This window comes from Vulpes lagopus, chromosome 10 (assembly GCF_018345385.1).
Source record: "Vulpes lagopus strain Blue_001 chromosome 10, ASM1834538v1, whole genome shotgun sequence".
Classification (NCBI taxonomy): Eukaryota; Metazoa; Chordata; class Mammalia; order Carnivora; family Canidae; genus Vulpes; species Vulpes lagopus.
The window spans coordinates 38,228,707-38,372,885 of record NC_054833.1 but is presented as its reverse complement, the minus strand read 5'-3'; the positions used below and the strand labels follow the sequence as shown (position 1 = coordinate 38,372,885).

The window sequence follows — 144,179 nt, the reverse complement described above, 5'->3', positions numbered from 1 at the left end:
TATCACACATCATGCTGTTATTTATTGAGGTACCTGTTCTTCTTGCTGGATTGAGAGCTCCTTACAGACAGGGATCATGCCTATCTTGCTGACTTAGTATATCTCCCTGCCCTAACCAAGTGTTCAGCTCATAGTAGGCACTTAATACATATTTGTTAATCAAATGGATGAGCTTTGCAGCCTGACACACCTATGGTTTTACAATAACTCTACTGTTCACTCATTGTGACCATGGGCATCTTTACTTTTCTGAACTTTATCTCTTGTCTGTGAAATGAGATGATAACTCTTCATATAATTGTGATTACTAAATAAAGCACATGTGTAAAAATGCAAAGTTCCTGGCATAATATAGTAGATATGCAAGAGCTACTAGTTTTCTCCTTTTTATTTCGATGCCTTCCATTGAATTTTTAAAGAGAATCTCTGGGCATTCCAAAAGGTCTTTACTGCTAATTCTTGGAAGCCATATAATGCTGATAAAAAGAGGTATAAGCTTCTAAAAGTTTCATTTCCCAGAAACTGGTTATGTGGACCCATTTCAAGATCATGTCTATTGCAAGAGTAGAAGAGCAGATGCCATCTACAATTCACCACAACAACGAAGGTGGAATTCGATTGGGAAGACTGGGTTGGGAAGTGAAGATAGACTCCTGGGGTTGGCAGCAGATAAGGGACCAACATAAAAGCACAGCAGCACAGCCATTAATCTCAGGTTGACCACCAGTGTGTGAGCATCTGGAGAACAAATCACAGGCCACAGAATTGGCACAAGTGGGACGCACACAGCATTAGCTGAATTCAAAGAGTGAACTGACATTCAGCAGCATTTATTGAGTACTTACTGTATATGGGAGGAATGATGATCAGGTACTTTCCGTTGAGTATATCTCTCTTAACTTTGGAGCCAGTCAAACAACAGTAAAGCACAAGCTCAAGAGTCAGAATGTCAGGGCATCTTTCCAGGCTCTTCCATTTAATAGCTTCCTAACTGGGCATGTTACTTAAATTCTCTTATTAAATAACAATGGTATCTACCTACAAAATTTTTGTGGTCATTAAATGATTCAATACATATAATAGCACTTAGAACAGGGCCTATGCACAGAAGGTAAAATAAAATTTCAGTATATTTTAACTGTTGTGGTTTTATTTATACTTACTCATTCTTTTTATTAAGGTTAAGAGAGATTATGAATTTATGACAGGAAAGAGCTACAGAGCAGGGATTGGAAAACCTAGGTTGGAAATCAGTTCTGCGACTCATAAGCCTCAGGTTCCCCATCTGAAAATGGAAGTAGGAAGACTTGACTCAAAAGATGTGTCATGAGAAGTCTGCCTATTAAGAGACCAAAGCTAAATGTGTCAGTTGAGCCCCTGCAGGTGATAAGCAGAGTTTCAGACTACCAGAGAAGCTTAGCAGCTGACCCCAGGCCAGGGCAGCAGGAGTTCAAGCCCAGGCCCCCAGAAATTGGGACAAAGAGACAGGGACCCAAGCATTGAAAATGAAGTCACCCAGATCAGCACAACAGCCTACTTAACCATGAGACACAGTGATGCCAAATTAATCTTCCAGGCACACCATTCAGATGAGATCATCATGCTCATAGGCCTCCAATCACTCCCACTGGCCTAAGAATAAAAATCTAAGCTCCTGTGATAAGCATACAAGTTCTTCCAGGACTTCCTTCAAAATCCACTTTCTACTTTATCTCCCTTTCAAGATCACTAAGATACTGTCTGTTACCTATACATGCACATGGCATTTAAGGGATAAAGACACAAATTTTGGTCTCACTATTCTCTTCATCTAGAACATTATTCCTTTCCACTTCTACCTATCCAAGTTTTCCATGAATTTTGAGTCTCAGCTAAAGCCAATGTCTTCTATGAAGCTGTTCTTATGCCTCCACATCGTGACTGTTCTTTAGCTCTTGGGCAGTTAGCAGTCTCTCGTCTGTATTAGAACCATTTCTTTTTTTTTTTTTTTAAGATTTTATTTATTCATTTGAGATAGAATGAACAAGAGAGAGAGCACCAGCAGTGTCATAGAGAGAGGAAGAAGAAGACTCCCCCCTGAGCAGGGAGCCCAACACCGGTTCCATCCCAGGACCCAGAGATCATGACCTGAGACAAAGGCAGATGCTTAACCATCTCAGCCACCCAAGTGCCCCTAGAATCACTTCTGTATCTTCCTTTCCCTCCTGAACAATTACAAGTTCATTCGGTGGGCAGTTTTTGTTGTTTTAGCCTTATTTGCTTGAAAAGGAGCTTAAACATAGTGGTCAAGCAGTATATATTTATGTTATTTGTTTAATAGCTGTACTGAATGAATGGATGGATGGATGGGAAAGGTTTTTTTATTTATAAATCCCTCACCTATAACCAGGTTTTGTTTTCCAAGGCTGATCATAGACTTTAGTATTCACTATAATAATAATAATAATAACTATGAATTAACATTTATCAATACCTATTATGGACTAGAGGTTGAACAAAGAGGTAGGGGCACGGTGGTGAGTGAAACATACACATGTCTCCTCTTTGAGGCTCACAGTCTTATGGAAGGGACATGCATTATCAAATCACTGCCCAAAGATATAATTGCAAACCATGAATGCTATAAAGAAAAACATTACAGCCAGTTATGAGAACACAAACAAAGGGACAGGATCTAATTGGGGAGAGGTCAGGAAAGCCTTCCTTGAGGAATCGATGTTTCTATTCAGATTTGAATGATGATAGCAGTTGATCATGGACAAAGTAGTGACTTGACAGCAGGGGACTGAATAGAATGGCCATTTAAAGGCATTTCTACCCTGCAATCAGATGTTTCCAGCCTGTGTGAAGATGGCAAGTGGTCTAGCATCAGTACTAATAATTTTGAGTGTATGTTGCAAACCAAGTAGGCAGACAGTAAGAAAGATGGTCCAGAGAAGTATGTGAGAGGAAAACAAGTAGCTCAATGAATAAATAATAAACCTGAATAAGTACAGAAGTAAACATAAGCCAAAAGGGAGGAAATGATGAGTATACCACCAATCTGCAGCCTGAATTCTCCAATAGATTCTATAAATCTTTAACCTACAAGTATTTTTGGTTTACAGTTAAACATTTTGCATTTAGAATTTAAGGAAAGAGTTTGACTAAAGCCTATCCTAACTTGCTCTTTTATGAAAATATACTTGCTTGTGTCTAGGTCCTGGACCAATATGATGATTTCACCCTTCTGGACATGTGAAGTGACAGAAACAAAGAATAAGGACTAGATGGACTTAAATGTGAGGGGCTCAGGGTAGTTTGTCTGTGCCTCTGGATATGGCTGGATATTTATTTATAAACTTATATCCAGCTGAACTTAGGAAAATAAATGGAATAGCCAAAGGTTATGCTTGGAAAAGTGGGAAAAGGCAGGTAGAGTTGTATAGATGACATCTGGGGTCCATGTCCATGGTTAAAGTTCTTACGAATTGAAAAATCAAAGGGAGAAGGTGCATCGAGAACTCAGACACTGCATTAACTATTCTGTATCCACAAGGAAACTTTTAGGATCAGAACAGTGTCCTTGGGTTCTGAGAGACGTCCTGTACATTTCAAACAACATATTTTCTCTACCTCCCTGCATGGGCTTAATGAATGTGTCTAGCTCCTCTGATCCAATGGTGGACATGCCTCATGGGAGAGAAGAACCCCTTTTCTGGGGACAGCACTATTTAAACTTCAGTGGCATTGAATTTGAAGGCAGATGGAAGAAGCTGAGTGTTGAGATTACTGAGAACAAAGAGTGTAGAAAGTAGAAGGCCTGGGTACAAAAATATAAGCTTTGTCTGCTCAGTTGCTATTCCGAGGCAAGTGGTGGTGAGAGACACAAATACAAGTGATTTAGCCTACCTCATTCCCTCCTTCACCCACCAGATTGCCTTGGTGTCATAAAACCTATCATGGGAACACTTCTCCAAGATATTAAGTCATTTCAGCGTTCAAGGCTCCTTTCTTAAAGCACTAATTCCCAGGGGAGGAACCCACCTTATTAAATAATATCTTAAAGAAGCATTAATAGACCAGTTCTTTTTTAAATAGGTACAAAGAGTGAACCTGATACCCTGACAAGAGGAGATGCATGACAAAGCTAAGGGTTGGGCCCAGGTACCTACTAAAGCAGGATGATGCTGGAGAAAATCCCATCCAACTTCACATGTGAGGCTGCTCAACCAGGCTTTCTGTTGTCCTAGAGATCCCATTGGCTCCCAATAAACAGCTCTTGGTCTCACACAAAGTCATCGTATAACCAAATACTTCATTCATAAAGGGGTCACTTGCATCAATTAGACGATAAAAATAAACACATGCACATATTTGGAGCATTTTCTCCTTAGCGTGGGTAGAACTGCATGCAGTCGGATATTTAGCCAGATGCACCAAAAGGTGATTATAAGCTACACAAGAAATAAAAGGCATGCAAGACTTCCTCACTGCAAGCATGATTAACTCATCCCACGCTTTTGTGAATGGGCATCACTGACTAGCAATCAGGCCATAACCAAATTGACCAGTCAGAACTCAGCAATACCTTGATCCCAAACTAGTCCCCCACACAAAAATGCCAATTTTCAGAGCCTGATAACAAATCTTTAAAAGTTCTTGATACCAGAGCTTTATAAGCAACATCAACAACAAATCAGTTGGAAAGGTGAATTACTTACTAGTGGTTATTAGCTAACAAAAAGACTATAATCATTGTAAAAAGTCTTGGAGAATGTAGTATGATTTCCAGCAGGGCTGGAAATGGAAACAAGTTGTGTTTAAAAAGGCAAAAATGAGTGACTTTGGGACAAGGTGACCAGTTTTATTTTATGGCTTCCTTTTGGGTTCAAAAGCCACCTCTGAAGTTTTTTCTCAGCACTGGCTATAAAAGGGTTATCATTACGTTTCCAAGGCGTCCTGGCTGCACATGGAGTAGACTTGATGCCCGCAGGTTGTAGAACATCTTTCTTAAAGATATGAAGAAGAGGGCAACCTGGATGGCTCAGCGGTTTAGCACCGCCTTCAGCCCAGGGCATGATCCTGGAGACCTGAGATCAAGTCACATGTTGGGCTCCCTGCATGGAGCCTGCTTCTCCCCCTGCCTGTGTCTCTGCCTCTCTCTCTGTGTGTCTCTCATGAATAAATAAATAAAATCTTTAAAAAAAAAAAGATATGAAGGAGATCTCTGTGATCCACCTTGGGGGTCTCAAAATCAGCATTTCATCTGAATTAATGTGCTGTGCTGGAGTTGTACCTTTTTAAAGGAGGTATTGAAAAGTCAGCACTGAGAAGGTAAGCTTCTCATTCATACATATATCTATAATCAGGTGGATTTGGACAGGTATTCATAAAGTTGGAAGCTCAATATCTAAATAAACCAGTTAGTTTTATTCCACAAACTTCTCGGTCCTCACCAGAACCATGATCTCAGATGGTCCAGACTAGGTCCAGCTGGCAAATGTGATTGTTTAAAGGAGATGAGAGCATTGTTTAAAGAAAGTGTGGGTGGACCCGTGTACATCTTTGACATATGTGTTCAGCTATGTGTGAATCAGTCAAACCATCTTTATATAGAGAGGAAAGAACATATTATTACCTAAGTAAATGGCCTGTCTTGAAATAGAAACATAATTCAATAAATAAATATGTTTCCCCATTGCTAGTGATTCTCCTGCAGATGTTTTTAATGTACTTAACTTAATTATCCATAAGAACAGAAAGAATGGGATCTCAACATTTTAGATAATCTAAGAAGCATTTCTATTTGACTTTAGAATACAATGTTCACAATCCCTGCACAAACCAATCTTCCCGCATTATATTTTGCTTAACCCAAAACTCACATTTACTACAGAAAGTTATTGGAAGGCATTAGACATGAACCTTTATGCAAATTTTCATCTTTTACTTTCCTCTGGATATTTTCACCAGTCTCTTCATCTTTCTTTTCTCCTGCATAAATCAAACAGGAAGTCACACCATTAATTTTCCTGGAATTGAATGCAGTTTAGAGCCAGAGAAGGGCAATCATTTCTTTACAAATCTATATCCCCTTACGAGGTGAAAACTTTGAGGACCAAAATCATGATTATTCATCTCTGTGTTCCCAAAATGTAGTAGGTTCTCAATTAATGTATACTGAGTGAATTAAGCACAAAATATGTAACAACCCATTAAAATATTTTGCCAGTCAATTCTATAATTTTTTAAATGTTGGTTTAGCATAAAGCATTACATTGCTCTGGGCAAGCAGGTAAGTGGCTATTTACGAGGCAGATTTATATATAATTGGATATAATGTATTCTAATGATTTGAATTGATTTGGTTAGTCTAATTTGGATGAAAGACACTCAGTCCATTGGTGTTATTTATTTCCTTGATAGTAATAAATGAAATTCCTTCTAATACCTTGCTGATGGCAATTTGTGTGTCAGATAAACAGTTGGAGCCTTTCACTTTTGCAACAATGGTCTAGGGGCAAACAATAGAACCCTTAAAAACCCATCTAATCCAGCTTTATTGTTTCATAAAGTGTCAGGCTCTTCATTTTCTTTGTCACGATGGGAAGACAGAAAAGGATATAAGAAAAGCAGAGAGAGGACCATGGGGCTTAAGGATCGAAAGGACTTTAAGATAATGTAAATAATGAAATTGGTATGTTGAGAGAAACTGTTTTCCCTCTAATCTCTTTCTCACTTTTGTTTTTGGAAACATGTAGTACATAGAACCAGATAAATGACAAATGTAGAAATTCCTAATTATCTTGTGACTAGCAAGATTGTAACAATGACATAATGTCATAATCAATTTGTAGAACCAGGTATAAGGCTATTTTACTACAGCAGGAAACACTGGGTGAAAAACTACACCAAATTATTAAGTTTAGTGAACTGAAAACCAAAGGTGGGTTCACAGTTAAAAACTATTATTTGTAGGCATAGAAATAAAGTTTCAGGTCAAAGAGTTTTAACTGTTTGTGTTGAGTGGAGCACTTTAAATTAGGCTTAGTTTTATATGAACAGTCAATAACAACTTTAACTCAAAATTAAGCAGTGCTCGAAGTTTTTAACAGTGTATTAATAGATAAAATAGTTCTTGTTGATTCCAATGAGATGAAGTGAACTTGGATTTTAGAAATTAAACAAATTATTCAAGAATTCAAATAGAACCGTGACCTTAGGAGCCAGGAAAGCTAAGTTCAAGTCTTGTCCTGAATATCTTCACAGTAATTGCCCAATATCTGTTCCTTCAAATGTCCCCTTTACAAAGATGAGATAATATCACATGGATATTATGCAGACAAACAAGATAATAGATAAGAAAGGACAGCTTTAACCCTTTGGGAGAAATCTACCATAGAAATATAAAGGACAGTTATTTTTATTATGCCAGAATTAGCTAGAGTTTACATTCAGTTCTAGCCATCCAACAAAATACGAATTCGGAAATAGTTTAAAGAAGAGCCATTTAATAGTTGAAAGTTCTAGAAATAGATATAACTAAAGAAGATTAGAGGAACTGATATTATTTATCCTATTAGAGGAATGGCTGAAGGAGCGTAAAATAATGGTTTAGGATTAGAGCAACAGTTCTTAAAGTGTGGTCCCAGAACCAAAAGCAGCAGCATCACCTGAGAACCTGATAGAAATGCAAATCCTAGGTTTCTACCTCAGACCTACAGAATCAGAAACTCTTGGGAAAGGATCCCGGAACCTATGGTTCAACAGTTCTCTAAGATGATCCTGATGCACATTCCAGGATAAGAACCCTTTAGAGAATAGGAGTGGTGGTCTCAAGGAGAATAGTAAGAATGAACAGTGTTAATTTTTGGAACAGAAAAGAAGGGAGCTGTAGATCCTTGACTGTTGAATCTTCTCCCCCTGGTCAAAGCTACCAAATAGTGCCACATGAGCATGAGGAAAACTTGGGCGAAAGACAGTACAGAAGCCATCCAGAGAGGTCTCTTTTCTCTTCTTTCTTTTTCTTTTTCTTTTTTTTCTTTCAAGGAAAGTTCTGAGCCCTGGTAACTACATGTGGTGGTATCCTCAGATGGAATTTTAACACAGGTTTTTTCAAAGATGAAGTCCCAAGAGAATAGTCACATGAGAAACAAACCACATGTACACACCAAAATCAAGTATCTTTGGCTCTGAAATAGTTCCTAATTAGTGGAAAGAGCCATAACTTTCTAGAAAATCAGTTTGGGGGGGGAGGGAATGCCAACAAAAAAAAACAGGAAAGAAAAAGAGCAAGAGAAGAAGAGATGGAAGAGAAAGGAAAGAAGGTGGAAAGAAAAAAAGGAAAGAGCAAGAGAAAATGGGGTACAGAGAAAGAATTGCCAGTCTCAGCACAGAAGTAATGAGAAAAAGAATGAAAAGAGGACTTTCAGTGCTTCTGGATAGCATTACCATCCAATAATACAGTACAGTGGAGTCTTGCTAAGAATTCTGTCCTCTGGGGCCAGACTGTGGAACTGCTTTATCATGAATTTCAATTCATTTTAACAATTTGAATTGAGTTGAAATGCCCTGCTATGTATCTTTAGGCACTTTGGTAACCAAACTCCTGAATAAGTGCCAGACCATACTCACCTTATATAACTCCCTCTCCTCTTACAGAGAACTGTGACTACAGTGAGGAATCAAGTCTTTTTTTTTTTTTTGACACATTTACTTTTACTTTATTATGTGGAATAGATAAGTGCAAAGATGAGTGGACATATTCATATCTTTATGTATTATGGACAAAAGATTTCCAGCTTTCTTTATTGGGAAGCTCTTCTTTCAAGGAAGGTCATTTATCAACCCAAACAGAGCAAGAAAGGAGAAAATCCAGTTATTTAAAAAATCAACACATACATTAGTGATCTCAATTCCTTACATATGAAATGTCCTTCTTTTGATTACCTGACCCAAAATATTGATCCCAAACCCTTTGCTACTCATCATTCATTTAGACGGCTGCTTCCCAGCATCATTAGTTATTAAAAGAAACATGTAAATGTAACAATATAAACATGAGACCAAATTTTAAAAATGCTTAAAATGTGCCAAATTAACTCTACTTATTTCTTTGACAGTTATTAGACTGATAGTTTTGGGAGATGACATTTGGGATCCTAACTTCCACAAGTCACTCTACAAGGCTTCCTGAGATCTCCTTTGGGAAAGTTTGAGTCAAATATGTGAGTAAGATGACTTTGAGAGCAATATCTGATATATCAGATATCTTAATTGAGATTAAAAAAAGATACAAAGAGACAGAATAATGGGCTGCATCTAAGGATGAGAAAAATGATGTTTGACAGCGGCATGTATAAAATAGACATGAGTGTTTTAATAGAGAGTAAGATGATATGGGTCAACACTGCTAAATGGTTGCCAGGAAGATTAATATGAGGCTTTGTTCACAGAAATCTAGTACTCAGAAAAAAAAATCCCTTTGTAAAAAGTGATCATCACATTTTACTCTCTATTGGTCATTCTACATCTAGACAATCACATTTAATTCTGAGTGGCACATTTTAAAAGGCAAATAAGCAAATGGGAGTGTGGAGACTAACAAAAATATTTCAGGTATTTGAAACAGTGCTCTGGGAAGAGTGATGGAAGGTGCTAGGGCCATGTAGCCTAGAAAGTAGGAGATTCTGGAAAGCATAGCATTTCTTCCTTTAGATATCTGTAGAAGAAGATAGTAAAAGAGAATCAGATTTACATTCTGTCACCCACGGGTGAAACAGAATGATGGAAGAACCTCCTGTGATTAAATATAAGAAAAAAGTACTTAAACGGAGTTGTCTACAGGTGGAACTGCTAATCCACAAAGTACTCTGCTATAGGCTAGTAGACATAATTTAAGCAAAAGATGGCCTATATGGTCCTTATGGCTTCTTTACAATTGAAAGTCTATAGATCTAGAATCCAAAAGGAAATTTGGCCAAAGCAAAATCAAAAGTGCATCCTATAAACCATATTAATTTTTTGTAACATTTGCATCCCTGCTCTTCTCTATTAACCTGGGTAGTTAAAATCCAATGGGATGTAATCTTGATTGCCTGCTCTGGTTGCCAAGAGGATTTGCATTCCTAGGTCTCATGGGACTGTGGCAGTCAGAGAGATGGTTCTTGGCAGAATGCCATCCCTAAGCACTGTGCAGATAGCAGACTGGGGCACACAGCCTGTCTTGCCCCAGTCTTTCTGTAAAGGAGGCCTCTAGAGCTATTAAAAATATAATAGGCTACTGGACAAGCACAACGTTTTTAGAGACAATAAAGAGCTTGGGCAAGTTTGAACAGCAAATTTCATCTCCTACATGAGGCCTTCCTTCAAGTGGGAGATGGTTGTTTCATCTACTGCAGAGAAAACAGCACAAAGAGTCAAGCAAAATAAAGAAACAGAAATGTGTTTCGAATGAAAGAACAAGATAAAACCTCAGAAAAAAAAACTTAATGAAATGGAGATAAGTAATTTACCCAGTAAAGAGTTCAAAGTACTGGTCATAAAGATGTCCACCGAAGTGAGGAACAGAATGGACAAACACAATGAAAACTTCAACAGAGATGAAAAATATAAGGAAGTACCAAACAGAAGTTACAGAGCTGAAAATACAATAACCAAACTGACTACAGGGGCTTTAATAACAGGCTAGAGAAAGCAGAAGAAAGAATCAGTCAACTCAAAGACAAGGCAGTGGAATCAGAGCAGCAAAAAGAAAAAAGAAAGAAAAAAGAAAGTGAAGATAGCTTAAGGGGTAAATGGGATGACATAAAATGGATTAATATTAGTAGAGGAGTTCCAGAAGGAGAAAGGGGAAGAAATCATGTCTGAAGAAATAATAGCTGAAAATGTCCCTAACCTGGAGAAGGAAATCAACATCCAGATCCAGGGAACCCATAGAGCTCCAAGTAAGATGAAGCCAAAGAGACTTCACCAAGACACATTATAATTAAAATGTCAAAAGAGAAAATATTAAAAGTAGGAAGTAGGAAGAACTTCTTCAAACATTCTTCAAACTTTTTACCACATTTACTTTCAAGAGCTTTGTAAAGCAAGGATAAGTCAATGACTATATTTCTTATTTTACAGAAGAGCCAACTCATCCACAGAAATTTTAAAGGAAATAATTATTGATAGAATTAGATCTAGAACATGGAAACTTTATTCATGACAATAAACCTGCCAGTTGTGCTTTTGACCTTCACTAGCTGGCATGCCTTCTAAAATTCTCCCTAATATTGATTGAGATCACTAGTTGATAAATTCAAGTTCATTGAGTGTTAGCCAAAGCTATAACCCATTATTCTATAAACACGGTAGTACTTTATAAGACATAGCAAGTGTTTGGTCATATTCTAGGTGAATTAGGAAGTTGTAAAGGATTCTTCTCTAGAGGTCTTCAAGATATTGTGACAATTCTATTGGGTAGGTCATATTTCTCCACTAAACTATCAGTTATCATACCTTGGATAGAGTAAGAGGAAACTCTGGGATTCAGGAAATGCTAATGACTTCACTTGTGTATTACAATGCCAGCACATTTTCATTTCCTTCATTGTACTGCTCTGAGTTATGATATCATTCTCCTCAATGCCACACTTGACCCCCTGTAGTAATAGTGGTGTACTGCTCACAATCTTTATGTATCAGCAAAACCCAAAAGAGTCTTTTTAATCCTTGGGTTTATTACAAGTTTAACACTAATCAGATTTACCTGATGTCAGCAAATAACCCTAGTCTTTTGGCAACTAATATTCCAATAATAATCATAATGATAATGATCAGAAGTTTGAGAGAAGAAACCTCAGGTGAGAGTTCTGTGATGTGTTCACTCAAGTGACTTAGTAACTAGATTCAGAGGGTACAACCAGAGCTAAATTTTAGCCTCATGTCCCATGTGATTCTTTTAAAAGGTTTTATTTATTTATTTAGAGGGCACAAGCAGGGGGAGGGGCAGAGGGAAAGGGATAAAGAACCTCAAGTAGACTCCATGTTGAGCATGGAGCCCAACACAGGGTCCATGCGATTTCTTTTTTACCAGTAAAGACTAATATGAAAAGTCTTATCCTTAGAGAACTCTCCTCTCTAGGCACACACCTATCTAGGGATCCCCAGTACTCTGAGACTCACTCCACTACCCTTACAGCTCTTTCACATTGTGAAATTCAGGGGGTTCAGTCAAACCAGGATAGCAGATCTCTCAAAGTGTTGGATCAGATGGTGGTCAATATATGCATGGGGTAAGTTATGCATAGTAGGTAACAATAATCACACACACACACACACACACACACACATCTCTTTCAGGACTGGTTTGCCTGAATCTTGGCATTGTGTAATGTCAAGTGACTTTAAAATGTGATTAACTTAGCCTCCTGAATGGAGAGACAGTGAACTGGAGAAAAAATGGGCATAAGATGATCATTTAAGATCATTTAACATTCCACATTTTGCGAGCTATACAGTGTCATCCTTGCGGCTTACAGATGCCAGCAGTCTTAGATCAATTAAGTACAGCATCCCCTCCCCACAGCTTCCTTTATGAAAACCGAATATACTAACAGAATGTTGATAATAGCAAGGATTTTGCTAAATATCCATTTTTTATTTTTAAGAGTATCCCTATTTAAAATGTTGGAGCCTAAAAATATACACAAAACAAATGTTGATGCATTTCAGGGCTTGCATGTTATGATTTCCTCATTGCATCTGGTAACTGCATGTTATTAGCTACACTTGGTACAACTCGATACAGCTTGACATATTCTGGGATTTATTAAAATGTAAATGACAAAGCAGAAAAGAATGTTCAGACAATTGGATTACTCCATTGACTGAATGTTCCAATACTGTATCTATTTTTGTCAAAGCAATGGTGGCTCCTGCTGTGGAATGCTGAATGGAATATTCCATTGCAGGGCACGGGGAGAACTTGCATAAAAGAAATTGAAACCTAATCGTCGAATTTTTAATTCACTTCTCCAAAAGCAACAGATTGCCAATACTTTCTAAAAGAAATTATGATAATTTTGGCACATAATTATTGGAAGATTATCATTCACAGCTATGTATTCAGCATCTATTATTGGATCTGTAACTTCATTCATGAAAACAATGATGCATTTGCTTGTTTTTGCTCTTGGCCTTGGCTTGTTTTGGTTATGAACATTATGTGATAAGCATGCATATATGTGATATGGCAGCTAATATGCACACTCCAAGAGAGACATTTTCCTGATGGGAACTGTTATTATTTATTCCAGAGAAGAGAAGGCTGGGAGGTAGGTGTCTTTAAGGACTTGAAGGGATTGGGTTTAGAGAGAATGGAGACCAGCTGTTCTTTCTCTCCACAGGGAACAACAGAAAATGGGATTAAACTACAGCGTGAGGGATTTGGGATCGAAATAAAACAGAATTTCCCAACTGTGTAGTCTCTCAAACACTGAAATATGTTTCGAAGGAACTATGTGAACATGAGTTTTATTTTGATGCCTTAAAAAATGGAAAGGCACATTTTCACTACGTGGTCTTGTACGGATGGAGAAGAGTGGACTCTGGTTCCTGGATTCTCTTGATCTCTGAGCAGAACCTACAAATGGGGAGTGGTGGTTGCAAAAAAGAAGGGTAACTTTTTCTTAATGGTAGTTATTTTTCAGAGTCAGCTTTTCTCATGGGGCCAGACTGGAAATTTTTACCTGTGCTCTGAAATGTTAAACTCAATGGAATGTCCTGTAACAAGGTGGGTGGGATGGAGAACGTGAGAGCACAATGCTCTCTTATTTTCTCCTCCTACTATCCTATAATTTCTGCTGTTAAGGAGTTCAAGTTTAAAGGCAAAATGTCCTTTCTAGTGATGTGTGGAGTTCAACATATGCGTATTGATTTTTTGAATGTGGTTAGGGCCCCTGGGAACCTGAGTTCTCTCTTTACAGTGAAATTATCTATCTGTTCATTGAGAGAGGTGTATATATTCCCCCAAAAAGTTATACCCTCTCTTTACAGATATATAAAGTTATACCCTCTCTTTACAGATATATATATATGTATATATATATATACATATATAGAGAGTTGTGTATATCCCCCCAAAAGAAGTTGTACTCTAACAAAATAAATCTATAGTGCTCACATTTGATTAGCAAGAAAATTTGAGTACATGGGATTAAAACTGGTCCAAATTCAAGCTTACATTAAAAAACCTTGACCACAGTGGATCTTAGTTGTCTCTTGATTTGGGGAAAATTATTTTCTATTTCCCTGAGATAGCTTAGTGGGACAACAAGAGAGTGGTGTTAGAGTCAAAAGCCTGGGATCAGGTCTTAGTCATAAACTGGCTGTTTGACCTGGACACCTTAAGGAACTCTTAAGTACCAGTATTCTGAGGAATAAAAAGTAAAATGTGGATATATTAGATGATTTTAAAGTTTCTTTTTTTGATTTAAATAGGCTATCAATCACCAATACCAAAAGCTCTTAATCTCTAAACTCACCCCAAGATTATGTCCTCATAAATGAATGGTTCTCAACTTTAGCTACACATTTTTAATCACATGGGGAGCCTTAAGAGAATCCCAATTCCCAGGCCATGCCTCACACCAGTTAAATTAGAGCCTTTTGAAGAAAGACCCAGGTATCCCATATCTTTTAAACCCCCTGGGTGGTTACATCATGTAACCAATGTTGAAAACTTTTGCTTTGGGTACAAGGCAGGGAGAAGAACTGAAATAATATTAATGGTTCATTATGAGCACAGGAATTGTGTCCATATTGTTACTTCCTATATCCTCAGGACCTAACAAAATGTCTGGGACATAGTAGGTGCTCAGGAAATGATCAAAAGTTTTAGTGCACTTTGGTCAATTCCTAAAAGAAGTAGGGCTTATCAAATCTGGTATCTACTTTGATCATTTTCACTTTGATCTTATTCACTGAATAGGAACTCAATTTTCTTTTTTTAAAAAAAGATTTTATTGATTTATTCATGAGAGATAGAGAGAGAGAGAGAGAGAGAGGCAGAAACACAGGCAGAGGGAGAAGCAGACTCCATGCAGGAAGCCTGATGTGGGTGGGACTCAATCCTGGGTCTCCAGGATCAGGCCCTGGGCCGAAGTACAGCGCTAAACCCCTGACCCACCCGGGCTGCCCAAGAACTCAATTTTCTACTATTGGTTAGCTGTGTAAACAATGAAGGAAAGTGAAATAATGGGTAATCCCATTGCACTGATACAATGCAATGTATCCTTGAGATGAAAGTGAGGAAATCATCTATCACCACATCCTCCAGAGAAGAGGCCCTTTGGAATCTAAAGACATGTCTCCTACATGACTCCACACATCTAGGTGAAAATGAATAAAATGAAATGTCTAAGAATCCAGATGTGTCATTCATTCATCCGGCAGATAATGATGAAGTACTTACAGTGTACCATGCACTATGACAGCCCATCGTTGACTTTGTCAATGGGGGTTTTATACTAGAATTAAACCTCTCTAACTGGCATCTTACCATGCAATGAGTTAATTCCCTCCGTATGTATATAGTACATTTTTTTATTGTATATCATCCTTGGGAAAACTGTAGAAATAGTCACTCAATTTTTTTGCTCTGAGGTTTAGATGGCAAATTCCAGTTTAAAAAGCCTGCAAGTCTAGGGGATGAAATGACAAGCAAACATAATACTTGTCTTTCAGGACAGTATTATCCAATAGAACTTCATCGATGATAGAATTGTTTTGCATTTGTGCTGCTCAACAGGGTGGCCACTAGTCACATCTGACTACTGAGCCCTTGAGATATGGCCAGTGCCATTGAGAAACCGAATTTTTAATTTCCTTCAATATTAGCAAACTTATATTGCAGTAGCCACTTGTGGCAAGTGGCTCCCCTACTCAACAAGGTAGGTCTAGAATTTCACATTCAAATGGAGGAGGCTAGCATATAAATTATCATAATCTGGGTGACAAGGGATATATGAAGTAAGCACAGAATGCTATAAAAACTTCTACATGAGGAAGCCCGTCCTAGGCAGGGGTAGTGGTAATGAACTAGGGTGGAAATTTCCAAGAGGAAGTGACTTCCAGAATAAGACCTTAAGGACAAGAGAATGAGTCTGGAAGGGTAGTGGAAATAGTACTAAGCAGAAGGTTTAAGTGTGTGAGAAAGCCCAGAAGGTAAAGAGAACAATAAGAAATGGCAAAAAGACATGGCAAGAACCTAGAAAAGGCAGTGGAAAACAGGTACTTGATAAGTCCAGACAGGGATGCTGGGGCCAGGATTCAGGATATGAAGGGCTTTAGGTGTCACAATATTCCAAGGGCAATGGGAAGCCAGGGAAAAGTTTGAAACTGTGGAATGATATGATCATGTCTGTGGTTTAGAGAGATTTCCCTGGCTGCTGCTTGGCAACATGAAGGGAAAAACTAGAGGCATCACTCAGTAGTCCAGGTGAGAAATGCAGGCTGTCTTAACTACAGTTGCACAGAAGAGGAAAAGAAGCAGATGTATTTGAAAAAAGAAGAAGGGAAAATCTAAATGATTGTCCTAAGTGATTGGCCATGACAGGTGGAAGGAGAAAAGACAAGGACCACCCCTTGCTTTCTGACCTGGGTAGATGATGGTTCCATTTATTGAAAGGCCAATATGAGATTATGAGATATTGTCTCTAAATTTAAGTTTTTCCCATCACATCAGATCAACTGCTCCTGGTGGATCCTGAAACCAGCTTTAAAAACAAACCAGTTATGAGAGCATACTCTTCCAAGAAATCAACACAAGTTCACAGTTGATACAACATTGCTTTTATTGGGGATTCAAGGGACATATGACAAAGTTTCATAAAATGTCAACAAAGTCACATTTTGTGCTTGGCCACTCTTTAAAAAAAAAACCTGTTTATTTATGAACTCACTTAATGAGAACTGTGTGAGATGCGGCCAATAATCATCATTTTGAAAACAGGACAACCTGAGCTAAAAGGAGGTCTAAGTCTGACAATGCCAGATTTTTACATGGAAATTTACAACAGTCAAATATTCAGGTACTTTCAAACGTCTAAATGTTTATCCTTAAGTAGATTTAGCTTAACTGACTTCTTCAAGACAGAATTGTATATTGAACCCCTGTGTTATCCAGCTGACCACTTTATTAATCATTACTAAATGCCAACTAAATGCAAAGGAGCTGGTAAAGAAGAGTGAGATTTCCTCAATTCTAGCTTTTTAGGGCTGAAGTATTCTTGAGTTCGTTACATGGATAAGTGAGGATTAAAATAGCAAATAACCATTGATATTTTCAAAAACATAAGGACTATTGAAACAGTCATGTATAAATATTCATGCAGAAGCACTTACAAATACATACTGTGCATAAAATTGGGTAAGAAAAGGCTCATTAGAAGATCCGATTTGTTTAGGTGAGCTAAGAATTTCAAATAACTTAAGAATGTCATTGAAGACATTATACACATAACCTGAGCCATTATGTGTTCTCTGGGGATGGATTATTGACAGTTTATGCATCAAAAGATGTTAGTTCATAACAGGCTATTTTTCACATTGAGGTGGGAAGCCAAAGAGGTGAAAAACTGAAACAATCTACTAGGTGCAATGATCATCCAGAAACAATGCTTTCTTTGATCAAATTCAAATTTGTCCTTCATTTAGGCAGGGTGGAGTAGTTCAAGAGCCTCTGAAAGGAGACTGGACAGCCTGGTTTCTGGACCTAGCTCAGCCACACTCAAATGTGTGATCTTCCGTAAGTCGCTCTAACTTTGATTTGTCATCTGTAGAAAAGCACATTGCAACAGATGACCTTTAAGTGCCCCCCTCTTTTTTTAATTCTCAAGAATTTGAGATTTCATGCAGAACACAGCGAACAATTTCCTCAATGTCTGGCAAAAAAAAAAAACAAAAGCAGCAACAACAAAAAAAAAGCCTAAAATGCTGATAAACTCTATTACCCAATTCTTTCAATTTTCTATCATGAAAATTCTTTCCATGATTTTAGCAGAAAACAGAAAAGATTGAAGGGATAACTGAATGACCTATTTGTTTACTGTAAAAAACTATTGAGGAATATTGAAGTGGTAATACTGCAACATTGATCGCAATATTGTGATTTAGTGCTTTTAGATCAGGAGCTTTATGATCACAGTTCTGAATGTGAACCCTGTATATGGTAGTTTGGCAAGTTACTTGACCTCATTAAACCTTATCTTTAAAACAGGGATAATAATACCGATTTTGCAGGGTTGTTCTGAATTGCAGGCTTAGGTGGGTTCCTATGTAAAATGCTTAACAGAGTAAGAACTCAGTGAATACCAATTACTATTAAGTTAACAGAAAAATCATAAGTTCTCGCATTACCACCAATCATTCTCACTTGCTTTAATGGCAAAGAGATACGATGATAATTCTAGGTGACACCCAGGGTGGGAGAGGGGAAGCGTGTGTGTGGAGTCCTTAATATATATATATATATATATATATATATATATATATATATGCGCTGAATGTCAATTAGACATGTATATTCATAATTCCTTAAATTCATCACATAGATTTGTTCCTCCATGGCTGTGCTCACAATATTCAATTCATTTAAAGGACTCTATTTAAAAAATAAATAAATAAAAATAAAGGACTCTATTTTCTCTTTCCTTTCCATTTATCTGAATCTTTAATATCCCTTTTTTAAAAATAGGCTCCACACCCAACATTGGGCTTAAACTCACAACCCTGAGATTAAGAGTCACATGCTCCAACTAAGCCAGCCAGGTGCCCCTAAATCTTTCACACTCTGTTAATAAATAAATAAATAAATAAATAAATAAATAAATAAATAAAAGAAAAAAATCTTTAACACTCTGTAAGATTCATTTTGTATTTTCCTCCTTTGCGAACTTCCTTCCTTAAATTGACTGGTTTTGCCCAGATGATGGTGAACTCCCCTGAGTTCTTTGTTTATATCTTTTGTTGTGATCTTGACATCTACAGACCTGATTTGTTACTATCCTTTCAAAAGTTTACCTATTTCTGTTGAACTAGATTTACACTCTTTAGAGGCAGTGACCATGTCTTACAGAACCTATCTTGTTTGATTAAAAGAATGGTTCATTGGTGGGTGTCAGGTAGGATAATGTGGTATCTCTTGGCTGCCTTATGAGTTTCCACCATTATTTTAGCCTTTGGATTGTCTCTCATTGCCCTGTTATTTCAAAAGTACTTTATATTCCCTTGGGTCACTCCTCAGATTAAACCACATGTGGTTAAAAAACTGATCTACTTACAGCATTAATTTCACTCCTTGAAACATGAACACATTTGTGCGATTTTCTATTTTAAAAATCGGTGCATTAAGAAGCATATTCATACTGGGGATATATTTGAGAAATGAATGTCACATTGAATTAAAATACAAACAGAGGAATACACAAGAGGAAGGGAAAGTCCTTGGCTCCTGAGAAATCTAGATGTCACCATGAAGTTTTTTGCTGTTTCTTGAAAAGATTGCCTGGTGTTCTGGGAGTTCTATTGCCTGAAATCGCACCATTTAGGGGGGCTGCTTAGCAGGAGAGGTGTCTTCAGGTGATCGCTTCCTTTGTCTCAACTTCATAGTTGGCTTGAGCGTCCACCAGTGCAGCTGTGGCCAGTGCCATTTTTGTTCTTTCACTGGGGAGACCTTCCTGAGGAGGGGGGCTATGGGACCAGCTGAAAGGAACATCGACACAACTACAAAAATAACAGAACATGTCACAGAAAGTTATCACATTGACTATTCGATAGAAATAAGCAAACGTAAGGGTACTTTGGGGGCCATGCTATTTCTAAGCACATGTGAAATGCTGCATCACCACGAAGATGTAGCGCTCTCTCACTGTTCACGTCGCTCGAGGATCAGCCAAGCAACAGCACTGCTTGAGTGTGTGAGCACCCCGCACTAATCAGTCTGGGGAGAAAACGCTCCGTAAGAAAAGCTTCAGGTTTATCCAACAGGCAACTTACTGAAATACGACACGTAGGAAAACCACAAAAGAACACAGGACATTAAGGACAAATTCAAAGAAATCTAAAGACTAAAGGCAAAATAAAATGACTATGGATACAGAAGTGCTTAGCAACACAGAGGCGAATGAAGTCACTGGAATTGTTAGGAGTTAATGTCAGTTCCTCGCATTTGTCTTTGTATTTCTAGTGCCTGGTTCAGAGCATGACACATTTTGCCCAGTGGAAGACAGAAGGAAAGGAAAAACAAAAGGGAGGGAAAAATGAAGGAAGGAAGGAAGGAAGGAAGGAAGGAAGGAAGGAAGGAAGGAAGGTAGGTGGGAAGGGAGGGAGGGAGAGAAGACAGAATGGAGGTGGAGGGAGGGAGAGGAAGGAAGAGAGAAGAGAAAGGTTTCTGAAATGTGCAAGTGGTAGAGGGACACAGTGTGCAAAGAGAAAAAGCAGGGTGCCAGCTCATTCAAAGACTTGGAAGTCAGGAAGAACGGGCTTGCCTAATTCAAGGAGAGATCATACATTCGGAGTGGCTTTAGAAAATAGGGCAGGGCAATTTTCAGGAGGTTTTGAACATGCTAAGATTTAATTTCGGAAGCGTGGTGTGTGAATGTGACTATTGTGGGTTTTGAAGAGAATATTAATATGATTCAGAGGAATCAAATGGAAAGGGAAATGTAAAACTCAAAGGCATCAACCCAATGGGGTAAAACAAAACCACGCTGCAAGAAATTAAATGAAGGCAGAAGGACTGAAGAAAATGGTCTTAAAATAGAAAGGCAGGTGCTTGTCTGGGTTTCTTCTGTGTTAATGCTGAAGGACATGGGCTTAGAAGTCAGATCAAGAATTTTCTTCTCCCACTGTGTAGCTTTTTTCATTCTTCAGCTGTTCCTCCTTTCTGTCACTGCCCTTCCTGAAAATGAACTTCAGCCTTTACTGTTTTAGCAGCAAGGCAAAATATGTTAGTAAATAAAGCACCTGGAGGTGGAATCAAATATAACTTTAAAAGACAACTGTTGGTACAAATGGACTCCGGATTGAAGGATCTTGGAGTTGTTCTTCTATTTCTATACTTTAGAGTAGCTTTGAAGATTCTTAAAGCTGTAAAAACATTTAGAGACCAACTAATCCAACCCACTCATTTTGCAGATAAGGGTATTTGGGAAGAGCTGTATTAATGTTTCTTTTATTCTACAAAAGTTGTTATGAATGAAATATACTTTGCAGGTGGATTTTAATTTAACTAAAGCCTTTATTGTCAGCCTCTTCATTATGCCAGCACAATGAAGTTGCATAATGAGTTAGGCACAGCGAGAGGGATGTGCTACCCCATATCACTGATATACTGCCACAGATCTGCCCTAAACACTTTGGATACACTGAAGATGCGTCTCTAAACAGCAGGTATAATGTTTGTCTTCTAAAACCTAATAAATAACTCAGTGTTACGTATTGTTAACAGGTATTTTTCTGTTCTGACCAAGCCTGAGACAATGGATCCTAGATGAGAAACTAAAAATGTATCTTACAGATTTTACAACTCGGTATTTTATGAACATGGTTTGGGACAGTGGGGTGCTAAGCTCTTGATGCACGTGTGTAAGACTCATTTGTGAATAAATTAAAATGTTACTGGAGTAAGGAAGGATGGTTCGCACAATTTTTTGGTGACTCCTTTGGGTAGTGTACTAATGGAAAGTCCTTGCATACATGAGCAAATGAAAAGTAAAGCAATGCATTGCTTTGGTGTTGCATAGATACAGCCCATGTAAAATTCCCCCTTTATAACATGGGCCCCATCATTAAAATGAATTTTGAGGAATAAATAGTATAAAAATATGAGCCACCGTATTTTGGTGTCTATTATGAGTCAAACGTTTAACAAATCAGCCTTCTTTGGGGCCTCTGCCTACTTAATTGGAATGAGTAATATCTTGCATCATCTCAACATGAGCATGAGCTCCCTTGGAATCTTTTTTGTCTCCCAAACATATAAGCATAAATTGGGACCCTTGCGTAGCCTTGCTCAGGGTCCCTCTGTGATCTGACGGTAATGATTCTCCAAATTTGCATCAAGAGCATCTCCACCTACTGAGCATATAGCAAGTGCCACGCACCAGGCTGACCAATCAACTCACTGTTGCACTGCCTGGGTTTTTCCTTAATAGCTAGATCTTCGGGGGCCAGCTCCTTGGTGGGGAGGGGGTCTTCAGTCCAACGGAACACCATGTCAAGACACCAAAAGGGAAGTTGATGTTAGTGCACAAATGACTTAAGGCAGAGCTTCAGTTATTCATCATGCGCCATGCAAAATGGAGGAAAAATGGGAAAGAACTTGTTTACTACTGTTATGATTTTGGTCACTTTGATTAAATTAAAATTATCTCTGCCTAAAGTCATTTCCCTGGCATTTTATCTCATCCCAGTAAAGGAAATGGATTTCTTGTGAATAAGATTTACTATTCTAATATTCTCCATTACTTCACAAATTGTCCAAAGTCTGGATAAAGGCTAAATCAGTAAAGAGTAGGCAATATTTTACAACTAAATCAAGTGTCCACAAATGATAACCCTCTTAGAGATCATTACTTTCCAACATCTAGGTCACACACATTCATTCATTCTTACATGAAAACACAGACCGTAGAGCCCTTGTATTCTAATATTAATTGGCGAAGAATTTTTTTAAAAGCCGATTTTAAGAACATTCTACTCAGGAGCCATTTCAAATGATGAGAAATGCCCATGAAAAAAAAATCTCAAGTAGGCAACATGTAAAGCAACACACAACTATATGCACATTAGTATAATTACACATTGCAAATTATATCGGATGCATCTAATATCTAATTTTTTGAAAGCTGATTCCACTTGAGATTTCAATAACAGCATCAACATTTTGCAGGTGGCTCCTTCTGTATAGTATCCAGAGGGAATTATTCCTCTAATGTGCTTACAAACCTCAAGTAAAAGCCGAAGCTCTTTCTGAAAGGACCAATGAACAATGAAACTGGGAGTATTACCTTGATACATTAAGCAAGGGAGGGGGACGATTCCACCAAATATAATATTCAGCATGGTTATTTATCCTATGCCTTCTGTGCCTTGCATCCTTATTTGCTTCAAGCAAGACGAAGTAAACTTAAACAGAAGCCTCATTAGAAAATGTGGAGGAGGCTTTATATATATATATATATATATATATATATATATATATATATATATATATATATATTCTGCGGCAATGATATGAAAAGCAAAGGGGTTGGCGATGTTTTTAGAACACCTGATAAAAGAGAAATGTGCAACTGAATGGAGGATTACACCTTTGACTGGAAACAGAGAGCCCTACATTAAATTCTGTTCTTACAGAACCCATGATTAATTTGTTCTAAAGAGGATGTCATATCAAAGCTCCATTTTGAGGAACAGGCTTTTGTCCTCATCTTTCTGTATGAATCAATCAATTATCAAATAGCCAAATATGTATTTGCGATCTTGGAGAATGGAGCATATTATTCAAGTTGATTGGATCCATTTTCTTGATTCCTCCTTAAAGATCTTTCTGCTAATTAGCCAGGGTTACTATCGAATTATTTAATTATCTGCACTTTTGTGCAATGAAATATGTTGTCATATCACATACTTTATCATGCTGCTGTGTTCACACTTAATGATGCTTCTATAGTTAGCAGTTTCCTTTGTTCTGCTCAGTAAGTGGTTTTAGAAAGGGGGTGGGCCAGGAAGGAGGAGCCTTGGGGTTTGTAAAATAAAATCATACATTCCTGGTGCACATGCAAAACTTTATGCATTTACATGAATCTCTTTTTAGAAATTAAGTTGCAATTCCATTTGGAATAAGCTAAGAGGCACATGTCGAGGACTTCGAAGGCAGCCAGAACCGTATTACTATACCCTGGACAAGTCTCCAATGCATTTCCACTGCAGTGCAATGAGAAAGCGATTTAATTTTTTTTTTTAATCAGCAAGGAATGTCTTTAACAAGGAAGAAGTAAATTATGATAATTACTCTGAATGGTCGGATCCTTGAGCATTACTAATTAGCATTTATTGCCTGGATTATAGAACAATACATGTGAAACCGAACTGCGATTGCTCTTTTACGTTGAAGAACTGAAAAAGGCAATGGAGCAAAAACAAGCCGTATCATCAGGACTATAAGTCTCGTAGTTTCCATCTCCTTGAGGCCGGACGGAATTCCTCACTTTTGAAATACACAAATGTGGCCCCTCGATATATCTGGCCCATTCATTTTTTGTGTCGGGCACATATTTACATATGATATCATAGTCATGAGAGACAAAATGAGAGGAGAAGCATTTTGGCTATGATGTCATTAGGGGACAGTTTTATCCATTGTGAGAGTTTAACAATAAAGAGCACAAAACTCGCCATTTCAGAAAACATACATTTTTCCGTAGAAATTTTGGCTAAAATAATGAAACAAAGAACTCATTAGTGAATAAAATTTTACATTCACCTCCCCACTTTATCTTAAGGGGACGAGAGTTGCAAATAATTGAGAAGAAGCGATTGGTGTGTGGCATGAGAGCTTTTTTTTTTTTTTTTTGCATCAGGAATTTGTAATAAAATAGATTCTGAAATTAGAAATAAATGAGATATTAATCAACGGAGTAACATCAGTCATGTAAATAAATGCCACTCAAATAATTTGGCAACTGAAATTGCCAAATAACCTGGTAGGTAGGAGAGAAAGAGGAAAATTAACCATCCATCACCCCCCTACACCCGAGTCTCACGGGTGCCTCCACACCCCACTACAGCGAAGGAAGAGAAAAGGACATGGTAAATATAAAGCCAGTGCTAAATACAGTCCCTAGTCTTGCCAATACCTTCCATGGATCCCCTCCCCTGATCCTTTTTAGTTTGAAAGAATAAGTTTGACTAAATCTGTGAGGAGATTAAACAGGCTGGTGATAAAAATTAATTCTGCTGAATGAGCAAATGCATTTGGATGGCAGAGATGCAAATAAGATAATACTTTTCTTTTCCTTTGACATACCGAGCGGATTAGTTTAGAATGTTAAATTTGATTTTATTAGAATATATTAGCAGTGTTTTAATTAATACCAATCAAACATTTTCTTTCCCTGGGGCTTGATGTGTTCCTAACGCTTTCTAAATCATCTGTTATTTCTCCATCAAAAACCACCCCCACCACTACCAAATTACCAAAGCCTTTTGTTACATTCTTCATCATTTCACTGTATTCGTCAGAAAACTGTTTACCTAAAGGTGTCTTGCCCATAAAATTAGCTCCCAGGTGCTGGATTTAAAATGAGTAGTGTTCATTAGTACAGTCGATTTTTTTTTTAAAGGTAGAATTAGAGACTCAAAAATAAACATCTTCTGTGTTTTTCTTTTGGGGAAAAATGTTGCAAAAGGAGTTTTGGCTGGTTCGTATTACTTGGCTTTCTTCTCAGTAGAGCTTCCTAGAGCTGTTACATTTCCAACTGCATTGGTTTTGAGCTGGCACTTCTTTGGAAACAGAGGCAAAAAAAAAAAAAAGAAGGAATTAAAAAAAAAAAGGAGGAGGGGGAAATCTAGTTAAAAATATGGTGAACCAGTATGCCCTGTGAACTGAATTGTAACTGTGTGTTCCAAGGAGGTGCTGCATTGCATTGCACTCATTATCCATTCCTTTTCTCTCAAGCTTCCTGTCCTTCTGTGTCCGAAAGCTCCAGTTCACGTCTTTTTCTTTTCTTCCCGCAACGCAAACCGCCCCCCCCCCAATTCTCCGCCTTATTTTTTTTTTTTATCTGCCAAGCTGGATTTGCACTTTTAAAGATCAGTATCAATAATGCCCTGCTTGTTTCGGTTGCGCTCCCCCTTTAAAAGACAGCTCTCTCTAATTGATGCGTCTGGGCTAGTCTAGACTGGTAGTGATTGAACCAACCACCAATTATGTTATTCATTTCACTGAACTTCGCTGATGGGCTCGGTGAGGAAGAAGGGGTGTTGAGAAACCTGCCCTTACACTGGAGCAGTCCCCTGCTGAAATACAAAATCCTGTGTATCGTTGTGCTCTCCTAAATGCCTGTGTGATCAGTTGTGATAGCAACCTCAGGGCATGAGCAATCCACTTGAAAATATGTAAAAAAAAAAAAAAAAAGAGTGCCTTGGAATACAATCTGTATCACTTGTATTAAATTACTATCCTGTTACCCTTTAAAATCACAGAAGAATTATATCCAGCATATTTTTATTGGCCCATGCATACATTTTCATAGAATTAACTGCAGATATATTTTGACTTAGGAAAGCACCAAATGTTTTGCAAATATTTACTATGAATCATGTGGTAATATATATCCATAAGTTAAATGGATCCCTTTCCATAAATTCCAAATACCTATGCATACACGTCCGCTAAGATGGGGAAAAATCATTAATCCATTTTACAGAAACCAAAGGATGACTTGAAAATCAAGTAACTCTTTTCTCTGAAGCCTATTCAGGCCACCAAAGACTGGAAAGTAATATTTAAATAGTACAACTACACAAGAGGTCTCAACAAAAGACATGGTGCAATTGTTGCACGGTTCATTTTCTCGATTCAGTTTTCTGATACAAAATGGTTTCTTGACTACGATTTGGAGTCAATGATTGAAATTGCAATAAACACTTAAAAAAACACACACACAGGAAAAGAACAGTTTCCTTAACCTTCCACTACACGTATAAAATGAGGTTACAGCCAATATAGAGTCTTTAAAAGAAGAAAGCATTTGAAGTCAGGGCTGATTTAGGTATTTTCCAAAAATAGAAGATAAATGTTGGCCCAAGAATACTGAAACTGCTTAAATAAAATTGGAATCTCTCACAACAAAGGAAAGGTAAGTTACTGTTTCTCTTCTTCAACTAGGAGATAGATCTGAATCACTAAAATCATTCTGCCACAAAAAGTTACGTTTTCAGAAAACTGCAAACTACGTAAACAATTATCCTAAGAGAAGATCATTTTAAATGCACATTTTGGTGTTATCAATAACTTTGTTGGATTGAATGTAAATCCTGATAAATTTTTTCCGATTTTTAAATGAAGAATAATGGGCAATGATTACTCCCCAAAGATACAACGATTGCATGTGTGTGTGCTGTGGTTATTTCTCTCCATTTATATATCTAGAAAATATATTTCCAATCCCTATTACTTTTAAACTCACGGTGCATAACGTTTTAAAATAGATGCCCAGCCACAGGAGGCTCTATCACTCCTCTTATTTTTTAAAATCTTGCAAAGTAATACAAATGTGGTCTTTATGAATACTGTAAATTTCATCCTCCGTGTAGAACAGCAAGGGTAGTATTTTTAGCCTGTTAATATTTTAGCCCAAACTCTTGGTCTGCGTGTTCACCATCTAGCCATATATGATACATACATGTGAGTCCCGAATGTGTAACATGTCCACATGCCCATTTTAATTGGGCACAATTTTAAGATTAACTGTTGAGTTTAAAAGTTGGAGGCACGGGGCATGCTGGGACTTCAGCTGATATGTTCTGAGGTCAAGCACCAGGTACTGAGCTGTTCTTGTTACGCTCGGATAGTACTGCGTGTTGCTCTCAAGAAATAGACCATGGTAGAGGAGTTCCACAAGCCTCAGGCTCCAATAATACACACACACACACACACACACACACACACACATGCACACCAGCCAACACGCTCTTATAACAGAATATATACCTACTTTAACAGAAATCCAGGAGCTGCCACTTTCTGGTCACCTGACCCCTTCCTAACAATGAAAACCTCAGAGGTGCACTCAATCACTTCAGACAAACTTTCTTTTCTTTTGTTTTTGCTTTAAAGGAAAAAGTCCCACCAAATTTCCAGGATGCAAAGGCACGACTCGCAGCTCCCAAGAGCCTAACCCGTGGATTTAAACGGTAAACATCACAAGTTAGGGTCTCAGGGATTGAGAGGAGCGCAACAAATTGTTCTTTCTTGAGACAAAGCAAAGCAAAACAAGAATGACAGGCAATTTCTGTTCCAGGTTCATGACTAAAAGGTAACAAACAGGTGGCAGGGTATCCCCTCACTCTGGAAGCTTCCTTAGGTCACAACATTTAGGTTCCATGTATATATCATACATTCAGACACACACACGCAGGATCCGTGGACATATATACATACCTGAACACACAATCGTGAGTCTATCAGAGAAAACTCTTTGAAGCTTTGGGCAACACAGTTTTACTAAAATGAGAAACAATATGCATAGACCCAGAAATGCCCACGGTTGTTTGTTTGTTTCTTTTTATACAAACCATGGTCTAACTAACATAAGGATTAAATGCCCTTTCAAAGCTTTAACTTACAACTAGCACAGCTGACCGTATGGAAAATAGGAGGCATCTCTTTCCCCCTGGGCAAGGCATGCCGCATGCAAAATCAGAGAAATCAGGCTTTCAGAAGGAGAAGACCAAGAAGTAGGGGCTGGAGGCCATGAAAGTATAAATGTGAATAGCGTTTTAGACTCACCCATTGGAAGCGGAGCAGGGCTGCAGGCTCCCGTAACACCATTCCGAGCAAGGGGGGGAATGTGAGCTCGCAGTGCGCTAGCCTGGGCGAGGTGTTTCAATAGAGGACCGACAACGGGGCGGGGAGGGGAGGCGGGGGCAGGAAGCGTTACACCAAATCTAGAGACTGTAACTCTGTAGTTTATGCTTTGACGAGGGAGGGGAAAAAAAAAAAGGCAATTTGGGGGAGGCGCAGGGAGGGGCTGGGGCTGATCGAATTTGGAAAATATTCAGTTAAAAAAAATTTTTTTTAATTCTTTTCTTTTCTTTTCTTTCTTTCTTTCTTTCTTTCTTTCTTTCTTTCTTTCTTTCTTTCTTTTTTTAGGAACGAGAAACCTCCCCAGAGCTGCTTTAAAAAATTTCTTCCTTCTTTCTTCAGCGTGCACTTTGCCAGTCAGTCCTGCAAACGGGGCCTCCTCTGCATCAGCTGCTTGGCTGAAGCCAAGGCCAAATCACGCAGAGCCAGCACCAGGCTGTCATTTGGGAGGCGAGGTGGGAAGGGGTGGGTGCAGGCTGGGGAGAGCCGTCTCCCCCGCCCCACTCCCGCCGCCGAACCTTGGGGAGCCTTTTGCCAATATTTCAGAGGAATCAGAAGCCTAATTCCCCTCCATCTTCGCAGAAGCTACCGGTTCTGTACCTGAGAGAGAGAGTCTCTGCCCCCCCTCCAACCCCAGTCTGCCTGGGAGCCGAGCTGTTCTGCGCCAGGGGCTCCTGTGCCGCCTCCAAAATGGGAAGAGAAGGGAGGGGAAGTGGGTGGGTAGATGACTCCTTTAAAATTTTTCTTTCCCATTTTCCTCTCTCCTCTTTCCTTCTTCTTTTTTTCTTCTTTTTCTTTCTTTCCTCTTTCTTTTTCTATCCTTCCTTCCTTCCTTTTTTTTTCTTCTTTTATTCCAGCCTCAGCAAGGTAGATGGCTGGCAAGTCAAAGAGAATGACAAAGCAGCCCCCGCGAGGAAGGCACTGGAGGGGCCTCCAGCACTTAGTAAAAATGCTAAATATTTGGTATATATTTCTACAGGCAACTAAAACCCGTTAAAGCTCCAGGCTCTTCCCCCCCGGCTCCCCCCCCCCTTTCCAAAATAGAATCACACCAGCAAGACAGCTAAATTATGCCTCCTTTACCTCCGCACAGGATCTATTCAGCATCCCCACCCCCCCTCCCCATCTTCAAGACAACTTTTTTTTTTTTCTCACCTCTGTAAGGCTCTCCTCAGGCTCGATGGTCCGGTTCAGTTCAGGGTTTCTCCTTTCTCTCTCACTTTCCTTTTCCTCCCAGAAAAGCTAGTCCGTCATCAACCTACCTTGCTTCTCTCCCTGTCTCAACCTCCCTCTCTCTCCCTTTTCCTTTTCCTATTAAAAATAATAATAATAATGGCCCTTTCGACATAGCAGCATGAAGTGGCTGCCTTTGAGAAAGCACATTTAATCTTTGCTGGCTCCCCTAGGCTTCGGTGAAGAAGGAGAAGGCAAGAAAAAAAAAGGGAGAGAGAGAGAAAAAAAAAAAAAAGATTGTAAGGGAGGCTGCTGACGGGCAGCAAGCATCAGGCACAAATCAGCGACAAGTTGAATTTTCCTAGACCACACTGCCCCCTTTCTTCTCGGCTCTCTCCCTGGGCTCCTGGAAAGCCCGAGTGTCTGGTTACAGGAGGCAACGGGTCTCCTTTTGCCAACCATGGTGCAGATTCCTCGCATGCCTGCTTAAATCTCTGGCAGAGTAAGGAATCAATATCCCCCTCTAATCACCTTTAGCTCCTCTACGGCTTCCCTGCTTTTCTGAGAATCCACTTGGCTCTCCCCGCCGCTCCCCCGCCCCGCCAGGCTCCTCCATACAAAGCTTGCGGTCCTGTCATTTCTCACTTCCTTCCATATCTTGGAGACAAGCCTCCCTTCTAATATCCTCGCGCGCTCGCTCCCTCTCTCTCCGTTGTAGTGTCTCATCCCTGACTCGCAGCCCCGGATGCACTAAGGCATCTCCCTGACTACTAATGAGGCCAAAAATACACCAGCAGGTCAGGGGGAAGGCCAGACATTGTATTATACAAATACAGAAAAATCCTCAGCCTGCTAGACCCAGAGATCAGGTGTCACGTTTTCTAGAAGGGGGCAAAGAAAGAAAAAAAAAAAAGGAGGAGGAAGGAGTGAAGAAGAGAGACCACAGTGCAGTTCTCTGCCTAATTGTTCTGCATCCCTCCGGCATTTAAAACACCTAGGCGTGTTGTAGGACTACAGGTGCTGGTGCATTTTGTGAACCTTCGGTGGGTTTTCTTTATGGCCAGAAAGTCAGCAGTGCCCAAAGACTTCTTTGAAATCGGCATTTAGGGGGATAAAAGAGCAGTGATTCAAATCTATATTTAAAATACGCACTCTATTCAGGCGTGAGATGACTACAATGCGAAAAATCGCTTTCCTTTCAATGGCAGGTTTTGCTCGTTGACTATGTTTGCCATATGTACTAATTTACCACTTACGTTCCCGTGGATTTTGAAATGAACTCATCAGTCACTGTATCTCATCCTAACCCTTTGCTTCCAACTGCAGACATTTTCCTTCTTTCTGAAGGGTTTCTCCTCAAATGTCCATCAGATACACACACACTCCATTGATCAGCCTAAAGCCCCTTGATAATGATAAGCAATAATTCAGATGACAAAAAAAGTGGCACAAGATAAAAATGAAAGACATCCTGGGTTGAGCAGGAGAGCATCTCCCATCATGTCTGTTGGCGTGCGTTTTCAAAGCTCGATCCCGGAAAACAGGTAGCTCCTGAAAATCGGGGTCTTTACCTATCTACACACACAGTGGGTGTATTGCCATCTTCACCCGATTTTCCTGGCTGGAATCATGCAGACAACAGGCAGTGCTGTGTTAAGTGTAATGCCGGGTTCTGTAAATAGCAAGGAAGGGAGGGAGGTATCTGAGGATGCAGGTTTGCTCCAAGTCGATGTTTTTTAAAAGTAGCTTTTTTGTGCTCAGCTCAGACACTGCGCTTTGTCTCTCACTGTGAGACCTGCAGAAGCACAGCTGGATGCCCAAGGAAAGGAGAAGGAAAAGTACAAACGAGGAGACACAGAGGGAGGAAGAAGGGAAAGGAGAAGAGAGGAGAGGAGGGGAAGGGAGGAGTAGGGGGAGAACAAATCGAGGCAAAAAGAGAAAGACGTACAATCATAGTGTTGGATTCCCTTTAAATTTTTTTTTTTTTTTTTTTTTTTGGTCGTTATTGGGAAGGAGAAAGAGACGGTTGGCAGGCTTGGTGACTGGGTTAGAATCTTTTTCAGATTTGGCTAATAGTGTGTTTGCACTAGACTGATGAGAAAAAAGAAACATGCTAGAATAATCATAAAGGGTGGAGCTGTCAAAAAAAAAATCTTTGACTCACTGGGTGCCTCCCTGTAACGCCAAAATGAATCATTCCTAACCAGAATCACCAATTGTCTTAGTGTGCTTGCATATGAAGGCCAGATTATGGGAATCATGTCCTTTCACTCATCTTCAGAAAGGCAAGGTAAACAGAGGATGAAATTTCCCCGAGACTCTCCTAAACCTCTCTATCTTTGCAACAACAGTTCAGCACGATTTTCACATGCTAAGCTAATTTGCCCCTGTCTGTATTCACTCCGCTTACAAAGATATACAAATATATGAGTTATGAAAGTTTTGCTATGAACACATCATTTTCTCTACACAACTCAGCGATGTCTTTGGAGGATACTTATTTCAAGCAGTTAACACCTGACCCCAATTTCTGTGGGTAATTAGTGAGCTAGATAACCACACAAAGTGGGTAATTATTTAGTACCCAAGGGTACGCTAGAAGTGGGTAGTGGTTTTGTTAACAAAAGCACATCTCTAATTATTGTATCTATGATGGGTGTTTTAAAAATACCAGTTACTAGATCAAGTGAACCATGATAAATAAGTGAACTATTTTGCTGTCCTTAGCATATACATATGTATATTCCATCATGGTTAATAATATTTACCTCTCTTGTACGGAGTGTTGTGAAGATTAATTAGTTAACATCTGGAAGATTCTCAGAAACGAAATGTGCTAGAGAGTTTCTAAATACAGTATTATTGTGGTTATCACTATCTTGGCTAATAATCCCAGGATGAGAGAAGCTTAAGGAGTAGATGCAATAGTCTGGTCTCTGTCTTGTCCGAAAATATGCTGAGATCACACATGGAATGAGTTTGATCGTGGGGAGTGGTCTCCTACGTGCCCGAGTCTAACACAAGCAGTACGAGAAATGAAAGGTAAATGCCATTTCCTTGACAGCTGGCTCAGGATGGATCTGAGGAGCCAGGGTAGGAGATGGGGAGAGGGAGGAGCACAGGGAAAGAGTCAGGGATGGGCCGGGAAGGAAGCTGAATCAGCCGACCACACCCTCCTTCCAAAGTCCTTCTATCCTTCCCTTTGATGAGCAGCAAATATGCACAAAAATCCTCAAAGAAGACATCCATGCAAGTGCCGGGACAAATTCATCATAATTACAATCAATCAGCCAGATATATAGTATTTATTCTGGAGAAGAATAATCAGTACAAATTACTTTAACAAATGCAGATACATTTTAAAATATTACAGTGTTGAGAATAGGCATGCACAAATCAACTTCAGATATTTTTAACCCAAGATATGAACACCAATGAAGAGACCCCTCCTAATCCAATTGCTTTTCTGAGTCAGCCTCCCCCGACCCCCCAACACGGGAAGGGGATATCACTTATTTCTGCTGAGAAAGAAAGAAAAGAAAAAGAAACGAAAGGAAAGGGGAAAAATAAAGAAAAGAAAGCCTCAGGCTGTTAGGGGCCTTAATTCTGGAGAGCAACCAAGCCTTGAAAACAAACAACAACAAAAACTTACTGCTTCTTTCCCTGTCAACGTCCATCCCCTTGAGCCGGCTGTCTGGCGTCTGGCTGAAGCAGGACGGACAGAGGCTTCTGAGATCCAAATCTTCTAGGAGGCTCACCACATTTTTTCTTTCAAAGCAAGGTTGTCCTGGGGATTAACCCTAGGAGTCTGGGAGATAGGAAGCATGTGGGAAGGGTGAAGGGAAATATGCAAAGATATTGTGTTCAGTCTCGTTTAGGCTATCTAGGGAATAGGAGAGGAGAGGAGGGGAGGGACCCCATCAATCGGCCAACAGGTACCACGGCCACAACCTCTGCTGGAAGACAGCCTCCAGGACACGTGTTTCTGCTGTGATTGGAGGCCAGTGGTGTGATGAGCGCATTTTAAGAGTTTGGGAGCAGAGGGAAAATTTCTCCAAGAGCCACCCAAGCCAGGCTTCTGACCTGAAGCCCAGTATTCGTCACCCCCTCTCTGAGCTCAGAACTACAAAGGCTGACTGGCATTCCCCAACCCGCCCAGCTCCTTTCAAACCCACAGACTGTGCCAGACTGGCCCCACCTCCCACTGCAGCAAATTCTGTAGCCCCGCTTCATGCTGCGCTGTAAGGAGCCAGATTTCCGTTTTAATTGTCCTACCTGGCCTTCCCCTCTGCCACTGCCCCTGGCTCTTGGTTCCTGGCACAATTTCAAAGGCCCAACCGATTGCTTTCCCTCCCCCATCATCATTTGAAATATCTCTCATTCTCCCCTCCCCAAATTTTTCTGTCTACAATGTTTTTATGTCCAGCAGCTTCTTTCATCTTTGGCCACCACTATTCCCTTTCCTTGGTGCTTCACATTCTCTTGTTTGACTTTTTTTTTTTTGCCACGTCAAAATATAGTTGTAGCTCATGTATGGACTGGAAACCCAAACCAAAAGCAGCTAGCATCTTCTTCTCCCCAGCCTCTCATATTAATATAGCTGACAATCTAGTTCATCTTAGGGCATTTCCCAAAAGCTCACCTAATAAAAAGGTGAAGCCAGTAGACAACAGGTGTGTGTGTGTGTGTGTGTGTGTGCACGTGCAAGAACTTATCTAATCATTTGAATGCAGCGGGAAAGTGCCTAATGGCCATGTGGGGAAGGAAGAACAGAAGAAAGGAGGTTATATTTGTGGATATTTAAGATAAAAGCAACAGAAGCTAATTACTGCAAGCACTTATAGGGGAAAAGGCTATATTTTGATATGTGTGTGTACATGCATATATGCATGTCTATGTATGTGTATATATATGTACATATATATGTATATGCATATATATGGCCTGTATGGAGCCTCCACCCATCACAATATCCTCAGATTATCTGAATATCTGAAAGGGTATACATCATCCTGTGAACAGTGACAGGAGGGCCTGCATGGTGACTATGAAAGCCTTCTGGGAGAGATTGGAAGAGGAAGACAAATCCCACAAGTCACCTGCCCTGTCCCCTCCTTGTCTGGCCTTAGAAGCGAAGTTCCATAGCACCTCCCCCAGTCACCACCATGTTTGTGAGGCTCATCTTTGCCATCCATCCCCCAAAGCATTTGCGCTCTTAACCTTACTTCTTAGGGATTCATTGCTTTAACGTTGCATTTCTGCTCTCTGTGCCTCCTCCGGTGGCTGTCATCGAGGTTCTTCTTTGTCACAGATGCTTACAGATAAATAATAGTGACTTTAGTCTTCGTCAGTGTTTTATAGAGGCAGAGGAGAAGGTTTGGAAAAGTTAGAATTGCCCAGCTCTGAGTGGCACGGCTCAGACTCAAACCAGGTCTAACTCCATAAGCCTGGTCTTTCTTTTGCATCATTAGTTTCTTCAACTTTTGTCTCAGTGTAAATGACACTTTCCACAGTTCATCTCCTCCACCTAGTCTAGTTTCTCCTTCGATGTATTTTCCGTAGCACTCTGTACTTATACCTTAACATTTATTCATTATTGTCATTTAGCTCATTTCCAACAATAATTACTCATTGAGTACTTGACTGTATGTCAGGCACTGTGCTAGGCAGGGTAATCCCCTTAGCTGGAGGAGAGAAAATGATGCTCTGGTGTTGGCACTGTCCATAGACGATGCTGTCTCTATCCTCAAACTCCGAAGTGAATGGAGAGAGGGTTGTTATGTGGTCGCTTTTGCGTTCCTGGTATCTAGCACAGCACCTAGTGCACAGCAAAAGTTTTTAGTAAACTTTTATGCAGATGTGGCTTTGATTGTAACTTTTCGAGAGAGCCCTGTTCATGTCTAAATAACCCTTGGAATAATGCTTCATAAAATGTTACTTTTAGTAACATTTAACAAAGAGTGAATTGCAGCCTTATTTGCTAAGACTATACTCTGGCTGAAGTCCCACTTATAGCCATGTTTATTTATATTTCGGAAAAATAGCAAATTAGTCTGTTTAATTCATTCTAAATGTTCTGAAGTCATGCTGTTTCTGTTTGAAGCCAGACAAATTCTGCCTAAAATCTCACTGATCTGTGGATTAGGAGGTAATATCAAGTGATAAAGTGTCCAGGATGACGTGGCTGTGAAGGACTATTCTGGGCTACATGCAGGGAGGGAGATCTCTTGCACTTTAAAGTGTGTGGGTAGGTCCAGATCTGAGATAAGCAACCTAGCTCAGATGCCCTCATTTCAGAAAAAGAGGCTGAGAGGCTAGAAATGGTTTTTGACCATATGACCTCACGGTTCCAGAGTTTCATAATATGTATTCTGGGGAAAATAAAATTAAAAAAAAAGGTCAGACAAGTCCTTATTTGGCCTAAGGGAAGAATATTTAAGTATGTTTAAGTGGTATCCTTGGCAGACCAGTCTTCATCTGGGCAGTTCCTGTCACTGAATAGGGGATGGCAGGGAGAACGTGATGGCGCTGTCTGCCCTTGACAAGCATTGATGCACATTCAGAATTTCGACGCCACTCAAGTTTCTAAGGATGCATCCCTGAGAGTTGATGGTGGCACCTCTCAAGAGAGAACTGGATGGATAACCACAGCCCTCCTACTCCAGCCCCTAAACTCGAAACATACTTTAGATGTGAACTATCTAAATTCCCTCAGCAAGAGCCCCTCGTTCATTGACAAAAATATTCCCAGGAAGAGGAGAATGAGGCAGCTGCCTTATGCAAGGAACAGCAGAACCATTTTCCTGAAGCAATGAGACTTTGAACCAGTAGGGAGCAGTGTTTGGTACCAGCAGTCTGTAGCTCAAGTGGTCTCAGAAGAAGTCATCTAGCAGATTTTATACCCCAAATCCCTAAGAGTTCCAAGTGTCAGTCTAAGAAATACCAGGCTAAATACTTGAATTTTTGCCTAGAAAAAAAAATTTTTTTTTTTGCTTTCCTTAGCCTTTTAGGATATTAGGGGAAATCAATAGTGAGAGAAGTCTTCAGCATATATATTTAATATATTTTTTTTATGATAGTCATAGAGAGAGAGAGAGAGAGAGGCAGAGACACAGGCGGAGGGAGAAGCAGGCTCCATGCACCGGGAGCCTGATGTGGGATTCGATCCCGGGTCTCCAGGATCGCGCCCTGGGCCAAAGGCAGGCGCCAAACCGCTGCGCCACCCAGGGATCCCTATATTTAATATTTTTATATGAATATATAAAATAATCCTGTTGCCTCCTTAGGCCTTATTGGGGGAGCTTCAGAGGACTTTTCTTGGCTTTCAGATTAACTCCATACAAGGACTGGAGTTTATCTAATGGGCTCATGTTGTTTGTGAAGCCCTCTGGAAGGTAATCTATGGTCCATTGCCTTGGGCCTGACTTTACCAATTGGTGAGTAGTACATTTCAATGGCTTCTTGTGTCTAGACAGGTAAAAGAGAGAAGCTTTTACTTGTACATAATAATGGGTAAACTGAGAGAGGAAAACAGAAAAAGTCACCCTTCTAAAGGGTGAGATCCCTATTACCTGTGCGCTAATAGAATTGAGCCTGATGTTATAAAAAGCATTATTCTTGGCTGACGCATGTCATCCAAGAGCCAAGTTCTATTTTGGTCTAGGTTCTCTGCCATTCAGTCATTAGGTTTAGGCTGGCAAGCAAAGAGGCATATTTCCGCCCCTGGAACTTTTGAAGATCGAGATTGCCAGGCCAAGAGTCTAGAGATGATATGAGACCAAAGATACAGGGCAGTGACTTGGACTGGAATTATTTGTATATATTTTTGAAATTGCTACAAAGCCTTGAGGTTGTGAGGGGAAGGAGAGAGGTGGTGGAAGGGGAAGGTTTTGGAAGCCAAGAGTGTTCTCATCTTAAATCCAGTCTTGTTGATGCCATGGTTCCTAGAGACATCTTGGCCGACCAAATTAATGCTCTTTAGAAGATTGGGCCCCTTTAATAGTATTCACCAGCCCTGGATCTCTAAGTACTTTCCAATATAGAGGAGAGAGGTATCCCAGGGAATGGTCCTTCAGTAAGCAGAGATTGGATCACAGTTCAGATTTCAAGGTTTCCAGTCAAACTCCAAAGTCTGTATCTCACCTTTTCACTAATGGAAACTAAGTCAAGACACACTCCTTCTTCTCTTTTAGACCTGTCTCTTCAAATTTGTTGATTTTGCTTTTGGTTTGTTTTTTAGCCATTTAGGCTCTAAAGGTTTAGAATAAGGAGAGGGAGAAGCAAATATCCTTATATCATTATTCCCTTCTCATAGTTGGGAACTGAGGCAATTAGTGGCTAAATACTTTTCCCAAGAAGGTTGTTATAGCACCAAGAATAGAATCTAGGTCTCCCAGCCCAGCTGTTGTGAGGAAAAATGAGCTAATGTGTATGAACTGCCTAGAGTTCATTGAGAGGGAGTATGTGCAAACCCAAGGTATCATTAATAATCATATTACCCTGTGCCTCTTGGTTTCCCCCATTATTAACTAATGACAGCACAGTGAGGAAGAACTTCAAAAAGATACGATTAAATTTACTTGAGCTTTTGTGAAATGGATGAGTTTCAAAAGCACTGAGTGTGCAGAATTAACAGAATGAAAAGAACACAGAAACATAGTTTGAGACACATTTTGGAGACAGAGGGGCCTTGGCGGCATCAGATTTCCTGCTAAGATTCAAACAGAGATAGATGAATGGGGATGAACAGGGAGCACTCTGGGGAGACACTGAGGAATATTTTAAAGGTGGAAACTGCCACCTCAGAGATTTTAAGTGTGGCACGTTCGACGCTCGTCAAAGAGTCTCTCCATGCTGCAAATAGCAAAGACATGAAGACCACAGGGAACTGTCAGAGGGAGCCAGGCCAGCTCTCTGGGATCTGATGCTTTGCCCTACAGGGATGTTGGACTTCATGCTCCAATACAGGCAGATACAGAGCAAACCAACTGTAGTTTGTGACCAGCGTTCACTCCCAAATAAAGGCAGCTTAAGTACATTTTCTGGCATTTGTAATTCTTCCAAGATTCACTTTGCTATTCTGACTACCTACCCCAAGTCTGGAAAATTGTTCAGTCTGTGGGCCTGTGGGTCTCTTAGCTCCGCATGATACTTAACGTGCACCACATACAGACACACTGATTTTGATCCTACTATGGTTAGCACCGTGCCTGCCACACACTAGGTGCTTCACAAACTGTTGTGCAGTCTGTACTTTTCTGGGAATGTAATATAATCTAGGGTCACAGTGTTATGTAACACAGACCAATTGACTGATTATCTACAGGCAAGCAATCTTTAAAGGATGAGTTTCCTCTTCTACCATGAGTTTAATTACTCAAAATCTGTGTCTTACATTTGATGGAAAAGTGAGAAGAATTCTAAAGTGAGGAAGGAGAAGAACTTTTAACATAACAAGATCTGGCTAGTGTTCTGTTGTAAAATGTTAACAGAGCTTTGGGTGTTTCTAGGAAATATCTAGCGGTCAAGTTGTCAATATCTTTTTAAAAACAAAGGAAACAAAGAAAATTGATCGAAAAATTAAAGTTGGGGAGGAAATGATGGGGGAACATCTTCCCCCCAACTAGTCTACATACGCATATATCTCTGGGCCCCCAGGGCTAGCTTCCAGCAGCCCAGTAAGAATTGACTGAAGTATCAGAAAACCCAGTTTGTTCAGAGAATTTATGATGAGAATCTCTAAGTCTGGGGGAGACACGGAAGAAGGAAAAATGCTACATATTACTTCTCTTTTGTTGAAAACAAGGCAAAGAGAACTCTGGAAAATACTATCATCTAAAATTAACTTCTCTGCCCTGGTTAAGGAAGGCGACCAGAGAGTAAAGGCAATTATCACTGGATCTGCTATTTTTTTGGACTTCTTTGGATGATCCCAGAGTCTCCTTCCTCAGCAACCCCCCAGCATTTCTGATGTGAGCATATCTCACACAGGACATGTGACACTGTGAATGTAATTAAAAGACTAAAAGACTGTGAGATCCGGCTCTGAATCTCCAGCTCACTGCACGTGACTGGCACACAGTAAACTCTCAGTAAAGTTGAATAAAAAATGTGTAAAGTCAATTTAAAATGTAAGAGCTATAAGATACAGTGCAAATGCAACCATGTCCAAAATAAGAACAGAAAAGTAGGAATTCTATTAGATCCAGATTCTAGGTTGGATCTTATGGGACAGGAAGGGACAAAAAGAAGGCTCTGGCAACCATGAAGCCACCATCTTCCATGAGGATGCTAAAGCCATCCTGGTCAGGTTACATACAAAGACTTAGAATCTGGCCCTGGGGAAACCAAAGGTTGACATATCTTTATCTGGTCTGCTCACCTGAACTTCACCTACTACTTCTTTCTTCTTCTTCTTCTTCTTCTTCTTCTTCTTCTTCTTCTTCTTCTTCTTCTAAGATTTATTTATTTATTTATTTTGAGAGAGATTGAGAGAGACAGAAAAGGGGAGGGGCAGAGGGAGAAGGAGAGAGAGAATCTCAAGCAGACTGACTCCCTGCTGAGTTTGGAGCCTGACACCAGGCTCGACTCCACAGCCCTGAGATCATGACCAGAGTGGAAATAAAAAATCAAATGCTCAACCAACTGAGCCACCCAGGCACCCCTCTGGCATTATTTGTAATTATAGTGGTCTCAAGACACATGAACCAATAGAAAGAATACAAAACTGAAAGTTAAAGAGGCATGGGTTTTCCACTTAATTCTGTCACAGTAACCTTGGATGATACATTTTACCTCTCAGATTATTAGCTCCTCAACTATAAAATGAGAGGATTAGACTAGATGAACTCTGAAATTTCCTTCATGGAAATTCCAAAACTGCATAGTCCCGCTATCTGTCTAGATTCCATTCCATTTTATTTTTCTTTTCTTTTTTTTTTTAGGATTTTATTTATTTATTCATGAGAGGCACATAGAGAGAGAGAGAGAGAGAGAGAGAGAGAGGCAGAGACACAGGCAGAGGGGGAAGCAGGCTCACTGTGGGGAGCCCAATATGAGGCTTGATACCAGACCCCAGGATCATGACCTGAGCTCAAGGTAGACGCTCAACCACTAAGCCACCCAGGCATCCCTCATTCCATTTTCTTAATAGTTATGATACATATGGAGTTTAGAATAAGAAAATAAGTAGAGAGGCACTTGTGTGGCTTAGTTGGTTAAGCATCTGACTCTTGATTTTGGCTTAGGTTTTGATCTCTGGGTGGTGAGATTATCTCTGGGTGGTGAGATTGCACCCCGAATTGGGCTTTGTGCTCATGGGGAGACTGCTTAAGATTCTATTTCTCTCCCTCTGTCTCTCCTCCTGCTCTCTCTCTCTCTCTCTCTCTCTCTCTCTCAAATAAATAGATAAGTAAATAAATAAAATCTTTTTTTAAAAAAGAAAATAAATAGAGCATCTTAGTTAATGTTAAAAACAATTTAGAATTTGAACATCCAAAATGAAAGAAGAAAAACGTGAAGGGTCTCAGAATGGTGAAATTAACCACAGTGGATTGGGTCATGGGAAGGAGATCTCCAAGTGGTCTCCAAAATCTTTTCAGCATTGAGTGGAACAAAGAAATTTCAACAAGATTCTTAGGCAATAAGGAAGTTAGTTGTTTGGAAGGAGCAAGAGCTGTTCATCCCATCTCAAACAAAAGGAAACTGATATCCAGAAGGGTTGGTTGCTAAGATGAAGTCAGGCCTGACACTCAGGTATCCTGCCTCCTTCCCGATGATGTTGACAAATCTGTCCAGGAAGAAACCACTTCTAAGGAACCTGCTTCTAAGGAACATGAGAATGTGGTGCTATGATCCAGTGGAATTGTTAGTGCCCTGGCCAACTTCACTTTTGAAAGCTCTGCTGAAATCAGACCTGCTAGAAATTTCTGTAGTCGCCAGAGAATGTGACTAACTACACTAATAACCCAGAGAGACACTTTAGAAGCTTCCCCGTGGTCAAAGACACTTCCACTGGCCTTGGGTCAGGGAATCTGGTTTCCACCCCTCCATCTGTCATATTAGGCTTTTTGTACATCAAGTTCCTTCTTTGGGAGTCAAAGGACTTATTAGAGAAACTTCTAAAGTGTAAAATGATCCTAGCTCAATATACAGAAACTCCTGTGAGAGAGATTTTTGTCCAATATCACTAATGACCTAAAGCAATTATTCTTTTTAAGATTTTATTTATTTATTTGAGAGAGAGAGAGAGAGAGCAAGAGTGAGAAAGCACAAGTGGGGGGAGAGCAGAGGAAGAGGGAGAAGTAGACTCCCTGCTGAGCAGAGAGCCTGATGCTAGGCTCAAACCCAGAACCCCAAGATCATGACCTACGCCGAAGGCAGACGTCCAACCGACTGAGCCACCCAGGTGCCCCTGAAGCAATTATTCTTATCTCCTTTTTAAATATGTGTGTATATAATATACACTTTTCATATATATTAGAATGCATATAATAGTATATATGCAGACACACACCATTCTTGAAAACTTCCCTACATATGTACATATATGTATATTTATATATATCTCTTTCAGTCTAACTGGGAAATCTGTTTCAAAATCAACTTCTGCTCTCTTCTTGGACTTGATATATAGCCAAGCAGGCCATTCTCGATTAACACAGCTCCCTCCTGGGAAAAGTCACAGAATAACTTTATTGATTTTTCTTTACCCTTCTCCACATTTCTCTGCTGAAATGTTGTCTTAACTCTTAAATGTAAAAGCAAAAGGAAAACAAAATTAAAACAAAGAGATCTGCTTCTTGAGGATCATGTTGATTCTCTATTTTTCTATATTCTAAAAAAACTTTTTTTTTGAGGAACAGGGTATTTGTGTGGGGGTAGTAAAGAAAAGAGAAAATGATGTGTTTTCCAAGGGTTTTGTGCAACAGATTTCTTTACATTGAAACCGGTGTTTTACACACAATGCTGGACTCAGTGCTACATAAACCTCTTCTCCTCGTTCTCTCATGACTTGGCCAGCCATCTTTGAAAACTGCCAAGACTTTTTGGCAAACGATCCCTCCAATGTTTCCAGGAGCATACCCAATGCATAGGAATATAGGGAATGTTTATTTCTCATCAGATTTTCCTACCCCAAAAGGTCCCAACAAGATTAAGTATTTTATTATTATTTCTTTAAGATTAAGTATTTTAGAAGCAGAAAATTCTTTACTGATCAAATTTCAGGATGACTGATATAATTTAGGAGTTTTTCTGATGCACTATGAGAGAGGTCAGAACGAGGGTCTCTGGGTAGCCTTTCTGCATGGACTTCTCATGATGATCCGGGAATGCTGACCCAGAGCCTCACTCTTGCTCTCCTTCCAGCTTCTGAAGTGCCCTGAACCCTGGATTCTGACTATGCCCTGGTGGGGTCAGGACAGTGGGAGGAAGACAAGGGGGATACTTGAGTGGCTTAAAGTAAAAGCTCTAAAAGACAGTTTGCATTTTCTTTTCTTCCCCTACCCCCACCCCCCACTCCACGGATTTACTGTACTTGCTCTACTGACTGAATTCACAAAAGCCTAGTAGAATTCCTATTTCCTTCAGTTCTCTTTTCTATTACCCACTGCTTTTCCTGTAAAGGGAAGAAAAGGCTTGGCTGATTTACACTACAATCACAATCTGATTCTTCCCCACTTTAAGCAAATAAAGATGCCTTGTGAAATGAACGGATTGTGTTATTTAAAAATTGAAAGCGTATGTGAAGGAACCACCCCTTAGAAACAAGCTTTAGAAAAGTACAGGAGGAAAATGAAACCCTGTGAGTAAACAAGGTTACAGTGATGCACACTGTTGAGTACAATCTAGTAGAGCAATTATTAACAATATGACAAATATCTACTTCCAGTGCACAAATAAAATACACTCAAAACCACAAAAAGATAGTGATGTGCTATGCTTCCCTGCATTTTAATCACAGTGATGTGTGGTTTTTTGTTTTGTTTTGCTTTGTTTTTGAACAAAATACCCTTGCAAACTTAGTTTTAATTAAATGTCATCTTACTTTTTACTGGCTAGTTTATCTTTTTTTTTTTTTTTTCATCTTGTTTCTCTGCACATCTTGAATCAGAGAGTGATTTGGAAGCATTATGGGTGCAAGTGGGTAGACAAGCACGCTAAGAATTGGGTCATCTTGTTGAAATCAAGTTCACTTCTGTGTAGTACAGCAGGAAGAATGGGGAAAATGTGTCCTAATATCTTGCTGTATCTGTCCCAACTCATTCCTTTCATAGCGCCTCAGCAGGGGGAGTTATGTAGCAATGCAATTTGTATCCTGGTTAAATAGGAAAGTCTCTGGAGTTCATTTCCAAGAACAGCCCCCCTCATGGCAGAGGAGCCAAGATTGTACCTTGTAAGAGGAAACACTGTTTCCTTAAGCAATATAGGCTCTTTGTTGAAACTGGCAACAGTGTTCCAGCTGCAGGCAAGAGGGTCGGCTCTGCCTCTGGATAAATGGAACTGCCTGAAGCTCATCCCATCCAGGCAATACAAAGCATGCTCTCAGTTTCCAAGATCTAATAGGAAGGTCTTTCCTGGCTTCCTACAGCACCCAGATGGAACACAAGAGATTCACCACAATTTGAAGCTACTGTGTAAGAAAAGGTTCAGAATCAAACGTCCATTCATTCATTCGTGAAGCAACTTTTTATAGGGCGGCTCTCACATAGACTGGGCTTTGCCTAAGCACAGTGTTAGGTGGAAGAAAAAAAAGAGATTATATCCTGCCCTTCTGTTCTCAACTCCTACTATCCTTGGTTCTTCCTTTGATTTCAAGCAACTACTCAAAAATCCTCAGCTGAAAACAGCTTCCAAGGCTTCATGTATTCATTCCAATCTCTTTTCTCCAGACTCCCTGTAGAGTATCATTTGATCCAGGTTTGTGTGAATAAACACTATTAATTAATATTAAGTCTCGACAATGTCCTTCTCTCAACACGTTTGATGCTCAGAGCACAAAGAAGCTGTATCTACTCCCTCAAAGTGAGAAACATCCCTATCTTGATCTCTGACGTCTAAAAGGCAGGGGTACTTCTTTAGATTTTATTCCCAAATGTGATCAGCCCTGGGAGTACTTGCTTATTTCTCAGTCAGAAAGAACCTGGAGCTGTGGATGCCCAAGGGAGTCATTCCAACAGAAACTAGAATTTCCAGAGAGAGAAAATTTATCCAGCTGCCTTGTCTGGTGCTTATGATACATTTAAGTATCACCCTCCCCATGGTAGACTAGAGGGAATGATCAGCATGAATTAAATCATGTCTTTAATGATATATTGCAAATAATTTCCCTGGTGAAATAGCAAGTTCCTGACCATAGTATTGTACACACCAATAAATAAACAACTGCTATTATTTTAATGTTGTTTTTTTCACATCGGGAAGACCTCAGAAACCTCTTGTTTCAACTGATAGACTGGAATCGCTGAAAAATTTGCCTCGCCTTCCCACCCAGTTCTGTGGCTAAAATGTATTGGGAAAATGGTGCATTAGTCACAACTCTAATTGGGAAAAGCGTGATTATCATAGGGAACTGATTTGGTGATCTGTAGAGTACTATTATGTGGATACAAAAGAGACTTAAAATAGAAACGTCTAAGTTAGCAGTAGCAAAGAGACTGTGTGATTGGATCTGGTGTTCCAAATATTTTTTATCAAAGCAAAAGGAGAAAGAATGTGCCTTGCACAAATTAGCCCACAGTTCTTTCAAATAGAATCAGTAAGGAGCATATACAAAGGTAAGATTATCTGTAAGGAAACATCTTCTCCTTTCACAACAAGCCATGGAGATTGCTTTAGTTATCACAGCCTTGGCCTCTTAACTGCCCTTATGCCATTTGGGTAGGAACTCAGGAACCAATGATTCCCCCAATTAGCCATATGGCTCAGCGGTTTAGTGCCACCTTCAGCCCCGGGGCATGATCCTGGGGCCGCGGGATCGAGTCCCATGTCGGGCTCCCTGCATGGAGCCTGCTTCTCCCTCTGCCTCTCCCTGTGTCTCTCATGAGTAAATAAATAAAATCTTAAAAAAAAAAAAAGAACTGTAGCATCTGCTGTCATCAAAATAATGGCAGGCTTACAGACAAAGGCTGATGAGTAGTAGGGAGACAACAGGGAGTTATACAGCATACTTTGAGATAAGGCTGTTTGGAATCTTCTTTGCCACTTCTGTATATTTCATGCTGTAGGCAGGACAAATATTCAGGGAATACTTTGGAGTCTTTCTAAACATAGAGTGATTCCAACACTCAATTGGGGAGCCACAGAGTATTCTATTCTGGCAAAGGTAGAATTTAAAGGTAACTTGGGAAAATCCCTCAAGTGCCTTGTAGAAAACCAAAATGGGCAAAGTATAATTAAAACCATTAACCAAGAAGATGGATAATGGAATCATTCAGGTTTGCATCTGAAAGCCAGATCTGCCACTTAATAACTTTGTGGACTTGGGCAGAGTACTTAACTTTTTGAAACCTTACCTCAGATTCCTGATTTATAAAATGGGGATAATAATATTTTCTTTTTAAAAAATATATTATTTATTTATTTATTTATTTATTTATTTATGAGAGTGTGCACCATCAGGGGGAGGGGCAAGTGGAGAGGGAGAGAATCTCAAGCAGACTCCATGCTGAGTGTGGAACCTGATGTGGGGCTTGATCTCATAACCCCGAAATCATAACCAGGGCTCAAACCAAGAGCTGGATGCTCATCTGAATAATAATATTTTCTATGCCTACTTATTTTAAGGTTACATGATACAAGGAATATAAATTGTTTGTGATAATGTCTGGCATATAGTAAACACTCACAATGTTAGTTCCTTATTTCTTCTCTCCCTTTATTGATGCATACTTTCCCAATTTCCATTTATCCTCTCTCTCCTGAGCTTATAGAATGCTGACTTTTCTATAATTATCAGCAAGTCTATTTCATTAATTAATTTTGTTTTAAGATTTTATTTATTTATTCATGATAGACACACAGAGAGAGGCAGATACATAGGCAGAGGGAGAAGCAGGCTCACTACCGGGAGCCTGATGCAGGATTCAATCCCAGCACCCTGAGTTCACAACCTGAGCCAAAGGCAGACGCTCAACTGCTGAGCCACTCGGGCATCCCAAGTCTATATAATTTAATAGTTTTAAAAAGTATTCTAAATATAAGACCTAGAAGTAATATGAACATTGAATATAACTTGCCTTTTTTTTGTAAAAGATGCTCATAATCTACTAAGGAGGTTAGAAACATGGGTGCGTAACTATAAATTAGATAATGGTAAGTGGAATTGATTGATTAAACATTGGGGGTGGATGGTACCTAATACGTACCAAGCACCATATAGGGTGGCAGAGACTCAGATATATAGGATGCAATCATTAAACTTCAAGGCCCTTAACTTACTATACAAAGAGATATGTGGGCAAACAATCACAAAGGAAGGTGGAGAGTACAAATGATACCAGATAAAGTAGTGGCACAAAGAATGTGAAATCACTTTTGTTGGAAGTATCTGGGAAAGTTTCAGGAAGATAAGGTATCTAAGACTAACATATAAAAATGACTAGGATAGAACATAGATAAAATGAGCAAGTTCCTTGAAAAATACAACTTGCTAAAACTGACACAGGTGAAACAGAAAATCTAAATGGCTTTACATCTCTCAGAGTAGTTGAATCCATTATCTAAACCTTCCCACAGAGAAAACCAGGTCCAATAATATGATTGGTGATTCCTATCAAATATCCACGTAAGAACGAACACTAATCTCACAAAACTTTTCTAAAAAGCAGAAGAGGGAATGCTTCCTAACTCATTCTTTACCAATATTGGAAAATAAATTACAAGGCAATTGCAGGACCAATATCCTTCATAAACATAAATGCAAAAATCCTTAACAAATTTTTAATAAATCAAATCTTGCAAAATATTTTAAAAAATGGTCATCCATTAGGATTTATTCCAGCAATGTAAGATTGTTTTGTATTTTAAAATCAAGGTAACTCATCATATTAATAGGATAAATGGGGAAAAGCACATCATTATTTCAATAGATGCAGAAAAATTATTTGATAAAATTCATATTCATTTTTTAATTAAAAAACCTCTCCACATATTATTAATAAAAAAGGAATTTTCTCAATCTGATAACAGGCATTATATTTAAAAAGTGTATTGTAGACACCATCCTTAATGCTTAATTATAAAATTATTTCCTCTTAATGTTGGGAAAAGGCCTGCTTTTATCACTTCTAGTCACCATTTCATTGGACATCTTAGTAATTGTAATAAAGCAAGAAAAAGAAAAGGCATGACTGACTAGAAAGAGAAGTAAAATTGCCTCTATTTATAACTAGTGTGCTTGTTTATGTAGAAAATCCTAAAATAATCTACATAACAATGACAGAACTAATAATTGCATTTAGCAAAATTATAAGATATAAGATTAATACATGCAAGTCAATTATATATTTAGATACTAGCAGCAAATCATTTGAAATGAAGGATTTTAAACCATTTATAATAACATCATAAGATGTAAAATGCTTAGGAATAAATTTTCAAAAATATGCATGTGGTGAGGTGTCTGGGTGGCTCAGTCAGTTAAGCAACTGCCTTTGGCTCAGGTCATGGTCCCGGATGGAGTCTTGCATGGGACTTCCTGCTCAGAGGGGAGCCTGCTTTTCCCTCTGCCTCTGCCTCCCCCTCCCCACTTATTCTCTCTCAAAATAAATAAATAAAATCTTTTAAAAAAATATCAATATAGTGAGTTCAATTGTGGCTCCTAAAACATATGTGTACCTGGAACCTCAGAATGTGATCTTTTTTGGCAAAAAGGTCTTTGCAGATGCAATTAAGTTTAACATCTTGAGATGAAATCATCCTGCATTTGGCTGTTCCCTAAGTCCAATGACAGTGTCCTTAAAAGAGACGAAAAGGAGACAACACTGTGACCTAGAGGGGACACAAGAAGAGAGGTTAGCTGAGGAATAATAAGGATTGCTAGGAGCCTCCAGAAGCTAGGCATGGAACAGATTCTCCCGTAAAGAGTCTGGAGAGAACTGACCTGCCAATACCTGACTGGACTTTTGGCCCTGAACTGCAAGAATCAATCTCTGCTTTATTTATTTATTTATTTATTTATTTATTTATTTATTTATTTATTTTAAAGATTTTATTTATTTATGAGAGGCACACACAGAGAGAGGTAGAAACACAAGCAGAGGGAGAAGCAGGCTCCCTGTAGGGAGCCCGATGTGGGACTCCATCCCAGGACCCCAGGATCATGCCCTGAGCCAAAGGCAGGTGCTCAACCACTAAGCCACCCAGAGTCTCCAATTTTTATTGTTTTAAACAAACCTATTTGTGGTAATCTGTTAAAGAAGCCAAAAGAAACTAATACTAGGTGTACAAGCTTCATAGTGAAAGGGCAAAATATTGCTGGTAGAAGTTAAAGACCTAAAGAAACGCAGAGATATACCAGGTTCAAAGACTGGAAGATATCATTAAGATATCAATTCTACCCAAAGGGTGCTATAGATTCAAAGAAATCTGACAGTCAAAATTTTAGCAAGCTTTCTTTCCTCTTTTTATTTGCAGAAATTGACAAGCTAATTTTAAAATTTATATGGACAGGGGATCCCTGGGTGGCGCAGCGTGGACATAAAACGTTTCTAGAATTTTCAGAGTAGTTTTAAAAGAACGGAGGTTTCATTACTACTTTATTTCAAGATTTACTATAGAGTTACAATAATAAAGCAAGTGTGATACTGGAGGATAAGATAGACATACAGATTAATGGAAAAGAATAGAATCCAAAAATAGACTCCCACTGATACGGTCAATTGAATTTTTTTGACAAAAGTGCCAAAGCAATTTAGTGGGGGAAAAAGTCATTTCAACAAATGGTGCTAGAACAAGATAACTGTATAGAAAAGAGTAAACATTAATCCTTATTTAACCATATACAAAAATTACCTCAAAGTAAATGACAGACTTTAATGTAAAAGCTAAAACTATAGAGGCACCTGGGTGGCTCAGTGGTTGAGCATCTGCCTTTGGCTCGGGGCATGATCCTGGGGTCCTGGGATCGGGGAGCCTGCTTCTCCCTCTGCCTATGTCTCTGCCTCACTCTGTGTATCTCTCATGAATAAATAAATAATTAAGAATATATTAAAAAAATAAAAGCTAAAACTATAAATCTTCTAGAAGAAAACATAGGAAAAAAATCTTTGAAATTTTGGAGGTAACCAAAGATAAAGATAAGACACAAAAAGACAAAGAACTGTAAGAGTAAAAACTGCTAAAGTAGACTTGATCAAAAAGTAAAACTTGGGATCCCTGGGTGGCGCAGCGGTTTAGCGCCTGCCTTTGGCCCAGGGCGCTATCCTGGAGACCCGGGATCGAATCCCACATCAGGCTCCCGGGGCATGGAGCCTGCTTCTCCCTCTGCCTGTGTCTCTGCCTCTCTCTCTCTCTGTGACTATCATAAATAAATAAAAAATTTAAAAAAAAAATTTAAAAAGTAAAACTTTTGCTCTTTCAAAGACACCATTAAGAAAATGAACATACATACCACAAAATGGGAGAGAACAACTACAAAACATGTGATATAACAGAAAGTATCTAACATCCATAAAGACATCTTATAACTCAATAATAATAACTAATAAAAAAACAAAATTTGGAGACAATACTTGCAAAACACCTGATATAGCTGAACAATATCTAGCATCCATAGAGACATCTTATAACCCAATAATAACTAATTAAAAAGATAAAATTTGGCTCAGTCAGTTAAGCATCTGCCTTTGTCTCGAGTCATGATCCTGGGGTCCTGGGATCGAGTCCTGCACTGGGCTCCCAGGTTAGTGGGGAGTCTGCTTCTCCCTCTGCCCTTCCCTCATGCTTGCTCTCTTCTTTCTTGCAAAAATAAATTAAAAATCTTTAAAAAAAAGATAAAATTTAAACACTTCACAAAAGAAGATACACAAAAGGCAAATAAGCACATGAAAAGATGCTGAAAGTCATTAGTCATTAGGGAAATGTAAATGAAAATCACAAGATGTTACTACACATCCATAAAAATGGCTAAATTTAAAAGATCAACCGTAACAAGTTTTGATGAGACCATGGAAAACTGGAACTCACATATGTTCTTGGTGGGAATATAAAGTGATCAACCACTGAGGACAACTTTTAGTTTCTGACAAAGTTCAATCTACATCTACCATATGATCCCATGATTCCACTCCTAGGGTTTACTAAAGAGAAATAATAGTGCATGTCCTCACCAAGACTTGTAAGCTAATGTTCATAGCAGGTTTATTTATCATAGGCAAAAACTGGAAGCAAGCCAAATGTCCATCAACTGGTAAATGGATAAACAAATTGTTATATATCCACAACACAATGAAGTATCACTCCCTGATAAGAACAAACTACTTACATATGTAATAGTACAGATGAGTCTCAAAGTCTTTTTACTGAAAGAAACCAGACATAAAAGAGTATATGCCATATTGATTCCATGTCTATAAAATTGTAGAAAATCCAAACCAAGCTGTAGAGACAAAAAGCAGATGAGAGTTTGGCTAGGGTTGGGGTGAGAGGAAGACAGACTACAAAGGGGACTAGGGAAACTTCTGGAAGGGATGGGACACTTTTTTTTTTGTAGATTTTTATTTATTTACTCGTGAGAGACACAGAAAGAGAGAGAGAGAGAGAGGCAGAGACACAGGCAGAGGGAGAAGCAGGCTCCATGCAGGGAGCCCAACATGGGACTAGATCCTGGGTCTCCAGGATCATTTCCTGGACTGAAGGTGGCGCTAAACCGCTGAGCCACCTGGGAGGCCCTACACTTTGTATTTTGCTTGTCATGGCTGTGTTATGGATGTGAGCCCTCCAAAATGCATCAGTTGCATATTTTAAATGGATGCAGTTTGTTGCATGTAAACTACATCTCAATAAATTTGCTAAACATATTGAAGAGAAAGATAGCAGATGGATGGGGGGAAGATGGGGCGTCCAGAGAGGAGCACAGGAACAAAGGCTCAGAAGCATAAATGCATACATGTCTTATCTCAAAAAAATAGTTTGTAAATTCCCTGCAGGTGGCAACCCTGTTTTGTGTTATATCTATGGTCCTCTCAGTGACCAGCAATGAGGAGGGCAATGATGTTTCTGAGTTGCATGGAATTATTCAGTATTTATCCACAGGTACTTGTTTAGAGAGTGTTAGATCTATTATCAGAAGACTAAATACAAAGCCCAATCATTTATCCTTCTGAGACCCCTAGAAGTCATTCTACCTCTCTACGCCTAAACTGCAAAATAAATAACAATATCTCTGTAATACAGTTGTTCGTAAAGGTTAAAATAATACCCATGATAGTACCTAATAATATTTCAGTACATGTTATGCATCCCCGACAAACAGTGGGGCTTCCAAACATATTTGTTGATTGACATGCCAACTGTTATTTGGTTGTTCATATACTCGAATCTCTTATTATCTGCATAAGTATCATCCATATCTAACGATTTTCCTAATCAGAGACACACTTCCATGTCACTTTGGTCAATGAAGCACTCCAGAAATTAGAGTTGATTTTAATATTAGGTTGAGCAGGATACAATTACCCAAGTAAATGCATTCTTTAAAAAAAATCACATAAAGCATTCCAAAATAGAAGTGACTTGGGGATTATGCATTGTTTCTAGATTTTCTATGCCACTGCTTTTGAGTAGTGCAGTCAATGGAGAGCACACTATTGTTTAAACAAAAACCAAACGCACTAAAGTTAAGCAAGTGGTGGGTAAATGTGGTCCCAATCTGAAGGTTTCAGGGAGAAACTAGAAGAAACTAGAACAATGGAGACAGCAAGAGCCCATGACTACAGAAAATCAAGGGAGAAGGAGGCTCCCTAATCCAGTGTCTCAGAACAAGAAAATTGCTAGAAGATGGACTTGAAGAAATAAGTAGCCAGACACATTTAGTAAAGGAACACAGGCAGGTATCACTCTTCCCAGAAATTAAATGGATAATATAACTACACTTTCAAAGGCCGATTGATTCATATGAATGCTTGCCCCAGATGGCAAGTGATAGAGGAGAACAGCTATATTCGTTGAGAAGTTCTGGGATAGAAGATGAGCCTTGCTAATTCTCTGTGTCCTGTGGTACTCTGATGAAGAACTCTCGATGACATAGAGGAAGATGTGGGTTGCTTTTTTATTTATTTTTTATTTTTTTATTTTTATAAATTTATTTTTTATTGGTGTTCAATTTGCCAACATATAGAATAACACCCAGTGCTCATCCCGTCAAGTGCCCACCTCAGTGCCCGTCACCCAGTCACCCCCCCGCCCACCTAGTTCGTTTCTGTGGGTTGCTTTTTAACACATTTTTGTTGGTAAACAAATTTTCTTCTTTTAATTTAGGGGTCAGCAAACTATAGCCCTTGAGCTAAGTCCACCCCGCAGTCTGTTATACCAGAACCCGCTTGCTCCCACTCGTTGCTCTTGTCTGTGGCCGCTTTCTCACCACAATGGCAGAGTTGAGTGGTTTCAACAGAGACCACTTGGCCCACAAAGCCTAAACTATTTATGCTCTGACCCTTTACAGATAAAATGTGATGGTCTCCTGTTGTGGAAAATGCAAAGTTAGATCCAGATACCAGTATATCTGCATCGATGTTATATCCAGTACGGGGCAGCTATTCTAAAAAGCTCTCTAGAAATTTGTTTCCTCTCATGGTGTTAGTGGGATCCTTTTTAAAACTGAATTCTCTCGGGATCCCTGGGTGGCGCAGTAGTTTACCGCCTGCCTTTGGCCCAGGGCGCGATCCTGGAGACCCGGGATCGAATCCCACATCGGGCTCCCGGTGCATGGAGCCTGCTTCTCCCTCTGCCTATGTCTCTGCCTCTCTCTCTCTCTCTGTGTGACTATCATAAATAAATAAATAAATTTTTTTAAAAATTGAATTCTCTCAATATTTCCTGAAACTACTTTGCTAAGATCAGTGAAAGGCTTTTCAAATATTGCAACTCATTTCACAAGTTTATGGAAGAAATTGTGCAATGAACTTAGAGAAGTTCAGTTTCGGGGTGCCACTTAAGTAGAACCAACTATGAGGCAATCTGTGTTTCTCTGTTCTTGTCTCATCAAGGAGCAGGATTCATCTTTGGACTTCTGTCTGGCTGTGGCCAAACTCTGAGGCCCCAGAGCTCAGAAGACTGTGCTAGCGAGCCCCAGAAGACAGAGCAGACAGGAAACCTTCCATTCCTAAGACTAATTTTCAGTTTTGCTTGTTAACGTATCCCCATTTATCACCTGCCCCTTAGAATCTGGGATTCTATTTGCTTCGACTTATTCCTCTTTTGTAAATTACTGCTCTGCCCTTTAACCTTAGCTCTGCTGTCACCAAACCCTTCCTGCTTATTTGAACTTCTAGTCCTGTTCCTTCCAGATAGCTCCAGGCTCATGCTATCAATAACCTAGCATGACTCTGGGTTTTTAGTCCTCCCTTGGGTTCCAGTTTAACCATGTATAAAATGGGACTGCTGTGTTTTCAGGTACTCTGCACAGATCTACCGAAGACAAATTACAAGGCCACTGCTGGAGATACAAACATTATCCTAATTTGCAAGCATAACAGATTCTCTTAATATTGATATGACTAAAGGTAATTTAAATGATGGTTGTCATCAAACTATTTCTGTATCAGTTTAAAATAGCCAATCTAGGGGCACCTGGGTGGCTCAGCGGTTGAGCATCTGCCTTCGGCTCAGGTCATGATCTGTGGTCCTGGGATTGGGTCTCACATCAGGCTCCCTGAGGGGAGCCTGCTTCTCCCTCTGCTTATCTCTCTGTATCTCTCATGAATAAATAAACCAAATCTTTAAAAAAATAAAATAGCCTATCTAGAAATTATCATAAACTTTACAACTTAAAAATATCTTTCCTCTAAAGAGTATGGCCTCATGCTCATTCATAGAATAACCTAAAAATAGCGAAGAAATAAAAGAAAGCTACATATTCACCTGACACATGAAAAGCCCATCTGAGTATTTACAGGGACTCACAAATAACCTTCAAGAGCTTCACACAAACCCTGAAGCTCTGAGCTAATCATGGTACTTCTTAATCTTTCTCTCTTCTTTTGTTTTTTTAAGATTTTATTTATTTATTCATGAGAGACACACAGAGAGAGGCAGAGACACACAGGCAGAGGGAGAAGCAGGCTGCCTGCAGGGAGCCCAATGTGGGACTCGATCCCAGGACCCTGGGATCAGGGCCTGAGCCAAAGGCAGATGCTCAACCACTGAGCCACCCAGGTGCTGTGATCTTTCGATAATAAAATACAGTTGTGGGGCAGCCCGGGTGGCTCAGCGGTTTAGCGCCGCCTTCAGTCCAGGGCGTGATCCTGGAGACCGAGGATCGAGTCCCACGTCAGGCTCCCTGCATGGAGCCTGCTTCTCCCTCTGCCTGTGTCTCTGCCTCTTTCTCTTGGTGTCTCTTGTGGATAAATAAATAAAATCTTTTAAAAAAAAATACAGTTGTAATCTTCAAAGTGACTGTTTCTTTTTTCCATCTCTACCTAAAGGTTGTGTGTCTAGCTTAGCCTTCAGTGCTTGGCTCTCAGAGCATTGTCCGCTGGTCACTAGGGAAACAACTCTCTTCAGAAGCACTGGAAATGACAGTATTTCTAGTAATGATTGAACACCACTTTCCTTTGGTTGAACAAAATGCCTATCAGTGAAATTAAGAAAAATTGTGTATGCACAGGCGTGTATTTGGGAGAAGGCACCCAAGATGGGAGTCTAATATTTATATTTATTTTTATAATTTCGTAGTAAGCTAAATTTTTATTGCATCTGATTGACTACAGGAAAGTGTATAATTTCTCCACTTTCCAGACATGAGACTTTGCTTTCCATCCCTAAAACATGTTCTAACATGTGACCTAATATTCTCTACTGTAAAGAGAGCAACTCACCCTACTCCCTGATCCTAAGATCAGTATTTCTTCTGCCTCAACTTCCTAGCACCCAGCCTACAGCAGTGAGCAGATCACATACTTTTGGACCCTCAACGCAGCAATTTGGGTGTCTCCACAATACTCTAAGCCTTTATTTTAGAATCTCACTTAGACCTGTATATTGACTCAGTTCATTTACAGTTTACCTCACCCTTGATTGACTCTTTCCCTAAGCCTGATTATGTTTCAGAGAAACAGGGTCCAAGTGACACAGGGGGAGCAGCTGAGGAACAAGGACAAGACCAGGAGAAGGAACTGCCAGCCATGAAGACTAAGAAGCAAAAAAACAAAGGAAGACTGTATGAGAGTGTAGAATTCAGCAATGGCCATTTCCTAAGGTGACCCTTAGCCACCAAATGGGTTAGGTACAAAATACTGTTTTAAAAGGCTAAGAAGTCTGAAGTGCTGTGATGCTTGCACTGATAGCTTTTATTCTTATAAAAATGTGCTTATATGGAGGACTTTGTTTCTTGATAAAATAGGATAGCTGAGGAATTGCTAACATAATTGAAGAGGGGCTCATTTAACACTTTTAGGTGGCTGTTATACACTTTTTTCTCTCTTGTTCTTTCATGTAGGGTCTATACGCCCAGACAGGGCCAGACTGTGTGACTTCTGCCCCATGCATAAGCACAGTCAGGAGCTTAACGAATGTCTGGTGACAATGATGAACAAGAGCTTAATAACGGGGTGTTCTCTAAAGGCTGATTAATGGGGCCTCAAGTTAATATGTTTTTCATTCTCTCTTTGCACTCATTTTTTAGTGGGTGTAGAGAGACGACAAATTGAACATTCATTGAAAGAAAAAAGCAGAATGTTCTCTCTAGAAGTAGGTAGATAGCTTTGTTAGAAGATTTGCTGACAGTTAAGGAACAGGATTTCCAAGATTTTATTCCTCTGACTCATTCTATGATGTGGACATAATCTGTCTTAGCCAACCTCCATTTCCAAGATTTTCATAACCACATTTGCCATTTGCAACACATTATGAGGATCTGCAAAGTTAAGAGATCCTTGATTCAATCAGAAACAATACTTACTACTTTTGCAATACTCCATCTATGAGCTAGAAGACCAAGAAACCTTGTCTTTCTGCTAATGGATGACAACTGTGTAGTCTCAGGCTCCCCTCTGGGATATACTGGTCTCTCATCACCCGAGTCACAAAAAAAGAAAAAGAAAAAAGCAAAGAAAACCCACCTCACCTAAACAGGATTCCCCTTATTGATTCCTTTTTTTTTTTTTTTTTACCATCTATTGAGCCATCATTCTTCCAGATTTAGAAGGTGTAAGTGATCTTTGATTTGCCCCTCCCCTACCTTCCCCAGTCCATGTTTAAAAGAGTTACAAAGTCTATTGCTCTTCTGTGGACATGTGTCTTTTATCTGTTCCTTCCCGTCCACTTTTCACTGTTGTCTTTGATGAAGTTCTTCGCCTCCTCACCTCCTGGATAACTCCAGCAGTTTCCCTTCTAGCATCCCTCTCTTCACTTTGTTCCCCCTCCAGTCCATCTGGAGTTCCATTAACAGAATACATACTCTGCTTTAAATTCTGCTTTTATTTTATCATTCCCTAACCCAAAGTCTTCATTGGCAACTTACGCCATTTCACATCTATAAGATCATGCACGTGAGAAAACCCCACAAACAGTGTGACACTAGTGAATTATTGTCATCGGCAATAATGACTCTTCCTGGCTTTGGGGATATGACTTACTGTAACCCATCTTCCTTGAAGTACATAACCTGATTTGAAACTTATGGCAAACATGCTACTTTGGGCTCTAGTTGGGTCAAGCTCAACACTGCCAACAAGCATGCCCTGCTCTTCCTTACCATGTATGTGTTCCCTCCAGAGGGAGACATGGCAGCTGCATGACAGCACAGGTGGGAGCTTTGTATATTGTGAAATAACCAGACATACATGGAATTCCCAAGAGCTCTGTTCTTGACCCTGTCTTGTTTATTTTATTAAATTCTTGGATGAAAATAGATTATATTCTTATCAAATCTTCAGGCATTACAAGTGAAGGGAAATAAAAGCTATGCCAGATGACAAGATCAAAGTTCAAAGAGAACTCCAACAAGAGGTCAAAATGAAGTTCACCAAATATGACAGAAATAAATAAGTTTTGAATGCTAGGTTCAAAACTCCAACTGAACAGGGTGGGGGAGACCTCACAGAACAATTATTTTAAAATATTTCTAGAAGAGATCAGGATGAGGGTGAGGACTAGGATGCAGGGGAATGGACTGTTTAGAAGGGAAATACAAACCAAGCCAACATGCTGACTTGTGAAGGATCTAGAGATCGCATATAGTATGTAGATTTATTCATGTTTCTCTTGAGAAGAGGACATTAAGAAAAGATGTACTATCTCTTCTTTTAGGACTATCCTAAAAAACAAACAAACAAACAAACAAAAATAGAGGGTAGAATGATTCCCTTCAGCAATAAAAGGAAGAAAGAACTAGACCCACTGGTGGAATAAGATGTATTGAGAAGTTAACTTCTTGTGACTAAGACTGTTCAAGTATAGACTGAGTGACATCAACAGAGGAAATTTTTTTTGGGGGGGGGGCATTCTTAAGAGTGTGGAGAGTGTGAAGATTGTCGATTTTTAACCTCTAAGGTATGGTATTACTCCCCCTGCACCCGTCGCTGTACAAGACCAATCATATATGCTCTCTCCAGTCAGACAGCTTGTCCTTCTCACTAGCCTGGAAACTCCTTGGAGGTAGGAATTCTGTTTTTTATCTCTGTATTCCTGGCTTCCAGCACAGTTCCCAAGGAACTAAGGTACTCAATATATTGCAGTGAATTAACTAAATTATAAATTTCTATCTAGAAAAGTCCTATCATCCTTTAAAACCCAGCATGAGTTCCCACTTTTCACAATTATTTCCCTACTCCTATAGTTTTTATATTCTGTGCCATACCGTTTGCTACAAGGTACTTCTCCACATCTTTCCTTGTATACTGTTGCTTAACAAGTGCCATACTTGTCTCCCCAGCTAGACTGTCAGTTCTGAGTCAACAAAAGGATACCATTTAAAAATTAAGCCAACTACTTATCACTGTGCTCGGCACTGAACTGATTAGTGATAATGTGCTTCCTAATTGACTGCAAAGTACTCCAGAAAATTTTAATATTAAAATAACTATCTTATTATTACAAAGAGAAATATAGTGACAAAGAGAAAAATAGGAATTTTATAGTGGAGAAGCATGGTGGACACTACCTTGATCAAGTGATCAAAATGAACATTGATAGTAAGACTACATATTGACCTCACTGACCCCAAAGGGATGTCATCATCTCTTCTCTGGCATTCTTGCCAAAAATGTAACTACAATCTAATCATCAGAAAACATTACATTTATCCAAACTGAGGGACAGTCTAAAAATATCTGACATAATCATTAAAAGTGTTTGGGTCATGGAAGACAAAGATTGAACAACTGTCACAAACTGAAAGAGATTGAGGAAACACGCCACTGAATGCAAGGTGGGATTCTGAGTCAGACCCTGCCACAGAGAAAGGGCATTGGAGGTAAAAGTTGAGAAATTCTAATAGATTCTGTGGGTTAGTTAGTAGTATCACAATAATGTTGGATTTCCCAGTTTTGATCATTACACGATGGTTACAAAAATGTTAACATTAGGGAAATTTAGATGAACACTGTACTATTTTGTAAGTTTAAAATTAAATTCCTTCAAAATAGAAATCTAACTAAATCATCTTTTGGTTTTCCTCCACCATATTAACAAGAGAATAGCATCTATGCGAAGTTTATAAATTTTGAAGAGAAAATGGTCATTAGTGATAAAGAATTTGAAAATAAAGTGGTATCTAAACAACTAAAACAGCTACCTTTAACCCAAACAAACAAGGTACACTTGATTCTCTTTATTTGTAGTAGTTACGTCTATAGAGAACCCAGAATTAGTGAATACTGAAGAACTGTTCCCAGAGGAAATACAGGGAGAGTTTCCTGCAAGCCTCTGGTCATGTTTTCATCAACTGATCAATACATAACCTTGATTTATGTGTGTTTCCGTTTAAAGATACCTTACTTAATATATATTGTTGATTCATTAACATTGAACTCACAGCCAACAGCTATAACTCATGCCTGAATGAAGCTTATCTTAACATATGTATTTTCTCCATAAGGCACATGACAGCTTCTTGTGCTCAGGAACTAGACCGCACTTTGGCATTACATGTGGGGGCCAATTTTAATGGTGAAATCATCAACAAATGTGCAAAACTACAAAAAATGTCACACTAAGTAGATCTCGAAAAGGACACAGTATGAAAGCTGAGACAAGAAGGCAGGATGTCACCTTGTTTGACCTCAGCTAGGAACGTGTGAATTGGGTGACATCAATTTTCGATGCTCTGTGCATGTCTGCAAATGACCACAAAAGCACTGCCAGTATTCATTTGGGTTTACAAATCTAAATACAATTTTAGTGAGTTGGCAAATTTGAAAATATGTAATTCATAACTTGCAATTGATTGTGCCCTCAAACATATCCAGTGATTGTGAATTTTGGTACCTTTGCCTTAAGTGAATAGGAGAGTAAGTACATTATTTGCATTTGAAATGACAAATTGAATTCTCAAAAAATTAGAATGTGATTGAGGATTTGCTATTTATCAGAGCCCGGTGGAAAGAATGGGGCTTCTTCTTCACCAAGGCTTGCCCAGTTTTAGTATCACAGTTTTCTTACAGATGGAGACAGTCCATGAAAAATTGTCTCTGTACTTTCATTCTGTGTGGGGGTGTTATGATTCTATAATCTAGTTCTGTCTTGATTATAGTCTTTTCCTCCATGCTGTCTTAGAGCCTTTCCAGTACCCTGACTTCAAGTCCAATATTAATTTCCTTTCATTTCCACTGTAGTCAACACTACACATGGCCACAGCCTGAACTTCATCATCATTGGGAACCACTCCACCCTCAGAAAATTTCTTCGTTTATTGCCTACCCACTCCTCACGTGTATTGGACACATGTGACGTCTGTTTGTGACACAGAAACTCCAAAATTCCTCTGGATCTTCCCAGCTCATCACTCTCTTCTAGCTGTACTTCAACTTTATCTCCATTTAGTCAGTAACTTTTGTGATGTCATTTCAATGATGCTTTCACTAGAACCCCAGGATCTATTATCTTCTGATTTTTTTTTTTTACAACTTTCCATTTTCCAAACTATGATCTTGAGTGATTGCCATTTGTTTTCCCTGCTTCCATCCCTGGTCTGCCAGATATTGCTGTAAAAATGCACAAGAGCATACTGCTTAAGTCCAAAATAAATTCATTTACTTAATCAACCTTCAGCAAGTTGCTTTTTTTTTTTTTTTTTTGCTGTCCTTATTCTGATTCATCTACTGTCAGATTCCAATTGCACAGGCAGGATATGTCAAATATTCTCTCCTTTCTACATATGTTGCCAGTGCTGTAGTTCAGACTGATACAGGGATCACCTGAGTCTATGGTAATAAGTTCTTAACTAGTCTTCCCATATTCCATCCTGTCCACTTTATACACTAGAGAATCATCTTAAAGTAGACAGTTAATCAACCTACCTGCTCCCCATAGCTACCTGGAAAAACTCCAAACACCTTTACATGATATTCAAATCCCTCTATGAACAGATTTCAGATTACTTGTAAAAGTTTTTTCTTCTTTCTACTTTGTCTAAGCCAAAATGGACTATTTCCATCCCCAAATAGGTCCTAATTCTTGCTAATCAGGCAGGCCCCTTCTTCATGCTTCTCCCTTTATCAGGAATATTTTGTCCCCAATCTCCCTTCCTCAAAATCTGACCCATTCTTCAAGCCCCAGCTCAAAATATGCCTCTTTCTTGAAATCTCCTTTAATTCTGAAATTGGACATTCCCTTTTCCTCTGATTTGTTGTAGCACTTTGGAATTGTATTTAATGCATTTGTATTTGTGAAGTAATCATTTTGTAATTATTTTATTCCCTTTGCTACATTTCAAAATCTTTAGAGGCAGAAATATCAAATCTATCTTGCCTTTACCACAGCACCTAATGTATATGCTCAGTAAAGTAGTATTTAACAACTGAGTAAATGGCTATTATATATATATATATATATTACACATATATACATGTATACATATATATAACAGATAAAATTGAACAAGCACAACACATTGTTAATGGCTCATATTATTAATGTTAATTATTGATTAATTACTGATATTTATTGATAAATAATTGAAAAATTGAAAGAGACATAGAGGAGAAGAGAACAAAAGAGCAGTAAATTAACAATTATTTGATAAAGTGAAGTGAAATTGATTGGGAAACCAATGAGTGGTTGATTATTGTAACATTAACTCTCTGGGCAGGGCTGTACTGAAATCCTTTCAGAGCGAGAGATGTATTTATTTTGTTCCTGGGATTCAAAAATGAAAGATAACATATGAATAAAATGTATTCAATGAATTTTTAAATTGTACAGACATTGCTAGACACACTTGATACTATAATAGTACATCACTTAATTGGAAGGACTTTTTAATTTTGGTAAATGAATAAAGGAGCTCAGTACTTATTGTTTATTCCATTTGCACATTGAATACTAATGAAATGAATCACCATCGTTACTATCACTATCATCATAAAATATATTCCTCAGTTTAAAACACTTCAAAAACCATAGTAGAAATGTGGCTCAGTAGGAACCTACGACAACTGTGGAAGCTTAGTCACATCAAAGCAAAGCCATTCATCATCTTCATGACCATGATGGTTTTATTTACACTCAATAAGCAATGCAGAAAAAGGTAGATTTCATGAAGGGAACTACCCAGTAAGTTTCACCCCATTGCAGGGAAATCGCATGTGAGTAATACAACTTAGTCAATTCTGTTCTGATAAGCATTAAAATATTTATCTTTGGGCCTTATTCTATGCATTCACGGTTGAATTTCTGGGAACTCCCAATATCCTAAGAAAACTTTTCAAAAGCCAAGCCTCAACAGCCTCCTATTTTCACTTGGCTGTTAAATCTATTTCGGATCCAATCTTGTGCCCTGAAACAATAGCAGAATGAAAGGGAAAAGGCCCATAGATGCTAGAGAATGCAATACAGAATTTAAACGTGGGGTGCAAATGTTAGCAGAGTTTCACATTTCCTAAATCACAGGCCTGTCAAAATTGTTTACTGAAAGAAAATCTGGTTCAAGTGAGCCAACACTTATTAAGCAACTATTATGTGTCAGCTTGGGAATAAAAGGATGATTGAAATGGTGTCCGTCCCATCAAAGAATTCACTACAGCTCTCAGTAAAACAGACATGTATAACACTCATATAATGATATGCTAGCTGTTTGAACAAAGTGTTATGTGAGCACAAAAGGAAGAGCTGCCTGAGGGAGGTGAGAGGTAAACAGAAAAGGAGAAGGTGACCTTTGAGCTAGACTTTGGGAGGACACAAACAGTCAAAACAAACGTATCCTCAACCATGAACCTGGTCCTCAGTGGGGATCTAAGTTTTAGGGTAATTTCAAAGCATGAACTATGAAAGTAATTGAGATGAAAGATAAATCATGGCAGAATGTGATGAGACACCAAACTGAGATAAGTTAGTAAAATGAGCTATGTTCAGGAGAGTAATACTTTCACTTAAACCTTAAGATGGCAGGATGAGGAATATATGCTATGTTTCATATTGAATTTATTGTGGAAGGACTTTTTAAGAGATGTTTTCACTTGACACAGTGGGGGCTGGGAGTGACTTACTGGAACTTGTAGCATCTACTATAAGAGAGCCCGTGGAAAATTATCATCTTTTAAGAAATGCTTTAGTTTAAGGATAAGCAACATAATCAATTGTGCACTAAGTTACAGCATGTCAGAAAGTAATGCATTGTATTTATATGGCCTTTCTCCTTAGTGCTGAACTAAAATGGACTTTCAAATGATTAATCAGGACTGGGGAAGCAGAAAGCACAATAGAAGGGACTGATCATCAAGCCCCCAGACAGAACCCCTCACTACTACCATTTTTATCAGAAAGGATCAGCATCCAGACACTTCCTCTGAAAATAAATGGCCTGAAGCTCACCCAATTGGCTTAGGAACACAATTCATGGGTGATACTAGGGTTTCATCATCTGCCTTCTTATTTGGTATCTCTTAACCACATTCTTTTAACCTGAGAAGTTCTAAGTCCTCTGGAAGTAAGATCTCTTGACTGTCCCTATATTTATTTTTAAGGAGACCCGATGTTGTGTATGGACCCATGTTGTGTATGTATGATTAAAAAAAAAATCAGCAACAATAAAACCACTTGATTTTTAGTCCCAGATAGACAATTCAAAGTATCACCTGATGTAGAAAGCATAAAATATTTATACAACACAGAGGGGGGAGAAAAGGCCTCCTTAAAAATGTCTTTGCCAACATGATCCCGAGGAAACAATTTTTTATTAAAAAATTGAGATTCCTCCCAATGCTTCATTTGTCTCGATAAATGTAGCCCAAGGCACAAAAACACATTCCTAATAAAGTTGAAATGCACAGTGATTATGCTTTATCATGCTTGTATTTTTCTAGCAATTTTTTATTTTTCTATCATTCCCAACATTTTTAATTTCCCATGTGCCTAGGATAGAATGTAAAATTAAAACAACAATTAAACCAAATCTCCATTGAAGAGCTTTCTTGATAAGTACGGCAAAGGTTTACTGATTTAACAGGACAACATGTTTATAATTTGCTGGTGGCAGAAAAATAATTCACTACTGGGGAATTCTGACATCTAAAATCTACATATTGAGTTGCTGGAAGGGAACTAGAGGGAATGTCTATGATTTTAATTTACTTATCCTATTTAGAAAAAAAAAGTCACTTGAGTCATTCTGGCTCACTTTCCTTAGCATTAGTCATACTGCATTTCCTTAAGCCTGTGAATGTGTTTCTATGTAAATAAACTATGTAGTTCACTTGGGGATAAAAGTCATAGTATTTAGAGATTATAAAGACCTATTAGATCATCCGGTCTGGCCCACAAGAGATAGTCCCTAGATAGGGAACGTAACTGTTGATCTTTGCCAAGAGGCCAAGAAGAAACAGTTGGCAAAAGTATTTTCCACGCTTTTTAAAAATTTTAACTTATCTAATAGTGCTTTGGTCACTTCCCAAGTGGACGAGTCAAATTATCATTAAACAGTTTCACTTATCAGGGAGACACAAAGCTTAACTTATCTGAGTTGACAATGTTCCAACTGCCTCCATTTGTTGAAGAAATGATCTTGTTTGCAAAATATGAACAGTAAGGCATCTGCTCTTTGAACTAGCCAGGCAGTTTCCTTTCTGTAAAGAAGAAAGTCTAAAGGCAAGTCCTTCTTAACTTTCTCCTAATCTATTTTCACAAGTTTCAGAGCAAGAAGATATTAAAACACGGATTTGCTCAAAGTAGGAAACAAATACATACAATACACCACCATATGGTAGCAACTTAATAGTTTACAAATCAAAGTGTTTTCCATTCCCAGTTTGGCACATTTCATGACACTAGGAGTGATTTTGAAATTTAAAGTATGAAGAGGTTTGGCATTATGGTAAAAGTTAAAAAGCAAATCAGTAATATGAACCTCAAAGAATTACTGAAGATACCTATTCTGGTGACCATTCTCTTTATCCTGCAGTTCTTAAATCCTTATTTCTGACACTCCCTATATGTTCCCTCCACCCAGATTATATTCAGAAAACTGTCAATGCTACTCTTTAGTATCGACACCATTTCTATGGAGAAAGCCATACAAATAAATACATTAAAAAATAGCACAAATAGGAAAACTAATGAATAGCAGAGGGTGAGTAGGTAATGTAAAAGGAAAATAAGATCTAAACATTTTAAATAGAATTATTTCTTGTTTCCTAAACACAATTCAACCTAACCTATGATGTAAATCTTCTATTTTTATGGAGTTAGCACTTCCAGAGTGGGTTTGATATTTGTGTCGTGGGAGATTATATTCTATTATAAATGCTGTTTTAAAAAATAGTGTGGTCCTTGACTTCTTGAAGTCTATATCCTAAGCCTATAACAAATTTGAGGATTTCAGAGGACCTCAGTAAGTCTCTCCATGTGCGCTGAGCATAAACTGTGAGCTAAGCCCTCTGCAGGTGTTGTAAAGAATTATAAAGGAGGTATTAGATATGGTCCCTGCCCTTCCAGAGCTTACAGTATTATGGAAAAGATACATATCTACTCCCCCATCCCTCATCTCCCACACAGAATGGAAAGTGAGTGACTAACTTCTGTTATGTAGCTTATATTAACTTTAGCTAGAAAATCAGAGTCCAGACAAGAAAGTAGCACATTCAGATGAGGAAACTGAGAGAAGTTCAGTGAAAGGGTTATTTGCAAAGATTGGGCAGGTTAAGATAGGCATTAAGATGCATAAATATGCAAGTACTAATAACAGCTGGGGAAAGTCATTACCAAGCCTAGGCCTGAGGGAACAAGAAGGGATGGGTGAAGCTAGAGAGAGTACAAGAGTTGTCAGAGTGGCCATCTCTTCAGTAGGGAATGAAGCCAGATCCAACCCATGGTGGGCAGGAAGATGGCCAGGGGGATTAAGTACCAGACCTCTATCTCCACTTTCCCTTGGGTCTCCTGCTGGTGCCCTCACTTGGCCAAACACATTAAGAAGCCGGAGGGTAAAAAGAGACTGTTGAGGCAGCCCCTGAAGATCCATCCCTGAGAGCACAGTACCTGATGGAAAAAGGTAGAGGGAAGATCTGACAAAGCAGAGGACAGCCAATGGAGGTGGCTAAGATTAGAACCACACAAGTTCACAGGATAACGTATGTGCTGTATTCAGAACTAAATATTTTGGTAGATTGGTTAATAAGAGTAGAGTTTAATTTGCAACAGCATATTTTGGCACTTTTCCATTAGATGAGATCACAGTCAATATTAATTTGAGTTTCCAATTTAAGCCATAGGACACAAATGGTAAACTCTGGTTTAACTAGCATTCCACCAAGCTGAGGCCTACAATTGGCACTTCTACATATCACCTACCTATACAACATAAATTTAGCTCTGTAGTGCTGATCATGAAGCATAAGGTAATTTCAAAGCATGAGCTACAAGAGTAATCGAGATTAGAGATAAATCATAGGTAGAATGTGTGCTGAGCCACCAAATAACTTCTAAATCTTAAAGAAATATTATATTGTATTCAGAACAATTTTAGCTTTAAGCAAAATATAATCTTTATCTTTTAAACTGGATGTTCATGTCTATTCTATATGATTTAAAAAACCCTATTGATTAACCAGAAAACTCTGTTTCTTGGTTATAAAAGGTAATAAAAAGTTTACTCTCCTCCTCAACCCCAACGAAAGTTTACTTCCCATAAATTCGTTTTGTACCTTTCTGTTCAGTCTTTGGGGATCTATTCTCCTTGAATCATGCTTGATTTAATATGTGTTTTGCATATTGGTTCCAGTATTTTAGCAGCACTTCATTACTCAATAATAAAAAGCTACAAATAGATTAAAAGACTTTTAAACCTTTAGAGGATTCAGAGCACACATCATGAGTGCCCCATTTATGTTTTGAAGTTGCTTATTAGCAGTTGACTAAAAGCGGCATATTGCTATAACACTGCAGCCTCACCATTGAGCATGATCTGCCCCGATTTGGAATTCAAGCTATGATTTGAATTCTATACATTTTATTCAAGATTAAAAATGGCAACCGCAGAACACTTGGGGCCTTATTCGCTAAACAATGAGTCATTCTGGAATTCCTTTCCCTCCTTCCTGGACTTGGTGAACTTTTATACATGAAATTTGGCTGCCCTTGATGCAACTGAATCAACAATTAGAGTACTAGTATTGCAATGTATCAGCTTGGCTGGGAAACAGGTCTAAAAATTTCCAGTTCGATGTAAAAGCTGAATGCTCATGCCGCTCTTTCCCTCCACACCATCCCCCCACACCAAAGCCAGTGTAGTCATCTGACCAGACTGAGTGGTAATCAATAACATATACCCTCCAAATGTTCCAAAGACCATATATAACACAGAACATTTGATAATTATTTGGTGCATCTAAACTCTGCAGATAGCTCCTCAAATGGATTCCTGAACCAGAATTTTTTTTTTTAACCATCAAGTGAAAAGTCTTTCAATCCTCAAGAAATGAAGCATTCTAATTTTAGCTTCTGATGACAATTCACAAACTATAAAATTTCTTCTTAAAAGTTCTATAGGGTTCTCATTAGAAGGAGATTGCTTTTCCTTCTTTTGCTTTCTCTTTTTATTATATCTATAGAAGACAATAAATGCTAACTAAACTTATTACTGTGATCATTTTATAATGTGTGTAAATAAACCATTATGCTATATGCCTTCAACTTATACAGTGCTGTATGTCAATTATATCTCAATAAAACTGGGGAATGAATGATTCTATAGGAATAAGAAGTGACCTTGACTAAGATTGCCCTGAAGGACACTCTCAAGTGAATGGAAAATAAGACTATAAAGAATATGCTTCCATATGATCTTTATAAGGCCATACAAAATGTACAGTCTACTTTTGGGTAATTTTTAAGTGAAATCTCAGCATAATTATAATATGCTGACTTTTTTTTTTCCTTGGTTCCTTTTCATAAATGTATCAGTGCACAATCTATCTGAAGCACACAACAGATAAAGGCAAGATGCACAAAGGTAGGATTAAGAAAGAAAGAGGCAGCTATGTCTTCATATAGCTCTTTGGCCACATCTTCGAGAAGACGCCATCAAGTCTCTTATCCTGATTTTGTACGTTGAAAGGCTAAACCTCACACCCCCCTGCCAGAACTGGAACTATTTACTAAAGCAACAGAAAGAAAATGGAGGAAACAGAATTTCCCACCTAGAGGAGTCTCAAGCCCTATCACACATCATGCCGCATGAACCTCCCCCGCCCCCAACCCTTCCTTAATGCACCATATAGAGAGGGCTCTCTTGTTGTAAAGGTGTCATATATATTTTCTCTTCACTCAAAGCTTCCTGAATAAAGAGAGATCTATTTGTCTCCATGGTGTTTTCGCCATTAACAGTATCAGAGCTGCAGGAACACAATGGGAGATGTGTTTTCCGTTAACCTCTTGACTCAGAGATGTCCTGATGCTAAACGTTATTGCATTTTGCATTAGCACAGAACAGTGGGAGTTCTGTGACTGATGTAAAAGGGTTGAGAAGGGCCACAGAAGCTCTCGTGTGCCCCATACTGCATTTGGTGGTGGAGCACGAAGCACATAATTTGTGTTTAGAAAGAGCACAAACAGGAACCAGGGGAGGAGGTAGTGAATTTCACGTATCTGCCATACCCCCTTCTGTCCACCACTGAGACAACCTTTACTGGAAAATGATATCCAGTGCTTTAACATACCCTGTTCTTAGACACTAACTAGGCAGAAAGTAATTTACTTTTCTTTATTACCCCAGTGATCTACAAACCATGGAAGGACCAAGAGGATTAATAGTCATGGTTTTCTTAAGCTACTTTTTCCCTTGTTTTAGTGTGGCCTTCAGTGTTGGCAGCTCATTGTAGTAACCATAACTGCAAACCATTGCCATTGTGCTCGTGTTCCTTTGACAGCACTGAGGAAGGACTGGGAATATCTTCCACCATGTTATAAAACAAAAGGATATGGAGACTAAGAAGATTCTAGTCACTGCCATTCAAGATTTCTGAATGGCAGTCCCAGAATTGTAGAATATTCTACAGTAGAGGTACCTCAGACATGATCTGGTCTAGTCCATGGGTTTATATATTTGGACACCAACAATCAGAAAGTTTAAATGAGCTGAGTATGGCAGAGCCAGGTTTGATATCTGCACTCATGCCCCTGGATGAATTCTCTTTAGATGTACTATTCAAGGAAGCTTCTGTGGAACAAATGGTCACTGTAAACAGAAAAATCTTCAGGACTGCATTCAATGTCGGTGTCCCTATTTCTAAGATGCAGCTTTCATAGGGCTGCATCTTGGGTTCTATGTTGGTGAAAAGAACTAAGATATTTTTAAAAGATAAGCTTTGTGACTACAATTAGAGGGGAAATTGCTGTATTTATCTAAAGATGGAAAGCTGTCTCCAAATTTCTTACCCTCAGCTTAAAAGCCTGGACATCCTGGGATTCAGAAGCATTTGATCATGTAGAACTTTGCTACCCAAGAGTGTGTCCTACATACCAACAGTATCAGCTTCACTTAAGAGTTGGTTAGAAGTGTAGAATTTCAAGCCTAAATCCAGCCTACTAAATTAGAATCTGTATTTTAACAAGATCTCAGGGGATTCATATTAACTAAAGTTTGCTAACCACTATTGAAAGGAAGCTTTCAATGGAACTTGGAAGTATAACTGTTAAAGAAATAGACTGTAAAGACCACCAGAGGTTGGTCCTACTCAGAAGAGAAAAACAAATATTTCAGTGGGTTAGAATTTAGAAGGCAAGAAATGAAGGGAAAATAGTACAATGGGATAAGAAAGGTAATGAGGTAGATGTATTGCAGTTCAAACTTGTACTAAGTATTTAGAGAATATATACTTAGTTGAATAAGAAAATCTTGATTTATTCATTTCTTCCTGGGTCTTCAGAAAGCTCAGAGAAGACACTGAACCAAAGGCAACTTTGAGAAGGCTAGGGTTTGTCCTTTGGGGAATATCTTTGGAAGTACATACTTACCCAGGACAAGAAGAGGATCAATGGTGTTAATCACATACCAGTTAAACGTCTCCACTGATACAGAAAGTCAAAGTCAGAAAGATTTTGATGCAAATAAAGAAGTACAAATGACCTGTCATCAGGAAAGTTTATCAACTCACTAGTCTAACTGGACAGAGTCTCCTTAAATTGTGTCAGTGAAATATCCCTTGATTGATGAAGAAGGCCAAGATGTCAGCAACACATTTCTGTTCTGAAGTTGATCAGTGTGCTAGAAAATAGCTGGATTAAATTACCAGATTCCAAAAAATTAAAGTAACATTTGCACTATCCAGTTAGATATTCTAATTTCTTGATGATATTTTAAAATATAGCATGTTGCACCTCTTTACTTTTTCATTTTAGATTTTAAAATTAACTTTCAGAAGATACTAGGGTTGTTTGTATGGTTCTATAGTGTAGTAGTGTAGTTAGGGTTTCTGGGACTGAGAATGATTATCAGATGTAAAATTCAGTGAAGAGTTCCCTTGAGAAAAGAGAACACATACTCACCAAAAATGAAGATAAGAAATGGCTCATCTTGAAGAATACTTTACCCATCCTGTACTGCCCTAACTGACACTAAGATGTGTCTAAAGTGGCCTCCAACATAATTCATTTTCCTTGCAATTTCCAAACTTTGCCCTACCGTGGGTTACTGGCTGAAAAAACACAACACTATGATCTCCTTGACACCACAGCCATTCTGAAAGCAAAGAGGGCATTATGTAAAATCTAGTGGATACAACCTTATTACCTGGTCAGTATAAATCCAATCATATGAAAGTCAGCTTGTTTTCAAGGCATGACCCCCAAAACTACTTGGCCCTTGGGAACCATAGCTGTATGAAACCACTCTAGTTTATGCCACTGCGAGGAAAGGATCTTATTGTCTTGTACAGGAAGATAATTTGATTTTTTAAAAAAAGCTTTATAAGATGTATAAACAGTACTAAGTAGGTCCTTATATGTCAAGTGGCTACAGATGTTTAATACACAAACTCTAAGCCAACACAGATATAGGTAATAACTGTGTTTCATGTCAAACTCATAATAAACGTGACAAAGTAATGGCAATATTTTCTAGAGCAAGGCCAAAGGCCTTTCAAAGGATGAATGAGTGAACTAAGAAATGAAGACTGTACAGGAGTCTTAGAATTGCTCCTACTTCTACTGTAGACTTTCAGGGTAGCCTAAAACTAACACCGAGCCTCTAGCTGTGCTTTATCAACAAGCTGAGACTACTTATTCTTGAACCTCTTAGTAACAAAACAATCACCAAAATTCACTATGAAAATGTTTGAGCATGAAGTCAAAATGGTGACATGGGTATCTCATCTTTCTTAACGTAGTTGTTCGAGAGAGAAAGATAGCATGTGAGCGAGCTACAGCTAAAATGTGCAAAACCATTCTCTTTTATATATGTTGTATATTAAAATGCCAATAAGTGATCACATGGATTAAATAACCTCATTAAGTACCTCTGACTACCTTTTTGCATTTTCTAATGAAAGCATCTAGGCTTGGAGCAACCCCATCCTAACCAACCGACTTGGATTCTAGTGCTGCTTTGCCACTTATATACTCTGGGTAGATTGTGAAAGTTCACTCTGAGGCAGGCAAAATGTCCATCATTCATGACACTGGTTATCACCATGAAATGACTGAGCCTTGTGTCTGATTTATTCAATCCCCACATTATTAACATTCTGGACTCTTGGCATCTTCCCACAGAAATCGGTTGGAACACACCTTATTTTCAGGGATATGCATAGCATTCACACAAAGACCAGCTTAGCCCCAAATACAAAACGTGAATTCTCTTGATCTTGGGCGCTTCCAGGACAGAAGGTGCACAATTGCTTTCAATTTGATGAACTCCAAGAAAGTGCAGCGTGATTGAAAAAATGGTCACAATGTGTTGTGTGTTCCTGAGTTTCTGCCCTTTGCCAAGAAACCTGTACTACCTCCTAGTCTGGCTCCAGGCTGGGTCATGTGACTTCCTTTGACCAATGAGGTATTAGCAAACATAAAACAATCAGAAGCTTGCAATATACTCAAGCCCTTTGGCTCCTTCTTGTTCTTGCTCCTCTACCTTTACTGTGAGAGCATGCTAGGAACAGCCTGTTGGAAGATGGGCCATGTGGAAGAGAACTGAATCACCTCAGTCATCTTAGTGACCCTGCCCTGCAGCTGACAGAATGAATGAAACCAGGCAATACCAGAAAAACTGCCCAGTCTAAATCACTGACCCACAGACTCACAAGCTAAACATGTTTATTGTATGTCACTAGGGTTTTGTGTTATTTATCATGCAGCATTATTGTGACAATAAATAACTGATAAGCTGAATCCCTCAAAGTCTTATGTTTTTGGTAAAACAAAATCCAACCCAAAGAAACAGAACATGAAAATACAGCATGGGTACAAGAATTAAACAAAACCTGAATACTAAAATGCCAGTAAAATAACTGTACCCAATCTTACCTTTCATAGGCTTCCCTAGAAAAAAAAGCCAGGAGGAATCATGATCGTTCTCGGCATGTTGCTTTGTGCAAGACCCAAGGAAAGCTAGGAGGCTGTACAGTTATCTCCCTTGATGTAATTCTAAACTATACAACCTACTACCTCAACCTGGGAACATGCAGTCACAATGGCTGGAAAGCTACCATTTCTTAAGCAATGAAATTACAAGTTAGTCTTATAATTGTGCTTGGTGCTGTCACCAATTTGGGCCATTCATAAGAGACAACACATCAAAGGGTCTGACAGTAGAGAGAGTAACACAAAAATCTTGGCTTGAGATTACTGTGCATACAAGAAAGGAGGAAGTACTAAGAGTTGGCCTTCTTGATATCATTTGTGCATCAAAATTATGGTAATGTTATATAATGGCATTTATTCTGATCAGACTAATGCCCTCTGGTATCTGTTAACAGAATACAAAAGTAGACCAATATTTAAACTTGAAGAACTGAAAAAAAATTAAGAAAACAAATGTTTCTACTGTGAAAGTGAAAAACCAGAATATCTAGAGGATCAATACATAACGGAAAAGAGCTTCAGCCACAACACGGTGAAAAGTTACAGGAAACAGGATTATGAGCAAAGAAGAGGTAGACAATTAATATAGAAGCTATGTTGACATTTACTCAACAGTATTTACCATAATATTACATAATTTACATATGTATAAAGTGGCCCTCCTTCCAGGGTTGACTGTTTCAGCCCCCTCTTTTCTTTAATAAATTCTGTCTCCAGTAGTTTATTTAGCAATGTATAAAATTGTGAGTCTGTATTTTTTTCTTTATAAAGGAATCCAGTAGATTTCTTGGTTTGCTTTTAATTTTTAAACTGAGTCTTTATATTCAGTCCCAGTTTGGTACTGGAGCAGCAGACAGACACTTACAAGCTTGATGATTTCCTATCTCCATGTGAACTCGTGTTTCATCAGGTTTTTATTTCTCCATGAGGACTCCTCTCTGGTCTATAGATGGCCACCTCGCCTCATCGCTTAGCTAGACCCTGGTTTTGCCTGGTAAAGCCTGTTCCATAAAGGGGCTGGGCCCAGGCATATAGAGACAGAAGAGTGTCTAAGTACATGGGGAATAAAAGAGTGATAGCTCTACGGTGCTGATTATGCTAAAAAAATCCAAATGCTGTAGAGTTGGTGTTTCAATATGTTGCTCCACTAACCTGGAAAGGGATCATTTTCCCAATTTTTCCAACCCTATTCCCTGATGCAGATATCATGGAGTGGGGCTGCTTTTTTGGAGAAGGCCTGCCTCTCTTGGATCAGTGCTACCTGGGAAAGACTGAGAAGTTAGATTTACCAAGCAAATTCCCATTAATCCTTCAAGACTCAATTCAAAGAACTCTTCCTCTGATCATTTATAATTTCATGTACACATTTATAATTTAACCCTAACACTATTGCATTATAATTTATCTGTCTCTTTTATCATACCTTGAACTATCTGAAGATGGGACTGTATTATTCACCATTGCAAATTTAATCCTACCTGTATGTCTACTACCTGGCACAAAGGAGAGACTTAAAAATATGTTCGTTGTATGAAAGGAAAAGCGTGTGAATGGATGGGTAAAGTGGGAGTATAAATGAATCTAAAGGTAAAGGCCAGGTGATTTTTATTTTTATGTCATGTCTCTTGTCCTTCTTATATTGTAACTTCACAATATGGTTTAAAAAAAAATCACAGAATGGCTGAATTCAATTTGTCAAGTTTGCTTTAAGCCCTGGATCTTATATGGAAATTCAAGAAGTAACTGTGAGTCCCCTGGCCTCTAGGTATTCAATTATGTATATGATTTAATATTCACTAGGACACTAGAAGAAAATGTAAGCCATTGTTTTTCCTTTGCATTTGGACTTCTTTTGTTTTACTTGCACTGACCACTTACTTGATTCTGTAAACACCTTCAAGACATAAGCTTTATGAATGGAAAACAAGGCAATGGAAGGGCTGGTAAGAGTCAGCCAAACAAGACAGAACAAAGACCATATAAGTTTTAATGTCCTAGAATGCTAGTCTATTAGTCTAAACGTATAGCTTGTAGAGCTTTTAAATATCCAGAAGTAGAAAAATTCATCTTCTTCTAGGGGGTCAAAGACAGAAAGATGTTGTTAGAATACTAATGGTTTTCAATACCCTACTCTTTTGGTTGTGTGAATTTCCTTGTTTATTTACACTGATTTTAGCCCATTATCATGTATTAGTGCAATTATGGCTCATTACATAATTAGTGTAAATATTTGTAGGCATGCAATAACAACATGCAATTATGATATGGAGTGATGTCATAAAAAGTCTTATTAAAAGAAGGAAGTAAAAAATAAAATAAGTAGCATTTAGAGAAGAACAGTAGTTATATATCTTGAGGTACAGAGTATCTATGGCACTCTTTAAATTTAAAGAATAGATTCCAAAGGTATTCTGGATCCACGTATACAGACTCTCAGTGTGTTAACCTTGAGGTCTGAAGAGCTAACAGCACCAGTCCCCCCAAATGAAATGAGGATGAACCTCAAACAATACTATAAGTGTCTGAGATGATGGAAGAGGAGGGACTCTTCATGAGTAAACAATTCTGTATTAATTAGATATTTGGAAGCTGGGCAACTGTTAGGAGTAAAGCATGTGATTCATTAAAATAGGGATCGATATAACTGGCACACAATATTACAAAGGTGTTCCTAACTAGATAACCTTTTTTATTTTTAAGTCAGAGTCACATCTTCACTGTTTCACATAGTACTGAATACAGTAAGCCCTCATAAAAGTTTGTTGGATGAATGAGGAATGGAATCTCATCATTTTTCTAGTCATATGGCTATCCCAAAAGAAATAAGGAGCTTTATTTTAACTTTATTGAGCACTGTGTTAGGTGTTGATAAATCTTTGAAATTTCTAAAGAGTCATTCCTATTGACTTCTCTGTAAAATTTCAGTACTATTTCAGGCATAAGAAGCTTAAAAAAATCTTAATTAGAGAAGCTAGGGAACATTAGATGAGGTTAAATACAATAGCAGACAAAGATGCATAGGACCTAACAGATACCAGCGAATTATTGGTAAACACATTGAAAAATAAGGAATCATATTAAATTAAAATTCAAGGTTAATTATTCCTTGTACATACCATTTTCATCCCATGTAGAAAAATCCACTTATTAACTTTGGAATAAAAACAAGAAACTCATTTAAAACTAAATATCGGCTCCTCCCGCTGCTCCCCCCGCCCCCCCCTCCCCGCCATCTCTGGTGATGAGGGTTGAATTGCTTTATCAAATGCAATTCTTGGAATAAGAATTATAACTTTCTGTTTTAAAAAAACTAAACTACATCCTGGTGTTCAGCTTAATAAATGTATTTTGATAGTAATGATTTGAAGATTTTAATAAAACTACTTTAATACTCATTCTCTCTATACTTCTATGCAATATGACTAGTGAAATATAGTTTTAGAGTCTTTCTGGGGAAGACCTGAAATTATTTTACTTTCTTCAGCCTCCCAAATAATATTTGGTCCACTCTGAGGGAGACCCAAAGGAATAATTAATATCTACAGAAACATTCATTCATGGACATGGAAGGAGGAAAAAACACTGAATTGCATCATCATGTAAAATGTTTAATATCCTGTTTCTTGTGGCCAGGGTCCAGGGGCTTTGGGTTTTCCACTAGAATGTTTTGTAGTCAGAGGAATCAAATAATAATATCTCAAGTCTTAGAAATTTTGAAAAGATTAATTGCTCTACATAATCTTTTTTCTTGGGGTAATGCGTTTTAAAAACCTCCTTCAAAGGAACAACCTGGCAGTCACCTCATGGCCATCCTGTAGTGCTTCTGGTATCTCTGTACAGGGACTATAGGCAGGCACCCCAAAGTCCCCTTGTATTCATGAACAACATTCATCCCACTAGTAACACACTTTAATAGCAGTTTAAAGGGAGGATGAGCAGAGACCCGATTTTGCCTTTATCAAATATAAGTATTTATCCAGGGAAGGTACAAGTTTAATTTGCCAGCAGCTTATCCATTCTAAGTCAACCACTTCAAAGAGGTAGGTAAAACCAACCAAGTAGATTATTTGCTTAATGGGTAGATCAAGGCCTTGGGAAAACAATTATAAATGATATACACCAGTGAGGACAATCTTTCTCTTCTGGATGTCATGTTCTATCATTCCGTAATAAAGTAATAATTTCTTGGCAAGCTGGCAGTTGAAGTCACAACCCTTCTCAATGCCATGCCAAGCAAACACAAAGGATATACACCAGATCCTCCGGATAGGGTATTTGCAGAACTTTTTATTCTCCCCCTTAAACGTATCTTATTTATATCTAGACCTTCCCAATTCCAACATACAACTCATTTTTATCTACTTAACAGAAGAAAGAGTTTTACTATCCCAGAACAGTGTGGTTCTTAAGAGAAAAGTGCATTTATTGAAATAAAATGTGATCATTTGAATTTTAAACATTTTGCTAATGGTAACTCAGTAACTGCTTCATATTGACTCTTCTGGTTAGAAGAGTGAACAAAAAAAAAAAAAAAATTAAAAAAAAAAATCTTAAGGGAATTCCTGGCACTGCGTTTGACCAGAAGGGGATGCAAAAGTTTAAGAGTCATCCAAATCTGATCAACTTTTCACCCTGGGTTCTGTTTACAGACTCCTCAGCTCACATTGTTGGAATGAGACAAATATAGCCATCTACTTTTGCTTTGATCTGTAGTCAGTTTGGCTTTCCAATCCTGGCACAATGGTGACATTTAAGAGGCAAGGGGATAAAATTATTTTCATTCCAGCCTCTTAAACATGTGAAGACTTACAATACAACTCTGGCCAAATATGAAGTTAGACCTCAAGGGGCAATTTCATTTTTTTTATAACAAGTTCTTTTTCTTACAGTGCTGGCTCTTTACAGAAGTATGAAGACTTCCGTGCATCCATTCCCCAAGTTAATTTTATTTTTAAAGGTAAGAACTGATTTGTGAACAATGGGTGAGGAAGAACCGCCATAAGGTACAACAAACCAGGGTGAGATGGGTCTCCTACGTGACCTTCTGTCAATTTCAAAAAAAAAAAAAAAAAAAAAATCACAGTAACTTTCAAAACAATTAGTCAGGCCTACAGAAAATAAAACAGACCCTTGTTCAGGTATCTATTTCCTCATCACTCCACAGTAAGCTGTCTGAGTCACCCAAATTCTTGCTGCCTCACCTGTGAGCACGGTCTTAATTTGAGAGCTGAGAATAGTTACAAGAGCTAAGGGAATTGAGGGTGAGCTTATAAATTAATCATTGAAGAGTCCCATCCATCTCAGAACAAAAGGTCTCCTTCCTCCGTACCAGCCCTTCTTCCCATTTCTACCACTCTCAAAGGAAACTAAGAGAGGAGAGGGGGAACAAAAAGATGGGAAGGGGGATTGAGTGGCATACAGGCAAAGCCCGCAGTCTGTGAGATTGCCTAACAGACACATACCTATAGACACAAGCTTGTGTGGACTATCACCACAAGATCGGATCTACGGGTTTGTGGCAACAGGCCTCAGTATCTTCTCTCGTTTGGGGGTATGAGATGTCTGAAAATAAAACGTTAAAGCCATTAGTCCAACCAAAGATTCTGTCCTTCTAATGTTTTATGCCCCAAATTGAAAGACTTCATCCTGCACTTCATCATCTATGTTTTCCCCCACATAGGTCCCTCTGCTTTCACTTATCCCATAGATACACTAGGCTCTAGGCAAATCTTAGCACGTTACTGTTTAACATTACGGAAGTCTCATTTATTTCAGACCTTGACACATGATCTGGCCAAAGTGATGTCAGATTGTAAGAGAGAGAGAGATTGAGAAACACATGAAATCCCAAATGCAAGTTCTTTCCTTTAAATGCCTGTAATTACAGCAACAGGATGGCGAACTCTTCCTTTTCTATTTGCATTCTGGAAAACAGGTAAAATAAACTGGCGAGCACCACCAAAAGGCTTAGAAGTATTTTCTGAAAAAGTCTTCTAGAGGAGACTTCTAGCTATATTAAATTATAAGACTCATCTTCAGGAAAAGTTTGTGGTTTTATTTCCACCCCACCCCCACGATTGGTTTAAACACCAATACTAAGCAAGTTTGGGCATGTTTTATAAAATCTGAACTAGAAAATAAATTGTATAATGGTTACCCCCAAAACTATTCAAGGATGTGAAAATGGATCTGTTTCCAAGGTCTCCTTATAAAATGATTTCATTTGTCAGTATAGTATTCTTTCTTCCAAAGCAATGTTTTACATGTAAAAATGGGACATCCAAGACAATCAAGCTTCATTAATGGCTCTCTTTGTGAATTTTATTGAAGACATGGTCTTATGCATAACCACTTCTAAGACACAACGATGAAAAGCAAAATAATCACCCTCCCTAGATATTGGGAAAAACATATGCTTCCATCTTTCACACAACCTAAAAAGAAAGCTTTTAATTTTTATTAGCAATGTCCATAGATCCTGGCACTCAAACAAAATTCTCTCCGTTGCCTTGACATAAGAACATGAGCCTTTCTCAAGATTCTGGGAGGCTCTACTAATAACAAAAAAGACAGATCTGAATTGAGGGGTTATTTAGAGAAAAGAGCAGGCCCTTACATATAAAAGGTGAAAGCAAGAGAACACAAAACCAACCAACGGCAAGGACCAATAGGGACCATAGGGAGATGCGACCATTCACAGATACTTCATTGTCTGCCTATTTCATTAGGACTGAGCCATGGGCATGATGCTGGCACCCTACTCCTGCCATGAAGCTTCCCCACTGAGAATTTAGGTGCAGCTCTATGGCTTGGCTTTTAGATCCAAAGAAACAACAGTAGCAAGTTGAAATAAGTAGGATCCAGACCGATCTCCTCCCAATGGTCTTTGCTTTATTTTAAAATGCTCATTTCCTTTCTAAAATGAAAGATTTTAAATAAACTCCCAAGCCTCTTATTCTCCTTTGATCTTTCTGACAAAGGCATGGGTCCAGAGGCATTTGAGGATGGGCACTCTGAACAGTGCTTAGGATTGCTGGAGCACGTGTAACAGGAGAGCTCTTGTTCAAATGGAAAGGAATCGGCCCAGGCTTCCAAAGTGACGAGGGTTAACTTTGATCATTGTGTTTATTAAAAAGATGTAATACAGTATTTGTTCACAATGAACGAAAGGAGATTTGTCAAAGTTATACTTAGTCACTCAATTAGAGCCATCTTCATACATTTGCACACTCAAGACCCACAGAAAGTAGCGCGATGCTATGTTTTAATTGGGGGCATCTCTCTCTCCCTCTCTCTCCCTCTCTTTATTTATTTTGGTAAATACAGGACAGAGAGAAGCTATTCATTCCAAATGGTCTGTAGCATTAGCTTCCAAACAATCCACGGTTTTAATTTCAGAAAAAAAAATCCAAATATGTCTAGATTGCAGGGGGAAAAAATAAGTCAAACCCTGACCTCATAGGAGAATGGTTTGTTTGGAGAAGATATTTTCTCCAAAATATTAGTTGACTACCTCCTTCAAGAACCTTCTCTGTGTTAAGGAGGAAAAGAAAAGTTCTTTTCAGAGGAAATTTTGGCTTGCTTTATGAAGCAAGATTCTGTGGGGCTCTGTTAGATAGTAATACTCATAATTAAGTTGGAAAATGTGGCTGAATGCTTATGAACAATGGCAAAGCAGGGTAAGGTAATTTATCAAGCAAATGTATCATTTATGTTATTAAATATCTTTAAGTGGCACAAAGTTCTTTAATACCACTAAAGGAAACTACCTTTATCATGATAGCTGAGCTCAAATCTTAGTCACTGGACACGGATGGGGATAGCCGTATTTACTGCCAGACTGTATTACCAATCTAGGACTAAACTTGAAACGTCGATATTATTATGCAATTTATATAAGCCCTATATTCCAGGAATTCAGAGCACATGGCAGGCTTTTTAGAGACAATCTTCTAATATTTACATTTTTAAATGCAATTACCCAAGATAGCCACAGAGCTTAAGGACAGGGCCTGATGGGTTCAGATGAGTCCTGGCTAAATCATTGTCAAAAGACATAACCACTGTTAGGTAATAACTTTAATTTATTTTTTCTGAACTCCAATAAATTGAATGCCATGACCACTCTACTCATTAGCTAAGAATATTATGAAGCTATTTGCTAGTTTAAAAAAAATCAAGTTTAAAATGCAGTTATTCTTCATAACTAAAGCAGTCAGGCATGCCCTAAAATTTTGCAGTACTAGAGGATGTGAAAGGTTTGGGAAAGTTACAGGAAAACACTATTACCTGAAAAAAGTAACTTCTTAGGAATCCTATTTTTTAAACTCGTTGCCATCTTGCTAGGCCAACATCTTCAAACCATTAGCCTGCGTCTGGAAAATAAAATTATTTTAAGTGGATCAAGACTCTTTGTTGTTTGGTTTCTTTTTGTCACCCAATTCTTAATTAAAGCTAAATTAAAATTAACACCAGAATGAGAGTAAAAGGGAACACCAGACACTGAAATAAAAATAATTCTAGAAAACCACTGGGCCACATTATGTTTACTTCATTTCCAAAACGACACATGATATAAAGGTCCTACAAAAAAGTCACTGTCACATTTTTCCAGGAATTTCCCTGGCTATCGACAAACCCTGGGAACGATTCTACCGGGGAAATAATCAAATAGGAATGTGAGGTCTCAAAATATTCACAAGTTCCAATGTTTTATACCAAACTGCTCATTTGCTAAACATGATTAAGAGACAGGCTATCAATAATTAAGAATGGTTAAGGCACAATCAAGTTGGGCAATCATTACCTGGCACGATGTAGCATCATTGAAACATCATTTTAACTTTTTGATTCTGAAATGTTTCAGGAGTCATTATTTCTCTCTGCTGATGGGGCTGTTAAAAAGAAGTAAAATATCTTATTGTGGAGAATTCATGAGTCTATCCCCCTTCCACCACAGCAGGATTCTTGGCTTCCATTCCTACGTTCTTTCATTGGCCATGTTTTAGACGCAGGGTTTCCTTTTTCTTCATTGTTCCTTTACTAATGGAAGGCAATCTCACTGTGCAGCTGCTTGCAAAAGGGAAAATGTATTTGAGTTTTGCCTGGCTGTGGACTTGAACACCAAATCCATGGTGATGTCAGCAGAACGACACCAACAGAAAGATTTCCTGCCCTCCACCCTTCTTCTTTTTTAAAGATGTGTATGTCTTGTACAGAATCTCAGCAGACCTCCTTTGTCCTGAGGGGATAAAGCAATTCCACTGAACTTTTTAAAAAGGAAGGAACAAGAGAAGTGAAAGAAAGAAAAGAAAAGAAAAGAAAAGAAAAGAAAAGAAAAGAAAAGAAAGAGAAAGAAAGAAAGAAAGAAAGAAAGAAAGAAAGAAAGAAAGAAAAGACAAAGGAAGAAGGAAATAGAGACAAAGGAAGAAGGGAAAGAAAGAGGAAAGAAAAAAGAAGAAAGAAAGAAAGAAACAAAGAAACAAAGAAAGAAGGAAAGGAAAAAAAGAGAAAGAAAGAAAGAAAGAAAGAAAGAAAGAAAGAAAGAAAGAAAGAAAAGGAAGGAAGGGAGGGAGGAAAAGAAAAGGAGGACGCAGAAAGAGAAAGAAAAAGAGAAACAGAATAAAGGGGAAGGACGGAAAGAAGAAAAGAAAAACAAAAAAGAACAACAACAACAAAAACGACTCAAATCTACCCTTTGCCATTCATCATGAAGCAGGGGGGACAGCTAGTCTTTGGTCTCCCTATGGCTTTTCCGTTTTCCTGATGTCTTTTTTCTCACCCTCTGCAGCCCTTGTTTTTTGAAGGAAGATCCAATCACCTCAACAAAAGAGGCACATCCAGTGATCGCTGCTCCAAGAGTCACTGGCTGGTGCCATGCACCCCACGCTTGTCCTCCACTTGTGGGACTGCCACCAGGACACCCGACCCCAGAGAGGGAGCACCTCGCAGGCGGGCGGGCTTAGGTAGAAGTAAGTCTTCTCTGCCCAGGAAAAACTGACCAGAAGGGAGCGGGAGGGAGGAGACTGGCTGGGCAATGCCATCGTTTTCATGCTCCTTTTGGCCAAAGGGAAAATTTAGAAATGATATTGATCATTTTCCTATCACACCTATTCTCTCTTTCTCCCCCATTAAAAAAAATTAATATTTTATGTAAAATTAAAAATGAAGTGGTGGCTAGGTCAATTTAAGCACAAAGCCATGAAAATGGTATGAGAGAGTAAGCTGGAGTGGACGGAAAAAAAAAAAAAAAAAAAAGATGCCCTCAGATTGCTTTTAAATGACAGAAAAGCAGCCCACTCCTCAAACAGCCTGGAACCCACTCAGTGTTCACCCTCAACACAAATGTAACAGAGATCAACAATTTAGGAGTGAGGCACTGGAGGCAAATTTGCTTTTGACACACCCGAAGAAACAAAAGATAAAGAAGCTGCCAGTAACAAGTTGTCTCGTGTGCAGCTGGCTAAGGAGGCTACTTTCACTTTTGAAAGCACTAAGTTTGCTTAGGATGACAATTTTTCTTCCGTTTTAAAATGCAAACAATGATGCCGAGCTACAACTTTCCTTTCTAGCTAGATGGCGGAATAAAGCCAGGAGGGTTTCTGCAAAAGAATCACCATTTTACAAAATAGAGAAGACTCTGATTCTGACATGGAAACATGAGATACAGCTTTCTTTTAAAGAAAGGATCAAGCATCTGTCATTTCTTTAATATAAATGAACTATATGCTGCTTTAATATAAATGAACTATATGCTACGCAGGGCTTCCTGTGTGCCGGCCAACTTTAACACTTTTCTTTTCAAAGCTCTGTTTTGCTCTTGAGAGAGCAGCCCACAATTAGATTAGGAAGCCACGAATTAAGTGGGGGTACAGAGAGGCTTGGGAAAGAAGTGACAATTAAATCACTTGGACCCTGCGAGAAAAGAGAGGGGCAATATGCAAAGAGTCAGGGTGTCCTCGGAACCTTGACCGAGGAACAATGGGATGCTTGTTCCAGGGGGGAAAGTGGAAGAGAGCCCGGAGCCCCCGCAAGGTTGTCGACAACCATCAAACACAAGAAACTAAGTTCAGCTGCAACAGAAAGATCTCCCCTTACTGCAGGGAAGAGAATTACTCAGAGGGAACAGCTGAACAGCCTACCACGTCTCAGCCTAGGAAAGGCCAGCTTCCCCCCCCCCCCCCCACCCCAGCTCAGGCTCTGCACATCCACCGATTTCCATGTTTCCCTCTTCCTTTGGAACAACAAACCACCAAGTAGAACACGATTTTATATCATCTTTGCCAGGTGGAGTTTGGAAAGAAGAAGTATTAATCTACATTATCTACTTCTTGCTCTCAACTTTTCCTAGGATCAATGTCTTTCTTCTCTCTTCCTCTTTCTTCTCTCTCTCTCTTTCTCTCTGACACGCACACACATACACACATACACACACACACAGTGCTGCTTGGTCCAATCTGGTGCCTGCTTAACAACAACAGAATGACAAGCAACATCTGTTTGTAAAAGAGCCAAAATCAAACCTTAACGTTTTTTTGGCCAGGTTTCTTTTTTCTACCCCCACCCCTCCCCACTGACTCTCAAAGGGGAGGAGGCGAAAAGGAGAGATATTAAGATTTACATTCGACATCGGCTCCAGTGAAGCAGCAACTCTACTCCCCCAGAGTTATTTCAAAGGAAAGCAGTGTGAGGTAAAACCACTGCAGTATTTCTGGTTGTCTCCCCTGAAGCCCGCCCGATCCCATAAAATGCAACAGACCAGATTCCTAAAAGTCAGGGCCCTTTTTTCTAATAGCTTTATATTCAAATTAGAATTACAGGACCTGTGTGTGTGTGTGTGTGTGTGTGTGTATGGGGGAAGAGGTGAGAGAGGCAAAAGGAGCAAGACAAAAAAAGAAATACATGGATAGGAAGGGAGCTCTGTGGTTTCTCCCTATTTTACAACACACGGGCGTATAACCAGGCACATTCACACATATGCCACACGCAGGAACACACTGGAAGCAGTGAGACTGTAGCAGAAACCTGCACAGCTGTGGCCATCAGAACCAGGCTCTATCATTCCCCCGTGGAGATGAGAATTTCTGGAAAGCTACCAACAGTCCACAAAGTCACAACGCCAAGGAGCAGAGCCACCTCAGTGAGGGAGGGGCCCTGGGGTGGGGGTGGGGGTGAGGGTGGGGATGGGGATGGGGATGGGGATGGGGAAGGAGCCAGTAAGGGAGAGAGGGGTTTGCTACCAACTGAAGCAATTTCGCCCTCCTAAGAGGAGGAATCGGAATCGAGCACTGTTAGGAGCCCAACTCCTGTTTCACTTTGGGTTTGGAAGAAACCCACACACATTAAGGGAAAAATAAATTCAGACAAGTTGCTAAGGAGACTTGTGTAAACTCCAAGCGCAGACATATTTCTTGGCCTTTCCCCCTCTGCTCCATCTTGTATTCTGATCACGCTGCTCTGCGGCAACATTGCACCAACCTCCTGCATTAATCTTGGCCTTCACCGTGCAGACTGGCAAAGCATGCTGGTTGTATATATCATCATCTTTCAAACTTAACAAGTTAAAAGGGTGCGTGTGTGTGTGTGTGTGTGTGTGCATGTGTGCGCACATGCATATGTGTGTGTGTGTGTATGTGTGCACCTAGTTGCAGGGAGAGAGTTGGGGGAACTTAATTTGGAATTTTTAAAACATAGGTGTTGAACAAAGAATACTTAGACTGCGTGTTTGGGGGGCAGTGAGCAAAGCAGCACGTAAAACACCTAGCACTGGCAATTTCTCTTTGCCTGTGCATGACACCCTTTCTCTGTGCCCTTCGCCTGCCCCTGCCCCCACCTCCTGTATTCCTGCCAGAGGTAAGCAGTGCCTGAATCATGACAGAGGCCAGTGTGGGGGTCCAGGCTTATGCAGAAAACAGTGCATTCCACGAAGTGGAATCCTGTTCCCCGCGCCCCTGCTCAGGAGGGTGTCCCAGAGAGACCAGCTTCAGAAAACAAACTGAAACGATTCATAAAACCTCTAAACCAAACCTGTTTAGATTCTAAACCAGTTAGCATTTTGGAGGAAAGACTCCAGCCCAATATCCAAGCTCCGGAGCAGAGACCTTCTCCCATAGTGACACATCTTTAGCAGCAGCTGATATATGTCAACATTTGATTTAGGGGAAAATTAACATTTCCTTTCAGGACAGAGATGTTTGTACTGTAGAAACCAATATTTTCCTTTCTCAGCCTCCTGTATTAGAATTTCTCAAATCTTCCCTAGGACATAGAGAGGGTAGACAATATACAGCCTAAAACCATTACTTAGGGTGCTGGGACAAGCCAAAGTCAGGTCTGTGTGTGTGTGTGTGTGTGTGTGTGTCCCTGCGCCACTGTCGTGAGCAGATTAGTGAGACACACACCAAGATAGCTGGAGGACGAGCATCTGTTTGGTCCCTTCCCAAATTAGAGAGGTTTACAATGTCTGCCCACCAGCCACAATAGAAAAGCTCCAATGAAGGGCAACCAACCAAGCCGGCTGCTGTTTTAGCCACAATTCTCAGGGGTGGACATGGGACAAGGGATTAGCCAGGGGATGGGAAAAGCATCTGCATCCAGTGCATAGGGCTGGGTGTGTCCCTCCAGGCTCCAAGGAGGCAATGCGGCTCCCATCTCTTCTCCTTGCCAACCTTTATTTGGTCTTCACACTTCAAAGCTAAAGCAAGCTGTGCTGCCTCAGTTGAAATCAGGCAGCCAGGCGACTCTTAAACTAGCAAGATGGAGATTTTGCTCCTGCCATTCGCAGAGAGAGACATAACCCAGCAACCAGCCCTGCTTGCCCATCCCTTCCAAATGACTCCATGAAACCGAAACCTGGATTTTAGGGAAGAGGGGATCATTGGAGTTCTTTATGACCTTTTCCCTACCAGGCATATCCTCTGATGTTTGGGCACTAAGCCATCACGACTCAATCAAAATGAAAAATGAACCTGGAGGGAGAAGAGCCTGGTGAGCCTATCCCAGCAGGCAACTGGGCAATTACCCTGTGACCCGGTTGGCCTGGGGGCAGGGGAGTGACACCTGCACTTTTTTCATTTGTTCAAGAAGCCCAGGAAATCCTGCCTTGTCGCCTGCTGGCCTATTTGTCCTGCCTGCTGGGAATGGGAAGGTTATCTCACCCTTCTATGAAGACATGTTTGCTGGGACGCTACATGATCCTACAACATCAAAGAGAGGAAGGACTAATTTACGCGATCAATGTGACCACTAGTCCTGCAGTGGAGGAACCTTCTCCATCTAGATTGCCAAAAACATGCTTTCCTGTATAAGGTGGCTTGCGGCCTTCTCCAAGTCCCCAAAGAACAGAAAACATATCAGATACTTTTCATTACAGCACCACCTGCCCTCCCTCCAACCCTGCCAATCCTTTGTGGAAAAAGAAAGATACTAGTAAACAAATGACCAACATGGCTGGGCTGGCCTGGAAGAAGGCCTGCATCAGATGCATAATGAGTTCATTCGGACAACTTTCAGATAAAAAATACGTTTTTTCACATCATATTAGAAAATCTCTAATGTGTCTGTTCTCTGAGATGTGGGAAGAAAAATAGCCCTATTAACAGTGGCTGGCAAACTGTAATGCCACCCAGACACATCTCAAAGTAAAAAGTGATACAACTGCTAGTTTTAACATGAGTATAGGTACGTGTGTGTGTGCGTGTGTGTGTCCCATCCAAATCTCTCATCTCCAGCCTTGAGCTCAAAGGCCACATCTTTTTTGCATTTGTAAAGTGACCTTCGCTTACTCCACCCTGAAATTCAGTCTGATGCCCCACACACAGGGTAAGGAACAGAATGTTTTGCCTCTCCATTTTTTATGACCTAATGCCTCAGATTGCAAAATGCTTTACACATCATCCAGTCATTGTCTCCGAAGCCCAGCTGGTATTACTACTCCACGTTGGGGCAGAGAGCAGACATAGAGAAAAGTTAAGGATCTTGCTAAAGCTCATGTGTTACTGTAATGGCAGCATCACAATGATGCCCCTCCCCAAACTCAGAAGAGGGTCCTAGGTCAGGCTGAAGGGATTTCACGGTGCCCCTCTTCTCATTCCACCTCACTTGTCTCTCAGCCATTGTGTGCCCCCCATAGTCCCGAGAATGTTGGAAACCCCTGCCACAAGTACACTAGCAGCTGCCATCTTGGGTATCCCCCAAAGAATAAGCCACCAAACGCTTGTATTGGAGATTGACATCAGAAGTCAATTAAGATTGAGAAGGGTCTCCAGCAGTGTGTTCTAGTCAAACCCATCTGACTGTGCGTTGCCATAATTCTGATCGTGAGTGACAGAGGGGTCGCAGACTCCTGATTCTGCAAAATATTATTAGCCTATCTAGACCTGGACTAAAGTCCATCTGTCCATTACCTAGGGCAGTTGTTACTGCTCACTTTGTTTTTATTTGTTTTCATACATGCGGCAGGATTGAGGAGAGGATAAATTCAAGATCTGAAGAAGACATCAAATTCTAAGTGTCCCATATAAAATGTTTACACATTTTCTATATATTCCCAAGGCAAGTGGTTACTAAAGTATAATTGAGAAGTATCAGTGTCCCTCAGGGAGCATTCAAGATGGTGAAGATGCTATTCTTGGGTAGGATTAATATCCATAATATAATCACATCTCTGTATTTTCATCTCACATCAATAATTTATTTCTGACATTTAATATGGACCAGACATCACCTCATGGATGGCTCATAAAAGCAGGATCATATTTCCCATTTTTTTGGTGTGATGCTTTTGGGGTGGTGGATAAGAATGGGCGGGGTAAGCAGAAAGCTAAATCTTGAGTCCCATCTAAATGATCTGTAAACAGAAAAGGCTGGCAAGAGCCACAGAACAAGTCCAAAATCTCTTCTTGAAACATTTTAATTATGCCATGAAGAACACAAGATGCCACTTTTTTCCATATTTTTATTTTTAAAGATTGAGCCCTTTATGCCAACTCTGACTGACTGTTAGGGGCTGTCTGGAGTACAAACTTAAAAGGATTTTGAAATCCTGTCTGATCTCAGTAGGAAAGAGTTTTACGAGCATTTAGTAAGTTATCACTGCCAAGGGGGAAGGAGTTTGATAGAACATATACTAAGTAATATCTGCCATTCCTGACTGACCCTGAACTCCTCTTGTAGGAACATTTCCTTGACTTCTTTATGACAGTGGGGAGGTGCTGTTCAGGAGCCTCTGGATGATGGATTTTGGGATTCCTGGAAAGTAATACTACTACTACTACTATTATTATTGTTATTATTATTATTATATCTCTAGACATTCTAGCTAATAAAGGAGTTTGGGTTGATTTTTTTCTTACACATCCTATCCACACAGTCTTTAGATTATACTCTAAATTAGTGGAGCAAGGTTGAAAAAAATTGGCAAAAACACCTCCCATCCTCTTCGCCCAGTCACTGAGAGATGCCAGTCTGACAGCTACGTCTCTGTTGAAGGCAAGAAAAATCATGAAAAAGAGCAGTTTCTGTGTAGCCCAGAGCAGTTTCTGTGTAGCCCGGGATGCCAAATCCATTCATCCTAATCTGATTCTCAGAATCTCTATGTGAGACAACACATTTTATAACAAAGACTTATCCTCAGATGATACACCTTGGTCCAGATGGGCATTACCATTTCTCCTGGGAAGTCTGGAAGGTTCTTGGTCCTGGGTGAGGGCAAGTAGGGGCAAGGAGAAGACACTGTGATGAGATTTGGATACTTGCCATCCCACCTCATTGACTTAGCCTGGCTCCCTCCTTTGAGGAGGTTAGACAGCTATGGCTGAACAGGACCTAAAATTAGTGGACTTACCCTTCATTCAAGACATTCAGCAACAGACAGAGCTCATCAGAAATACCTGGGTCCTGAGGAAGCCATATCATTGTAAATAAGATCTCACTGTAATTCGTAGGTTCACTAGTGGACTTTTGCCCCACAAGAAGGTAAAGCTTTAGTCTATGGTCTAAGTAATTAAAGTAAAAGTCCCTTTTCAGAAACAGAAGCCTAAGGGGACCAACATCAGAGGCTTTCTCACTCTTATTGACCTAGTTTTCTCTGCTGAACTCCACATTATGGGCTGTGAAATCCACCTTCTTCAGAGATAGGATGGGAATCTCCCCACAGGCAATTAGGTATTGATTCCAACCTATGGAGAAGCCAACATTATTTTCACATTTCTGAGATGAGGTGAAGGACACTTTCCTAGCCTTAGCCCAAAGACACTCAGCATGATAGCTTGTAAAGATGGAGATCTTCCAACCATTGAAGGGGGGCGGGGGTAGGGTCCATCAATCCTTTCTGGACTGAACAAAGTAGATAGGGCTTACAGATCTTCCTCCTTCCAAGTCAGACCACCACTTAGCCCATCCCTCCATCACCACAGAGGCCTACAGATGGGTTCTCTCCAGTAACCCCCACTTGAATCCATTTGGCAAACGGACATGAAAGGTCGAGCCTACCAGATGTTCTTCAGTGACCTGTGCACACACAGTGAGGGATTAAGATCAAGTCGCTGATGAGTTTTCCTTGTGGACCTAAGAGCCCCCCGGCAGAAATGGGGACCACAGGAGTCAGAAGCCTCTACCTTCGAGGTAGGAATTTTCAAGGAGACTGGGAGCCTTGACCTCCAAAGGGAAGGCCTGGTTGGAGTTCAGAAATAAAGTATAATAAAAAAAATCTGTCTGGAATGAGTTTACACAGGATCCCCTGGGTAACAGAGAATTACAAGAAATTCCGTCCGGGAGTTCAGCGGAGCATCATAACCTTGGTTTTTCTGCACATCTGTAAGTCCTATTAGTGCTTACAAGACCGACCTGCCTGTGAATTGATTTGAAAGTGCAGTTACACTGAAGAGGCCGAGAAGATGTGAGAGCTAACATATGGCTTCCTCCACCCCCTGCCCAGAGCTTTCTTTGGAGGTCTAGGAGGAAGGGAACATGGGCTGTAGGGTACCCGTTGTCCTAAGTGATCACCACCACCTTGGTGTGGGAGGGTAACTGCATCTCCCTAGCCACCACATACTTAGTGGCTATGAGTTCATGGGTACGGATGTTGGTATGTCGCCACTGAAACCCAAAGCTGGATTTTCTTCTTAGCATGTTCATAGCCTCCAGACCCATGGCAGACAAAGGCACCACCAAATCCACACTAAGCTAACATAAAAGCCCAAGAAAGAGAAACATTTGCTCCCTAACTGCCTTTCTTACGGCATATGGCCTCCTGGCTTCACTAATGCTAATACAATGAAATTCCTATTTAAACATCTTAGCAGAGAGCTCCAAAATGGCACTGGCTCCACTGTGCATTTTTTTTCTTTTTTTCCCGTTAGATTGCAGCCGTTCCTAGAGTCCCACTTCCCTGCATACACACCTCGCAAATGGGCTGTGCCAGACGGGCTCTTAATCATAGTAATCAGCTGGGAAATTAAACATTGGAAAATCCAGCCAGTCTTCTGAATTTTCCCACTTGAGATCAGGGCCTGAGCTGTCGTGATGTCCTATATGAGATCCAGGGTGCCTTTTAAAGAAGGGTCAATGTGATGGACCCCGTGTGGGCTTCACGCTTTATGGGCATTTGTATTTCTTTCACAGAAAATGGCTGTAGCTCAATTCACTTTTGTTTCAGCTCTGATGGCTGCTATTAATACCTCCTATTTACAGAACACACATCGGAGGAGCTCAAAACATTTACAGAAATTAACCAAGCCTTGTAACATCCCTGTCAAGTAGGCAGGGACTAGATGGTACTTTCTTCATTTCAGGAGGAGAAACTGAGCTATTAACAGGGCAAATTTCTGTGCCATGCCATGTAGACAGGACCCCACGGCCTACTCATTTCCAGCTATCTGCCAAAGCTGCCAAGTGAAGTAGGTATTTATTTATACTGTTCTCATCAGCTCATTACTCTAGTATTTTTCACACATGCATAGGCACACCCACACCCACAAATCGCACCGTTAGATCCTGGTGTGCAAATATCATGTCTTTTTTTTTTCTCTGAACCTCTTCTCAAGTGTGTATTACAGGTTTCCCCAAGTAGGTGACCAAAGGTATAGCTGATGGGTGTATAAAATGCCTAATCCTCTTCCTAAAATGGCTTTCTTCCTCTCTGCCCAGAAGACTTCTAAGTTTTATTCTAATGTCACTTCCTCAGATGACTGTGCCTGAGGTTCCATCAGCAGCTGGGTTGGTGGTGATCTTTTAGTACCCACCTCATCCAGCACTGATGCCCTTCTACTGCAATTATCAAAAGGCATAATAGTGAAAGGAAGGTAACTTGGAGTCTTTGAAATAGGCCTCCACTGAAATCTGAAATCTTGCCACTGACAGATCCTGGACAAGGTAAAATGAGGATAACAATATTTACTCTGTAACCCATCATGGGACTTTGTAGTAGGAAAAAATATAAGCAATTGAGCACTCATCTATATGGGAATGGTTAAAGGCATGATGGCCCACCAGTATTGAGAAATGCTCTCTAGTTGTGATAAAGACCAGACATATACAAAGAAAGAACAAAGAAATACTTCCAGGACATACTAAATGTGAAGAAGTGATTCTATAAATATGAAAAACTCCCAAACCATATTGTTATTATGTACAGCCTTACCTAAAGGTAGGCTGAGAGATGGCTGCATGAGATAAACTGTGTGAAGTGAGTATAAAGCAAGAGCTCAAGACAGTAGCTACTCCTCTTGCTAAGTCTGGGCTTTTTGGAGCTGGAGTTGGGTTCAAATATGTGTATCTCTACCTCCAGGCACAGTGTCTGGTACCTGATGGGGGCTTAGGGAGTAAAGGAATACTTCTCAGTGAATGATGCAATCGGGAATTAGCTGTTGAGTCAGGAAAAAAGAGCATTAACGTGAATCACAAAGAGTCTTCTGTGCTGTTTGGAATGTTCTCTAATGTAGGGAGGCAACACAGTCCTTTGGGAAGAAATTGTCACAAGGCCGAGATTCCAGATTAGTGTTCCTGAAAGTGTGGCCTCAGGACCACCAGCCGCCAAATCACCCTGGAGGCTCATTAATCGTGCAGATTCCTGGGCCCTACCCCTGATCTGAATCAGAGTATCTGGGACTGTGATTCAGGAAATGTGTGTTGTAACAGTCTGTTTTTTTAAATCTATAGATAAAAGTTTGAGAATCACTGCTTTCAATCCCATGCTGCCTTCCTGTTTGACTTTGGGCAAATCACTAACCTTTCCAGGGTTTAGTTCCTTCTCTACAGTGTCGGGGTTGGATCTCAAATGCTCCTTATGTTGCAAAATTCTATGCCCATGACTAATCCAATTCCCTGTGTTTAGGTAGGCCTATACGTAAGCCATATAAGATGGATGATTCAAACCTGGTTTGAGCTGTTGGATCTCTGCGCTATTTATTGGATATTTTTCAAATTCAGAAGCTGCTTGTTATTTGCTCTTGCTCTTTAAATTCTTTAATTACTAAAATCAACAGTTGAGGACATTGTCTGAGCTTTGGGTCTTAATGATTAAAATATACGGCTTTAATATTTTAATACATTTGTGTTATAATTACATTAACATAATGTAATGATTATGAGAAATAATATAGAAAATACACACCCACATAAACAAAAGGGATAAAAGGAAGATGGAATGAAGACCTTGGAACAGATACTGAAACCAGTGTTAGGAAAGATTACCAGAGAAAGCCAACAGAATGTCTCCCTCTGGCCTTGGGTATGGATGGAATAAGAAGAATGTGTCCAGTCATTTTCATGGAATTTAAAAGCCAAGAGCACAGATGGCTGAGTTGAAGAGGGACTCTCTAGCATGTTCAATGTGTAGCAGGTGAAAAAATGGCAAGTGATAGCATCCTCCAATAAATCCCAGAGGTTTTTAGGACAAAATCCAAAACCAAATTAACCCCTCCTTTAGTCTTCAGAGAGAGAAGGCTTTCTTAGAGTCACCAAGAACTGGTTCTAAGTCTTAAAAAGAATACTCTGAGATTTCTACCTAGGGCAAGGTCTTTGAAGTCATTGGATCTGTACTGAAGTATTCTCTACCCTATTTATTAGGTATATGGTTTGGGTGACTTCCCTCAGAGCCCCCTTTTCCTAATCTATCAAATGGGAATAATAGGATCTATTTCCCATGATTATTGGGAGAAGGGAATGAAATCATGCATGTGAAGTGCCCAGTCTGTGCCCCAGGCACAGGAAGCATTAGGTCAATACTTAAAAGAAAACACTCTTCTTCCTGCAATTGTATTGTAGATTATCGTCCTTTCAGCTTGTCTTGTCTTGCTCCCAGGAGCCTGACAAAGTGGTGGCTTAGGACTATTCTAAAGGGTCATGGTTCTTGAAATTCTCAAATTGTTTTAATTTTAGTTTCTATGTTATTCCAGCTCTGCTTCATATTCCTTTTAGCAATTAAAACAAAATCACATGCATGCATGAGGAGTCCTTTTGTCAAAAAAAAAAAAAAAGGCGGGGGGGGGGGATCTAAAGACCTTTTCAGAGGCACTTTGAAATGTATCTTATAAAAGGAAAACCAATATTACCAATGGCAGCCAGGTCAATGATTTGGGTGATAAATTCTAGGGCCTGGAATGCTGGCTGGCACCTAGTAAGTACCAAGAAAATATGCACTAAATGAACCCAAGATCTAATGCTTCTAGCCATCGTAAAGGTGAGGAGAGACTTAAAAAAAATCTTTTTAAATGTTGATAATGAAAAAAAAATGTTGATAATGTATGGTTAGTAGAGATGGAGGGGCTAAATCTGAAAATCCCTTGCAAGTCTTAACTCACAATAAAACAAGACACCTGAAAACAGGCTAACTCTCTCCAATAACCTAGATTACCTGGAGTTATTTAGACATTTCTTATATTTCTACTAAACTCACATCTGTCACGTAAACAATATCAAGCACTGTCTTGGAAAAAAACATCTCAGGGAGAAAGTTAAAATTCCCGAATTTAAAGCCATCATCATTGGAATTCTTTGGACCTAGACACAGGGGACTGAAGAAGAAAGTTTCTTTCTTACCATCCCTTCCCTTCCCTTCCCTTCCCTTCCCTTCCTTTCTCTCTTCTTCTCTCTCCTGCTCACTTATAGTCACTCTCATTTTCAGGTATGAGTCACACACTTATTTCTTGGCCTGCACCTTCCTAGAAGCAAGTCTCACACTTTCCTTCTTCATTGCCCTGGCTTAGTGTTGAGCATAGAGTAGTACAGAAGGAATATTTATAATATAAATTACATACTATATGGAAGTATCAGAGAGATTTCATTGTGGGGGGAAAAAGTCATTATTTTACCTCTACAAGGGTAATTACCTTTACACTTCTAAAGTACCTCACTACTTAGAAGATAGGCATCTATTATATATTTCATGTATATATTTGTTCACTACACCATGAGCTATGAGGGTCTCGAGATCAGGGTAATGTCTTCCTCTTCTACATTCTTTCACAAACAGCTGTTTATAGGCTCCACCCACAGTTGTTGGTAATTCACCAACAATGGCTGCCTGACTCAGAACCAACATGATCATTAGTAGAGAGTAGGGATCATGTCTCACTCATGTTGGCATATATTCGAGTGCCTGACACATCGAACATGCTCAATAAATATTGACTGAGGAGAGCAGAGAGGCATTATGAATGAAAGATGCTCAGAAGAAAAAAATCTAAATGTTTCTGTGAAGCCAAACATGTGGCAAAATAAACTAATATGCTTTTCTATTCATTCTATCTTGCATCCATTCAACAAATATTTATTGAGTGCCTAGTTTTTGCCAGCCGGTATATGGCACCAGTGACCTGCAGATGAATTATTCAGAAGAGGGAAAAACAGGTCAGGTGTGCATGGAATGTCTCCTCTAGCAGGGAAGAGAGACAGTACAGAAATAATTGTATGTGTGCTGGTATTGGCAGTCGGCTAGGAGAGAGTCTGCCTACCTCTTATAGGGGTTCAGAAGAGGCATGAAGGAAACAGTGGATAGACAGGGAGTGACAAGGAAAAGAAAGCAAAGACTGAAAAATATTCAACAAAATTTATCTGCCCTTGCAAGTTAGGAATTTCTTGTAAAGACAAGTGCACTCAGGACATTAGACATTCTTTAAACTGATGGTTTAGTGTGATAGCAAAAGCTGGTATAACAAATGGACATCTTTTATGCACAGTAATATTGACATACATCCAGCCAAGAAACCCCAACATTCCCATTTGACTGACTCATTTGGCAAACTCAAATGCCTGAGCTCAAGTGTGGGCTGACCTCCTTGACCTTGGCACCAACACATGAACTCTTTCAGTATGTTCTAATAAATATTGGGAAGTGGTAAGCTTTTGTTTCTCTCGGTTTTCACAGAGATACCTATTGACTTGCATCTGACCTTCAATATACTATTTTGTACCAGGGATTCAACTTCAGTAGGGAAGAGCAGCAGTGATAGAGAATGAGGAAGAAAGGCATTTGAGAAATTATCAAGAAGCACAGACGCTGAAACACTAAACAAAGCTATTTGAAAAAGAGACCTAGAAGTGAGTTATAATGTTGACTTAGAAAAAATTCAAGCTGAAGTGCAATTACTTCGAATGTCAAGATGGGTAGGAGGAAAACCAACATGCCCTGGCCACATACAATTCTTTGATCTGGCACTTAGAGAGGCATTCCTCCACGACCTTCCTGTTCTGACTAATATCAGATGTGTAGTCATAGACTCTGATATCCTCATCTGTGAAATGGAACCTTTGCTGTTGTTGAGTAGGGAAAATGGAAGAGGCCCCAGGCTTATGTGTGTGGATATATGAATGATTGTCTCTCTGTGTTGGTCTGTACTGAAAAGGACTGCAAGGAAGTAAGAAAACATGTCTTCAAACAAAGTACTTCTTATCATCAAGCATGTCCTTTTGTTCAGTTTCTCAGGATTTTCTATCTGTCTTGAGGCATTCCATGTAGAAATAAACACAGGGCCTGACAGCCAAGGGTTCAAACCTGGTCTCATCACTTAGGGGGCCACTCTGGGTAAGTTACTTAACTTGTGCAGCCTCAATTTTTCCTACCTGAAACATGTTGAATTGGAGAGTAAGTAAAATTCCTTGGCACCTATAGATACTTAATAAATGTCGATGACTTTTTCTCATTCCCAAATAGAAATACAAGGTAAGAACCAATCCCATGTGTTTGCTTATATGTTCTTGTAAGACAGGGATGATGGGAGGGCCGCATATGTGGTAATGTGGGAAACACACCTGAGATACAGCTCTGAGTAATCAAAGAAATACAGGGCTTTGAGTTTCAATAAAGGAAAGAAGAAAGACTGTCCTCTTGGGGGATAATTTCTTTGTTCCATTCTCTCTTGCTCCTGCTATCTCCTCATTTCTGTGGTTCCCCTCATGATCACTTGTTTCTGGATGCCAACACTCCAGGTTCAATTATCCTCATGAAGAAGCTTGCTGCTGCAGGCAGCTCTCCTGGCCACACAGCTACCTTTCCCCTAACTTCTCAGATGAGTCTTCCTACTGGAAGGAAAGACTTTAGTCTTCATGCAGAACATACTGGCTCTTACTTGGTCTCAGCCCTAAGTCAGGCAAGCCAAAGCCACTGTGATTTTTGCTTAGTATTTCTTTTATGAACAATACGGTCAAGAGAAGGAGGGTGGAGTGCACATCCACAAGATTCTTGTAGGCTCCTAAAGAATTGTTCTATATGAATGGGTGTAACTGCAAAACTCAACAGCTTATGAATTAAATGGCAACTCACACATACATATGAAGGCTCATCCATGGGCACCTGGGTGGCTCAGTTAGTTAAGCATCTGCCTTCATCTTGGGTCATGATCCTAGGGTCCTGAGATTGAGCCCTGCATTGGGCTCCCTACTCAGCGGAGAGCCTGCTTCTCCCTCTTCTCCTGCCCGCCCCCTCGCTTGTGCTCACTTGCTCTCTCACTATCTCTCTCTCAAATAAGTAATCTTCAAAAGATAAAAAAGTAAAGGCTCACTCAAAAGCCTTATACCCATACTCCCTAAAATCCCTTTGTCATAGGAAACAGATGTAGAAGGCACTTTCTTTTAGTGTCCTATCAGTCAGCTGAGCCTCAGAAACATGTTCATAAGAGCATTACATGGGGGATGATTGCATTTTCCTTATTGGCACAATATAAGCAGGACATAAATAATATGGTATTTGTGTTATAATGAAAATATGATGTACATCCATCCATCCAACAAATATTTATTAAGTACCTTCTATGGATTAGGAAATGAGCTAGACCAACAGAAATGCACATATAGAAGAAATTTTCACATTCCCTTGAATAGTATCTATCAATATAGTCAGGATATAGATCTCATGGGTGTACAGTGAAATCTGCTGGCATGTTTTCCTAGTACATCACATTTAGCCTTCATGATATTTTCATAAACATAGCTTTTTCACTCTTAGTGTGTTCTCTCTTCAGAAATTTTTGGACAATCTCAAATCCATTTAGGATGATTTTACACTCACTACAGAAATATTGATTCCAAAACAAGAGACTAGATTGGATACTGTTGGCCTCAAATCCCAAGTAGAAAAGCAGCACACAATACCACGATGATAAATGTCCCCACATAAAGCCATCTTCTTTCATAGTTTTCAAAGTAAGTCATGTTTGTGGTGGTCTTTAAAGGAAAAGAATGGAGAATAGGAATGGAGAAGAGAATGCCTAGTAAAATAATTAATGTTTCCCACATGCTTCAGATTTATGAGTTCCATATGACTCCTACCACTACCAGCCGCTGCTTATTGAACAGTGAACAAATGCCAGGTACATCACAAGATAGATAGATAGATAGATAGATAGATAGATAGATAGATACGGATACTCCCATTTAATTCCCACAACAGCGTAATGAGGTAGGCGATATTTTATCCATTTTCCAAATAAAGATGTGAAGCACAGAAGTGACATATCTAAGGTGACACAGTCAAGAAATAGAGCTAGAGCCTAAGCCAGAATCACGGGTCTGACTCCAAAGCTTACCCTACGTTGCCAACCTCTGATCAAGTTCAATCTAAAATTCAAAGTGGGAAATCCAGTTGAAAGAGAACAAACGATGCTTCCAAATATTTCCTTCATCTACAATAGTGACTCTTACAACTTGTTGGATCGCATACTTCTCATAATAATGTTATGAAAGCTGTGGATGCTTTCCCTAGAACATATATATACACACAGACAGTTTTGGGGTGTAGATGCAGTTTGAGGGGATTTACAGACTCCTCAAAACTAAGGCTAAAAACCTGTGCCCTGAAAGTTGCAGGACCTGCCAGGAATGAGGTGGGTAGAAATGTCTCCTTGGCCAAAGCAATCAGATTGTGCAAATGCTATAGTGTAAGTAATTTTTGACAAGCACAAAATTCACCCCCCAACAGAGGCTAATTAGGATAGAGACCCCAAATTATAAAGATATTCACAAAGAACACAGGTTGCAACCTGATTCTTTCTGGACCTGTGAGTGGGAATGAGTCAGCAGCAGTGTCTAGGGAAGTAGGGAAAAATGTTGCTAGAATGAATGTCAACCCTGCAGCTGGGCTGTATCCCTTGGTCATGACCTTGAGCCTCAAGGAATTGGCTCAGACAGTTCTGAACTGAGTAGCCATCTCACAGACAGCCCACAGCCCGGCAGGATGCCTCTCTCCAACTCTGCCATCATGACACTGCCATCTGCAGCAACTGAACTGAGATTTCTCAAGACCAAATTTATCACGCCCGAGATTCCATTCTTACATAAGAATCACCTGTCGCTCGTGCATAAGTTTCAGCACCAACCGAGCCAAGGGTAATCAAGATTTAAAAGGAAGGGGCCTGAATAAATATCAGCCAGATTTCCTCTCTGTGGGGCCGAGCTTTGAAAAATCTTTGCGCCCTCACGTGCCCCTCATAAGAGACTGTCATTTTTCTACTTTTGGTCCACATCACTACTGTCAGGGGAAGGAGGCTCTAAGAGCCACAGGCAATCTGTCTTCTTGGAGGTTCTGTTCAAGCTATGACCTCGGTTTGCTCCAACTCTGTCTATCCTCACGAGTTTCAGCTTGCTCTCATCATCAGCTAAATTAACCATAAAGCAAAAGCCTTGACTCACATTACCGAAGCCTGAAAGAAATAAGTAAAAGCCTGGAGCTATGTATCGCTATATCAAAGGCTGTGTGGGCCTAAGAAGAAGGCCCTTATATTTATATAGCACTAGGGTAAACTAGAAGATTCCTGTAGCCTAAGACCTTGGAGTGGAGGTTCAAGCATGTTGTCGGAGGGCAAAGAACATGCCATTTGAAGGTGATAGAAGGAAGCAGAGTTCTTAAAGGAGTAGTGGGGTTGGGATGGCAGGACATAACAATGGATGGGAGGGCAGGACATAGGCAGAGGGCATCTCCTAAACTTAAAAAAAAAAAGCGCCATGAAAATTATCTATAGCTCTATTTGGTGAGATGTGAAGAAATTAAATTTGGATTAAGAAATAATCTGGGAAGGTTTGAATCTGTGGCCTTGGGCAAATTGGTCCCTCCTCTAGGTTTCCATTTGTGAAACACAGGAGCAGAATGAAGGCTTCTTCCCGCACTCGCATGCCATGATGGGAGGTAGAAGAAAAGGCCTTTGAAGCCAACATAATTACTCCTCTGTCCCAGGCAATGTAAACAACAATAACTCCAACAGCCTTCAGCCCTGCTTTTGAATGAGTTCTTTGCTTCTGTCTGAGAGGTAAAGTAGTTCATTCCTTGGGGAAAAGTTGAATGTGGACTGGTGGACCATGCCCTTTTCACTCCAGTTTCATCATGTTATTTTGAATTATTACTAATACGTAGAACTTTAACTATAAGTTAACAAGGTTTTACTGAGTGCCCGCCATGCACCCTAGGCCGCAATAGGTCCTCTGGGATAAAGAAAAAGCATTCGAGTCTTCGAGTATCTGAAGATCTTTCTCAAAGGCTTACATGTCCCATTTTAAGGCAACCAGAAAACAAGCTGCTATATTTTAAAAGTCTAATTTTTAAAATAAATACTACTTCTCTTTTTTAATATAAGCAACTGAGTTGGACCAGACTTACTCGTTTTTATGCTTTTACTAGTACGTACTATTTATGTATTATTTGTCTTGTTATGCATGTCTACAAGAAGCTTCACTTTGGCATTTCTAGATATTACATTGGCTTGGATTCTGGTTGGATGCCTCTAGGTAAAAACACAAGAGTCAATGAAAAAATTTGAATTTTCAAGCAATTGCATGCTTGTACATTTTGAAGTTCCTCTCAAGTGCAATCTATATAATATGAAAGAAAACTAAATGAATCTTTTTTTTTTTTTTGAAACTGCTCTAATTCTCCTATGTGCACATTGGGTAATATTTTTTCACATCTATTGAACACAGATGCTGCCTCGGGTTAATTCCTAGCAATGGAGTGTTAGCCTTTGGTGTGTACTTATTTTGCAGATACCAGATAGATGGTCAGTTATGTCATTTTCCCCAGACTAGTCTGTTTTCCTTTGAAGTTTTCTAAGACAAATCACTAATCAATTTATTTCAAAAAATATGCCTTGGGTGCTAAACAGAACTTTTCGGGAAATACAAATGTTTCAAATGAGGTCTTTCCAATGCAAATAATCTGTCATGACCAGAAAGTAGTTGTCTTAACTGTTGTGTGTATGCTTGTATGTGCCTTCAATTACATGTGTTTAAACACACAAGAATGATGTAAAGCATGGGGTATCCATTAATGGAATTTGCCAGTCACATTACATATATCTAAGCAGTTTATAAAATGAGGCACCAAGAATTAAAATGTGATATTCTTACTTGAGGAATGATATACTGTATTATTGCCATCTTTTTCTTTCAGTAACCCAAAGTGCTATTTCAGGACCCCAGGTGTTCAGAATTGAGTTGATTGTTGCTGTTTATGAAATGTCAAAGCACCTTTATATCCACTGTTCTTATGGCGAACATGATCAGCTGAGAGGCAAATATTTAGGGCATGAACAATCCCAGTGTTCGTGGGACTGAAGGGCTTCCCAGGACATGGCAACCACCACGCAAAAGCCCCATCAATTAGGGTACAAAGTGGTATTCTGTGGATGTTAATAATTATCATTTGTAATTGGGGAAACTGAGGCACAGAACAGCAAAGCGCTTTGCTCAGTATACCCAGCAGACTGACAGAGATGCAGGACTCAGTCTTCTGTATTCCGGCAAGAGCACATTCACAGCTAGGCACATCCCTGCTCTTTCCTCTACATCCTATTCTCACCTGGAATGGTAAGAAAACCAAGGTCATCTTTTGTCTTTGCTGTGTGCTACCATCCAAAACGTCCTAGACTGATATACTGTGGGTATGAGCGTCCTGGGCCCTTTGTGGGTTTTCCACATTATTCTGCCATTTGTATTTTGAAGAGAATGACTGAGAGAAGTTATAAATACCACAGCTCTTAAAAGCAGCGCAAACACTAGTGTAAGTTCTCTCTTCCCCATAAACCTCCCCTTAAGTCCACCAATATGTCCAGTCCTGACTGGGCCATAGGCGTCATTTCATGAAACAAATCAACTGCAACGAACCTTAGGAAAGAATGACCAGGTGGCCACCTTTGGAACCACAACATGGTACCAGCTAATGTTTGCTGAGAGCTCACTGCATGTGCCAGGCACTGTGCTTAGAGCCTTACATGGATGAGGTCAGTCAGCCTCACACTAATCTCATGAGGTAGTAATGAATGCCCCCATTTGACAGATAAGAAAAATGAGTCTGAGAAAGGTTAAGTGACTCATCCAATGTCCCACAGCTGAGAAAGGTTGGAAGTTGGATTTAAACCTAGGCAGTCTGACCTCAAAACTGGTGCTTTGAGCCATCTACTCTATCACTGTTAATAACAGAGCTAAACAGCCCTGTTGCCCATGTCCAGTCACTCAGACAGCTCTTGGCTAGGGCAGACCTAACACTAGCCAGGTTACACATTCTGCAGATGTGTAGCAGGTGTGTCCATCTACATGTTTATTTCAAAGGGCATGAGGATTTTTTTTAAGATTTTAAAAATTTATTTGAGAGAGAGAAAGAGAGTTCTCAAGTTGGGGGAGGGGCAGAGGGAGAGAGACAAGCCGACTCTGCACTGAGCATGGAGCCCAACACAGGGTTCAATCCCAGGACCCTGAGATCTTGACCTGAGCTGAAATCAAGAGTCAGTCAACAGAATGAGCCACTCAGGCACCCTGGCTTCCTTTTTTTTTTTTTTTTTTTTTTTAAGATTTAATTTATTTGTTTGAGAGAAAGAGAGAGTGAGCAGGGGGAGGAGCAGAGGGAGAGGGAGAAACAGACAGAGCCTGATGTGGGGCTCAATCTCACAACCCTGAGATCATAATCTGAGCCAAAATCACGAGTTGGACGCTTAACTGACTGAGCCACCCTGGTGCCCCATGGCAGGAGGCTTTCTGGTCATAGGTAACAAGGGATCTGAAAGAAGAGATTTTAATCTGTTGATTAATTCCAGAGTGAGATAAATTGCCCTGCCAAGCTTCTGTTACTTCTTCAGTACCTCTATTTCTCTCTCTCTGAAAAATGTAAACAGCATGTCCTGGGCTTCTTTGAGAAATGAACTGTATAAAATAATGGGAAAGCACTAGGCAAACTGTAAAGTGCTTTATACAATTATCCCATATGTTAAGAAGCTTCCAAAATAGCAATTTCTTCCAATGCCCTTGCAAAGCAAATGAGACACAGCTGCTAGAATGCTCCACAAAGAGACAGAAATCCAGCTCTCTTAAACATTCAAGGGGGAAAACACACACCGTAAAATTACCCCTTAGATGAATTTTATAAGAACCACGGAAGTGTCATCAAGTTTTTCCATGGTTAATTCTAAAAGAGTGCCAGCATCGCAAAGATCAAACAAGGCAGTTCCTCCACAGAAACCTGGAGAAATACAGAGCTTTAATAACACTTGCATAATAGTTAGAAATATAAATGATACTCACATGAGCAGAAGCAAGGAAGCCAAGTTGACTGGCTCTTCTCCATCTTTTCCAAGACAAGTCTGTTGGGGAAAAAAAAAGGAGGACTTGTTCTAAACTAAACAAAAGGAGGACTTACAAAAAAAGAAGCAAGTAAAGTAATGCAGGATGAGGTGTTCGTGGAATGTCATGGATCACAGAAGGTGACACGGCACTTGCCAAGGGGCAACAATAATTAAATGAGTTTGTTGAAAGAACTCTAATAAAATCAGCATTCCCTGTAATCTCAGAACAAGATTATACCACTAAGGAAATTGTTCAACAATGAATCTGGGGGGCTGTGATTTGGTGGAAGTTGCTTGAGGGTGGAGAACTCAGGGATGAGTCACAGCATCCTCAGAAGAAATGGATGAAAGTTGGAGGAAGCTGGGTTGGGTCTTTGCCTTCTTCCTCTTTCTCTTCCTCTCTCTCAAGGGATTTCAGGCCTTCTGCAATCAGCCAAAAGGGACAAATGAACTGGCCCTTGGGCATGAGGAAGAGCCAAGCAAGCTTCACTTGTAGCATAATGTATACAAGGTATACACGATATAAGCAAGTGCTGAGAGGAATAAGGAGGAGGGAAGACTTCCATGGGACTCTGGTGCGCTCATAAGAATCATCAGTGCCAAAGTCGGTCTCCCAGTGGAAGAGCCCCTAGGTTATCAGAGAAGCAGGCTAAGCAGATTTTTAAAATTCTTTGGAGAAAAAGAAACTCAGTTCCTCTTAGTAACTATTTCTATCTTTATCAACCCTTTTAGCCATTAAGATCTGTACTTCAATTAACAGCAGCTTCTCCTGTTCTAAACTGGTCTTTGTAGACATGAATGAACATTTTTTTTTCTCTATTGAAAGTGTAAATCCATCATATGGTTGTACATAGTTATTCTCATACTAAACTCATGATGGAAACCCCGGCAGTGCTCCTGCCCCTTCCCAAATGAGAACTTCCCATCTCCCATCTAGGTTATAAAAAGAAAAAAAACCCATTTGATGCTCTGGCATCCTTTTTCCTATTTTAGGTGGCCAACTATAAATGGAACAGAGAGTTTATAGTTTCACATCTTAAGATATTTAAGAGGGTTGAAAACTGGAGAGTTGATATTTCTACTTTAACTTTTTTTTCAAAATGCTTGTATTGACTTCTTTTTTGTTCTGGAATAAACTCAGGTACAAAATATTATGTTGTACGCATTCATTTTTTTTTAAGATGTATCCATTTATTCATGAGAGACAGAGAAAGAGAGAGAGGCAGAGATACAGGCAGAGGGAGAAGCAGGCTCCATGCAGGGAGCCCGACGCGCGACTTGATCCCAGGTCTCCAGGATCACGTCCTGGGCTGAAGGTGGCGCTAAACCGCTGAGCCACCTGGGCTGCCTATGTATTCATTATTTAATGAATTTATTGCATTTACATAACATTCATGAACTAAATATTGTATTTGTAAGTTGTTCTGCCAAACTGTTCTCCTTCATTCATAAATGGAGCTTCTTAGTGTTAACAACTGATTACCATGAACGAAGGAAGGGAGTGTTGGTTAGTTTAAAACGCAGTTAAAACCAAGTTACCACCATTTGGTTTTCCTCTTAAAAAAAAAAAAAATGTTATTGTTCTTGATTTTCCTTTGTTCTCAGTAGGAAAATCTTAAAAATTAGGTTGGGTTTTCTTTTTTTTTTCTTGTTGTTGGGTTTTTTGTTTTGTTTTGTTTTCATTGTTTTTTTTTTTTTTTTTCACTTTGGCATTCCTGTAGGAAGAAAATTTTTTGGTTCATCCACCAGTACAATACGAATTTGAAACACAGCCAGGTTCTAAAGAAACTATACTATAGCTTTCAGGAATGCGAAGAGCTTTTTCTCTCACGGGATAGAAGGTGAGAGTTTCCTATGGTCTTCCATCTCTATTAATACCATGTCTATATCCATGTTCAGAAGCATAAATGGAGTCCCAAGATGTATAGCAAAGTACATGGACTCCTTGATTCTGACCAAGCCAGCAATACGCACTTGAATTTGCGTTGGATGTAGATGAGCGATTCAATAGTAGAATAGTAGTAGAAGGGTGAGTGTGGACTTAGGAGTCAAATCACGTAGTGATCTTGGTAAGAATTTTGCTCTCTCATGGGGCAGCTCAGTATTTTAATTTACTTAGCAATTTGCAGAGAGCTTGCCCATTGTAACCCTTCATCATGTCTCCCCAGTTCAATTTCCTCATCTACACAATTAATACAACTTACTGTGTAGGTCTATTATAAGGACCAAATAAAAGGTATATTTCAGGTACTTACTCTAGTGTCTTGCACATAACACTAAATAATTGTTTCTTGTGATTTGGTGCTTATATGGTTCTACTGCTAAACACCGCTCCTCAATGAGGTAATGTGGGGCTATGGTAGCCTTCTGCCACCCTCCCCCCGACCAAAAAATACACAGCTAACTAAGAATAGCTCCCTAATTTTGACAATTTTATTGTACCTTTCTTAAGGAACCACATCACCTTATACCTAGTGCATAATTTATTGGACACTTACCATGAGCAATGTGCTATAATAAACACTTTACATGGGAAATCCCATTTCATTTCCCCTACAATCCTCTGACTTCAATGTTGTTTTTTATTTTATTTATTTATTCATGAGAGACACAGAAAGAGAGGCAGAGACATAGGCAGAGGCAGAAGCAGGTTCCCTGTGGGAAGCCCGATGTGAGACTCCAGCCCAGAACCCTGGGATCATGCCCTGAGACAGAAGCAGATGCTCAACCACTGAGGCACCCAGGTGCCCCTCTGAGTTCAATGTTATGGCTATTCTTTTGCTTCAAACATACTTGATTCACCAATATGAAAACCGCCCACTAAGTATTTTTTAAACATGTTTTATTATCTTTGCAAAACATTTATGCAATGCCTTCTGAATTGTGTTTTATAAATTTTGTTTAAAGAAAAGCACTAAGATATAATTTCAGTCCTCCAGAAGGTTATATATATATATATGTATATATATATATATATATATATATATATATATATATATATAAATGACCCCGGGGAGGAAACATAATTTAGATTAAATTAAAGGGTCTACTAGCTCTCTTGTTTTTTCAATCATATGTGTGCTTCCTCTCTCCGATTAAGTTTAGGACCTTATCTTAAATAAGAATGGCTAAAACTCCTATTAATATCTGTTAAAGAACTGCAGCCAATATCTTGAAAAGTGCCAAATGACAACACTGACAAGATGGTAGAGGTCAGCCATATTGTTGAAATGGAGAGCAAGAGATCACTTTAGAAGAATTCCCACGGAAACTACTCCACCCATTCATCATCTAAAAAATATTATAGACATTCATACACATTGAATTGGCAAATAAAACCATTCTATACAAATACCCTTAATTTGAACAATTTTGAAGGTTAGTGGAGCAATGAAGAATGCCTGCTCAATACCGAGACATTTACCTGGAAAAGAAGGGGTCCTAGTTGAAAAGACATTACATCTCTATTTTAAAACCTCAGTCAATTCAGTTCATTTAGGAAAACTCCTAAAATGAAACATTTATTGCATACTTTTTATATTGTGTTTGGCTTTATTTTATTTTTTGAATACATATTTGTAGAGACATATATTTGGGCTTTATTTTCTTTTGAATAATTTTTGATATTTTATGTGATAATGTTGCTTCTTACTTCTTGGAGAAAACTGAGGCAGTCAAAGGGGGATTTTGCACAGGGTCTCAATACTCCATCTATCTGTCCCACCAGCATTTGTACCCTCAACATGTCTGTTCCTGTGCATGAAAAATACCTGATGTCTCTGAAGCCAAATCTTCCGCTTGGATACTAGATGTTATGGCCATTTGCCAGCCCAACAAAACTGCTCAAGGAATTCTTCATATCTTTCCTGAAACATTAATCTAGTCCCTGTCTACTGGATCATTTCCATCAGTGTGCAACCATACTGTTATTTTCCCCAACTCCAAGCCAACACAGACACCACCACCACCACCAAACTCTCAGCTTGACCTCACTTTTGCCACCCTGGGCAGGAACTTCAAGAGCTGGCTTTCCTCACTATTTCCAAGTCTTCTTCTAGCATTCTATCTTAAGCTACTTAAACCAGGCTTGAATCATTACCACGCACCAGATATGTTCTCATTAAGGTCACTGATGATCTCTAGTTGTGAAATTCAATGGTAAATTTTCAATCTTTGTCTTACTTGACCAATTAACAGCATTTGACACTATTTTTCACTTTCCTCTACTCGATACATTTCCTTCTCTTGGTTTTTAGGACATTATATTTGGTGGTCACTTCTTCACCATCTCTCCCTGTAATTCCATTTTTTCCCTTTTTGCTCTCTTAATTCTGGAGGGCTTGAGTCCTGGCCCTCACTACTTTATCTATACCCATTCACTAGAATCTCATTGAGCCTCACAGTTTCGAATACGAACATGCTGACAACTCCATCTGTAGCCCAGATGTATTCAATGTAGTCTCATAAGCCCTGCATATACATGATCAACAACCATTCTGACACCTCCAATCAGGTGTCAAAGAGTCATGGCAAACTCTATGTCCCAAACCCAAAACCCAGTATTCCCAGCAGGCCTATTCTTCTTGCAGCATTTTACAACTCAATTGACAGGAATTTCATCTTTCTAGTTCCTCAGGCCGAAACCTTGATTTCTTTTTCTCTCACATTCCACATCCAATCTGTCATGAAATCCTATTGAAGTCTACTTTCAAAAATATATGCAGAATTTAACTACTCACCAACCCATGGCCCAAGCCACATCATCTCTGCTTGGTTTACTGGCATTGTGTCATACCTAGTTTCTTAGCATCTATCCTTGCCTTGCTCCATCTATTCTAAATACAGCATGCAGACAGATCCTTCTTTGAAAGCCAACACCTTGCAGCAACTCCCATTTCACTCAGATTAAAGCCAACATCTTTTCCAATGACCTACAAAGCCTTGGTTATATGGTCTTGACTGCTTCTGTTACCTCTCAGGTCTACTACTACTTTCCCTTCACACATTTTGCTTCAGTCCCACTGGCCTCCTTGCTATTCTGGAGTATGTTAGGCAAGCTCCTGCCTTTTGGCCTTTGCATCAGCTATTCTCTTTGGCTGTGACACTCTTCCCCAGATATATATACAAGCTTGTAGTCTTACATTGGGAATCTTTGCTCAAATGGCACCCTTTTTTAAAATTGCAAGTGTACACACAGCCCTCTCCTGATAGCCCCTAAAGTCCTAAACCTTATTACCCTGATTTCATTTCCTCTTTTCCATAGGGTCTACTACCAGTGATATAATGTATTGATTTATGTGTTTTACTATCTGTTTGTTTCTGCTAGACTATAGGCTCTGCAAAGTCAGAGTTTGTGTTGGTCTTGGTCATGTCTGTTCCTAAGGCATCTAGAATAGTGCTTGACATATAGTCAGTCAATGAGTGTTAAAATTGCATTGAACTGAATTGAATGAAATAGGCTCTAGGAAAATAACCTAAATTGATGACATTGTGCCTATCTGAAATAAGTATTCAACTTAAAATAACTTGATAGAGGATTATTGTCTATTATCTAGACATTATCTATTACCTATCTATTGTCTATTATCTATCTAATTATATCATAAAGCAAGAGGAGAGGACACTGGGATACAGGGTCCATCTGTGGAGAAAGAGTATGGAACCAAAAAAAAAAAAATGACAATATGGGGAAAATGCAGACATATCATCTCTCTTTGGCTTTTAAAGATTTAGGCAATATACATCCAGATGACTCAAGAAGAAGTTTGGAAAAGACCACAATAATGTGTTCTACAAAGTCATGAAGGAGCTGAAAGTTCAACTTGAAAAAAAGACAACAATACAATTCTGGATTTCTCTTTCCAGTATTTATCGTAGTTCCATACAGACCCTCTGACTCATCAATATCTGCCTGTGGTTTGTGCTACTGACAGTTATCTAAGTCCTATTTTATTAATGCAGTCTCAGAAAACAGCAACGGTCCACAGAATATTTATTTTTACCAGTCTCGGCAATCTTAAGGTAGCACAGTGGTCTCAGCATGTAGTCCCTGGACCTTCAGCATTAGCACCACCTGGGAACGTGTTAGAACTGTAAATTGTGGAAACCCATCCCACCCTAGCTCTACTTAATCAAAAACTTTGAGGGGAGTATCCAGCTATCTGTGATTTAATAAGTCCTCCAGGAGGTTGGAGGTGACTGGGTGGCTCAGTAGGGTAAGCATCCAATTCTTGGTTTCAGCTCAGGTCATGATCTCAGGAGCGTGAGATGAGCCCTGGGCTGGGCTCCACACTCAGCATGGAATCTGCTTGAGATTCTTTCCCCTACTCTCTCCCTTAACCTCTGCTCCTCCTCTGCTCACATGCTTGCTCTCTTGCGCTCTCAAATAAATAAATAAATAAATAAATAAATAAATAAATAAAATGTTTAAAAAAGAAAAAAAAATAAGTCCTCCAGGTGATGATAATACCTACTCAAGTTTGACAGCCACTGAGAAAACAAAATGAGAGAAATAATCAGAACTGTTCCTTTACAAGTTTACAATGTCTTTCCTAGTAAGAGAACATTAAGAGAATACAGATCTCCTTCATTGATAAATGCAATAAATTACTAGGTCATCCAGCACCCAACAATGAGTCAGTGGACTGTTCTCTTGTACTAACCTTTATGAAATACTCTTTCTGGGCATTCTGCCTCAAATTAATGAGAAAGTAGTAGGCCGCTTACATATTCCAGAAACCTGATTTAATGATTTCACAATGCTCTGAGCCACTGGATTCCTGGCTCTTCCTGTTAAGATTTATGAAACTAAATTGCAGCAAACCACTTCTCAACATATCTCCAAGTTGACAATTCTATTTCAACAATAAAGTTGATCCAAATGGAATGTGAATTTAATGGAAAAAACAGATATTGGGGGCTGTAGGAATTTATCCAAAAATGACATACTCATTAAAAATACTGACCCACAAGTAGGTCACCAAGAGTCCCTTAGTTCTGATTATTCACACAAGGGCCATCAGTTTGTAAGTTATTTATTTAAGGATTAAACTCCACCTGGTCTGTGAAGTTTAACACAAATATTGTGTAAGGCCCAATTTCCTGGAACTCTCCCACTCCCATTGGTCTTTCAAAAGTAGACAGAAATCCCATTTTACAGAGAATGTAACAAGCTCAGTGACCTATCTAAGGGCACACTGTTATGGACAAAGTCTAGACTGAGTCTCAGATTTCCTGTATTTTCTTATTACTGTCAATTCAAGTTAAGAACTATATACAAAAAAAAAAAAAACTATATATGAAGTACCTCCTCTGTGCCAGGACATGGATTAGGAGATGGGGATATAAAAATTTCTGAAACAGACCCTGCCTTTGAAGAGCTCAATGCAAAAAAACCCGGTCTTCCTGATCATATAATACCCACCTTTGTAAGTTCTAGAAAAGTCAACAAAATAAATGGTAAAGATGGTTGATTTCAGCACAAAAAAATCTGTAGAAGCAGCAAGTTTTTCATCACGAGGTGTCCCAAGGTCCTTGCACTGATCATGCAACACTCAGTTGAGGTGCCATAAGACATCTCAGTGATGAAGAGCTTAAAAGTGCCCTGTCATGTCTTGTTAATACTTCATATCCAGAACAAAATGCGGAGATATCACATGAAAAAAAATGATAAGCTTGCAGAAAGGCAATGAAAATCAGAGCTTGTGGTCAGAGAACACTAAAAGCTATCTGTGAACAAATCACATTCTGCAATTAAAAAATATCACGATGTTGAGATATTCCAGACAGACATGTTAGAATGGATATGCACTCTTTCTATTATTCTCTTCATTATCTGAGTATGAGGTTAATTTTGGAGATCTATATTTTTCAAAACACTAGTACCTCTGCTTTGATAAATACATACTAATAATAAATGATAAATACTAAAGGTAAGATTTGGAAATAAATAAATAAATAAATAAATAAATAAATAAATAAATAAAATAAAGGCAAGATTTGGGGATGGGAGGAAAAAGAAGATTTGATGATGGAGGGAGGCAGGGAAAAGAAGAGAACCTCAGACAGGATTTTTTGAGAAAGTTAAAGCTTGTTATAAAGTATAAGAAGTGTTATAAACATGAGGCTATATTTATCCATTCAGTTGACATTTTATTTAAGCACCTATGATAAATTCTGAGTGGCAGTAGGTCCTGGGGATGCCCAAGTGAATGTAACAAAGTGTTGGTGTTTTTTTATTCTATTATTAGAATATCTAGGGATCACCCTCAGAATAGTAACCTCAAATGACCTGATCTATAGAAAAGTTGGACATAAGGGAGTTTTTAAATGAGTTTGCTTGATTAGAAAAATAAAAAGACTAAGGGATAAGCTTTAATAACTTTTTTAAAAGTTTACAATGTCATTTTAAGATGAACTTAGGTCAGCCAATATGAAAGCAAGAAAAGAAGAGTTAGCCTCAAGTTATAGCAGGAAAGAAACATGGTTTGGGGAAAATATTAGGAAGAAAGAACTTGTTTTAAAACAAGTAGGGCTGGTGATGGAATTCCTCTGCCTATCTGCTAAAGGTATTTTGAAAATGATTAGCTAACTCTCTCTCAATGGGTTTAAAGATATGACTACACGTGAGGTGCTGGCACAGCCATTTTTTTTTTTAAGTCCTACTTCTAGAATTCTGTGAATGGTAACTAGGTGGATTAAAAGTCTGTTTTCTTCTTTATTCCTTATTTGGCTGATATGTCTTGTTCCATATTTGGAAACTCATAGACATTGCTATGAAATGTATCATAGACCATGACTCACTATGAAAAGGACAAGTGTGTAAATTGCCTTACCAGTGAAAAATCCTCCGCCTGTCCTCCCCTTTTTTTCTGGGACAAAAATTCAGTATTTTTCTCTCTGATTCATATCCTGAGGAAATCAAATCACAAGATGGCTATGTTCAATAAAAAATATCTCCAACCCACTACACTTTGAGAATGTAAGCTCTTTTTAATCCAGATGTTCATGATCCTTCCAAGAAAGCCTTTTCTTCAGAAGAATTTGGTGCCATTTCAGATAGCTAAAAGAGTCAGAATGTCATTCACATACAAAAGTTATGCAATAAGTTCCATTATTCTGTAACAGGTCTGCAGAGTGTCTCTGCCAATGGCAGCCTACTGGTGTTGGGCATCCTAAGCACTTTTCTAAAGTAATAGTTGGCATTTATTGAATTCTTATTGGGAATGAGGTCTCATTCTAAGTTTTCCATGCATTATTTTATCAAATCCATTTAATTCAAATGACTCCATGAGATAAATTCTGTAATAGATCTCAATTCACAGATGAGTGAAATGAGTCCTAAGGAGATTAACCAATTTGCTCAAGATGATGGAGCAGGTTAAGACACAATGATGAGATTTAAACCCAGAGCTATTGGATACCAGAACTTAAACTGTTGACTATTCTTCTCATGTAGTCCTTAAAAAAATATAATATCTCCATTATGTAGAAGAAAATGGAATCTCAGGGGCACCTGGGTGGCTCAGTTGGTTAAGCATCCAACTCTTGGTTTTGGCTCCAGTCATGATCACAAGGTTGTGAAGATCAAGCCCTGCATCAGGCTTTGCTTAGCACAGTCTGCTTGAGGTTCCTCCCCTCTCCCCTTCTGCTCCTCCCCTAGCTCACATGCTCTTTTTTCCCTCTCTCTCTAAAATAAGTAAATAAAATCTTTAAGAAAAAAAAAGAAAGAAAGAAAATGGAATCTCAGAGAAGATGAAGAACACACAGGTTATTCATGTTTCCTTCACCTGAGATTTGAACTCGAGTCATTTGGACTCCAACATTTACATTCTAGACATACAGACCTTAAACCCAAAAGATGAGTAGATAGCTTCACTCACATTCACTCTATGTAAAGTATTCTTGAATGAATTCAAATAAATAAATGTCAACTCTATACAGTGCACTGCATGTGAGATTTTGAAGACAATATGAAAGATTTCAATATATTGTCCCTACCTCCAATAAACTTTAAATTCTAGTTGGCAGAAAAAATACATAGATGAATGGAATGAGGTCAACTGCAAAGCACTGTGTCACCATAGGTAAAATCACATCCTATGAATTGAATAAATCCAAAGAGATGCAGGGGAAATCAGTGATAAGAGAAGAAAGTTGATGTAAAAAAGCTTCAGAGAGGAGGAATAAAATAAAACATACATTGAATGGAGTTGATCCCATAGTCTAGTATCTTCTTGACTACTTTGTGGGTAGGAAAAAAGGATGCTTTGGAGAGCTTATGGAAAGAAAACACAATCTTAGCACTTTTTAGAAACAGTCTTTTAAAGATACGGCTCACAATCACAGAGCAATGGAAAAGCTGAAGAAGACGAAAGGATTTTTCTGTGATTACAGCTAAAACTACTGGCTATTACTCTGTCTCTTGGCGAGTAGGTTTCCATCGGGTCCCATCAAATACAAACTATAATAGTTATAAAATCACACCCAGTCTCATTCTCTACAAAGAAAAGAAAAAGGGCAGAGGGAAGGGAAGAGCGGCCTCAACCTCAACATTTTCAAGGGATTTTCCATAAGATCTATCCAATCTAATGGAAAAGAAGAAAAACTTTTTCTGAATTAATCTTGGAAATGGAGCTTTACTGGATGGATGAACAAGACTGATTGCTTACTTTAGCCCCCCTTCCTGCAAACCTCTAATTTAATAGAGAATGAGATACCTAGAGGCACCATAGGGATTGGAACTTCTCTAAGAACTTTCCAAATCATACTGTGGAGGAACAAGAGTTACTCAAGACACTAATGAGTATCGGTAAGTAAAACAATCCTATAGTCAAATAACTCTGGGGAAGTGGAGTTCAATTTTTTTGTAGCCTTCAATGTTAATGTGCATTCTGTATCCCCAGTGGGGACACAGTCAGAATTTCTCAACTCGTTTGACATAAGACTACTTTGTTATTTGGTGGAACTTGTGTTAACCTCTCATAGACCTAATGTCTCAAGGAAGGAGTCATGTTCTCTTTCCTCAATTAAGTTTTAGAAAGGCAGCCATCACAAGAGTTGGGTCCAGGTAGATCGAACCATGAGTACAGAGAGAGGACTATCAATTGGCCATGTCTTTGACCCCATACTTGGAAGTGATGGGCCTCCACTCCCAGCTTCTGTGTACTCATGATTGAATGATATGAGTGACAAATCTCTAAAGCCCTACTCCATGCTTCTCAGGACCACCCTCACAGAAACATGGTAAAACATTTGAGTCATTCTCTCCTATAAGGATCAGCTCAGAGTTAGCATTGCTGGTAAGCATGGGCTGCAAAGCTTGAGTTTCTTTCCACACATTACCAAGAGCTCTGGAAAACTGAAGGAGCACATGGGATAAAGATTTATTTTCTGACTTGCCTCAACATACTGAGTCAACTAAATTTTAGTATTTCATCCATAATCTTTGAGACACACTCAAAGACTTCAGACCCCTTTAGTGGGTTATTCTGCATCTGTTGGATGTAGTTACCGGCCTTTTCCCACACCTGACCACAGATAAGAGGGACTCACACAGAATATAATGGGAATTACATTTCTTCAGGTCCTTGTATGAGTGCAGCTCTTTAAAATGCCATCATTATTTACGACCACTTAAGAAGAGGAAATCAGGGCATTGAAGGGGAAGTTTTACCTCATAGGGTTTTTTTTTTAAGGTTTTATTTATTCATTTGAAAGGAACACAGAGAGAGAGGCAGAGATAGAATGAGTATTGAGGAGAGAGGGAAAGGGAGAAGCAGACTCTCCCCACCAAGCAGAGAGCCAATGTGGGGCTCCATCCCAGGACCCTGAGACCATGACCTGAGCCGAAGGCAGACATTTAAGTGACTGAGCCTCCCAGGTGCCCCACCTCATAGGGTTCTATAACTAGAAGGAAATCCTTAGGCAAACCTGTGTACAAAAGTGCAGTTCACTTAGTAGAGAGAACACCTGATAGTCACAATATCCAAATGACTTAATTCCTAGCATGTCACATGTCCAGCTGAGTCAGACCATGTACCCTGAAGCAGTGTTTCTCTCTCCTATCTTCAGAATCAGCAATGTATAAGCAGCCATCATCAACTCATTAACATGCATTTTGCAATAGCATTAACCAAAATTTTGAGCCAGTAAGTAAAATTAACACAACTCTTAACATGAATATTGCATCTTTTCATGTAGCTATATTTATACATCTTTTCATCTCTTCCAAATACTCCTGTCAATTAAGAGCTGTTTTAAAGATAATCCGATTTAAAGAATAACTTAGATTTATAAAGCACCTTCCAGGACCACGTGCTTTCATTTACGTGTCTGATTTTATCCTCAGTATAACTCTGAACGTCTTCTTTCTTTGATAACCTAGGGATTGAGAAATTATCACCAAGCTAATACCTAGCAGAGTGAGACTGAAATTCAGATTCTCTGATTTCAGATTTATTACTAACTCCCCATGAAGTGAATCAATATCCACATTTTTTGAAAGGATTTCCTTTGTGTGTCCATGGTGATCTCAATCTTTCCATACTCCTAGTGCACTTGTGTTGTAAAATTAGTTCTCTATTCAAAAGTTATTTTCTAATTATTTCATGTATCCCTGTCTCATTTATGCCATTCAAACACAAGCATGTGATTATATTCTACTTTCAGCATCTCTGAGCCTCTCATAGACTGTTTCTATGGCAAAGAACTCTCCTCCTACCCCTAGACCCTACACAACCAAGCTCAATCTTCCTATTCAACAGGACCCAGTACAGGCCAGGGGTGGACCCTTTCTACCTCTTGGAACTTTCTCTGGCCTTCCCAACTGTTGTCGTTGGTGAGGGTGGAGACTTTCCTGTGTGCTCTGGGCTCCTGTAGCACCAGCACTGATGCCTGTGGTGGATTCATCCCACACATTGCACTGCAACTGTCTGTTTACCATATTTATCATGTTTCCCACTTGACCAACATCTTGAGAACAGGGATCCTGGGCTACTTCTCTTTCAATCCTCAGAACCTAGCACACAGTAAATAAATAAATAATCCAATAAATAAATTAACACAAAATCATGAAGGCTGTTAGCGTCTTTGAGAAGTTTTCAATCTCCCCAGGAGGAGAAAAACCTGTAAACAGACCATGACGAGCTGTATTTCCTGGTGCAGATGGGCTCCAGGTGCTCTGGAAGAAATTGTGCTGCCCAAGCAGGCAGCCCTCAGATAACAGTGAAGCTGAGCAGAGCCTTCAACAATAGTAGAAGGTCACCAGCCAATGTATGTGGAGCGAGAGGGGGAGAGCAGGAGTGGGTGGCAAATGAGGACTGCAGGCCTCAGCAAAGCTCTATTTTGTTGGCTATATAGCAACCTCTTATCTGGGTGAGCTGCTCCTCTCTCCAGCCAACCTCCTGATCAAACAAACAGCCAATAATCATGGTATCTTGTATTCCTCTTCCAGGAAACTTTCCAGAGGTCCTACAAATTTCTCCAGCCTCATGGAGGAAGCAGATGAGAGAAAATAAAACTGCCCCAGAGAGAGAAGCTGAAGACAAGGTTGGAGGAAGTATGTCATGGAAACACTTGAGTCCTTAATCTGGGGAATTTCTGGAGCCTGGTGTACCCCTGCCCTTCCAGAATGTGGTTTTGTTCCTCAACTAAATCAAGATGGGTTTCTGTCACTGGCAAACATAGAATTCTGATCAACATCAAGACCTTAAAAAAAAAAAAAAAGCTCCCACAACAAGCACAGAGACGGGCACAAAGTAGCTCCTCTATATTTTATTCCTTGGATGGACCCTTTCCATCATCCAGTGCCATCCCTTTATTAAGATGGAGACACAGGCTTAGGCACCTTTCAAAAACCACCCTCACTACTCAAAATGGACTCTACACTAGAACCGGAACTCTCTTCCCAGAACAGTGTTCTGTTTACCACAGACTACTTCATTGCCATGTGCTGGCTACTTAGCCTTAAGATAAGAGGTGACCTTGGGATCCATCTGTGGTAAAAATAAATAAATAAAAATGGACAAAGAATTCATGATATGAATGTGAGGTGATGACATTATTGTCTTTTCATTTGTTCAACAAATCATCCCTGACATGCACCTGCCTCTGTAGTAGGTTGGTATTTTGAAACAAAGAAGGCACGCTCCTTGACCTCAAGTAGCTTACCAAGAAGAGCGAGAAGCAGTACAGCTTACCAGAGTTAGCCACCTGCAGCAATATATACTTACTACTTTTGCAATTGCTGCTAAACCTGTTTTGAACCAGTTATGAGCCAAACAAAAATGTCACCTCATAATTTCATAGCCGCATTTAAATTCATTTTTAATCAAAAATGGTATCATTCAGCAGGACCAATTAGATATGGCATTTGGTTTTCTGAAGATGCAAAATATCCTACAAGGACAATGATTTTCTCCTACCAAATATATTCAAAAGCATATGCTGTAAGTTCTGAGGGCTCCTGTAAAAGAGGAGGCTCAAAGATGTTGTGCCTGAGGGTAGGCAGCATCACTACCCCGAAGGAAACTATATTCGGGATGGGTAAACTTTTACGTGTTGTTAAAATAATGAGTTCTAGAATTTATATTAAATTTCCAGACAGGCACATATGTGCCCAGAGGCAGGTGCCAGGATCACCTTAAGTCACCTTGAGTCCCTTCCAGCTCTGTGATTCTGAAATTGCTCATACTGGATTTCTCCAAGTCTGTGATGGGCTGAAGAGCTACTCCTGTCCTAGTTCTTTTCCTTATATAGGTCAAATCCCATTCCAACGAGTACCATAACAATAACCACCTCATGGCCTGGTTATTTTAGACAACCTGATAAAATGAGAATCAAGTATGACCTCCAAGCCAGAGTTGGCTGTTACAGAATTTGACCTGAATATTATTTAAGCAAGGAGGAAGCCAGTGGATTAAGTTTTTATCTTCATGGCACTGGGCCACTGCAGAACAGTCAGACGGAAGGTACAGAAAAATCGTCAGTGAGCCCAAGCCACAGCACTCGGTTTCCTGATAGACACTGAAAAAATCAGAATGTCTAGGGACTCAATTCTATGACTCTATTTGAGAACAGTGTCTATCTTCTGCCTGTCAACTCCAGCCAAAGAATGTCAAGGCAACTTGTACATCTTAATTCGGGTTTATAAATAAGCCCTCTTGTTATATTGAGACCCCCCCGAACCTGAAGCTTCTTTCTCCATTCTTTCCCCATGGGGCTAAATCCATGCTTCCTTTTGCCTGTGTTCGTCTTTCTTGGAACGAAGTGCTTTCTAGTTTCTGCTCTCTGAAATGTTCCTCTACAAGAATGTAAACTCCCTGAGGGTAGAGATTTGCTTGTTTGGTTCCCGGGTGTATTTAATATTTCGATCTTCTCTCTAGAATGTAAACTCCACAAAACCATGAAATCTCACAACCAAAACAGTGCCTGGCATATAGGAAGTGCCTGATAATTATTTGTTAAGTGAATGAATGAATAAACATAAATAGTCATTGTTTAGGACCCAATGCCAAAGCCACTCCTCCTCTCTCAAAACAATTAGGGGTCTTTCCTCTGACCCTCTGGTACTGTTTGCATTTCTTTACTGCAACATTTGTTGTTTTTAAAAAAAACCTATTTTTTTAAAGATTTTATTTATTCATGACAGACACAGAGAGAGAGAGAGAGAGAGAGAGAGAGAGAGAGAGGCAGAGACACAGGCAGAGGGAGAAGCAGGCTCCCTGCAGGGAGCCCAACGTGGGACTTGATCCTGAGTCTCCAGGATCAGGCCCTGGGCTGAAGGTGGCACTAAACTGCTGAGCCACCGGGGCTGCCCATCTACCAATTTTCTATACTACATCTGTTTTCCCAGCTAACCTGGGGAATGTTTCATGGCAGGAACTAAGTTTTTTTTTTTTTAATTTTTTTTTTTATGATAGTCACACACACAGAGAGAGAGAGAGAGAGAGAGGCAGAGACACAGTCAGAGGGAGAAGCAGGCTCCATGCACCGGGAGCCCGACGTGGGATTCGATCCCAGGTCTCCAGGATCGCACCCTGGGCGCCAAACCACTGCGCCACCCAGGGATCCCCTGGAACTAAGTTTTATAACTCCACATACTCTGTGCCTGAAACAGTAAGAGTTCCATAAATGCTCATGGCTTGAACGATTGAAGGAATGAATAAAAATATTTCTCTTATAACAATGAACATTGAAGAATTATGATTTAACATCATACCTTAAATTCTGCCTGGACTCCAGAGCTTTCCAAGTTGAAGAAGTCGTGAGTCACTGGGCTTGGAGGGGAGGGGTGTTTGTTTGTGGAGGACTTGTTTCCCGACCTCGATGAATCACATGTATAATCACCCCAACTGCATCCTGTCTGGGGAAGTAACCAAAACCCCTATTTCTGGCCCCAATGACTTTTTGGTTTTATGAGTAAATGCCACTGGCATGCCATTAAATAAATGCCCTCAGAAGGCCCTCAGCCAGTGCTATAACCTACGATCATCAGGTTATAGAGGAGCAGTCTCGTGAAGAGAGCATGAGACAAAGGTATAAACTTCTCCATCCTGCCTGGCCCATTGCTCTAGCTGCTAACTGCCTCCAAGACCTTTCCAAACATCTGTTACATCTTTTTCCAAATCACAGGTATGATCATGCAACTGTCCTGTAACATGTAATGATTGTCATCATCCACATGGTAAAGACCAAACTTCTGAACCTACATGTCCAGGCCCTCTCGAATCTGACTCTGACCTTCTTCTACTTCTCTGTTTGGTGTAACCAGATGCTTCGAATAGAGTAAATGACTTTCTGATCACCTACAAGTCCTACACTTTACTCTATGACTTTGTTTTCTCTACTTGCTCCCAGATGGCCCACCTACTTCCATTTCCAAACGTCTAAAATCCATATATTCTTACGTCTCACAAAATGCCACTTCTTCCACAATATCTTCAGTGACTGTCTAATAAGGAAAAAGAACTTCTTCTTTGAGTGTGCCCAGATTTTATCTGTACTTTCGTTCTGTTGCTTATTTCTAATTTGTATTATAGACACAAATGTACATGTTCATTTGTTTAATAATCATTCATTAAAATATTTGAATGTTAGTCAATGTGATACCCCTCCATCTCCTACCCACACCTACCAGAGGGGACAACTGCAAATAAGGGTCAGTTGAGTGGAAAAACTGAAAAAGTCCATTTGTTTAGAGCCTTATCTTTGGCTTGAAATCTTCATGGAAGGTTTGACATAGGAGTGTCTTATTCTCATCTCTCTTGGTGTATCCCTTACTTCCATTCCAAGAAAGCCTAAGATTAAGAAAATCTGTAGGTCTCTGCAAACATGTTTTATATCTATGGATCTCAAAGGCAAGGTCTTCATTCCAGGTTTCCTTCGTCCTAGTATCCAGTACCTCAGGGCCTCCCCCTTGCTAGTCGACGAAATGAACTCAGGGGGGTAAAGTATAATTTTGATAATAAACTGAGTAAAACCGGCACATAATTAAGAGCACTTCAAAAAGCAAACTTAAAAAAAAAAAAGATAGCATATTCCTAAAACAAAGACGTTTCTGTTCCTGGTTGTTGCAGAATATCCATGCCATGGTGCCAATTTCGGGGTGGATACATTCCTTCAGTATGGATAAGTGAGAGTTAGCTTTGTTTGACTACAAGACTTTTTTTTTTTCCTCCTTTCTGTGATTAGTATTGCTCTCGTTATATGAAGAAGGATGTAGAAGTAGAACAAGTATAAAATCACCCAGGCCAAAGTCAGATAGAGAGGGAACGGAATGTCAAGAGTATCCCTTCCTTTACTATCCTTTGGCATTGACCACATCTGGGTGGATGAAAGGGATAGGCAACCATGACACAGCTTGAGAGCCATCTCCCCCACTGCTTCTCTAACGGTGGCCCTCAGGGCAGCGTCCTTCTCTCTTCAGAGGTCAAGGTCCTACTGAACATTTGCAATTTCTTCATCAGTGACAGGAGGATAATAATATCCACTACAAAATAACATGGTCAGACTTTCCAAACTGTAAAGTGCCACTTAAATATTCACTGGTGTTGTAAATTCAAAGAAAAGTTGTTTTTTTTTTCATTACCCTACAACCGGGGTCGGCAAACTTTTTTCTGTAAAGGGCCAAATAATAAATATTTGAGGCTCTGTTGTGGCTACTCGACTGCCTTTGCAGTAGGCAAGCAGCCACTGGTGATACGGAAATGGAGAGCTGGGCTTTGTTCCTATAAAACTTTATTCACAGAAACAGGTAGCAGACTGGATTTGGCTCATGGGCCCTATTTGCAAATCCCTAGCCTACGTCTTTGGACAGAACGAACACCAGAGGCAGACAGGGGGGCATATCTAAAATCTTTCCTGCTGTGAAGAATGATATTATCAGTTTTTATAAGCAATTGTCCTGAGACTTTCAGACATCTCTTTTGGAAACAAGAGTTTCCATTTTGTATATTCATCTTCGTCACCATCGACATCATTTTGTACCTAAGCTAGAAGTATGACTAGATCCCTCATTTACTACATCTACCACTTGACCACACTCTCTTCTGGGAAAGACAGCTCTGATTATTGTTAAAGAAAATATCCATCATACTTGTGGTGAAAGGTCACTACATTTTTTAACAAATTGGTCCTTTGAGCAAGATGAATTTTAATGGATTGGTTTATTAACCTAAAGGTTGAACCAGGCTGAGAGTAACTGAATGATTTGTTCATAATTAGTATTATTTATAATTATTTTACTTGGGAAAAAATATCACCTTAAATGTCAGGATGTTTTTTTTTTAATTGCTTCAGATGAGATTCAAAATAATTGACTTTGCAAATGTATTTTTAAAAACTCATTTAAAAATATCTGTAGCTGCCGAGCGTCTGTCTGGAAGAGGCAGATATTGGTATTCATTACTGGGAACAGGGCAGAAATTGATCCACGATTTTTTTTAACCACATGAATTGTGTATTGTGGTCACTCCTGGACTCTAGAATAGCTGAAGTGCTGATACGGTGCCGTGTTCACTCCTCTTCCCCGTTAACTGTGCCGAGTGAGTATGCTGCGTGAATGTCAGCCTATGTGTTTTGCTCAAATATACGTTTGCATATATTTTGTATTAAAAAGGGGAGTAGGCACCTGCTTGAAAGAAGGAATGTATGGACGCGTTTGGTGGCTTTAGAAAAATACAGTCTGTGTACATACTATGCAGCTGTACACATGATTTAGAGAGGACACAAACATTCTGAAGGTGAGTAGGTAAAGGACTTAAACTTAGCATCTCTATAAATATTAATTTACTAGTCAGTTGGTGGAGAAGAAAAGAAATAGGAGAATATGTTAACATCTGGCAAAAAAAAAAAAAAGCTTCTAAAAGAAGTGAGGTTGTGAAATATGGGGAGATCCCTAGTAAGGAACAACAATGGTGATGTCTTATAATGATGCAACACTGTAGAGATACAAGCTTTTGGGGTGTTCAGGTATAATCTCATGTGCGCCTCATATCTATAGCTGGAGGCGGTAAGAAAGGGGAGAAGCAACTGCATCTGGCAGAGGGAAAAGAGAAGGCTCGAAGAAGTCAAGGGATTTGCCCATGGTCCACACTACCTTCCCCAAACACCACAGTGCTTTTGGAACCCAAGGAAAGGGTGACTGTGTCCACAGGTATCAAAGCCAACTTCGGCCTTCGTAGGTCGACGGAAAGAGCCTGACCCAGAGTGTAGACCCCAGTTTCCCATCTGAGACATTTTAATGAATAAGTAACAAGTAGGCTGGAAAGAACATTCCAGGTGGATGGAATATGGTGCTGGGATTATAAACACAGCATCTTATTTGCTTCTTCCACCTTTAGCCTGATCATGTGCCTGAGACACATTGTGACATGTACTTGAGCAGCATAGTGCAGAGGACACAGACAAATCACTCTTCCAGATAGCCAAGCAGACCCCATCCATCATTATCTGCACATCTGAGAAGTAGAGACGTGTAGCCGAGGCCGGGAAAGAGAACATTTGAAGGTGGCTAAGAGGGAAAGAACGCAAAGTTTCCCACTTATCTGCCAAGGAGGTTACTCTAAAAAGTGATGTGGCAATTAGAGGTCACATATTTAAATTTTCCCACCGATAGGATACACACATTCCTCCAAAGAGGCTCAGTAGGAAAATACCCCACTGCGAGGCGTAAGGGTCTATTAACTGATTAATTATTATTAATGCCATCTTTTATTTAGCTAGCAATTATAATCTATTAGGAGCATTTATTCACATTATCTTACTTATTCAAATCTCAGAAAAATCCTATAAGGCTCATCAGTAATATATTATTATCTCCCTTTTATAGACAAAGAAAAAGGGGATCCCGACGTCTCCTTGCCGAAGCTAATCTCGCTAAGTGGCAGAGTGAGCACTCCTGGCTCCTGGTCCATTACCCGGAGCGACTGGAGGGGAGACTGGAGGAGAGAAGGGGACCGTCTGAGACTTGAGTTGAGAGCAGAGAGAACCTGAAAAGGCCATCGGACCAGAATTCCTTCCAGTTTAGGAAGCCCAGAGTCCGGAGTGGGTGTGGCCACACGACACACAAGCCCAAGGCTAGATGGACTCCCAGGCAGAGACCTTCTCACTTTGAATCTTCTTGTGTCGCTGAGCACTGGCTCTCCGACTCGGCCTCTCGTGTCCTGTGAAGTTCCTGGGCCCGACTTCAAACTAGTTTAAGTCTCTGAGTCAGTTTGCAAACCCTCCCTCTCTGGCTCCGGCTCCGGGGTCACTTTTGCATCACATCCTACATGCATTTTTGTCCCTTTGCACTCCTTTGGGGGCTCCTCCCTCTGCCCTCCCTCAGGCTCTCTGCACTGCCTCCCCCCTCCCTAATCCCCCCTGCCCACCCCTGTCTATCCACCCCAGCCTCCCACCATCAGGGCCTCCGTGCTCCTGGCCCCCCTCCCCACACCGTAAGCCCCTGCACCGGCCTCTCCCGGGCACCTACCTGGGCTCTGCAGCCACAGGCATCTCCCTGGTTCTGTCCGTCTGAGGCCGCCTGCCTCCATCCAGGGCCTGGGAGCCATGAAAGTCTTCAAGCTCTTTGTTGCTTTTCCTCCTTCGTGTATAACGCTAGGTAATTAAGCACAGACAAGAAAAGATGGCATCAGCTGTGCTCCTCGGCCGCAGCCTCCAGAAGTGTTATCTCAGACCCCAACATTGCAACAAAGAAATCTCACAGTTGGGTCAAGCGCGAAAATCAGAGGACAGGAGGAGAAAACTTCAACTGCCAAAATCCCACTGCCCTCCGGGGGCTCCCCCTTGTGGGAGATGTGGGACATGGCAAGGCCGGGCCCAGCCGCCGGTGCCTCCGCAGGAGGAGGGCCCGAGAGCAGAGTGCAGGCACCCCAGGGGTGTGGAGTCCGCCTGCAGCCACCGAGGAGGGCCTCTGCGGGCGGTGCAGGGTTGAGACCCCCTGTAATCAATCAGGGGAATCTGCTGGGGAGACAGAGCTCTCCGTGCCTGGAGGCCTCTGAGTCCAGGGGAGTGTGGCATGAGTCACGGGCTTGCACAGCGTACCCTCTGTATGGGAAGTGGTGACTGGCAACCGGTTGCCTCCTCTTCGCGTCCAAGGCCCTCAGTGGCACAAATGCATCATAAAGTCGGACATTCACTCGGGGCTGTTCTGCAGAGACAGGCGTGGTCTCCGCCGTCTGAGCAAAGAGTGAAGGTCCAGTCTCCTGGACTCTCGCCAGTGTGGGCACAGGGCCTTTTGGTGCCCTGGCAGTTTTCTGCTCCCCACCTTGATGGGAACAGATTGTACGTCCAAAAAGTATCTTTCTCCAGAGAGATAGATACAGTCTCATTCATTCTCCCCTACCCTGGCAGGCAGGTAGGAAGTCAAATACATTAATTACTCTTTCTGCAAACAGCATTAGAGGCTCATGCAACCAAGTAAGGTGTGTCCAAGGCACTAGAAAAACCTTCAGAGGAGCTCAGGGCTTAGCTGTCCTGCCTTCCTCCTGCCCGGTGTGTCTAGACTATATGCTCTGTCTCTGGAGAGAAGGGGAAATGATGCTCGCTGACCTTCCACAGTGTAGGGCAATGAGCGGCACCATTAAGGAGTATTGATTGACTCCTCAGCTGTGAGGACAGTGTGCTGGGTATGACACAGATAGAGAGTCCCAGACAGAGCCTGCAGGAGAGAATTTGTCATCATGTTGAATGTGGGGGAAACAACCAATGGCCTGTTAGGATGCTCCTTATTTTCCAGAACTGGGGACTGGTAGTGGGGACTGAATAAAGAAACTCTGGAGAGTGACAACAGGGCTCTGGCCAGAGTTCTCCACATGTGTTGTGACCCATTATCTCATTCCGCCTTCATACCAGTTCGGAGACCTTGGTTGTGAAGGTAGGTTAACTCCATTTTATGGACAACGAAACTGAGGTCACGGTGGTTAATGGACCGTGAAATAAGTGGCAGAGATAGGGATCAAACCTAAATCTATTTAAGCCTAGAGCTCTTCTCACCATATCACATTGCCTCAGCGACTCTTCTAGCTGTCCTGGCAAGGGAACTCTGGCTGGGGGGTCAACATAAAGCATCTCATATTAGTTTCAGCAAACCAAATCTCAAGCTGGTTCCCACTGATCCCTATTAAATACCTCCCTGATGTTGATGGCACTCTGTACTGAGTCACATGGGAAAACTGAGCTTGGAACAAAATCATAAAACTCCATGTATTAAAAACCTTCCTCACAATCTCTTTCTCCATAAGCAATGCAGACACGACGAGCATAAGACAAAACAAACACCCAAGACAAAAGGAGCTATGTGCCACCAAAAGGATGATGATGATAAGTTGATTCATGATATAGTTACCGACCGTAGACTTAAGATATATTTCTCAGACCTCTATTGGGTTCTGGGCTCAATATGAAAAAAAAAGCAACCAGCCCTGAATACACTTATACTTCATTATAGGGACACCTGGGTGGCTCAGCAGTTGAGCGTCTGCCTTTGGCTTGGGTCGTGATCCCAGGGTCCAGGGATAGAGGCCCACATCAGACTCCCCACAAGGAGCCTACTTCTCCCTCTGCCTATGTCTCTGCCTCTCTGTCTCTCATGAATAAGCAAAGAGAATCTTAAAAAAAAAAAACTGTTATAAACTCAGTTCAAGTATAAAACAGCAATAAGAATTTGGAGAATTCAAGGAAATCTGCAAAAACAAGCAAACAAAAATCCCTTTCATGCAAACGGATCTAAAACTGAGGACTTCTGGTGATAGGAATGTTGTGAGGGATGGAATAGAATAAAAGCCCAGACATTCTGCCCAAGGAGAACGTATCAGGGGGTCGAGCATGTGAAGGCACTGAAGAACAAACAGGATGATGGATGGGGTGAAAGAGAGTCTTGCTTCTCTCTGGGCTGGCCAGACCATCTCATCCTGACCCCACGCTAGACAAAATTGGAGTACCCTGAAATGAGAGCAACCAAAGTATAGAAGAGACTAGAAATCATGTCATGAGGATTTCAGAACACCAGAAATGTTCAGGCAGATGAAGACAAAACTCCATCTCAAAAATAATGGCTGTCTTCAACTCCCCAAAGGGCACTCAGATAGAAAAGGGATGGGATTTTGCTCTGCCGAGCATCAGGGAATAGTTTGGAACCAATAGGGAGAAGCTTCAAAGAGGATGTTGTTTTAGCCACTAGAAGAAAAACATTCTGCTAGCTCAAGCCCAAAGTGGAAAGACCACCTCCTGTCTGGAGAAGGCTAGGAGGACTCTGTCTTCGGAAGTTCTTTGGTCTAGTTCTGACTGTGTGTCTATGGACAACCGAAGGCCCAAAAGGAGGACCTGGACAAAAGAAACACATGAAACCTCACACAGAGCATTCAGCTCCTACTGAGGGATCTCATGGCCTAATACGTTCCAAGATCACCAAAATCCAGAGTGTGCTTGTTGCCTTTCCCTCTCTTCCCCTTGAACAGAATTATTATTTATTTTATTCTCTCAGCTAATTCCAGTGTTTACGCACCTCCTAGGTGAGGCAAATGCCCTCCGGTAGAGGGGACAACATAAGGGAAAGGGTAAAACTCCGACACTCCCTTCAGTTTAACGAGAATCTTAGGTTTTAAGAGAAATATTTAGAAGTTGTCTTGTTGAACACCCCTGTCTGAATCCATTCCACATCTTCCCCAATTAAATAACCCCTGATCTCTGAATGCCACCTCCAAAGCTTATGGGGAGTAAGCAAAGAGCATTCTAATGGGGAGTAAGCAAACTGTTCACATACAAAATGCACCAGACAGACATAGAAACACAGGAAATGAAAAATGGTACCTTTTGTACAAAGGCAGAACCTAAAATGAGTCAGGATTTGTAAAAGTCAGAATTAGTGTAAATTTTAAAAAATATCACCTCTAGTTTGAGTGGCCACTAATTCTGACACATTGCTGGGAAAAAGCACGGGGGAGATTGTTGTGTGATATGCTGTCTTTTGCATGTGTGAGCAAGCTTTCTGGTGCATGATGGGGAGATGTAAGACTAAGGGCCAGAGAAATAAACCAAGGTGAAAACTGTGGATGAGGAAAAATTACTATGGAGCCCTGAGCGGCTGCCAGGTGGCCTGTGTCCGGAATGGTTTCCATGCTGGGATGTAAAAGCCAGTGGAAAGCTGGTGAGGGTGGCAGATGAGAAGATGCACCTGCGATTGCGTAGAGGGGACAGAGGGCATTAAGGAGGCTGAGGGAAAAGACACAGAGGTTAGGGATGTGGGGGGCGGCGGGGAGGGAGAAACAGGAGATTGGTAAGTTCCATTAGAAGTTGGAAGAAGTAAAGAGAGAGCCTCCAGGGAGGTCTAAGATACCTGGGCTATTTCCAAGACCATCTCAGGGTCTCAAGAGATGGTAAGAGGTGAGGGTGTGGGTACATGATGGACCCTAGGCAAAGGAGGACCCTAGGCACTGAAAGATATGAGTGGAAAGAAGCAGCAAGGAAGCTGGACCCATCACAGGACTCAGTCTCTCCATTTCTCTGACTACTCATTTTTCCTTTTCTTTTTAAAAAATATTTATATTATTAATTTATTTATTTGAGGGAGAGAAAGAGAGAAAGAGAGAGTGCAGGGTGGGGAGCAGAGAGAGAGAGAGAATCCTAAGCTCCATGCTGAGCGTGGAGCCCAATCCAGGGATGGAACTCAGGATCCTGAGAACACAACCTGAGTCAAAATCAAGTCAATTAACCAATGAGCCACCCAGCCACCCCTGACTAGCTCATTTTTCAGAGGAGGGCAGCCAAGAGTACCCTCCTGGCTATGGTGGACTGTTAATTCATCAGAAAAATCTGAATCTGTCCAGTGCTGACTGAACACCTCCCATATGCTCAGCTATATCATAGAAATAGAAATTGAAAACATTACTAAAAAATCATGCTGTCAAATACCCCATAGTAATCTGAATTACTATTAGTCACTTAACAGTCATTTGTCCAATAACTACTATGGGCCAAGGGCCATGGTAGGCACTAGGAATGTAGTCGGGACTACGAGGGCCCACCCTCATGGAAGTCACAAATAAAGAGGAGGGAGGAGAGGGCAGACAAGCATAAAAGAGACTGCAGAGAATTCTAGGACGCCGTGGAGAAAAATAACAGACATACAAAATTGAGCTCCTAGTTTTTACCTTCTTTTACAGAAAAGAGATGTGAGAAGCCATAGAGAATCAGGAGTAGTCAGTCAGTAGGAAGTAACCCCAGTCAACTTCCCAGGGTCCAGAGGATGGTGGTGGATGCTGGGCCCAGCAGGGGACCACTGGTAAGGAGCAGACTGGGCAAGAAGACCAATTCTAACCCCTCAAGGGAAACAGTGAGGCTCATAATAGAAGGAAGAAGCCTCCTACTCAAGATCTTCCCCTCTTGACCCCACTCTCTCTGCCTGGTCTGACCAGTTCAGTTGGTGTGGCCACCGCCCATGGCTAAGTGAAAAAAATGGTCCCTAAGAGGCCTCTCTGATTTCCCGAATTTTCTGTCCGTCTTGCTTTCCTACTTGGGTTCACAGATGAGCCCGCTCCTCTCATCTACCCTAAACGCCTGTTTCAGGGAAGCATTTGCATTTTCCTTGGCACACATGCAGTTTGCTGAGTTCTTTTAGGCCAGGCCAATTACAACAAGCCCTAAAATTGCTGAGCCGAGTGGTTTCTTCAGGGATCTGCTTACATTCCCTCCCTGGAAAGAGCAGGGGGCCCACTTCGTGGAGTCTCTGCACACAAAAAGGGCACGTTCTACTTTTAAGGTGGAATAGGCATGGGACGCTTTTGCCAAAGAGGGGATGAGGCACAACCAATTTTCACATTGGCTTTATGTTGCTTGATTGGGTTTCATACTATTTAAGATGGACACGATGGCTCAGAGTCAACTCCCTTGAAGAGTGTCTTGAGAAAGGGCTAGGGAAGCTTTTAGTGCAAACCCCACGGGATCTCAAGTTGGCAGAAGAATTTATATGTGTCAATACCCTCTCCAACATTGCAATTACATTTCTGTAAGTTCTGGTTTGGGGAGGAAGACAGAGTCAGTATATAAATGACAAGCTGTGTGTAATCATGGAGAGATGTCTTAGGGCAGAAATACTCCAACTCGACAAGGGGATTCCTCCAAAGTCACTTTTTTTTTTTCCTGATTTGGAAATTTTCATCGGATGACTTTTCAATAAGTTTAGTTCCCGATTTATTTTATATTATGCTAATATCAGAATGCATAACATTCCCTAGGTATTCCTAGCTGAGAGGAGGACATTGAGGGATGTCTTAACAGGAGCATGTCAAGCACTGCCACAGCCAGTTTGGAATTTAAAATTGTCCATGAATAATTCACAAAGCATGTAATCCATGTGCAGATCATTGAGAACTGACTGCTTCTGAGAGGTGCCTGCGAGATCAGCCAAACAGCCTTCCAACAACAACAACAACAAAATGATTATAGAAGTGTGTCCTCGATTCTTGGCATCAATTCATGGCTAACCAAGGAAAGAGCACTGTGGATCCATGCTCTGGGTCTGAGGGTATTCTTCAGAATGGAGAAACAGAGCCTCCTGGAACGGAAAATCTGAACTATTCTCACAGGCCTAGATGACCCGCATGTGCCCAGAGATACCTAGAGCGGGCATTCGGTACTGAATTTTCTTACCTAGAAAGAAACAAAAGGGTTCTGAAGTCAAACCCGTTTTTTAAAGCTAGAAGAGAAAGGAACCAGGGCAAATCTCATTTGCAGTTGGATAAATACATTCTAGGAACCCAAGCTGGCTTCAATGCCCTTATCAAAAAGCCTGGCATTATGGGCAAAAGGGTTAATACTGGCGCCCCCTCCTAGGACTGAGCTTCCCTGGGAGCCCTGGCCCTGTTTCACCCAGAAGCTCTCCAATAATTTCCAGTCTCTCTGGGGACTGGCAATCGAAAGTAACCACATCCCTGTGCTTTGGAGGAAATTTTACAGTCTCAGAGTTTGCCTGACTTAACTACAGAGGTGCTTAGTTTTCCTATATCAGTGAATGAATGGTAGATATGAGCATTTTCAACCAACAAAAGAAAGGCCATCTTAGGCTAAAAGCAGCTTTCAATGTGGAAAACCAAATGGGGTGTGAGAAGAGTCAGCTTTCTTGTCTTTAATTAAGAAGACAGCTAGACCTCCAAGAGCTGTTCATCTTCAGGGGATTTCACAGGTCCCTGGCCAGAGACCAACCAGGATCATAGAAAGAGGAACCCCCTGGGCTTTTCCTTTAAAGAAAGAGCTTTAGTCTTCTGGGTTTTGCTTATCCAAAGAATATTCTTTCTTGTCCTGAACTCAGCATAAAAGAATGTGCCGCCAGGTTATCTGAGAGGCCCCAGAGAGATGCCAGTGAGACAAGCCCACTGTTCCCATGCTGCAATCTAATCATGGAGGCCAGAAAGATGCCATGTTCACTACACCTCCCAAGGCCTACTGTCTTCCAATGGCATGACACCAATGAACACAGAACTGATTTGCAAGTCATTACCCATTTCTCTGTCAAAGCCAAGGAACTCTGGTATCAGGGCCCCGGATTTATGAGTCAGGAAATGGTGACAAGAAACGTGAGGGCAGGAAGAATTTAAAACACGACAAGTCACTCAATACTGTTGCTCGTGCGGGACGTTGCCATGGCACTTTCTGTTAAATTTTTCCTTCTCAATTTATTGTGGAATTCTTCCCACTTCTGGATGCAGAAAGCCCCACTAAATGAAAAGCAAGCCATCTTTTAGATGTCATCACCATTAAGAGTGGGGGCAGAGCAGTGGCAATGGGACCCATACAATGGCTTCGCCTTTTGTGGAAATGCAAACCTATGTCTAACACCCTGTTTCGGATCTTGACTCACCCTTTGTCAAGGCCATATTCCACCCGTAGTAGTAGGGTATGGAGATAAGTTTGCACAGCTAACAAGCCACTGCTGATCCTTCCTTTTTTTTTTTTTTCCAGAAAGAAAAGTGCAGAAAGTCCAATTACCCCCTGGGCACTGGACACATGCCCAGTGGCTCCCTGGGGACATCTGCTAGTGACTGTGTCATAGCTCATTCTTCCCTCGGCAGAGCCCTCCTTTGCTGAGCTGCTGAGCTCTGAACACCCTTTCTCCACGTCTTCTTGCATTAATCCCTTTCTTTCATTCCTGCTGCAATCGTGCTTGGTGCAGTTCTCATGTTTTCCTCTGTTGGGCTTTTGCTGTCTCTTCCCTTTGGTTTCCCAGTAATCGTATCTACCCACCGAAATCCATTTTACATGCGACTTTCAGTTTAGTCTTCCTGATGCGTGCCCCTGCTCATGTCACTCTTCCATTCAAACACTCCTGGTGAAAGTCTGTTGTCTACTGGTCACAGTCCAAACGTAGTGACTCTGCACTGCCTACTGTTCGAAGTCTGACAAATAAATGGCCAGCTTTGTCCACAAAGATTAAGTTGTCCAGTGACTTGCACGTTACCCAGTGAATAAAGGACCAAGACCCGGAAAATTGCTTCTGCTTCACGGAGCCAGAGGTGCACCAGAGGTAGATTGTACTTGTGCTACCCAAACGGGTTTCTCTCCTATATATGCTCCTTGGCACGATCAACAAGTCCTTTCTGACATCTTCCCTGAATGATCCCTCACGCTCTTCTTGAATCTGCTCTCTTTAGCTGTTGTTTTAATAGTGAGTTCCACTCTTAGAAATGAGACCAGCGAAGTCAAGAAGAAACAACTCGCAAGGAAAACACACAGAATGATGACATATTAAGTGGGGGAGGGTCAGAAGTGAAAGATAAGCAAAAGTGATGTTTGTGACTAGTGTGTGCGACACCCTTCATCTTAGGCACTTAATCATCTACAGACTATGAACTCGATTGTGATGGGTATCCCTCTGCCGCACTTATGCTTCAGTTACTCAGAAACATCAGTATTTATCATATGTCACCACCATTGGACTCTAATAATAATCCATGATGATAGCAATGGTCTAATGGAGGAACATCCTCAAGGAAATATATCAGAGCAATGCATAAAGCATCTCTGTAATGTATAGAAAAATGAGTTGGTCATATTACCCACCATTACAACGTTGCCATTTCTGGGGCTGGTGCAACAGTGGCTTAGCTCTTCACAGTGAGGGGCAGGCCGCACCATATCACACGCAATTCTGAGGATCCCAATTCTAGAGTTCCTTATCACGTGTGGAAGGCCAACATAAAAGGGCCTCCCTTTACATAAGGCCTATGATAACCATTCCCCCCATCCCCAGAAGTTGTATGGGCTACAATCATTATAGCCTAGAAAGGTAAAGAACTAACCTATCTTTAAAAAGAAAGAGAAAACACAAAAAACAAACACAAATTCTGGAGGACAACTTAAAACTTGGCCTGATTATCTCAAGACATTGCATAGTTAGGAAGTTCTTTAGACCTAACCGGCATTTCTCCTGCTGTTTTTGTTGGTCTGTTATATCACTGATTGCTCAGAGCCTCTTTGCAAACAGAGAAATACAGTCCTTCCCTTCCCACTTGGCCATTTGGCTTAGGTAACAGAGCTGTTCTAAAAGCCATGGTTCACATTTCTGTCCCTCCAAAGAGTTGCTGAGCTTGGCTCCATAAAAAGGTGGAGCCCTCCCAAGTTAGACAGCCCTGCCATCCGCGTAAAAGAGGCCAAGTAGGTGAATGTAGATGCTATCACTGCCACCACTTCTATCTCCTGAGAAAAAAAGAAAAACAATATGTGTGTCTATGCTTCAACCTGACCAGACAGCTGCAGAGTCAGACACCTGGAGTTACTTCGTGTCCCCTCATGTACAGCAGGACACTAGGCCAGAGCAGTGCAGTCCGTAGGTGAGTTGGGGTCACCAGCACCTGACATGAATCCTGTGCTCTGGCTCTCATGCACTGTTTGGCTCACAAAACCACGTTATCTCTTGGAGGGTGAGGATAGTGTCCTTTAGCAAAATTTTCTATGTGTCTGTACCCCTAAACTTTTCCTTACATACATAGTTTCTCCTATCTTATAAAACAAAATGTTATTCTTGATTGGAAAAAAAAAAAAAAGCACAAAGGGATGACAGTATAAACACAATGGGACTTCGGAAAGGCCAAGAGGTGGTCTGCATTTTTCTAGAACCAGACTTTGCCTTCCCATGGGTCTGCCAGCACCCTGGAGCCTGGTGATTTCCCAGGTAGCCAAGCATGAAGTGGCCTTAGGGACTCCCATGTCTGGAAGAGACACCTTGAGGGCCAGAATGAGGGAGCCAGGGCAGGGCCCACCTAATCTCTTCAGAATTAGGTGGGCCTAGGTATCTCAGATGGTTAAGCTGGTTAAGCATCTGCCCTTGGCTCGGGTCATGATCTCAGGGTCCTGGGATAGATCAAGTCCCACATCAGGCCCCCTGCTCAACGGGGAGCCTGCTTCTCCCTCTCCATCTGCCTCTCCCCCCTGCTCATACTCCCTCACTATCTCTCTCTCAAATGAATAAAGAAAATCTTTTAAGAGAGAAAAAAGGAAGGAAGGAAGAAAGGAAGGAAGGAAGGAAGGAAGGAAGGAAGGAAGGAAGGAAGGAAGGAAGGAATTCCAGTGCAAGTTGTTTAACGTCTCCAAGCTTGGTTTCCTCACCTATAAAATGGGGGCAGTAAGATGATGTCTGTCACAGGTTCGCCAGGAAGGTTCGATTCACTGGGGCTAAAACCCTTAGCACAATGCCTGGCACACAGGCAGGGACCACTTAACAGCACCCCTTGGTACTACCACTACCTCAGTCATCTCCAGGCACCAGGTAGCAAAGAGAGGGCACAGGAGAGACCGCTCAGAGGAGGTGGCCAAGGCCCCGGGATCCCTGTGGCCCCCCATGCTCCCCCTGTGCAGGGGTGCAGGTCCCGGGCGCTCCCAGGGCTGGAGCAGCGCGGCCTGAAAGGGGCCTGCCTCCCGAGGATGGGCCCGGCGCCGAGGGGCGCCTGATGCAGGGGAGACATCTCTGTCCAGCATTTCGATCAGGGCTCCGCGGAGCCAGCTCCCGGGGCACACACAAAGCCCCATTCAGGGAGGCCGCAGCCCTGAAAGCCAGCAGATGAGCCGGCAGGCGGGGGCGGCCCAGCGCCTGGCACCAGCCCCAGGGCGCGCGGGCAAGGGGCGTGGAGGGCTCAGGGCTGCAGCCGCGCGGCCCTTTCTTTTCCCTCGGATTCCTTTCTCTGATGGTGGTCCAGGGCCTGGAGGACACCAGCTGCCAGGGCTGCGATTGAATGACCTCCCTGGAGGAGGCTGGGAACCCCCGCCCCATGATGCCAGCCCAATAAGCAGGGTCTCCGGTGGAAACAGGCCATTACTAACTGGGCTGCCCTTTCAAAAGCACTTCTTTCTGGGAAAAGTGCCTCCCGCAGGTTCCCACCCTGAGGTACTCCCCACGGCTCCCCCCCAAGTAAGAAACAAGAAGCTAGATTAATACATAGTAGCCGCCCCTTGCTCCCCAGGACCTGGGAGGTGGCTCCATGGTCCTCGGCCTCAGTTTTCCCATCTGTACAATGGGCTCTGGTAAATAATCGTTCAGCATTTGAAAAGCAGCTGCTGAGAGCGTTTCTGGGGAGCCAGCTGTCTCTTTTCTCTGACCCAGCAGGCAGGCCCCAGCCCTAGCCTTCCTTCATGTGGGCCTGCTGGATCCCATGGCTTTGCAGGCAGCCCCCAAATCCTTTGGATTTGCTGTCTCATGGACACGCCAGCTCTGCATGTGCCCTGAATGTTGGAGCAAAGAGGCTGCTTGCATCATGACCCTTGATGCAAAGGAAAACGAGATCCCTTCCTTACCTTTTCTCTCCTAAATCTATGAAAGGCTATCCCAATAAAGTCACAAGTCAAACACGAAATAGAAAACTGAGCCTCCCTTTGCCACAAGAATTGTAAGGTATTTCCTATGGGACAATAGCATTTCCCAGGGGACTCAACTCAGAGCTACTGAAAGGATTTTCTATGATCTAAAGATGTTTCTAGGGGAATCTGGGTGGCTCAGTGGTTGAGCCTTTGTCTCAGGATGTGATCCCAGGGTCCTGGGATCGAGTCCCATGTCAGGCTCCCCACACAAAGCCTGCTTCTTCGTCTGCCTGTGTCTCTGCCTCTCTCTCTCAGGAATCAATAAATAAAATCTTTAAAAAAAGAAAGAGATCTAGATGAATAAATGCAGCCAGAGCATTCCAGGAAAGTGGGCATCTAGATTGATATAGAAACATCTTCATTTTTATTTATTTTTTTTAAAAAGATTTTATTTATTGATTCATGAGAGACACGGAGAGAGAGGCAGAGACACAGGCAGAGGGAGAAGCAGGCTCCCTGCAGGGAGCCTGATGTGAGACTCAATCCCAGGACCCCGGGATCACCGCCTGAGACAAAGGCAGACACCCAACCACTGAGCCACCCAGGCGTCCCTAGATCTCTCTCACCCAATGGTAAATCTCATATAAATATTACCTCTTCTCGGAAGCCTTCTCTGACTATGGAGCTTGAATTAGTGCCCCTTCATGATGTGCCCACAACACCCCAGGCACATATCTTTCCTAGCATTGAAGATATGACACCGAAAATATCTATTTGTCTCAGTCTTCTCTGTGGTTAGGCATCGGACTTCATTCATCTTTTTAACTCCAGCTTCCAGTATGGTGTTGGCATAACTAGCAGTTCAGTAAATGTTTACTAAACTAAATGACTGTATATCCACCTCTAGACTAGTAGCCGGGATAAACCCTCCTTTGTATTTTTATAAGAGTATGCTATAGGGCAGCCTGGGTGGCTCAGCAGTTTAGCGCCGCCTTCAGCCCAGGGTGTGATCCTGGAGACCCAGGATCGAGCCCCACATCAGGCTCCCTGCATGGAGCCTGCTTCTCCCTCTGCCTGTGTCTCTGCCTCTCTCTCTCTCTCTCTCTGTGTGTGTCTCTCATGAATAAATAAATAAAATCTTTAAAAAATAAGAATACACTATAACCTTTGCTTTCTGGAAGTTCTATCTCAGATCCAACCCAACTGTCTCCTGCACACATACCTTGCTACATTTTCTAACCTCAGAAGACAACAGCTGCTTACATCCTCGTCTTATCAGCGTAATAATAGGAATCACTACTATCACTCATCATTTCTTTCTACCAAGTCAGGTTTATTTTTTCAGGTTTAATCAGAAATGAACCATCAGAGTCTCCGGCCTGACAGGTTTTACTTTCAATAGATAAATAGAAAAGGACTTTTAGCACTTTTGTGAAGCACCTACTGTGGTGCCACACTCTGTACGGTGGACAGTAAACAAATGCATAAGTCCTGGATCAAGAGATTTTCAACCTGGAATAGGAAATGGGGGGGAATCCCTGGGTGGCTCAGCGGTTTAGCGCCTGCCTTCGGCTCAGGTTGTGATCCTGGAGACCCGGGATCGAGTCCCACATCGGGCTCCCTGCAGGGATCCTGCTTCTCCCTCTGCCTGTATCTCTGTTTCTCTCTCTCTCTCTCTCTCTCTGTCTCTGTCTCTCTCTCTGTGTCTCTCATGAATAAATGAATAAATATTTTTTTAAAAAAGGAAATGGGGGTACTTAATTTTGCTAATAAAAAGCATTACCCTACTCCCTTTGTGGTCGCTTGGTTAGAATCACCAAGTTTTGAGAACATAGAAAAGTCTAGAGTGCTTAAAACACAAAACAAAGTTTCTAATTCCTGAGCAACTTGTGAAAAACCTAGTGGTCCAATCAGGGATCATGTTGGGGACGTGTTGGAGAGCCCATTAAAGGATAATGGGCCATGTGTATGCTGACATTGTGAAAAAAATTCATTTGCATTTTCACTGCTGGGCAGAGGCTGGCCTCCCCTGACCACATATTCAGGAACCTGGCAGAAGCTTCTGGTCACCAGCCCCCAAACTGACAGGCTCCCTCCTTCTGGCCAAGGAGCTCCGGGTCTGTGTGACTTGCGGCAAGTCATCTGGGGACATTTGGGATTCTGATCTAGTGAGCCAGTGGAGGCAGCACAGATACGACCAGGACAGAAAGCTGGCAGTCTCAGTAACATCTGCTTGGTCTGAGATTCTGGCTCCAGCTCCTGCTGGGGGCCTGGGGCTGGAGACCGAGAAGGCTGCGTTTGGAGCTGGTTACAGCAGGTGGCGCAGGAGAGCAGAAAGCAGCCCTCAGTGGGGCGGAAAGAAAGCCTGGCATTCCTTCTGCCCTGAAGAGAGGTCCTAGGGCCAAGAAATGCAAAGGAGACCGGGCTCTCTGCAAGGTGCCAAAAAACGCCAATTTCCCACATGGCACATACAGCCAGATATGGGCGATTTCTCAGGTAGAGAAAAGCTAAGGTAGGTCCTCAGAAGCCTGAGTCCAATGCTTGAATGGCCAGAACTTTGAGGACATGCCCAAAGAGAAGGAAAGAGAAAAAACAATGAACAGCATGAACTTCAGAGGCAAGATAAACACCCCTAGACTTGAAAGGCTCCCACCACTCAGAACCTAACCTCCCCCACCACCAACAAAAGAAAAAGAACAAAAACATTCTAGCTGCTAAAGCTTTGGAAGATAGCATTTTTTTAAAAATATGTTTTTTTATTTGAGAGACAGAATGTGTGTGTGTGTGTGTGTGTGTGTGTGTGTGTGGTGGGGAGTGGGGAGCAGAGGCAGAAATAGAATCTCAAGCAGACTCCATGTTGAGCGTGGAGCCAAACTCGGGGCTCAATCCCACAACCCTGAGGCCATGACCTGAGCCCAAATCAAGAGTCAGGGGCTTAACCAACTGAGCCACACAGGTGCCCCTGGAAAGCAGCATTTTTATTTTTTTTAATTTTATTTATTTTTATTTATTTATTTTTTTTTTTAGGTGAAAGCAGCATTTTTAAACAAAAAGGAAATTCATTTATATCTCAAAGCTACTCGGAGAAGCCACCTTTTTGATGCTCTTATCTCCAGGTAAGCTTGCCTCTGAGTCACACCTCCTTGTGGGAAGACAGCAGCCAGAAAGTTTCCTTTCCACACATACCTGAGCCTCCTCAGCTTCTGTGCCCCAAAGGGCAGAAAGCATGGTCCTACTCATCTGTGTACGCAGCACCCTAAGTTGAAGAACTTTAAGCAGGGAGGATTCTAAGCCCAGGGATAAAGGCATTACACACAAGATACAGGACAACCTCTCCTCTGAAAGCTGACATTCAAAGGCAATCGACTGCTGAGTCCTGCAACAGAGAAATTACTTCATACACGTAAGCAGCATGGGTTGGCTTGAGGATAATCTTAGAGAATGAACAAATTTGACTTATATTTCCATTTGGTTTACTTTTATGTTGTTACTTCTCTCGTGGGGAAACAATCCTAGATAGTTAAGGTCTGGTGTTGTATAAATCCATTCTCTACCTTTACTTGAGTATATATACATATATGCAAATTTTGCATCACTCGAAAAGTTTTGAAACATCTCCTCCATTCCCAATCTTTGGCAAAAAAGCAGGGTCTGCTCAGTTCAATTCACTGTTGGATACACAGCTCAACTAGGACACTGGATGATCAGTTTGGGGTCTGTCCCATAACCTACCACCAGCAACTCGATGGGGCCCACATCACAGATGTCTCAACAGCAGAAAGCAGAAGAGCTAGGGGATTTGGTCTCCAATAAAGGGTAAGAAGAGCACAGAGCAAGGAAGGATGAATTGCCCCCACCCCACTGCCCTAGGTGGGACCAGAAGGACTTCCTGGAGGTGGATATTGGTATTGCTTTACCCCTCTATGCCTTTGGACGTGTTTTGTTTTGCCTGGAAAACCCTTCCTCAACACCCAGCGTCCTCTTTCTGTGGGTAATCTTTGGTCTTTAAGAATCAGTACTGATCTCATCCAATGGCCTCCATAACCAGCACTTTGCCCCTGTGAGTCCCTAGAAATTCTATACAAATCTCATCCTAGGTGCACAACCTAGAAATAATGTTATCTCTACCCCCCTACCCTACCATGCACCCATCACTCTGTAGTCTCCTTCTTTTTCTTCACATCTTCCCAACTCTGTGAAACTCCCTCTCAGGTAGGGTTGCCAGTTAAAAACCCACTTAAATTACAATTTTAGATCAATGACGAATCATTTCCTTAGGGGAAGTACATCCCCAACATTGCATGGGTTGTATTCTTATTTGTTCAATATGGCAACCTGACTCCTGAGACCACAGACTTCATGCCTTATCCCTGACCCCACCCCCCCACCCCTGCCCCAAGTGGGCTATTCAAAGCTGCAGGTGCACTTTCTCAGCCCTAACTTCTCTCCCCAGCCCTCCAAGAAGAAAAGGGGGCACCCCCTTGCCCACACTTCTAGCATGCTGGAAGAGTAATCTAAGGTCAGTTTCAGATCCATGTGGTGCTTTTACTCCCATATTGGGTGTATTATTCAATAAAAATGAAGTGTTTCTGTTCAATATAAAAACACTTGCTCAATTATTTTTAAATCGAGGGTTATCACTTACTTTTCACTTAAATGTGGCTTAATGAATTGTATGAATTGTATGACTATGACACGTTAAAATCTGTTAAATCCATGTTTAATTTCAAAATATGGCAGGCTGGAAGCAGTGACATTTACCTTCTCAGCTCCTGTTGGTTCTTTCAACCCCCTCTCTCCTGGAAGAAGCAAGGGAGATCCAGCTGGCAAGGCATGAATCTGCAAAAACACATCCAATCTCATCAGACTGTGTCCATCATTGTGAAACATCCTGAAATTTAACTTGCCCTCATTTCACTATCTTAGCAAATGGAACTTTAAAAACGGAAATACAGCATCTTGGATTCTTCTAGAAATCCTTTCCTCCAAGATTAACTTTCTTCCCACTTATATCCAGTCCAACAAAAACCTAGATAAAAAATTGCAACAGGGATCATTTATGGTTGTGTTGCCCTACCTTTTTCACACCATGGCACACACAGTAAATTATGACAATTGTGTAACTGGGGTAAGTTGCACAGAATTTGGGAGATTCTGTTTAAGACTTAGTGATACAAATTAATTAAATTTTATTAATTATTTTCAGTGATAAAATGTTATGGAAGGTTTTTAATATGGACTTCTTAAAACATCTTTCAGTAAGATACATCATTTTCTGTTTAGGAACAACTAATACCTGACTTTTAAGATGTAAAGATTAAAATCACATAGGATCCCTATGTTGTTAGAGAAAAGATAAAATATAAGAGCAAATGAAAACAGAGAAAAAAAACTAACCTTTTACACTGCAGGCAAAGCAAAGAACATCACTGATGACAAAGCATAACTAAAACATACTGAACTAATATCAGGACTGGTTGGGGCTTTTAGTTTTGTTTTATTTTGCTTTGTTTTAAGATACCGGTACATTTTAACAGGCAAATCAGGGGTAAGTGTTGTTTGTAGCTGCCCCAGAACACTGGTGATGTAAACAGTTTAAAGACTTTCAGTGCCGGGACACCTGCACCCCGATGTTTCTAGCAGCAATGTCCACAATAGCCAAACTGTGGAAGGAGCCTCGGTGTCCATCGAAAGACGAATGGATAAAGAAGATGTGGTCTATGTATACAATGGAATATTCCTCAGCCATTAGAAACAACAAGTACCCACCATTTGCTTCGATGTGGATGGAACTGGAGGGTATTATGCTGCGTGAAATAAGTCAATTGGAGAAGGACAAATATTATATGGTCTCATTCATTTGGGGAATATAAAAAATAGTGAAAAGGAATAAAGGGGAAAGGAGAAAAAATGAGTGGGAAATATCAGGGAGGGAGACAGAACATGAGAGACTCCTAACTCTGGGAAACGAACTTGGTGGTAGAAGGGGAGGTGGGTGGGGGGTGGGGGTGGCTGGGTGATGGGCACTGAGGGGAGCACTTGATGGGATGAGCACTGGGTGTTATTCTATATGTTGGCAAATTGAACACCAATAAAAAATAAATTTATTAAAAAAAAGACTTTCAGGCACTCAAAAAGTCATTATAGAAGTCAAGATTATAGGCGAAGTCATACAATGAATATTCAAATAGAAATGAAAATGCCTAAATGATAGCAAAATTGCTTTTTCATATTTTACCACTATCAGAAACTCACAACCATCTGTACCTCAGGAAACACCTGTAAATTACTCCAGCTACCCCAGGCCTGTCATAGCGCCCTTGGGACGCTCTGCCCTCTGATCCATTTCTAGCCCACTGTTGGTGCAACAAGCACACTCAAAATGAATGGGTATAGAAGAAGAGAAATATTTTTATCTCTTAATTAAACAAATATCCTCCCCAATTATCAAGGACTATGGAACACTGAGGTAGATTTGTCCACAGAAAACTCAGGGACTGCCCTCCTTCCCTTGCCAGCATTGGTGTGAGGAGAGGGCCAGTGCCACCACTCCACCTAAGACCATATCTGGAGCAACTGTGGAGATCAAGCCCTTGGGTGAGCGTCAGAGACAGAGAAAAATGCAAAAACCATGCTCCTCCTGAGGAGCAGCTTGCAGCTTGCAGTTGGAGAGTGGGACCAGAGACATAAGGGAATCTATGGTTTACCCTCATCCATGATGAGGGTTCAATAATTCTTCAGATTCAGTGATTCTTTCCTGCCCACCTTCAACTTATGCTACAATCAGACACATGATCCTACAGTGCATCTGGTTGCCTTTCTCCTTAATCATTCTCTTTTCTCTAAGAACTTGCCTTAAGTTTGACTCTTGAAAGTGTTTTTCTCCTACTGAAAAGTATGCCACTTTTCCCTTCTCACTCTCAGCCACCGCAGATGGTTTGGGAGCTTGGAAAGAAGGGCCCAACACCACCAGTCACCACAGAGTGTCAACATTCCTACATGCCCAGAATGTAAAACCCCGAGGACTGAAAAGCTGGGTTGAAAACAAACCTAACAGTTTTTAGGGGAAAAAAGAAAAAATGTTTTTCTCTATTCATCCAACTTCGTAGGAGGCCTCCGTAGGGTGTCCTCAAGCAGATGACTTTGAAACTGTCAGCCACGTCTGTGCCCTTTAAGAGCCTGTCTCCTTTGGTCTCATCCCTGGAAGGATCACAGTATTGAGCTATGTGGTTTCCTTGATTCTGTCATGGATGGTGCACACCCACCAGGGAGTCCTGTTGGAGCCCCCAACGGCACAAAATTAACTAATGTGCATAAATTAGCACCAAATGTCTACTCTGTGGAAAAATGCCAAAACCGTTCTGTCCCACAACAGGTAACTGACCATTCGCCACTTCCCATCAGCCTCTTTCTTTAGCAGAGACATGTACCTTGTCTCATCTTGTAGTTTTATAGTTTATCAGTTGATTTCAAATCCATTCCCTCATTTGACCTTTGACGATGGGTGGCAGGTGACGCAGAGGTTTTATTTCCATTACATAAAGGGAAAAAAAGCTCAAAGGAGTTAAATGACAAGCCCAAGACACACAGCGAAAAAGTAAAGGGACAGCTATTGAGGCAACACCTTCTGATTCTGAATCCAGTATTCTTTTCACGACTCCATTCCCAGGCAGCCAGAGACAATG

The 144,179-nt window shown here is 40.4% G+C and overlaps 1 protein-coding gene across 1 annotated transcript; it reads right to left on the bottom strand.

Moving 5' to 3' along the window:
* Positions 1-42,169: 42,169 nt before the first annotated feature.
* Positions 42,170-91,324, bottom strand: BLID (BH3-like motif containing, cell death inducer). Its single transcript, XM_041772994.1, is given in 3 exon segments — positions 42,170-44,239; positions 44,242-44,349; positions 91,184-91,324. Coding segments are annotated over 3 exon segments (417 nt in total). The 3' UTR covers positions 42,170-44,071.
* Between the last annotated feature and the right edge of the window lie 52,855 nt (positions 91,325-144,179).